Raw genomic sequence first — 143,393 nt, forward strand, 5'->3', positions numbered from 1 at the left:
TCATGGCCCTCTATCATAATCCAGAGTTTCAAGAAGATTGGGGATACTTAATTTTTCGCCCCCCAAAAAAAACGTAAGGGGTAACACTGTCGTTTTTTTTTTCTGGTCGAAATTTTGAGTTTCCATATCTCAGCTCTGGAAGGGTCTAGAGCCTCCATTTTTGCACTCAGGTCTAAGTCTCATGGCCCTCTATCATAATCCAGAGTTTCGAGAAAATTGGGGATACTTAATTTTTCGCCCAAAAAAAAAAACGTAAGGGGTAACACTGTCGTTTTTTTTTTCTGGTCGAAATTTTGAGTTTCCATATCTCAGCTCTGGAAGGGTCTAGAGCCTCCATTTTTGCACTCATGTCTAAGTCTCATGGCCCTCTATCATAATCCAGAGTTTCAAGAAGATTGGGGATACTTAATTTTTCGCCCCCCAAAAAAAACGTAAGGGGTAACACTGTCGTTTTTTTTTCTGGTCGAAATTTTGAGTTTCCATATCTCAGCTCTGGAAGGGTCTAGAGCCTCAATTTTTGCACTCAGGTCTAAGTCTCATGGCCCTCTATCATAATCCAGAGTTTCGAGAAAATTGGGGATACTTAATTTTTCGCCCAAAAAAAAAAAACGTAAGGGGTAACACTGTCGTTTTTTTTTCTGGTCGAAATTTTGAGTTTCCATATCTCAGCTCTGGAAGGGTCTAGAGCCTCCATTTTTGCACTCAGGTCTAAGTCTCATGGCCCTCTATCATAATCCAGAGTTTCGAGAAAATTGGGGATACTTAATTTTTCGCCCAAAAAAAAAAAACATAAGGGGTAACACTGTCGTTTTTTTTCTGGTCGAAATTTTGAGTTTCCATATCTCAGCTCTGGAAGGGTCTAGAGCCTCCATTTTTGCACTCAGGTCTAAGTCTCATGGCCCTCTATCATAATCCAGAGTTTCGAGAAAATTGGGGATACTTAATTTTTCGCCCCCAAAAAAAAACGTAAGGGGTAACACTGTCGTTTTTTTTTTTCTGGTCGAAAGTTTGAGTTTCCATTTCTCAGCTCTGGAAGGGTCTAGAGCCTCCATTTTTGCACTCAGGTCTAAGTCTCATGGCCCTCTATCATAATCCAGAGTTTCGAGAAAATTGGGGATACTTAATTTTTCGCCCCCCCCAAAAAAAACGTAAGGGGTAACACTGTCGTTTTTTTTTCTGGACGAAAGTTTGAGTTTCCATTTCTCAGCTCTGGAAGGGTCTAGAGCCTCCATTTTTGCACTCAGGTCTAAGTCTCATGGCCCTCTATCATAATCCAGAGTTTCAAGAAGATTGGGGATACTTAATTTTTCGCCCCCCAAAAAAAACGTAAGGGGTAACACTGTCGTTTTTTTTTCTGGTCGAAATTTTGAGTTTCCATATTTCAGCTCTGGAAGGGTCTAGAGCCTCCATTTTTGCACTCAGGTCTAAGTCTCATGGCCCTCTATCATAATCCAGAGTTTCGAGAAAATTGGGGATACTTAATTTTTCGCCCAAAAAAAAAAACGTAAGGGGTAACACTGTCGTTTTTTTTTTCTGGTCGAAATTTTGAATTTCCATATCTCAGCTCTGGAAGGGTCTAGAGCCTCCATTTTTGCACTCAGGTCTAAGTCTCATGGCCCTCTATCATAATCCAGAGTTTCGAGAAAATTGGGGATACTTAATTTTTCGCCCCAAAAAAAAAAACGTAAGGGGTAACACTGTCGTTTTTTTTTCTGGTCGAAATTTTGAGTTTCCATATCTCAGCTCTGGAAGGGTCTAGAGCCTCCATTTTTGCACTCAGGTCTAAGTCTCATGGCCCTCTATCATAATCCAGAGTTTCGAGAAAATTGGGGATACTTAATTTTTCGCCCAAAAAAAAAACATAAGGGGAAACACTGTCGTTTTTTTTTCTGGTCGAAATTTTGAGTTTCCATATCTCAGCTCTGGAAGGGTCTAGAGCCTCCATTTTTGCACTCAGGTCTAAGTCTCATGGCCCTCTATCATAATCCAGAGTTTCGAGAAAATTGGGGATACTTAATTTTTCGCCCAAAAAAAAAACGTAAGGGGTAACACTGTCGTTTTTTTTCTGGTCGAAATTTTGAGTTTCCATATCTCAGCTCTGGAAGGGTCTAGAGCCTCCATTTTTGCACTCAGGTCTAAGTCTCATGGCCCTCTATCATAATCCAGAGTTTCGAGAAAATTGGGGATACTTAATTTTTCGCCCCCCAAAAAAAACGTAAGGGGAAACACTGTCGTTTTTTTTTCTGGTCGAAAGTTTGAGTTTCCATATCTCAGCTCTGGAAGGGTCTAGAGCCTCCATTTTTGCACTCAGGTCTAAGTCTCATGGCCCTCTATCATAATCCAGAGTTTCAAGAAGATTGGGGATACTTAATTTTTCGCCCCCCAAAAAAAACGTAAGGGGTAACACTGTCGTTTTTTTTTCTGGTCGAAAGTTTGAGTTTCCATTTCTCAGCTCTGGAAGGGTCTAGAGCCTCCATTTTTGCACTCAGGTCTAAGTCTCATGGCCCTCTATCATAATCCAGAGTTTCAAGAAGATTGGGGATACTTAATTTTTCGCCCCCCAAAAAAAACGTAAGGGGTAACACTGTCGTTTTTTTTTTCTGGTCGAAATTTTGAGTTTCCATATCTCAGCTCTGGAAGGGTCTAGAGCCTCCATTTTTGCACTCAGGTCTAAGTCTCATGGCCCTCTATCATAATCCAGAGTTTCGAGAAAATTGGGGATACTTAATTTTTCGCCCAAAAAAAAAAACGTAAGGGGTAACACTGTCGTTTTTTTTTTCTGGTCGAAATTTTGAGTTTCCATATCTCAGCTCTGGAAGGGTCTAGAGCCTCCATTTTTGCACTCATGTCTAAGTCTCATGGCCCTCTATCATAATCCAGAGTTTCAAGAAGATTGGGGATACTTAATTTTTCGCCCCCCAAAAAAAACGTAAGGGGTAACACTGTCGTTTTTTTTTCTGGTCGAAATTTTGAGTTTCCATATCTCAGCTCTGGAAGGGTCTAGAGCCTCAATTTTTGCACTCAGGTCTAAGTCTCATGGCCCTCTATCATAATCCAGAGTTTCGAGAAAATTGGGGATACTTAATTTTTCGCCCAAAAAAAAAAAACGTAAGGGGTAACACTGTCGTTTTTTTTTCTGGTCGAAATTTTGAGTTTCCATATCTCAGCTCTGGAAGGGTCTAGAGCCTCCATTTTTGCACTCAGGTCTAAGTCTCATGGCCCTCTATCATAATCCAGAGTTTCGAGAAAATTGGGGATACTTAATTTTTCGCCCAAAAAAAAAAAACATAAGGGGTAACACTGTCGTTTTTTTTCTGGTCGAAATTTTGAGTTTCCATATCTCAGCTCTGGAAGGGTCTAGAGCCTCCATTTTTGCACTCAGGTCTAAGTCTCATGGCCCTCTATCATAATCCAGAGTTTCGAGAAAATTGGGGATACTTAATTTTTCGCCCCCAAAAAAAAACGTAAGGGGTAACACTGTCGTTTTTTTTTTTCTGGTCGAAAGTTTGAGTTTCCATTTCTCAGCTCTGGAAGGGTCTAGAGCCTCCATTTTTGCACTCAGGTCTAAGTCTCATGGCCCTCTATCATAATCCAGAGTTTCGAGAAAATTGGGGATACTTAATTTTTCGCCCCCCCCAAAAAAAACGTAAGGGGTAACACTGTCGTTTTTTTTTCTGGACGAAAGTTTGAGTTTCCATTTCTCAGCTCTGGAAGGGTCTAGAGCCTCCATTTTTGCACTCAGGTCTAAGTCTCATGGCCCTCTATCATAATCCAGAGTTTCAAGAAGATTGGGGATACTTAATTTTTCGCCCCCCAAAAAAAACGTAAGGGGTAACACTGTCGTTTTTTTTTCTGGTCGAAATTTTGAGTTTCCATATTTCAGCTCTGGAAGGGTCTAGAGCCTCCATTTTTGCACTCAGGTCTAAGTCTCATGGCCCTCTATCATAATCCAGAGTTTCGAGAAAATTGGGGATACTTAATTTTTCGCCCAAAAAAAAAAACGTAAGGGGTAACACTGTCGTTTTTTTTTTCTGGTCGAAATTTTGAATTTCCATATCTCAGCTCTGGAAGGGTCTAGAGCCTCCATTTTTGCACTCAGGTCTAAGTCTCATGGCCCTCTATCATAATCCAGAGTTTCGAGAAAATTGGGGATACTTAATTTTTCGCCCCAAAAAAAAAAACGTAAGGGGTAACACTGTCGTTTTTTTTTCTGGTCGAAATTTTGAGTTTCCATATCTCAGCTCTGGAAGGGTCTAGAGCCTCCATTTTTGCACTCAGGTCTAAGTCTCATGGCCCTCTATCATAATCCAGAGTTTCGAGAAAATTGGGGATACTTAATTTTTCGCCCAAAAAAAAAACATAAGGGGAAACACTGTCGTTTTTTTTTCTGGTCGAAATTTTGAGTTTCCATATCTCAGCTCTGGAAGGGTCTAGAGCCTCCATTTTTGCACTCAGGTCTAAGTCTCATGGCCCTCTATCATAATCCAGAGTTTCGAGAAAATTGGGGATACTTAATTTTTCGCCCAAAAAAAAAACGTAAGGGGTAACACTGTCGTTTTTTTTCTGGTCGAAATTTTGAGTTTCCATATCTCAGCTCTGGAAGGGTCTAGAGCCTCCATTTTTGCACTCAGGTCTAAGTCTCATGGCCCTCTATCATAATCCAGAGTTTCGAGAAAATTGGGGATACTTAATTTTTCGCCCCCCAAAAAAAACGTAAGGGGAAACACTGTCGTTTTTTTTTCTGGTCGAAAGTTTGAGTTTCCATTTCTCAGCTCTGGAAGGGTCTAGAGCCTCCATTTTTGCACTCAGGTCTAAGTCTCATGGCCCTCTATCATAATCCAGAGTTTCGAGAAAATTGGGGATACTTAATTTTTCGCCCCCAAAAAAAAACGTAAGGGGTAACACTGTCGTTTTTTTTTCTGGTCGAAATTTTGAGTTTCCATATTTCAGCTCTGGAAGGGTCTAGAGCCTCCATTTTTGCACTCAGGTCTAAGTCTCATGGCCCTCTATCATAATCCAGAGTTTCGAGAAAATTGGGGATACTTAATTTTTCGCCCAAAAAAAAAAAACGTAAGGGGTAACACTGTCGTTTTTTTTTTCTGGTCGAAATTTTGAATTTCCATATCTCAGCTCTGGAAGGGTCTAGAGCCTCCATTTTTGCACTCAGGTCTAATTCTCATGGCCCTCTATCATAATCCAGAGTTTCGAGAAAATTGGGGATACTTAATTTTTCGCCCCAAAAAAAAAAACATAAGGGGTAACACTGTCGTTTTTTTTTTGGGGCGAAAAATTAAGTATCCCCAATTTTCTCGAAACTCTGGATTATGATAGAGGGCCATGAGAAAATGTTGCTTGCTTCTGTGTTTGGATTGAAGTGCTGCCATGCTTCTCTTAAATGTAGAATTTTTTTAAATATAATTACTACATGCAGAGCTTTACTGGCATTTGATTGGATGACAAGCGTCCAATCTCATGGACTGCAGGCTTTAAACTAGGTGAAATGCTCCAGAAGTTAAAAAAGGGGGCTGACATGTAATGTCCATTGTAATGGACACAGGGTCCGAATGGGTTAAGAAGAGTGATCATTTATGCAAAAATCAAATGAAAAGTATAAATGTGATAAAAGGGGTGGAATTGTTGGGGAAATTTTAATCTCACATATTATATTTCATATGATTATTGGGTCTTATGTTTTTATCTGTTCACTGATGTTATGTAATAACGGAGGAATGTCTTATGGTTTTGCTATCCGTGAAGGAGGTAATTTGTCTTTCCTTTATCAGGAGTGGAGTAAGGCACCAGAGAACCGGCCGGGTCAGAGGTCATCTTAGACTGGGGAGGATAGAGAGGGTTAGCGGTAAATCTAACATAGCATGTGAATCTTAATGCTTGTGGAATTTTACAGAGAAGGCTTGAAAATCCTGAGTTTGGATTTTGGCCTGAACCCAGAGTACTCGCCCATCACAGGTTGCGATATAGTTAATGGGGAGATGGGGTGGTGGTGGGATGCAGTAAGTTTACTGTATATATTACCTCTTATTTCCTACAATATTAATTAGGTTGATTATTTGATTATTTATATCCTCTAAAAATTGTTAATTAAACATCCAACACTCAACCACATACCACACTATCAGTACACTATATACTCCAATGCACACAAAAATAAAGAGCAATAGTGAGTAGTACATGCTACATAACACTCTTCTTTAACCCATTTACCTTACTCTAAACAAAGAGGGTAGTAAACTCATTTTTAATTGAAAGCCAGCCTTGGAAAATTCATAACTAGCTGCAAGAATGACAATAAACAGGCCTGGAGCTTTCTGAACACTAGTATTTTTGAGGAAAATACAACAGTTTGTTTGCTGTTGATGCTAAAAAAAAGTCACGCTTTATAGACCATTTCACAAGATGTAAACAACACTGGTCCAGAAGCACTTCCTGTTTCAGTTTGTAACTGTTTTCTTTATTTCACATATAAAGAAAACATCTTAAAGATGTTTGTTTAACTTTTTGATTCAGTTGTATATGTTCTGTTGGTTGTATTTTATCCCAGCTTTTATGTAGTGTTAAAAAACTGAAACAGGAAGTGCTTCTGGACCAGTGTTGTTTACATCTTGTGAAATGGTCTATATTTAAAGGTAATCAGTCCACCAGTACCCTGGTGAGAAAAGTACCTTTAGCATACTTTTAAAAAAGAGTATTGTTACAGAAACAATATACTTTTTAAAGCATATACTTAAGTGCAAACTGAATGTAATGTTTTTGGACACTTATACATGTAATCACAATTTCAATCAAATGAAAATGTATTAGAGTTTACATTTATAATAAACACAATTAGCTGAATTAGAGCTTTTGACCCACTTAGGACTTAAGTGCATCTTTAAATTTAATTTCTAATTACTTCTTTTGTCTGAAATATGTTTAAATGTACTGTCGAATTTGGTGACAAGCATTTATGGTAAACTAAAATATACTTTAATGTAATTTCTATTGAAACTTGTACGTCATGTATTTAAAAATATTTGGAATTATCCACGTAATGATTTCACTTTAGAGCATTTAACATACATTCATTTTAAATGTAGTATTGAAGAACTCTGAAGAAATTATAATCAAGTATTTTACTTAGTATGTTATTCAACACATCAAAATAAGTGTACTTCTGGTATAAGTGGACATTTGAACTGATGTCGTGCCATTTCTTGGTTCTTATAACTTTCTAAAGAAAATTGTTGGCTTGATGGAGCAAGAATAACCGTCATACCAATGAATTACTGAATCTTTGGGAGGGGAGGAGTCCTGTTTGCTTCCAGATCACTGGGTTGGGATATAACTGAAATCGTTCAGTCTTTTCCAGGCAGTGACACAGGAAACACAAACGGATTTTCTTTGATTTGCATTAGTGTACTATATTAATTTCTGTATTGGATTACTTGTGCAATGATGCCACTCCAATATACGGCTGATCACTGCAATGAAGGTTACAGGTGCTTTGAACATGAAGTCAAGCTCTACAAGGTTAACCAAAGGACTTAAAAGGTAATGCAAAACTCAAAGTGGTTTGTTCTAGCATGCTGAATATTCATTGGAAGCAGTGTATGAATTGAGAAGAAAATCTTCAAATTACACATTGCCACATGTAGAAAGACAAACATGTACATACACTTCAAGCTCTCTATCGAAATCTGTGGTTGAAACTTAGAATTGCATGTTAAAGTTCACAAAGTGTAACATGCAGAGGATTTCCATGTATGGTATGCTTCATCAATCTGCGATGATGTACACGGCTAGGAAAATTTTTTTTTGCAAAAATCATAACACTGTGACAATACCGTCAAATGCCCACCTTTCTGCCATAGTGGCAATAACACAATATATCAGATATCAGCTAAAACATTACCAAGAAATTCCAACAAGCTCTATACATGAAATATAGTGCTTGAAGAATTAAGTAGCTTAGCGGACATGACATAAGCACGCAAGGACAACGAGGGCTTGGAGCCAGAAGGGCGTAAGTGGCTTTTAACAAACTTTAAAGGAGAGACAAAACAAAATTTTGACCACGCTTCAATCACCTGTATTATTAACCTTAAACCACAAACATTGCAACCACAGGCATACTTACATGAAATGAGTATTTAAGTAAAAAATGTACTGTATGGCATATTAACACAATGAGCATGTTCTAAAACATAAAAAAAAAAAGTCGCATACGCCTTTTTGTTGCTTTATTCAATACAGTTTGATTTCAGATAGTTTTTTTGGCACCATTGGATAGAGCTCATCGAGGCCTTTATTTTGATATAAAACATATATTGTCCCAAAATGCCACTTACGCCCCAATTTTGGCGCCATTTGACACGTAAATGAAACAAGGAAGACAAGATTACAAAGAAGTCAGATACATCCATTTTTGACATCCAAACTCATCAAACTGTTCCGCGACAGTTTTAGTTGGCTCTTCGTCATCTCCGTCACTGAAGCCATGGTATGTGAACCATCTAATTTCAATTGTAATGTTTATAGCTAGAAAAATTCGCTTAAATCTATAACGTTTTTACCATGATGACTCTATAACTCATTACGACGACAGCAAGCATTTACAACATGTGTACAGAGTTTACACTGCGCAGCATCTTATGACCAGATGTAAAGTTTCATAACTTTGTTTAATCAATTTAATTTCTAAAGAAACATCTTTAAATCATTGTTGGATGTATTATAGGGTGTGACACTAGAAGAAAACAGTGGAGAGATTCAGCCTGAAGTCAGTTTTGATAATACAAACTCATCTGGAGTTAGTAAATGATGTTAGTTATACAGACTATTGTTATAGATCACTGTTATGTGTTCTGTTAGAGGATGCAGAACACTGATAGCCAACTCAAAAGTTGAATTAAAATGAATTTGTATTCGCTAAAAAAAAAAAATAAAGTTCTGTTATCTTTTATTTTAAGGTTCCTTTACGACATGTGGACAACCAGGAAGCGATTTATGAAGGCATATTTGAGGAAGCTAATATATCAATTGAACCTGCTGTAAAGGTAATGAGAAGAAAGCATGGATCACGATTTTTCTAAATGATTTAAGATTCTTTACTAACAATTACACATTTTCAGCTTTCAGTGCAGTGCGAGGACGACCAACGGGGCCTTTGTGGGCAGATTGAGATTGTGTATGATGATATGTCATACTTCATCTATCTCCAACCTCAGCCTGAGCCAGATATTGATGAAGAAGGCATTGTAATCAACATGGAAGAAGATTCAGGCCAGAAATTGGATTAATGTGCAATTGATATCAACTGTAGCATGAGAATGATCAGGGGAGTAAAAGCATGAAGGACTTTTACACTATTTGAAAGGTTTAGCTGATGCATGTTCAGTAGTGTTGACAGAAAATATCAATAAGGCACTTTTATGTACAAACAGGAAATGAAGGAGTTTTTGTTTGAATTTTAAACAACGGCACATGTGTAGATTATGTTGTTCAGTTGCCAAACTCTCTAACTTAATATGAGTAAAATATATTTTCATGTATGATGAGGTGTCAAACCCACCCAATAAAATACTCTTTCTCCCTAAAACACTATGTGTATATATAATTGTGTCCCTGTTGTATTGCAAAACACTTGTGCTGCGGACCTGTGGTTGAGGGGATACAGGTAAGGTTATAGAGACAGGTTTGGCTATCTGTTATGGGTTAAGTTCTAAGGGAAGGGTCATCAGTGTAATTATAAAATAATTACATGCAGGTGTTTTTGAAATATGCTAAAAATAAAGTAAAAATGTTTGACCTTCTCCTGAAGATTGACAGTTTCCATTTTCTTTGTTTAAATACAATAAATCATTTTACTTTTGCAACAAGTGTTGGCTCACATTTCTGGGGCAGAGGACTGAAGTAACACAGTCTCATCCCAAAAAGTCATATAACTGACGTCTTGGGGCGTATTTTGACCATACGTCAATATCTGCCTTTTTAGGGCCCCCTTAAACGTCGGTAGATGGCGATCCCGGGCCGTCATACAACTGACGCTTTACCTTTAACGTCAGTTAGGTGACGGGTTAGGTTTAGGTCTGGGGTAGAGTTAGGATCCCATAACCTCATCTACCGACGTTTAAGGGGGCCCTAAAAAGGCGAATATTGACGTATGGTCAAAAGATGTCCCAAAACGTCAGTTATATGACGTCTTGGGATGAGACCGGGTTGACTGAAGCGAACCCGCCACGCTTACGTTTACGCTGTTTTGTTTTTTTTTAGTTATTTAAGTTTGTTACCCTCTCCCAACCCTAGACTGGGAGTAGGTCGTATTCGTATCAATATATGTGTTTAGACCATTTTGCAAGATGTAAACAACACTGGTCCAGAAGCACTTCCTGTTTCAGTTTTAACACTACATAAAAGCTGGGACAAAATACAACCAACAGAACATATAAAACTGAATCAAAAAGTTAAACAAACATCTTTAAGATATTTTCTTTACATGTGAAATAAAGAAAACAGTTACAAACTGAAACAGGAAGTGTTTCTGGACCAGTGTTGTTTACATCTTGCAAAATGGCTTCCCTTCCTTCCATATACAGGGAACTCTTTCCCAGTGGTCCTGTAGGAACAGCAGTGACTCCCTGGCCTAAAGTCCTGTCCCTTCTCCTCCTTAAATCACGTGGCTTCTGTCTAGACACTGGAAGGTGGCAGCACTAGTGCCGATTTCTATAGATCCCCATTCAGTCGACTTTGACCATGTCTGATGTTCTCGACTGAAAGGGAACAAACTGATATTCAAGTCACAAGGACGTAGCCCCCTCGCCACTACTGCTGGACCACCGTTGACTCCGGGGGGGCGCTCGGAGAATACAATGCTGAACCATAATGACATATTACTTAACAATTGGTTAATAATCATGTGCCCCAACAAGTAAAGTCATAACATAATGATACCTTTGCAAATCATTAGCTAATGATTTGTGCACGTTTTTATTTTATTATCGTTCAAATCACTAATTTTAGCATAGAGATTTTAGAGAAGGTATTTGGCTTCAGGAACTCCCCTAATCTACTCCAGTAAAGAAAAATCTGAAAGATGACCCACCCACATTTTTTATTTTTATTTTTTTGCTTTCAACGCCCATGCTAATTACTGATAAAAATCATCAGCATCCTGTGTTTTTGCAAGCTTGTATTAGTTTCATTTATAGCTAGATAACCACCACAGAAGCTGTTCATGGACCAGTCAATCATTTATTTTTTCACAATGTTCACATTTGTCACGGAGATCTTGAGACCAAACATTTGGAAGAACGAGAAGATCCTAGAAGACCAACTAAAGGATTGGAAGACTCTTCCCTCATCGAGTTCACGAAGAAAAGACATGAAAACAGCAGCAAACTGTGGTTGGAGTGGAAGTGATAGACACAGAAGACGGGTCACAGATAAGCTTATTTCAATTAAACTTTTTGCTTGATCAGCTTTTTATGGTTTACTTATAATGCCTGTAATAGGCATGTAATAAATGTGTAGTTGCTCTATTACACAATGTAATTTGTTTCAATAAAAGTTTGTTGCTCCTAGTGATTATATCCAGGAACAAATGTCACATATATTTATTATATAGTTAAACGATGTGTGTAATTTAAAAAGGTCGAGTACTCATAATTACATTTTTAAATTTGCTATAGTCATATACTTTTATTCGTATAGACTTGCTAGTCTTTGGAGGACCTTTGGAGGCGCACTTTCTTTATGTCTTTTGTTGAGCAGCGCCGTTATTATGGTATGTGAGTTTATATTTCCATCAAACCTATTTTATCATTGCATTATTACTAATAAAGCAGATATCGATAATATTGAGTAAACACGGAAGCATTTATTGTATGTGACATAGACAGCATCGCTACATTTAGGTGACTGCAAAAAAAATCAGGCTATTGCTAAACTGTTAGCCTTGCGGCTTTGTAAAATGCTGCATGTTGCGTGTGGTTATGTATTTAGATTCTAAAAACTGGCAAAACATTTTTTATTTAGTTGCATTTTTTGATGGCTTTTTTATCGTTTCATTGACACTTGTTCATGAAGATAATTAAACTGCTTGGATTCCTTAAATCGAGTCCTAGTGAGGCCTTTTTAATATTACACTATTGAGATTATATTTTGAATGTTATTTCATAGCTTACTTGATATGTTTGATACCTGCATTATCAAACATACTTTATGTAAAACTTGTGGTGTAATGGTTTAATTTTGGAAACCGAACGTTGGAAACCCACAAGGCCCGATCCTTATCGCAATTGCATGATAAATTTAACATTACATTACTAATTACTTGAGGAACTGCGGTTTTCAAGTCTTAAAATTCACACACTGGACTACATCATCTCTGCTTTCTTTACATTTGTTTTCAGGGATCAAAATGCTGCCATCCCCTTCAATCCACAGAGCATCAAATAAAGGTATTTGTCCTAACCCTAACCCTAACCCTAACCCTAACCCTAACCCTAACCCTAACCCCTAACCCTAACCCTAACCCTAACCCTAACCCTAACCCTAACCCTAACCCTAACCCTAACCAGTATGTGACCGTTTTGTGAAATGGTTTATAGTCTCATATTTTCAAAATGGCTGAAATTATTATACTTGTACAGCTTATCTACAGTTATGGCATTGTGCTATCCCTAATGACAATGAAATCATTATTTTTGTCACATTGCATTATGTTTAGGCCTGGTTTCACAGCAGGATTTAGATTAAACCAGGATTATTCTTATTAGCGCATTTAAGTTGCTTTTAAATAAAAAACATCACTTGTGTGTATTACAAATCATTTAAAACAGTTTTAACATGTAATTTAGTCTGAGACTAGACATAAGCCTCTGTGAAAGCGGGGGTAAATGTTTTAAGTCTTTTCAAAGCCTTTCTTTATTCATGACATGCCCTCATGACATTAACAAATAAAACTGTATATTTAGACCCCTGTCCAGTGTGTGGAAAACCCTGAAGGACTGGGTGGAGTGATAATACATGATCAAGAGACATTCACCATTAACAAGCCACACTTGGTAGGCTAACATGCTGTACTGTTTTCACTCCTAATATTGAATGACTCGCGACTTATTAAAAGACTTGTTTTGTTTTCTGCAGGTGGCAGTTCCTGATAGAGCCTTGATTAGGGTAGATATTAGATATATCCTTTGCTAATATATGTACTATATAAAATTGTTTTTGCAGTTTTCAATGGGCTCTATGCACGGCGGTATTTCCGGTGAAGGATTAGGGATGCTCGATAACTTCCGCCGATCGTAGAGTCCAATGCAATACCGAGAATTTATATTGAATTTTATACTCCATGGTTATACTAAAGAAACGTTAGTCACAAACACAGACAAAACAGACATCTCTCGTTGTGTTTATGCTTCTTTTTAAAATTATATTAAATAAACATAACTATATATAAAATCACATCTAAATGTATGAACGTTTCGTTTCAAAGACGGGAGGACAGTAAATTTAGAAGACTGCCATAATCCCGTTTCATCTCCCCAACCGGAAACTGACGAGCATCCTTGCGTCAAATGCGGAATTTATGCGTGCATATAGCCCATAGCAATGCTAAATGTTGTTGCTATTTATGTCTTGTAATCATATAGTACAACTTTACTAGTAAAGAAAATCTTCTCTTAGGGGGGAAAGCTCTGTGAGACCAGTTCTGGTTAAAGCAAGTGAAGAGGAGAAAGACAAATGCTTTCCAAGACTTGAACATCTCCACTTCCTTTAAACTTCAAATAAAGTCATTTCATTTTCACCTGACCTCTGTCATCTGTTAATAGCATTTCCCAACGAATTGAAGAGTTATTTGTTTTTTTAAGAGGTCTATGTATAGCAACCTAGAATTTGTCATGTCTCCTCCTGAATTGAAGGAACAGAAAATCAGTCGAAATCAAATATCCAAAATTCAAGTACACTAAATAGTCCAATGCACACAAACATAAAGAGCAATAGTGAGTGAGTACACTACAAAATACAGGACACCTATGCCCACCCCCACAAAAAACTCTATGGACCCTATTTTAACGATCTGAAACGCAGTGGTGGAGGAAGTACTGAATCTCAGTACTTAAGTAAAAGTACAAATACCCAGATAAATATTTACTTTAGTAAAGTAGAAGTAACACAATGACAACCATACTTAAGTAAAAAGTAAAAAGTACTTTATTTTAAATGTACTTTAAGTATTAAAAGTAAAAGTACTTGCATAACAATTTATTATCTTAATGTCTATTTTCTAATGATTAATAAAACATTTAATTCTAACTCATTCAACCTAATAGCCTACTCCTATAATGATGTTCAATAATGATGGAAAAAAATGTCACCATTTCTGAAACAAGCTTGCAATTAGGCAATATCATGCTTATCCTTACTATATGTTAATAACTATGTTTGGCAGTAAACGCGATTCATTTATGGTGTAATTCTGAACCTCTTGGCTTGCCATAATCCTAACCAAAGCAAACATATATTACACGGTGCGTTTATGCACGTAAAAACAAATTTTCGCGTATGAGTTGCATGATAAACATACTGCGTGCAAGACGCATTTAGTGTGACCGGGTTGATATACTGTATCTATGGCAACCAAACGTCACTGGTGAGACAAACGTGCAACGAACGGACGGTCAGATTACGTTTTGGCAGTGGAAAAACTGATCAGAAAATGTAATGAAAAAGTAACAGAAGTTGTAGAAATGTAGTGGAGTAGAAAGTAGAATAATTGCTGCAAAATGTAACGAAGTAAAAGTAAAAAGTATGCACTATTTATTGTAGGCCTACTTAAGTAAAGTAAAGATACGTGAAAAATGTACTTAAGTAAAGTAACTAAGTATTTTTACTTCGTTACATTCCACCACTGCTGAAACGCAAATAACTTTTAAAAGCAAGTAACTTTGTGGGCGGGTCTCGGGCGCTGTTGCTATTTTACCGGCGGGATAAATGACTCTTGCGCCCGACGCAAGTTTAAAAGGGGTTGGTCTGAAATAGCTTCATTATTCATTTAATTCTCTTTATCCTCTTGGGCCTTATCTCTGGTGCTACTGCACTTCAGAGACCGCCACTGCTAGCAGTGAGTTAACAATTTTATTTTTAAAGAAACAGTTCACCTGCTTGCGTGGTCTCTACTGGATGGTACGGACTTGCTCGCTTTTGGTCAACGAGTTGTGTCTGGAATTTGGGTCGGCTAATGCCTTGTTCACACGTACATGATTTTAAAACGTCGGGCTGGACAGTGCGGGTCACACTACATGATTTGCTCTCAGTGAAATCAGGTTGTTGAGCTTTTCACACCACACAACACAACATGATTGATCAACAACAGGAGGTAACGCACTACATAGAGATTCAACCACAATCGGATGATAAGAGCAACTCATTTGTGACTCAGAGCTGTTTCAGTACTATGGTAGGCTATGGTCTAAATCCTGAAAATAATCAAATAAATAACGAGTTGACAACAACACTGTCACCCAACGATTCTATCGTCAACAAACCATGTTTTTTTTTCACGAAAAATCACGCAATAAAACGAACCAGAAATGACGCGAAACAGCACGTGCGCCTATACCCAGTGAAGAAGAAGAGAACACAACACGCGAATATGGACGTCAGACAGAAACTAGTGCTGCACAAGAAAACATAAGATTTAACCGGTTACCTCAACCCATGCCTTGCTATGATTTGCTGTAGCTCATGACATCACTGAGGTTGAGTCGCGCAACGGCTCTGGATGTTAGACATTTTTCTGGGCTGAGCGTTTTCGCTGCGTTGTTGGCTCTTTCATACTAATTGGCAAGCGTTCATCGTCCGCTAATCCCCCGCAATTTGCACGCGATAACCCCCTGACCTGTCGGCGAGCTCAACGATTTGCAAATCGTGCTTAAATCGGGCTTAAAATCCTGTAGTGTGAACTTGGCTTAACTCTCTCTTAAAGTTGAGACCCCAGTCTGGATATGTGCTGAGAAAAACTGTAAACACAATTACGCACTACCAAGTCTTCCCCTTTTCTTATTTCCTTAAAAACACATAAAATAGCACTTAATTTTAACATGTATTCTCTCTTAATTCAACCATATGCAAAGCATGCTGGGAACTAACAAGCACCGCCCAGTTTCAATTAATGCAACACAAATCAATCATGTAAGCAAACACAAACGGATTACGTAAACTTAAATTGTACATATATTTAAGCAGATTGAACACAATCGAATTAAGTTTGGGTAAAACGGCAGTTGACTCGCACTATATGTCACCGTCTGGAATCTGGATGTAAGAATTTTTTACTTAACATAAATGGTTTGTGTTTAGACAACACGTTAGGATTTTATACTGTTAAGTTGAGACATAATTACATACACCTTAATAGAAAAAAAAATATTTCAAGTCAAAAAAGTTAAAAACGCAATTATTATAAGTAAGCTAAATATAAATATATTATGTAAAGTGCACAACCTTCCTAGTTCATTTTTTTCAGTGCACTTCAGGTGTTTTTGTTTTGCAAGTGCGCATAAAACCATGGCGAGCTATGCATGAACGGGACGCACCGAGATGAAAGTGCAGACTGCCTGTCGTGTCATGCATGTACATTCATGGGATGGTCAAGGGAAAAGTGGGACTGTCACATTAAGAGATGGGAGGGGATGCGTAAACTGCGCGTAATAATGTATTCCGTGTTATGTACAGAAAAAGCCGGACTCTATTTTGCGCTGAAAATTCTCCGGCTCTTACAAGCAGGTGTAACTTAGGAAGCAGGTTTCCTGGCATGTGCCTCCTGGTGAAATGACACATTCAGAGCAATTGGCTTTATGCGCAGCTGCACTACTTTCTGAACTTCAGCCAGCTCCTTTGTTTCCTGTCTGCCATTATTGGATAAACTGATTGATCCTGTTTTGACTACTGAGGTCAGGCACACCTGGATTAATCAGTTTGTCCAATAATGGCAGACAGGAAACAAAGGAGCTGGCTGAAGTTCAGGAAGTAGTGCAGCTGTGCATAAAGCCAATTGCTGCTACTGATCTTTGGTGCCATTGGCTCTTAGTGGCAGTTGGCACACCCTATCTCTGTTACAGTCATGTTTTTATTCAATTTGACCACTTCCTGCAAGCTGAATAAAGTGGAACACGAAAACAAAAGTTAAGACTAGGCTGGGGTTTTTTTTTTTCCATGATGAAGCTTTCAAACTCATGCGTCCTATTCCAAGTCTTGTGAAGTCATTAGCTTTAGGTCATACATTACCAAATTTCATTGTTCACTGAAAATAAACTAAAATGATCTGCTCTAGCTCTCCTTGAGAGTTCATGATAGAAGTAGGCTAAATGATGACTGATTCATGAACAAATCATTCAAATGGGTTTGTGAACAGGACTTACAGTTTGTTGAAAAGAAAGAACAACAATTCATTCACGGTTTCAGGGTTTTTTTCTACACTGTCAAAAAATTGCTGCCTAAAAGCAATCAACTTGGATTTTTAAGTAATTTCAACAGAAATTACATGACTGACTTCTACATTAAACTGAATCTTGTATAACTTATAAATATTTTAATCATAATTTTTAAAATCATTTTTACTTATTTTAATGAGTTAGTAAAATGAGTATGAGTAATGAGTATCTTAAAATTAGTTAATGAGTTAAAGCAATGTAAAAACATGTTGTCATAACGTATTGATCATACAATTTTTACATTTTACCATGATTATATCAATTCTGTTTGTCGAGAAAAAATATTTTGAAATTTGTAGTGATTAGTACTAGATTGGGTTCATGTTTTTAAACTGACATGATGAACTAGAACTGAGGACTGCTGGGTAAAATGGAACTGGCAAGATTGCATGCTTGAGGTTTTCCTGCTTGAATGGTGATTTTGCCTGTGGTTGTTTAGAGGTTTTCATCAATTCTTCTTCTGTAATTAATCATCACTTCTTATGTAAATTCTGAGAAACCTTCTTGCCTTATCATGATGAGCGTGATGCTATAGAGAAGATGAAGAAGTAGTATGCAGCAAGATCCTTTGATTTTGAGACCTGTATTCAAATACTTTTAAGTCATCGTAGAAGAATGTCCTGTAGACTTCATTTTAATTGCTTTATGGAGTGTATATATTTCTTTCTTTTTTTTCAAATTTTACAACTGGAACATATGGATTTTATATAAAATGAACTAAATGGACTACTATTTTAAATTCAGAGAAGACACCTGGAACGTACAGCATACACTGTGATTAGAGGTAAATGATTTGTTCCTCTTGCTATTTCAAATCAATTAACATACAAATTGTTGTATATTAAATGGCAGATTTGATTAATCAGTGATATGGAGAAGTTTCATATTTAAAATTGTCTAAGATGATTTTACAGCAATTTAATGCTGAAACAAGCTTTTCAGAAAACAGCAACAAGTGTAAGACTGAAAAAAGAATTGTTTGAAATTCTTAAACCTTAGTTTATTTATTTCTTTACATAAATTGAAGGGATGTACAGTGCCTTATCTGTTTAAAAATATATAGTAAAGTATATATAAAGCCGCATATCTCACATTATTGACAAGTTTTCAAGGAGTAAAGTTCCTAAAGGTAAAATGCTCAAACTGGCCAAACTAAGCTAATTTTAAGTTCTATATTATTGTGATAAAATGAAAACACCGGATATGTCCTTTTTTAAAGCTTAACAATAACATGATTATAATTGTTCTGTATCACATTTGTTACTTATGACTGGTACGTTAGTTTCGTTTAATTTCCATGCCATGTGTAATCCGTTCAGACACTGAGGGGACACAATAAAGCCCGATTAAACTTGTAACTTTTTCTATTTTTCTATTTTTTTTTTTTTTGCTTTTTTTATTTACCTTTTATAATTATTTTTCATTTCTTTTAAAACACTTTCGATACCATTTTGAATGAAATGGTATTACATATATACACGTTGCTTGCTTTGCCTAGTTTTGCTGTTGATGCTTTTATATGTTTGGGACAGTAGCTGATGAAACATATTAAATTATCCAATTATTTTGACAAGTATGTGAAGGTTTTAACTCATTGGTGATTTTCACGTATGTACGAATCCACAAAAGGTCACGACTTAGTCACGTGTAATGACCCGGAAGGATAATATTTATATGCAGTTGGTCAGTGATTACGATTGTTGAAAAAGATAATCCACAAAAAACTGTTCATCATAATATTTCAGTACTTCACTGTTTTTATACAACATCTTTTATTAGACAGCTTGGCTCAGATTGTCAACATAATGGTAAGGCAAAACTAGCTTTGAGTGCTAAAACTGTGCTAACAAGTGCTTTAAAAAATATAAGATTGGAGTTCATGTTGTTGTATATATTCTAGACTGTACAATTTGCTTTCCTTTTAAAATAATAATAATGTTTCTCATTACATAAGGGTAAACTTTGCAGCAAATTTGTTCGAGAACAACCTTCTGAGGAATACACTCTCTCGACGGAGGAGGATGTGACTGATGAATTATTGAGTCAATCTCAGGTATATAATTCATAATTCATATTGAATATATAATTCATATTGAGTTGAATTATCATATAATTATTTTAGGATTTTAGATAATCTCTACAAATGCCTGCATGCATCTTTCAGATTCCTGTCCAATGTAAGGAGAACCCCGAGGGTCGAGATGGGATGGTGGTGTTTGACATGGAAGCCTTTCCCATGGTCAACATCCTCTGTAGATCGTCCTAAAGTCAGAATAAACAGCAGTAGCTTTCTGCAGGCGTGGATTTGAAAGCTTCACATCAATTTGTCATGAAAATGTCTTGATATTTTGAATAATAAAAAATTAAAAACAACTTCTGGCAACGAAAAATAAAATTTGGTAATTTTTATTCAGTATTGCTACCATCAAACTGGTCTTCAATCATCTCCTCTATTGGCTGCCTGTAACTGTCCACATCAATGCCTCTGGTGTGTAGAGGTAATTATAAAACTAACATTTTTAACATGTTTAAGTTAAGTTTTAACCCAGAAAATTTGAAAAGTGACCCAGTAACTTTGTTTTGGTAAGCCTTTCTCTGCAAGCATGTAAAAAAAAAAAAAGCATAAATCAGATTTTGTTCCCCTTCTGACTAGGAAGGGTAGGCCTATCTTAACCCTCTGGGGTTGTTCGGCCCAAATGGACCCGAAGAATTTAAATATAAAATTTTTTAAAATCACAGCTTCCTCGAAATGGTCCGAAATTTGGTGACTTTGTTGATATTTGGTATTTGAAGACCCCAAAAAATTCGGGACAGGATGTAAATAGTCTAAGTGGTTGTAAAAAAAATAGTCACACTTGGGGTGTTCGGGTCCAAATGGACCCGCATGGAAAATGAATGGGAAATTGTCAAAAATGTGAAAATACTGAGTTTTTTTTGTGCGTACAATCTACAAATCAGCAACGATCTTGAAAAAAAGCACACAACAGTAAAGGGGTGAATCTATAAAACATCAAGAGTGCAAAACAGACACATCCAGACACACATACACACACACACACACACACACACACACACACACACACAAACACAAACACACTTTTATACACAAACGCACCAAAAAATTCAGTCACAAAAATGTGTTTTGCATTTTTAAAATGCTCAGTTTGTCCACCAGATGGCATCCATCTCATTTCAAAACTTGCTTTTATGAGGCCTAGGCTTGACTCTAAAATGAAATACAGCTTTAAAAAAATATATATATATATATTTTTTTTTTAAATATTTTTTCTATTATGTTCATTGTTCAATGGGGGGAAATTTTGTCATAATTATTGCATTAATACTAATTATAAATTTTTTCTATTTTTGAAATTTTCTCAAAACACCAAAAAAGAAAAGAAAAAATATTATAAAAAACAAGTAAAAAAAAAAAATCATGATTTTTGTTTTTTTAAATATGAATCCAGCCCTTTGGGTCCATTTGTACCCGAACACCCCGAGTGTGACTCTGAAACGAACAACCCCAGAGGGTTAAAAAAAAAAAAAGAGTCAAATCCTGACTTGTCGTCTTTAGATTAAACTGTATGGACGTCCTCAGTCAGCAAAACCCCTCAAAGATCAACAAGCACTTTTTTTTTTTTTTTTGCTTCTAAGTTATACTAGTTAGACCGTTTTATAATGTTTTAGGTTATGATTTAGGTTCTCCGGTTGTTGATGCGCAAGCACACGCTGCTAAAAAATACAACGTTATACTCGATTAGTCCGTTTGCTTTGTAATAACGATTATAGAAGTGAATAGAGACCTACCCAGCTTTGCATGAACAGTGTTGCTCCCTGATATTAGTCCCAGCCTCCGTCTCGATTATGCGGTGGTTCATTTTTTTGGCTGTGACCGGTAACGTTATGCTTTTGCCTCTATTTGGAAGCCTTGTTGTTTCTTGCGTTGCACCTCTTGAATATAGCCTTCGAACCATAGACTGTAAAAAAATATGGACAAAGCGGCTGTGACGTCACCCATGGACTTTCTGAACAACAGTTTTGAGGCTGTTTATGGGGAGCCATTCTGGAAAATCTTGGGAAATACAAATGTTCAGAAAGGATACAGAGTGGTATGATGTGTCGTGTCAGATCATGGCCAAGTAGTCAAATTCCTCTCGGCGCAGCCCGTTATCAGCTGTCAATCAAAGTTAGCCGGCCTTATTTGTCATACATTTTTTATCTACATACGATCTAAACTAACGAGTTAGTTTAAATTTTCGCACTGTTGTGACAGCGTATGTCACGCGACAACAACATGGCGCATGTAGTATACGTCCGGACTCATACTACCCGAATTCATACTACGTAGCCTACTTTTTTAACGGTCGTGAAGTAGGCTACGTGCTTATTTAAATATAGGAGCCTACCTACTCACATAGTAGGCTAACCCAAACGCAGAGTGGCACGCACCTGAGTTCTCAGCTCAACCGGCCAGCAGTGCAGGAATAAAGTGCTACACACACAGAACGTGAAAATTCACCATTCATTAAAAAAGAGTCATAAGCCATTTTAAATGTCAATTTTTGTATTTATTTGAAAACTAACATATTACAGATAATATACATGCAAAAGACAAAACATTTATGAACCTCGTTGGCATCTAAATATCCTTCATTTGTGGTAAAACCCCGATTTAACAAAAAATATGCATCTTCATTTTTAATATGAGCAAAAAGAGATACATTTTCCGATTATTTAACATTTATTCCTGAACTCAAGAGTTCAATTTCTTCTGGACAGCGTCTATGGTGGCTTGAATGAAAATAGCGTTGTCTCTGATATAGTTTCTTTTCTTCATCTCCTCATGCGTGACGAACTTTGGGTAGCCGAATCCCAGCATGCTCTCATCCAGACATCCACCACGAACACTTCCCAGAGCTCCAGGCCGCGGCCTCTGGAAGTTCTTCCAGGTGGGATCCGGGTTGAAGGTCTCTGTGATGTGCTGGGGTTTGGTGAGCGCCGGGTCACTCTGATCCAACAGTGAGAAGGAGACACGGTAAGGGAAAGGCCACTCCAGCAGCCCATCGTACTCTCCTGGTAGGACTCGAATGTAGACCGATAAGTGAGAGCCCTCACCACTGCCGTTCCCATTGGGAAAGGCAGACACTTGCAGACGGTAACCATAGGTATGGGAGTAGAAGGCAGGACTAAACAACTCCAAACTCCCGGAAGTCTTGATCTTAGCTTCTTGTAGTCGCTGGCTGTAGTCTGTGAGCTTCCAGAGCAGTGTGCCATCTCGACTTCCAGAGAGTTCCTCCACCCCACGCCGCAGTTCCCTGAGCTCCAGCCTCTGACGATTCACCAGACCACACAGAAGAGAGAGGTGGGTGTGGGTGCCCTCCTCAAGGTGTTGTGCCACTCCAGTCTTAGGGCACTACGAGTAAAACGGAGAGAAAAATATTCTTAGTAAATATGGCTAAACAAATGAGGGATATTGTGGTCCCAAAAACTTATTTCATGGCATTTTGGAGCAACCCCAATTCATATTCACTTTCACAAAAATAAATAAGTGCCCTCCCTGACAATTCAACCTTTATTTTTTGTAAAAACTGTTTTGCTTCAAATATTTCTTTATAAAGTGCAGCAATTCCCACTAAAGTTTGCTTCGTAAATAAACTTCCTGATCAATTTCATCTCAGCACACTATACAGCTTTGAAGAACTCGATGTAGCAACTCTTTTTCAGAAATTTAGACATGGATTAAGGAAAATAGTCTGACGCCATGGAATAATGAGCATACTTTTTTTTAGAGCCCAATAATGAAGCACTGGTGAAAGAAAACAAAACTATAGGTATTTCGCATTTTATGGAAGGACAGAAAGGCCTTAAAAACGTCTAGATTTGATTACGTTTCAACTCTCTTAGAAGAGAACAAAAACCCTTTATTTGAAACAGTGGCTAAATTAATGAGAAATAAAACTTCAACTTCAGAGGTTTCCAAACAGCACAGCAGTAATGACATTATGAATTTCTTCACTAGCGAGACTGATACGATTAGAGAGAAAATTGTAACCATTCAACCATCTACTACAGTATCGCATCAGACAAAGGATTTCCAGTCAGGGTTTAGACCGCATCTTAGTACCGAATTACAAATGATTTGCTCTTATCGTTGGATCGTGGTTGTATCTCTCTATTAGTGTTACTGGATCTTAGTGCTGCATTTGATACTATCGAAGACTTAAACATTACGTTGTTGTTAGGGTTGGGTATCGAGAATCGAGTATCGATTGGAACCGGGACTAACTTTTCGTTTTTCCCGGAATCGTTCAAAAGTTAAAATTTCGATTCCCAGTTTCGATATTCACAGTCCGCCGAGCGGAAGAAGAAACCGCTGAACAACACCAACGAAGAAGCGTCTACCGGAAGTGTTGGCATAACCGCGTGAGTCGAACATGAGTACCTTACGTCGGCGGTCCAAAGTGTGGCTTCACTTTTCTAAAAATAACGAAATCTCGGCATAATGCAAAATTTGTGACAGAAGGAGTATTTGTGACAGGAGTATTTCCTTCAGAAAGGACGTTGGTTAGCAAGGTTAGCTAAACTTTTTTGACCCTGTCTCTTAAAAAAATCGGAATCGAGAATCGTTAGGAACCGGAATCGAAACAAGGAATCGGAATCAGAATCGTTCAAATTCAAACGATACCCAACCCTAGTTGTCGTTGCATTGGCAGATTGCTTCAGATAATAATTATCTAATCGGTATCAATTTGTAGCAGTAAACGAGGAGTTATCATATCGATCACAAGTTAAGTATGGAGTACCACAAGGCTCAGTCCTAGGACTGTTGCTTTTCACCCTGTACATGCTACCCATGGGAGATATCATTAGGAAGCATGGTGTTCAGACCCTGATGAAACATACCAAGTCCAATTCACAAAATAAATGGAGTACATAGTCCAAAGCATGTAATGACCTGCCCTGCAGATGCCCCTGCCCTCCAAAGCATGTAATGAAGCGGACCAAAGCGTCCGTGCCCTCAGATCACGTAGACGTGGCTGTGGTTCAAGAGGTAAAAACGATATAAATACTGTTCGTTTTCTCACACAAACCACTCGTTTCGTGTCTTGGGCCATCAATGTGTACTTATATTTACGAGTCATTAAATCATGTTTAATTTGGACTTCTCTGTGCATGCTCTGTGAGGTGGTGACCATAGACCTCCATTATATGACTGATAGACTCTTAACGGTTTGACCTAAAAATATCAAAATTGAAAATACTGCGGAAACAAAGACAGTACATCTTGGATGCCCTTGAGGTAAGATAAAACATACCAAAAATTAATTTCAAAGTGAACTATCCCTTTAAACATTATACATTTTAAAATCTTGCTAGTTACTTACAAAAAACTAAATGATTTCAAAGTCACCATGAAATTAAAATGTATATTTCCTATTTCTTTATTTAATTGAATATTTCAGTGTTTCTTATAAACAATTTTGTTTGTGCACAAAAAAGAACATAATTAACTACTGTATTAGCAGGTGGCACCAAACTCAGCCACAAGGCGGCACTATACAGACCTCAGGGAACTGTGTCAACTTGTGTAAAAGTTAAACATGACGGTACAAGCAAGTCGATGACATGAATCAATGTAACTAAATAAATGTATCCACTAACCATTCAGAAACGTCCAGGTTCAGACTAAAAGTTGCAAAGTCTTCCTGAGTTACTCTGTAAGGCAGCACTCCACTGGTTATTTTAAAGATTTTGGATGAGTGAGATTCGCTCGCTTTGTTATTGCTGGAGTATCGGAAGCTCGTGTAAAGGACTGGCTCTCTTCTGAATGCGTTTTTGATCATACACAAAAGGAGGGAAATTTGAGAAGCTATATTTTATATTTTTCAGCTGAAATTTCAGATTTATATTACATCTTGTGAAAAGGGGCATAATATGTGTCAATACCTAGGAATACCTCCAGTGTTATTTTGTTTTATAATACAATGACAAGCAAACATTGTGGTGGCAAATACCTTTTGGGCCACCTGTACTTCTCAAATACAAGATATGTGTAGTATTCATCACAGAGTTATTATACGTGCATAACTGTAGGTCATACCCTATGTTTGCAGCCAGCCTCCTTAAATGGGCAAAGCACCATAGCAGTGTTGCATCCTTCCTTTACATGTGCCATTAAAGACTCTCTCGTGATTCCCAGTGTGCCGCACCTGTTAGGGCACTGCACAGGGAAGCGTGGGCACTGCTGCTGATGAGGCTGTGAATACAAAACACACCTATGAATCCACTCCATTTAGCACAAAATAATAATACATTTGGAAATGTAATAAAAATAACTGAAAAGTGTGATTGTAGCATAAAGTCCACAGACTTGAATAGTGTCATAGAGGAACTCCTTTCTGCAGTATCTGCAGGGCAGTTTGCGTTTGGGACACGCTGACACAGAGTGCTGGGCCAACAGTCTCCGCACCATACGAGCACCACATTTATTCTCACAGTACACACTCTCCTCAGGACATTCACCCTGGTGACTCTGAATGAGGACAGGGAGGGATGTGTAAGAGTTGTTGTGTGGTGTTGAAACCAGATGGATTTTGCAAACCTCATCTTTTGTGTGTTGAATTAACTAGCAACCGAATTCATCAAAATGCAAGAGAAATTTAAATAATAAATCAAATGGCTAATTAAGTTAATGTTAAAAAAGGATACTCCACCGTTTTTTCAGATTAAACTATGTTATTCCCTTAAAGAGTAATTAAACACTAAACCAACTTTTTTTTTAGTTTTTTTTAGATCTTTATTAATACCAGTCATTGATTCGAGTAACTTTTTTGACATTTGTTTATAAAGTGTTTTATTTCTACAATATATGGTGTAAAAACGTCTTAGTGCTGCCCTCTTCAGGTTGAACGGTGGCTACTGCAGTTGAATTGAACTATTGGATGTTCCGCACTTTGTGACGTACGCAGGTTTCAGTTCACCACGCGAGCTACGCCCAGTATTAAAACCATCTTGTGTCGTCAAAACCACTGTAGGGAGTCAGGAATTGGAATTGTGAGTATTGAAAACGACCAGGATAGAGTGTTTTAGCATCTATTTCGTCCCCTCTATCTCAAATATTGCCAGTGGGTGGAGTCAGGCTCTGACCAGGGGGTTAGTTACCCTTTAACTAAGACGAGCAAGAATGGTGACAAAATAAAACGTTGCACTTTTCTAAGCATGTAAAGTATAACTTATTATATTGTATGGCGGAATACCACAGCAAGTGATTGGGAGAAATATCATCACTCCGGAGAGGGAGAGGACTTTTCACGAGTGATGATATTACTACGCCGAGTCGAAGTGCTCCCAAGCACTTGTTGTGGTATACCACCATACATTATAGTTATCCATTTTACACGCTTAGAAAAGAGTAGATGAACCATTCTTGCTCGAGTTACTCTACTCATGTAACTGTATTTAAATAGGGAACACGTGGAGGTGTTTGGTCGCTTCTCTGCTTGGCCAATATTGAATGAACTTGGCTAAGGGGTCTATACGACCCCATTCGACTTTTACTTATTAAAAAAAGGTTCCCTTCATCTCAGTTGAATAAGATTTTGTGACTTTTCATACAATATCTATCTATACACACACACACACAAAAACTGGGCTTGATTCGGTTGTTCTGAAGGTATGTAAAAAAAAAAAATTAACACTTCTGGTCTTCGGGCTCAATATGACCCCAGATTGAAATGAATGGTAAATGTGAAAAAAACTAAATAAATTTTCTTCATGACAAAAAAAAAAAAAAATCCGGCATAAATCTGAAATTTTTAACACAGAAATGAAGGCCTAGTACTAGAGCATAAATGCAATATATCATAAAAAAATAATATTTCATATGCAAGCTAATGGTGTAGTTGAGGAATTGTGTGGTATATGGATACAAAAGTACTTTATACCTCCAAAAACACAGCATTAATGAATAGATGAGATGTAAACAAAAAAAAGGATATATTATATGTATGATTAAAAATTTATATTTTTTGTACAATGACTCAATCAATTGTTGGGGTCATAAAGACCCCGAAACCCAGAAGTGTAAACAGGAAACGAAGACCATTTGAAGGTTAAGTGCGATCAAAGTGTCTCGCGCGCGAGGTATGTATCAACTAGTCTTAGTTAAGGGAATAACATAGTTTAATATGAAAACGGTGGAATGTCCCTTTAATATTAATACATAACCATTTCTAAATCATTGCAAATATTAATAAACTTAAATTGGTTGTATTAGTACGTTAAAGTGTAAGAACTGTGTCTGACCTCATATGCCTCCCCGGTGAACTGGTCGCCACAGTGATCGCAGTGTAGTTTTCTCTTAGCGCAGTCATGCTGCAGGTGCTCAGCCAGTTCACGTCGCAGAAACTTCACAGAGCAACGGTTTGGACAAGACACCACGTTAAACTCGCAAATGGACAAATGGGCCTGGAGGGGACGTGAGAAACACAGTGACTGAAATGTAAACAAGACCGATAAGCATTTTCATCTGAAGATGAAGATGAAGACAAAGGCTCAATCTCAATTCAGCCCTTGGCCCTACCCCTTGTTAAAATAGAGTTACAAGGGCCGAGGGATTGAAACATTCCCCCATGAAATGGAAAACCCGATCCGTCATCAGTCGTCGCCGTCTGAGTTTTTACAGGATTTCTCCATGACAGCAACTGACAATCTGCTCTTAACTTTGAGGAAACATGATGATTATAAAATTCCTTCCGCCAAATATATGTCTTTTCTGATTCAGAAAGGTAATTTATTAAACAATTTCTTAATTTAAATGACTATAGTATTATTATAAGGGTAAATAAAGTGCATGGTGGTGTCACCAGGCGCTAAATTTAAAAGTTTAACCGTTTGCGAAGCCATCTCGCCGGTTATTCTGCGCACTTTCTTGTAGCCCTCCGTTTGGAGTTTCCAGGGCTATGTATCTCAACAAGAATCAGGACACACCCTACTCCTAGACGTGAACACGCAAAATGGAGGGGTAGGGCCAAGGGGTGAATTGGGATTGAGCCTAAAACGTAATTATCAAAACTGGGTGCCAAGATTAGCACTGCAGCATCTAAAATGCAATTCAAAAACCATAAAGAAATATATTCAATCCTACAGAGATGTTTATACAAATATCTCCAAACACGACTGAGATTTGAGTTAGTGTGGGCATTGTTTCTGCTCGTTGACCTGGAGAAGCTTGTTCTGCGCGGTCCAGCGGCAGCCCTCCTCACTGTGGATGCAGCGGATGGGCAGGGACAGGATCTGCTGTTCCAGTTCCACATCTGGAAAAATCTGCAGTGAGAATTACACATTGATATCAGTGTCCTGGAGTTGAACATGCAAGACCATTTGATAAGCAAAGCTTATTAAGAAATAAAACAAGAGCAAGACTTAATCGGTCTACAATCGGTTTAAACTTAATCGGTCTGCAAATCCAGTCTTGTTTACAAAACAATCCTCACTGAAATGAAGCGAACAGACGGACAATGTTTTACCCTCATCAGCTGGAACGTCATTAAAAATAAAGTTGATCCATGCAGTCCTATTAGAATCCAGAGGCAGCGTCTTCTTCCACAACCAGGCGCTGCACAATATTCTGTATTGCTCGGTCGCTCGATCCGGTTTGTCATCACGAGGTAGGCATCTATGTTATTTATCTATGCGTGTAATGCGCGAATCGGTGGGCGGGGCTAAACCGGCCGCGTTGATCTTCTGCGGGGGTGGTGTTTTATCCTCTTTGACGTCATAGTTCCCCACTTTGAAAATCGAGTCCTTTGCTGAGGCTGGTGTCAATAAAAGCTTTCATTGGACTAACAAGGACGTTTTCAGTTCTGAAACTTACTGGATATTCTTATATTATGATGACCTCTTAGATGTCAAAAGTTCAAGGAAAATTTGATTTCTCAGTTAATCACCCCTTTAAAAGTGTGCATCCCGGTTGGACAGTGAATCAGCGCTCAAATTTGAGGACAAAACTGTTGTATGCAAATGTAATATATTCAGGACTGGCTTATGTAAGAATAAAAACATAAGTAGCATTTCTATATTTAATATAAGGTAAAGCCTGTACGTTTTCATGTTAAAATATGGTCTGTATAGTCTATTGATTCATTTCTGTTGAAACACCAGAGGAATGATCATACATGGATAAAATCAGGAGGGATTTGAAACTGTAGTTATGATACACTCACTTTGGCATAATCCAGTGGCAGATGGTCCTCTGGGCACTTGAACACACCTTCACTATTAAAAGAAAAGTTATATTGCATGTTAGCATGTTATCAATAAAAAATAAACCATGATGACTTTGTCTTGTTCACATAACGGAAAGCGACACATGAATGTGTTCGAATTTCATTTGCTTTCGATTTATTTCCACATTATATGTTGTGGGTTGAAAAGCAGTTCACAACTGCCTCTCTGACTGATGCCTCCATGTTACAAAGCCTGAATGAATCACGGCCAAACCGATTTGACAGGAACTTCAGAATCACCTCCCACACCACAAACTGATGGAGAGCCTTCAGGAGAATGTGAGTGAATCATCCATCTGGGATGGTGACGCCCCCCAGCATACATAATATGAGGAAGCAGTACAATCAACACATCCAATATTAATAGAGCTGTGATCTTTCCATTACGTGTGACACAGAAGCACATCATCATTTCAAAATCCTATGGGGAATTTTCCCCAAAAGTCCCATGGGGCTTCATAAGAAGGTGGAAAATGTGATAGCTGCATTTTTGAGGTGTCATGCTCAGATTTTTTAATCAAATAGATGCAACTTCTATTAAATAACCCTTATTTTGATTGAAAGCATATTTTAAAAAACAGTTTTCTATTTTAGTGTAAAGAGTTCACATGCAAAGTGCCATCTGAAATTTTCTTCTAGAATGCTAATTTTTATCAAGCAAGCTAATATATTAAGTTCGTTGGTGGAAGAATGTGAACGAACGTGCAGAACTGCTTGTGTTTCAGCGCGTGCGGATGGAAAAATAAACACACATAACATTTCTCTGCCGACTGTCTCTCCGTGCTTCAACTCTCAATGTACACAACACAAGTGCTCCTGATGTAAAACGCAATGAAATGATATGTCGGCTTGACAGTCTCGGTCCCATATCATAAATTATTTTAATTAGTTAATGTTTCTGAATTTATTTGACATTTTCACTTTTTGTGTAATTTTTGAGGACTGGTCAGGATCATTTTAATCATTTGTGGCTGGATGACATGGGGGTGAATAAATTATCAGCAAAAGTTTTTTTTTAAAGTGAAGTACTCCTTTAAAGTAGCAGTAAAGTGTATTACAGCAGGTGCATTAGAGTATTGTAGGAATACACTAAAGTACTTAAGTATGGAAGCTAATTATTTTAGTTGATAAAGTTTTAAATATGGATATTTTTCGCTTCAGACGGCATTTATCCCCAGAGCCCTGTGGAGAACTTTTATCATGGATGGACTAAACTAAAGTACATGAAGTACAAAATTACTTGTTCCAATTTAGCAGACTTTATACCAGTTTAGTATAATTATATAGTTATAGTGTAGTATACTTAGCATAAAATAAATGTATACAAAATGTATTTTTCATTAGTGTTATCTTGACAAGGGCACTGAATGAGTCAAAACTGCAAATTGAGCCCCTATAAAAGTAGTGCATCATACCCTTCAGGCAGATGCATGCTATATCATGTTAAAAAATGTTGATGACATGTATGAAACATACTGTTCCTAACAGTACTGCTATTATAGGTAAGAGAGCAGATCCAAGACTCTTTCTTGGTCAAACTTTAAACCACTGACTGCATGCAATTTAATCCACGGATTTACATTTGAATAAGTAATTCGTTTAAAAAGAATAGTCTAATTGAAAAGCATGTGTTAGTCCGATAGAATGTGAATGGACGAGACTGGCCATGATCACTGATAACAGATAACACACAGGACAATGAATGTGATTGTTCCAGTCATTACATGTGAGCAACACAACTCTGTATTTTGACTATGTGAATGAGAAGACAAGGCATGGAATGCAAAGAATGGGTCATAACCCAAAACTGCGCTAGCTTACAGTTGAGTAATACTACCAAATAAACTTTCCTTTCACATTCAATACTTTTGGTTTTTCAAATGGGGATCACAAAACTTCTCAAAAAAATATCAGAAGCATTCTGCAGTATTTTGATTATGCTATAATCTCTTACATTTAAAAAAAAAACGTCATTTTATGTAAACGTTACTTATATTGACAGAAAGACTGAGCGTCTGTAGACTGAGGGATTTTGTGTCACTGTCATCTTGCTTGGCCAGTTTGATGTTTGTTTATTACTACACTGTCATTGGAGTAATTATTTTTAAGTGATGATACTTCATAAAGTCAAAGAGAAATGTACAGAGAACAAGGCCAGATCTATTAAATTATTTAAAATATACATTAAAAATGCAGATGGTGACTAATAATATGCCTGCATTTCTGAACCTGCTTAATATTTTTGTGGAAACCATGCTAGAAAATTTTCAGGACTCAAAAGAACAGCATCTATTTGAAATTGAAATATTTCATAACATTAAAAAGGTCTTTACTGTAACGTACGTTACTTTAACGTAATGCAACCTTGAATAAAACTCTGACTGACACAAATGTTTTGACAGTAGTATATACCTTTAAAAATGATTAAAATGATTCTTATTTAGCCTAATTGTTATGAATTAGCCTACTTTTACTACTACTACTACTACTACTATTAGCCAATATTTATCTTGTTGGTGTTGTTGTTTTTTTAGTTATTCATCAATGACCCAGATTATAGCCCATTATATGTCCATTTAGTGTTTTACAGAGATCTCATCAAGCTTCAGTTCACATGATTACAGTGCGAATGTTAAGAAATAACGTTGGCATACTAAAACGCAAGCGGCCACAGTTTGAGCTTTCTTTCGTCGGACAGGTGTGGCGTTATCTTTAGGTTGAGAAGCAGTTACCTGAGATACTCCTGCAGACAGGTGTCACAGAATCTGTGTCCGCAGGTGGACACCTGCACCGGGTCCCTCATCGGCTTATCACACAGAGGACAATACAACCTCCTCCTCGGTCTCTCCAGAAACTTCAAATCTAAACCGGGCATAATAGCCTACCTTTGTTTACGATATCAGACTGTAAACTGATAAACTGCGCGAAAAACTTTACAAATAATCTTAGTGCAGAGATGAAGAATCCTTTTGGTAGGTTCAAATCCCACAGTAAAAAAGTATCGGTCTATCATGACATTTCCGTCTTCTTCAGCACAGCCAGTAAAGCAAGCACAGGGGAACGTTCACTCTCTCCAACTGTCAGTCTGCTCTTCTGCCCCGCCCACCGGCGCCAGGGGGGGAGGAGCCACGAGCAGTTGCTCTAAAAATAATTCGTAAATTTTTCATGTTTTTGTTTTTATGTTAAAGTTTTAGTCATTTATATTATTATATTTCTTATTCTAGTACATCAAAGAAAATGAGAAATGTTGTTTTTATTAATATTTTGATGTAGTTTTAATTTTAACTTTTCCGTATTAATTTTAATGTTTAGTCATTTTGTTGTGTTTTTTATAAGTTCTGTTTTTTTAATAATGTTTTTAAAGTTAATTAAAGCTATATTATATATATTAGTGCTGTCAAATCGATTAATCAAGATTAATCGCATCTAACATAAAAGTATATATATATATAGACCATTTTGCAAGATGTAAACAACACTGGTCCAGAAACACTTCCTGTTTCAGTTTGTAACTGTTTTCTTTATTTTCCATGTAAAGAAAAAAATCTTAAAGATATTTGTTTAACTTTTTGATTCAGTTTTTTATGTTCTGTTGGTTGTATTTTATCCCAGCTTTTATGTAGTGTTAAAAAACTGAAACAGGAAGTGCTTCTGGACCAGTTTTGTTTACATCTTGCAAAACGGTCTATATATATATATATATATATATATATATATATATATATATATACGTACACACACAAATCACGTAAACATAAAAGTCTGTAAATATATTTGTGTATACGTTGTTTATAGGTATATATATATATATATATATATATAAAATGCACACACACACACACACACATATATATAGATATATATATATAGATAGTTTCAATTTCCTAAAATAACCCTGAACATAATAACCCCAATTTAAGATTGAAACAGTGCGTCATGCTTAACAAAATCACGAGACCAAGACACCGATGAACAAAAGATCTTTCCTCCTCCCCCGTTCACCTGTTCTACAGTATTAGCAAAACAGCCTCAGTGTTGATGTTGATATTTGATACCTCAAAACCTACATAGTCAAATGGTAGAAAAACATATCTCAACAGTGAGAAGAATCACGTGGGCTTTTTATTTACTATATATGAATACACCCTTACAGTGTTTACTTAAAGTGTTTCTTCAGTACTGAATCTTGTCTTACTAGAGTGTGTAAATGTAGACACTTTTCGACAGTTTCATCGAAACAGGTCACATGCTGCAGAACCAGTTTTACTTCCTCGTTCCACAAAGCCATATTGGTTGACCTTAGACTCCTTGAATAGGCCGTATCAGTAGTAAAAAGCACAGAGCGTGTTCAGTCGATCTGCGTTAAACTCCATGTTAAAGCCTCGTCATTAAATGCTATTGTGACTCTTGTACAACCCTTCACAGAAAACTGACGAGTGACTGAAAAGTGCTTTTGTTTACATTTAAAAATGATTCATTTTAGTTAATGTGTCAGTGTGTCGGTTTAATTGGAGTCATCCAGAAGGAGGACAAGTGAGCATTTGTGTACTTGTGTAGGAGGGCAACAAAGAGCCGGATGGATAGAAGAATAAAACGCACACAGAAGCCATGACAAACATGACAGACATTCTTCCACTTGCTCGCAGCCAGTGAGATGCCAGAAGCTACACAATTAAACCAGAAAACACACATGCAGCTGTGTAAAAACAAGTTTATTGTTGCATTAAAAATTATTTCTGTCATAAAAGTCTCTCAAAATCTAAGGCATTGATTACTATAACTAAAAATGCTTTGATCCTTCAGATACAGAACATACAAACTTCAGCATAATTATTAGAGTGAAACGGTTGTCAGATATTGTAGAAATATTATTAGCAACGGTGCAGTAGGTCTGCTTTCTTAAAGATATTAGTTCACCAAAATCAGCGGGTGCAAACCCCTATTGCAGTCTCCATTCACTTGAATTGTGTGAAAAAAGAGCAGCGTAACTATTATTCAACATTCCTTCATTTGTGTTTTAGAGAAAAAGGAAAGACAAATTGGTTTGGGGCATCATGTGAGTGAGTAAATGATGATAGAATGAAACGAATGATGAAACATAACGATGTATTCTGTATTATATTAAAACAATAATACAAAATATTATTATCATTATTATAATATTTTCGTCATATGAAACAATTCTTCATAAATAAATCTTCATTTAGACTTGAAATGTGCATTTGTTTAAAATGCTGGACATCTTATTGAAAATACATGTAAACGCATAATTAGTGTGTTTATATATTGCTTAAGAAAAAAAATGAAATCTACTCTGAGTGACCTTAATTTCCTTCATTTAAAATATCTCAGCTTAAAAAAGTGTATTCTAAAATAAACACTGATTAAAGTGCTTCATATATTATAATTAGTATTAAAACTGCATGTTAGTTTAAATGACCAAAAATGCAGAATTGTCATAAAATGATGAAATAAATCATGGCCATAATAAAACGAAGGCAAAGGAGAGAAGCAGCATTTCAGCGGGAGTTTTCCCACCATCTGACCCAGCTCTTCTGAGTGCACATTCGATTTCTTCATAATCATTCACATTCTTAATCAGTATAGTTTATCTGTAAAAACAACAAGAAGAGACTGTCAGAAAATGTTCATGAGGGACTTCAACCAAAAACTGACAGCTCTGAAATGTGATTGGATGAGACATGTGATTTGGTTTTATAAAAAAAAAAGGTTAATATTATAAGCATTTTTACATGTACAGTGTAATAAAATACTATAAAATAATATACAAATATTTAAAAAATCACGTTAAATCACCTATATATATATATATATATATATATATATATATATAGGTGATTTAACATGACCTATTACTATATATATATATATATATAGTAGGATGTTGAGGAAATATTCATTGAACTCTGCTGCCTTTTAATTATATATATATATATATATATATATATATTTATAATCAGTTGGTGGAAGAATTTATTATTTTGATTATTATTATTAGTAATCAATTCTATTGATCATTGGTGTATTCAATTATAGTAGTATTGTTAGTATAGTATCAATATATTTTATATGTAGTATAATAATAATAATATCTATATAAAATATAATACAGTATATTAAATATTACAAAACATTGTGTTTGTGTGTGTATATTGTATAAATAAAAATGATACTGTAAAAAAAGTGTAAAAAAGTGTATACTTCTATATTTATATATAAAAAAAGGTTAATATTATAAAAAAAAGTACATGTACAGTGTAATAAAATACTATAATGTAATATAAAAATGTTTAAAAAATCATCTTAAATCACCTATATATATATATATATATATATATATATATATAGTAGGATGTTAAGGAATTGTATAAATACATTGTATACATTGAACTCTGGTGTCTTTTAATTATAATTATACATATATATACACTGTATATGGTGTTGATAAAAATCAGTTGGTGGAAGAATTTATTATTTTGATTATTATTATTAGTAATCAATTCTATTGATCATTGGTGTATTCAATTATAGTAGTATTGTTAGTATAGTATCAATATATTTTATATGTATAATAATATCTATATAAAATATAATACAGTATATTAAATATTACAAAACATTGTGTGTGTGTGTGTGTATACTGAATAACTAAAAATTATACTGTAAAAAAGTGTAAAAAAAAAAGGTGTATACTTATTTATATATACAAAAACAAATCCATAAAATACTAAATGATATCAAATGACTTACATAAAAAATCTATGGTGATAGTTCACATGATGGTCTGTTACCTGTAAAATCACTGCAACAAAGACGGCCAGCAGAGCCAGCAGCGCCATGCGGCCCAGACTGCCAAAGTCGACGTGTTTGAGGATGAAAAAGCGTGCCCAGCCCAGCTTGTCTGCTGTATGTGGTGGATAACGCATCTTATTCACCCCCTCCATCTTCAGCTGTTTGATCAGACAGCCCCGCAAGTGGCTCAAGTGATCAAACCCGTACTTCCCATGATAGCAGCCCATCCCACTGTTACCTGCAGGGGGAGTCCAAGAGCTGAGCTACAGTACAGTCCACACATCCATCCAAACATCACATGCATGCTTCTGCACCTTCTTCAGTATGGAATGAATAATTCAAAATAAATAAATAAATACATGAATAAATACACTAAGAAATGTAAAAAAGCAAAAATACATAAATAAATACATAAAAAAAATATACAAAGAAATTAGTATTTATACTTTCATACCCTTATTGTATATTGTTGTATTTTTTCACACATTTATTCATTTTTTTATTTATACATATATTCATTTATTTATGAATATATTTATGAGGCCACAGTGATGGATAGGGCTGATATATTTATTTATGTATTTTTTTTTTTTACCTTTCTTCGTATATTTATTTATGTATTTATTTATTTTTAATTAAGTCTTTGGCTTTCCATACTTCAGAGACTCTCCGAAAAACAAAAGAAGGAACTCACCAACTCCACCAAACGGCAAAGAGCTTACTGAGAAGTGCATCAAACAGTCATTGGCCAACACTCCACCACTAGAGGTCTCCGCTATCATACGCTTGATCAGCTGTGATGAAAGAACAGATCAGTACAATTGTCTTAAGCAGAACGTGATTTTTCTCTATATCATGAATGAATGATCAGTTCAAACCTTGTTGTCTGAAGAGAAGATGTACAAGACAAGGGGCTTCTCTCTCTGGTTGATGAATTTGATGGCTTCATCTACACCGCTCACTGTCAGGACGGGTAACAGTGGCCCGAAGATCTCATCCCGCATCACCTTGGCATCCGGCTTCACGTCCCTTAAAACTGTAGGAGCTGTGAAGAGATGCACGTTGAAAAGTTATAAAAAGTGTTTCATTTTCTTCTGAAAAGGATTCTAGCGACTTAGCTTTAGCAATGCAGCTAAAGTTTACCAATGTAGCACTCTGACTCGTCGTTTTCACCCCCCACAGCGACGCTGCTGCCCTCAAGCAACGCCATCAGTCTCTTGAAGTGGCGCTCATTGATGATGCGTCCATAATCCTGACATTTTTTGGGGTCTTCGGTATAGAAATCCTGATCATCACAAATGAAAGCATGTATTAACTCATTTGACATTTTATATTTTATAGAATGTTAAATAGTGATAGATTTCATATATATATATACATATATATATGTGAAATTTAATCGTTTTCATCCAAATAAAATCTTTTTATTGGCTTATTTGCAATTTTTATTTAGACTTCACAAATTGCTACAAATTGCCAATACGTTCATATGAATGTATGTATATATATATATATATATATATACAGTCTTTATATATATATATATATATATGAACAGAGTGGAACTTAAGAAAGTATGGCCCACTCCAAATATAAAAATTGATAGCAAAAATAAATCAAATGAATCAGTTTCAGAATCTTTACATTTTTTCCTAACATATACTAGTAATCCATAACTGAAACTTTTCATTATTAGCCTTCTAAATCAATATAATTTTTGGTAACACTTTACAATAATATTCAATATTGTAATGATAGTTAATGCATAATATTTCATCAACTAACTATGAGAAATAATTGATCTCAATTAAACATTTGTTATCAAATTTAATGTTAATTTAGAAATATGCTATTGTTAGTTCATGTTAGTGTGAAATGCATTTACTCTTAACATTTGCACATTGAAATGCTGAAATGTATTAATATAAATGAACTGTCATTCACAAATAACCTCCTAGATACATACTTTAATATTCTTCTTGATCTCTTCGATCACTCTGTCTTGTATACTGGGGTCACACAGTATGTAGTCCGGAGCGATGCAGGTCTGACCACAGTTTGAATACTTCCCCCATGCAATACGCCTGTAATGTCACAGAGAACATGTATTCAAAGTCATTGCATACAAACAATCAGTGGCGTTGGTTCCGGAAGTATTTTTTCCATTCATTTCTCCCATAAATCTTGGTTAAACTGTTATAAGCCATGAACCAAGCCAATCAGCTACGAGGTGAATCATAACATTTCAAACTTTTTGATTTGAAGCAAAAGTATTTGAAAATCAGACAAAAATTCAAAGGTAAAAGACTGGGTACGTCACAACTTTAGTGAAAGAAAGAACAGTGAACAAATTAAAAACAATTAAGAAATAAAAATATACTAATTGACAATGTATATACAACAATATATTTTACGTTTATTGCAAGTTTAATGCAAAATATGCATACTATATTTTACGTCATTTGCGGAGCATCCTGGGATTGGACGGAGCTAACGAGATCTATTGGTTTGTTTTACTTCTTACGACTCTGATTGGTGGAATTTTCTGTACAGCATCATGGGTAATGTAGTTCTTCACCACGAATTTTGCTGTTAAAGGAATAGTTCACTTCTTGAAAAGTTCACAATTTAAATTCTGTCATCATTTACTCACCCTCAAGTTTTTTCAAGCCTGTATGAATATCTTGCTTCTGCTGAAGATATTTTGAAGAATGAATGATATTTAATCAGTAAATGATGACAGAATTTTCATTTTTAAGTAAACTATTCCTTTATAGATGATTATTTTTATAATGTGGGCTAACGGCTTCAACATGAGCAAATACTGTCGATTAAACTGTCTTTAAAGGTTTTTTAGTTGTTCCTATGAATTTTTCGACTGTTGTGAATGGACTGACCGGCATGCGACGGCAAGGTCACAGTTGTTGTCGATGTAGCACGGGCTCTTTCCGCCCAGCTCCAGAGTGGACGGGGTTAGGTGTTTCGCAGCAGCCTCCATGATGATTTTACCCACGGTCCCGTTCCCGGTGTAGAAGATGTGATCGAACCGCTGCTTGAGCAGCTCTTGGGTCTCTGACACCCCACCGGCGATGACAGGGTACAACTCCTGAGATCAGCACCATCAGTATGAATACATTACACTGTATACTAATTCAAATGCATAGTTAGGGTTACTATCCTTTTTATTTGGTTCATTTAAATTACAAACCAGTTTGTTTTAGAAATGTATGAAAGAAATCTTACTTTGTCCAGGTACAGTGGTAAGAGATCCTCCATTACTTTGGAAGTGTGAGAACTGACTTCAGATGGCTTGATCACAGCTGCATTACCTGTCAAATAACATAGTATTAATTATAATATGACAAAATTATTATCAATTTTTTTAAATATTGACAGGCATTTTGTATCTCCACATGTTAACTTAGTAACACCCACTGATCTATATAAAGTATAGACTATATATATCATAAAAAATATGATTAACAACATTAAACACTTCAAATTGATCTGTTTTGCAACCTTTTTACTAAGTAAACGTGACAACATTCTTCAAGACAGAGAGAAGGATAAACGCTGAAGCTATCTCTGTAGATAGAAATAGTGAGTTCAAACGAGTTACAGCATTTTTTAAACTTGCAAATAATGTGCATAAGTTAATTCATGCATTATTCCTAAAATGGGACAATAAATAAATAAGCAGTTTTCAAATCTAAGGTATTTCTAGAGGTTATTTTTTGCATGTGCCGGCATTGTTGATAGTGACTAAGGGAAAGGGACAGTAATGTACTTTGGTCTGTTAACAGAGGGCAGTTTCACATAAGTAGGACAAAGTGCAGTGTAACAAAGTTATCCTTAAATGTGCTCTTCATTCATGTTACTATAATGTTTTCTTTTTTTCCATCACACAACAGAAACTGAGGAGGAGATGTCAAACCCATTGTTCAGACAAATGCCTCATGCTTTAAAGTGGGTGGAGAACGTACAGTCACATACACTGAGGTTCAAAAGTCTCAGACCACAATGGTCAGATGGTCACATTAGGTATTCTAAATTAAATAAATTTGATATTGTAAATAATTAAGAAATATTTAAAACGCTTGATTATTTTTAGATCACTAATTAAATAAGCAAATTTAATGAGTGCTGCTGATGAATAACACAATTATCAGGATTTGCACATTTTTGTGGTTCATGCAGCTCTAGTTCTGCTGTTCTTAAAGGGATACTCCACTTTTTTTTGGAAATAGGCTCATTTTATAACTCACCCAGAGTTAAACTGTCGAGTTTTACCGTTTTCGAATCCATTCAGCTGATTTTCTGATATTTAGAAGAATATCAGTAACCAGACAGTTTCTGGTCCCATTGACTTCCATAGTATATTTTTTTTCCTACTATGGAAGTCAAAGAGACCAGAAACTGTTGGGTTACTGACATTCTTCTAAATATCAAAAAATTGGCTGAATGGATTCAAAAACGGTAAAACTCGACAGTTTAACTCTGGGCGAGTTATAAAATGAGCCTATTTCCAAAAAAAAGTGGAGTATCCCTTTAAAGGCGCAGTGTGTTACTTCTCAGGCCCCGTCCACACTACTGCGTTTTCGTTTAAAAACGGAGAATTAAAACGAATACCGTCCACACCGTTTTATCTGAGTATCTCCGTCCACATTAAAACAACTGAAAACGCGGATCACCAACACTGGGCAGTTTGATTTCTAACATTATTCTCACAACTGACATTTACATCGATAGTCTGGCCTGGCGTTATAATTTATCTGCTTTTGGTGTACTGTGGAGTGGGTAAAATCCATTTTTAATGGCAGGCTAGCAGGTACCGTTGACTCGCGCTAGCCTAGCACCGGTGAACTATGCAACTGGAAGGACTGGATGAAACGTTTTGATAACTCCTTCCACTGATAGATAACACCCAGGCTAACTTGGAAATGAGGTCCGATGTCCAAAATCCTGAACCAACCCTTGAAGACTAAAGCTCTTTCCTAATCATAACCCTTCATTTTCCAGTGATATTCTTATGAGCTTTTATCTTTTGTAATGTCTCTCAGCCATCCCCCTTTCTACAGTCTTTCTTCAAATCTCCATCTTGCTTGTTCTCTGGCTACAAGTTTATTGTTATGTCTGTCTGGCCAACTTTCAAACAGTGTTACACGACACTACTCGTGTAACTGTATTTAAATAGTGAAAACGTGGAGGTGTTTGGTCGCTTCTCTGCTTGGCCCATATTAAATGAACTGGGCTAAGCTAAGTGTCTCGCGCACCAGGTATGCATCAACTCGTCTTAGTTAAAGGAATAACATAGTTTAATATGAAAAAAACGGGGGAGTATCCCTTTAACGGACATTCTGATGGTCCTTCGATAGACCTCGTTTACCTGCTGCTATAGCTCCTATGAGGGGCCCGATGGTGACAGCCCAGGGGTAGTTCCAGGCCCCAATGACCAGCACAACTCCCAGGGGCTCAGGCTGGATGTAGACCTGGTCTGAGATGGTCATCATGCTCTTGCTCACGGGTCGAGGAGCTGCCCAATCTTTCAGCTTTGTCACAACCAGGTTAATCTCACTCTCCAGGATCAGAGTCTCATACAAAGGAGTTCCAAACTCACTCTGTCGTCAAATATATAAAGCACATATCACATAAGCAAACAGAGTTTAGAAGAGGACACAATACACAAGGACAAGTGGATGGGTCACCAACCCTTCCGAGATCCTTTTTGAGGCCCTCTGCGATTTCACTCTGTCGTTCTCTGACAAAACGCAGCAGGTTTTTCAGCTGTATAATGCGGTACTCCAGTGATTTGCTCCGGCCGGTGAGGAAGGCCTTCCTGGCACGCTCCACTGCTTTCTGCTCTCGAGACATACTGTGAAAGGGGAAGTCATTCATTTCACTCGGGTTACAATTCTGTCACATTTAGGTAAACTTCACACAATGATTTCATGTCAAGTCATCTTCATTTATATAGCGCTTAAAACAATATAGATTGTTTCAAAGCAGCTTTACATTGCTAATTAAAGAAACAGAGATTGTTTGGGCTTTACAGCAGCTCCTGAATAAAGTTATTGTGCGGCTAAAGTTAGTTTTGATTGATCATATATTATAAGTAAGGGCCAAGTATAATATCTATAATGGTTTGACATCTTAGCCCTTGAAAAGTGAATGATGGAACAAACAAATCTTTCCAAAACTGTTGCATAATATCATAAATCAATCAGATGACTCTTCTTCCTACGACACAGTGGTCTCTTTAAAATGTTTTCAAAATCATCCTATAACATCGATTCTATTTTAATGATTTAACTTCTGTCATTTCTACTTAGTTTTCAGAGTTTGATGAGCAGTTTAATTCAAAGTGGCTGAAAAAGTGCAATGAGCATATCACTGCAGTTTATAACTTTGACACCACTTTGATTAAATAATAACTATTATTAGTTATTTTGATCATTTAATTATCTAAATTACATATATAATAAATAATAAGAATAAAATGTACTACTACACTTTACTTCTAAGATAATAACAATAATGATTTTTATTATTACCAGCCTATATGTAATTGTAAATACCTGAGGTAACGAATTAAGTAATCGAATAACAAAATAACCAATACTGTCATAAAAATGGACAGTAGTTAATAGAAAATAATAACTGTAACGTTTTGTAGGTGACAGGCTTGAGTTTAGTCTGACAGGAAAGCGCCGAAGAAGTTATGCAATACACACATAGCGGGATATGAGACTGACATGCTAATGTGTGTGTGCATGCAAAAACACAATGAAATCAAGCATTTATCAAGCATAACTCCTTTCTGAATAATACATTACATGTCTATATGCGCTTAATGTCTCATTGTCGTACGCAGTTGCAATTACAAGTTTATAACAGGGTGGAATATCAGGATAAGAAACGGGATGCCGGGTTCAGTTTTCTTGTAGCCTACAGTATACACGTCATCGCTGTGGTCGAAGCCTAATAGAAAGAACATCGATTAATACGCTTTCGAGAAGGACAACGACAAGCCTTACGTTTCAGTACATTACCTTAGGTTATTTCACACAGCGCGTCCAGTCCTTTCGCTGTAACTGTTAAATGTTATGTGGCGATCAGATAAAGCCTCCTCCGGATCAGATAGTTCAGTCAAGCTGAACGATGGTAAACATTAAACAACACCACAGTTCCGTTAACAGTCGAGGCTCGAGCGGAGGGGGCGGAGTCTCGAGAGCGGGCGTGGCCACGACGCTTAGCAGCCAGCCCTGAGGCAGTGTATTTGTACAACAAACACACTCACAAAGGATTGACAAAGGATCAGAGCCGCATTTGGGTTATTGCGTTTTCATGCTTCCACTTTGCCCTAACTCCTGTAATGCTAAATTAGTGAGCTCTTGACATGCTTTTTACTTCTCTGAATGCTTTTAAAACATGTAAATAGCCTACTTTATGTGATTTATTCTTGGCCAATTGTAAAAAAGGTCAGATTTTGTCAGTTAAATATTGCACGGAAACAGATGAGACTGTACTCTCCCATCACTCATGTCAGTCTTTCTTAAAGGAGTAGTTCACTTTTGCTGATAATTCACTCACCCCCATGTCATCCAAGATGTCCATGTCATTCTTTCTTCAGTCGAAAAGAAATTAAGGTTTTTGATGAAAACATTCCAGCATTTTTCTCCATATAATGGACTTTAGTGGGAACCAAACGGTTAAAGGCCCAAAAGACAGTTTCAGTGCAAACTGCAAACTGTTTAAAGGGCTTTAAATGATTCCAGACGATGAGTCTTATCAAGCGAAACGATCGCTCATTTACAAAAAAAACAAAAACAAAGTTTAAGTTTATAAGCTCAAATGCTCGCCTTGCTCTGTTCTGTGATGCGCGTTCGTGACTCTCCTGTTCAAACTCGTTCATCAAAATGAACAAATCTGTTTTTTGTGTCATTTTGTTCGTTAAATGAACCAAATGACTCGGAAAAAGATTCTAGAGTTTTTGTGTGTCATACATTTTTTTAAGAAGCTAAATTATAATTATAGAATTCAACTAATAAACTGCTTTTCAGATTGCAACAGCAGCTGTGAAAACAGTTCCTCGTCCACGAGGATCTGTGCCTAATCCATCATAGCTCCTTCTCTTTCAGGTGGATCTCTGTGGCACAATTTTGGCTTTGTATCAAAAATTCTTCTCAGTAGCACTATACCTCTAAAGTATGAAAACTGGCTGAACTCCTTGAAATATTTCCCCAAACTGACAGACTAAACGGCAGATGTCTCCACATCAAACAAAGAGCCGGCCTCAGGTGTTTGCGGACCATGAAGGGAGAGGAACGCAGCTGCCATGACACGTCATTTGCACCATTGTGACACTACTGTTGCCCTGGGCACTGGAAAAGACAGAAGATCCATTGGAAGGAAAATATATGAATGCAAACACACACGTTCCCACATACCAGGCATATACTGAATGGACTCAAGCACTGGGTATATATAGACAAATAACTTTTGTTCAAGGACATCAAACCATAATGTATAGAACCAGTTGTGATATAGTTAATTAGGAAGTATGTTAAGCGAAGTGATGTAACATTGCTATCAGCATTCCTCGTGTTATCTGAGACTATACCCATACAGAACAAGCCTCTAATAAAAGTGAGTTATAGTTTTTATTAGAGGATATCTTATCATGCACTGCTTGAAACTTGTATAATTGTATATGTGCAATTCATGCATTCATTCTTAAAAGCACATTCTAAAAAACTGTAATTACATATAATATTAATGAGATAAAAAAGCCCCTTAAAGCACAACACAACTCCGGCGCAAAATGAACCTTAAGTCTAATTACACATTGTTATAGTCATCCGTTATCTGAGATTTGTTTTCATGATTGCCGAATGTAAATAGTGTTATCTCTTAAAACAGTTTAGCCTATAAAGCTAGTATAACGCTAGTATATTGGGCATAGAGTAATGACAAATAAAAATCGCTGGTTATTACCACTAAAAAGGCTCAAAATAGCCCCACAGTAAACACGACAGCTTAATATGGGTCCCTACATTCAAATAGAAGCATTGAGAACTTTGTCAGTGTCCATACAGTTTAATAAGAAGATATTTTATACACACAGTCATATTAATATTACCAAATGGCAGCATATATATTGAGAATAGCAGAGGGCCTAAAACCGATCCTTGCGGTATGTACTCCATAGTCTGACATTATCTTGGATTTTTTCCCATTTAAACAGACAAAATGATAACGGTCCGATAAGTACGATCTAAACCAGCTTAATGCCTGTCCCTGAACACCAGTGTAGTTTTGTTAAATAGTTTTTAACAAAAGTTTTGTTTTGTTAAAATCCGCGAAATATCAAAACTGTTATTGAGTCATGAAATGTAATTTTAAGAGTGTTTCTGGCGAGAATGTGGTTGTTTAAATCTCAAATCTCTAGTTTATTTATAAAGATAGCGCCTATATCTGAAAAATACATCTGACGTTTTCGGAGTTCTGACATTCAAGCCTTCAGCGGACACTCAGCGAGATCAACCCCGACTGGAACAGCTTATCCTCGGCTAGTGCTTCTGACATTTGCCGCCGGCTCTGATCTCTCTAGTCTAGTGGATAAACCTTGACGTATAATAATTCGTCTTGTGTATTCTATCTTTGGTCTCATTGAACTAGTTTTTTCCATGGCAAAAAAATATATATATATATATAGTTTTTGAGGTTTCATAACTTGGTCTATTTAACTTTAACAACATTTTTTTTTATATTATCTTCACTATATGAGCAATAAAATAAAATGACATAAACCTGTCTCTGTTTGATAAATGTCAATAAAAATCAATGTTTCATATTTTTAAAATGAAAACAAAAAGATCATGTTCATTTTGTTTTAAATATATGCAGTGAAGAGAATCGCGTTGCCTGAACCACATGGCCATTAGGCTAATATTTAGTTTTTTTGTTAATGAAAAGAGGCAGAGTGGTGTTTTATAACATATTTCGTTTTATTGTTGACGAAAAGATGCAGAGTTGTAGCAAATTTTTTTTATTGTTGCCTAAAATATAGGCTAAATAAAGAGATAACCGGATCAGAGCGTGCTGCTGAGTGACGCGATCAATACGCTCTGTTCCATTTGCAGAAGACGCTCTGTTCCATTTGCGTCCTCTCGTCCTCGGGAGTTCGTTCTCCTGAGTCGAACTTGGCAAGTCTGAACTACCAAGGACGCAAGTCCGAAGTCTGCGTACTTGGTATTGAGAAACGGCTTGTGTGTATAAAATATATTTTTATTAAACTGTTTGGACACTGACAAAGTTCTCAATGCTTCGGTTTCAATGCAGGGACCCTTATTATGCTGTTGTGTTACTGTGGGGCTATTTTGAGCCTTGTTAGTGGTAATAACAAGCGATTTTTATGTGTCATTACTCTATGCCTAGCGTTATACTAGCGTTATAGGCTAAACTGTTTTTAGAGATAAAACTATTTACATTCGGCAATCATGAAAACAAATCTCAGGTAACGGTTGACTAGGTAACAATGTGTAATTAGACCAAAGGTTCATTTTGCGCCGGAGTTGTCCTTTAAGTATAAAAGGAATCTGTTTCTTGCAAGGAAGTGCACTTATTTGTATCTGTTGAACATAATTGATTATAATGTTACCTGTGTGTTATTTGACATTATATTTAACATTATAATCATGTATGTTAAAGGAGTAGTTCACTTTTTAAAAAAACTTTTGCTTATAATTTAATCACCCCCATCATCCAAGATGTCCACGTCTTTCTTTCTTCAGTCGAAAAGAAATTAAGGTTTTTGATTAAAACATTCCAGGATTTTTCTCTATATAATGCACTTCAATGGGAACCAAACGGTTCAAGGTCCAAATGAGAGTTTCAGTGCAGCTTCAAAGGGCTTTAAATGACACCAGACGATGAATAAGGGGCTTATCTAGTACCCTTCGAGTCATGACTCGAAAAAAAGTGTTAATTTAGATGAACGAGTTCGAACAGGGGGGTCACGAACGCTCATCACAGAACAGAGCAAGGCAAGCATTTGTGCTTATAAAACTAAAACCTTTTTATTTATTTTTGAAATGGCCGATCGTTTCGCTAGATAAGATCCTTATTCATCGTCTGTTGCTGCATTTCAAGACATTTCAACTTAAATTTGATTAAACTACATGACTTAAAAAATCTAGCTGAATCTCATATCTTTTTCAATTTGAAACTGCTCAAATTATGTTGATGAGTTACAATAATGTGATTACATAAGTTGCCATAACTTAATGATCATGTGGAAATTTGCACACATTTTCACTTCGCCTGAACTTACTAAGTTTGAATGTTATCAATGTACAACATTTCGCAATTCCAACACTTCACTTCAGTGTTTCAATAAACTCTTATGTTGTTGGGCAACTGGTATCAGTGAATGAATATGCTCAGAAGTGCATGTCTTTTTCATTTTAACTGTCTTTGCTGTTGACCTTCGATGATCCAATTCAATTGCCTAGAAATCTAGACCACCAATTATTTCAACAGCAAAAAATTATTTCGCAAAAATGTGACATCTTGGTGACACCTAACATCTTGATGCAGGTCTGGCATGCCAGGCTACCAATTCAACAATATACACTCTTAGAAGAAAAGGTTCTATCAGCGCTGCGTATTTGGAACCCCTAAAAGGTTCTATACACTATTAAAAAAAGGGTTCCTCTGGGTTCTATATAGAACCCTGGGGTTCCATACTTGGTCAATAGAACCTTTTACCAAAAAAACAAGACAAAAAAAATGTTCTATATAGAACCATTTTGGAGTTCCATATATGAAGCGGGGGATGGAACCATTTCTGGTTCTAAATAGAACCATTTCTTCTAAGAGAGTATGATAATGCAAAACTGACTCAAGATAAACATCACATTTGTGTTTCCTTTGTTTTTATAGCTAAAGAACAAGCAAGCAAGCTCAGTCGAAATGAAAAACCTATCATACTATAAGTAGTTTAGTTAGTTAGCTACTTTTTAGGGAATAATGCAATTTTGTAATGCATTACATTTCAAAGTCACTTTCCCCAACACTGCTCATTGCTGAATACTACTGTATATTTGTATGTGGCAATACTTGTCTCTGTGAGTGAAACACTCATGTTTGCCACTAGAGGATGCACTTACCATTGGGAAAGAGAGAAAAAGAGATGACGGATGTGAAATGAAACTTACACTTCCTCTACACTAACTTTCCAGCTTGTTTTAAGATATACAGAGACTTCAAAAAAATTGTATAGGTTCACTAGAATAAATAAATAAATATATATATATTCCATTCCACCAGTGGTGACAAGGCATATATAAAAACATTGAGAAACTACGAAAACACTGGTTGCATTGGACAGAAAGTTTATTATTATTATTCAGCAGTTTTATACTTACAACAAGAAAAGTTCATTCAATATCTTATTATACTGATTCATAGTAATACGTTGATAAAAAGCTTTGTTCTACTGCATGCAAAACCATGGTCAGATATAACTATAACACATGCAGGAATACTTTGAGAACTATATTGATAGTACTGATTAATCTTTATAAATGACTTCTAATTAGGCAATGACATTCAAATATTTGTTATTAACGCAAATATGGAAACCTTCTTATCTTTTTTCTGACATGTCCTTCTCTTTACATCCCAACCAATATTTGCCAATGGATCTTGGGTAAGGCGGGTTTACGTAGTCAATGTGTTTGGTCTGCAGGTCCACCCTGTAGTATTTATCTATAGAGGAGCAATGCCACAATATTAATACAGACTTTGACAAATATATCAATACAATGTGTTTTATTGCCACTAAAACATGTACACAACTGTTTTTTTGGGAGGTCCATATTTATGTGCATATTTTAAACAATTTAAAACATCTTCTATTTGAATATATTTTAAAATTGATGTATATGGCAAAGCTGAATTTTCAGCATCATTACTCCAGTCTTCATTGTCACACGATCCTTCAGAAATCAATCAAATGATCAAGAAACATTTCTGATTATCAATAATATCAATATTGGAAATGGTTCAGACTTTATAAATGTTTTCAGGATTCTTTGACTAATAGTTTGTTCATTCTTTGATGATCAAAAGTTACTTACTTTTGTAATATTATAAATGTCTTTACTGGCACTTTTAATCAATTTTTTTAATCATTGTTGAAAAATTTTTTTTGTAAATTTGTTAAAAACACTTAACGGATTTCAAACTTTTCAACTGTAGTGTATGTAATTTCTCTATTGCCATGTATGATTGAATCATTAAATAACCCCTTACATTTATAATTAAGATGCTTATTATTATTTTTTTTTTAAGTTTTTACCCACCTTCCAGAGTGCACCTTAAAAGAAAACTTGAATGTTTTGGATTCATCCTAACAGAATGAACAGAGCATGATCATGACCTGATACCTTTCTTAAAGAAGAAGACGTTCTGCACAGGCGTGGCCTTCTCTTGGACGACCGCCACGTCCATGTAGTCCATCGGCTCGTAGCTCATGTCAAAAAAAGATGGACGTCTTCCACGGCCCTTTTTCGGATTTTTTCTACTCTTCTCCGCTTCATAATACCTACATAACGCATACTGAATTTTGATACACATAATCTATACATCGACTGTACAAATATACTCTCAGCAAACCTCAATAGTTAACAAACCTTTCCTCATAGTCCAATCCAAAGTCTTCCCAGAACGGCGAGCGGCTCACTCTGGCTCCTCGACCCCTGGTCTTCTTTCTCCGTCCGGTTCGGCCCCTGCTCAGGCCGCTGGATGGAGATGGTGACGGACCAGGGTTGACATACAGTCGGCCAACCATTGCAGCATCTATGGGAGGTTTGATGCCAATCCAGTCTTTGGAAATGAAGCGCGGCCCTTTGTGATGCCCTTGAACTGGGTGGACAGGGAATTCATTGAATTGCATTTATTGAATCATCTGCTTAACACGGTGTGCATGCAAACTTACTGCCTTGAAAGAGCTGAGCAAACAAGCTATCCAAGTCACAGTACAGGTTTGTATAACGTGCGAAGGCGACTGAAGGCGACGACTTGGTCATGCGGTCACATTCTTCATGGGAAGGCTGGTGTTTGAACTCATATTGGTAGTACTGGTCACCTGTGGGACAAATGAAAACCGTTGATTAAATCCACTGTGTAAGGTGGATAACCATATTTCAGTGATGACATAAAAGGCCAACTATTAAGTCAGCATCAAACTGGTTCCCTCAACAAAAACCCAATAGGATTTTTCCTTTGGCTTTTAGATAGATGCTGAAAATGCTCATCATGATAATGAACAGAACTTTTGTTGCCCTAAATACAACCGACAGAATGAAAAAGCTATGGATTAAAAGATTAGTTCACTTTTGAAAAAACTTTTGCTGATAATTTACTCGCCCCCATGTCATCCAAGATGTCCATGTCTTTCTTTCCTCAGTCGAAAAGAAATTTAGGTTTTTGATGAAAACATTCCAGGATTTTTCTCCATATAATGGACTTCAATGGGAACCGGATGGTTCAAGTATCAAAAGACGGTTAATAACAGTTTCAGATGCAGCTTCAAATGTCTTTAAACGATATCAGACGATGAATAAGGGTCTTATCATGCGAAACGATCGGTTATTTCAAAACTTATTCCAAAAATGTAACTTTTCTAAGGACAAATGCTAGCCTTGCTCTATTCTCTGAGGCGCGTTTGCAACGTCACGTATTACGTAATTACGTTCAAAAGGTCACGGGCGACGTAGCCGAAAGTACAGAGTCAGTGTTTACAAGTTGAACGCATAGGTTGAACGTGCAAACTAACTCAAACACCGTTTACAAAAAAAGGAATTAAAAGGAAAAACAACGATGTCGGACGATTTTGATTCTGTACTTCCGGCTACGTCGCCCGTGACCTTTTGAACGTAATTACGTATTACGTGACGTTGCAAACGCGCCTCACAGAATAGAGCAAGGCTAGCATTTGTCCTTAGAAAAGTTACATTTTTGAAATAAGTTTTGAAATAACCGATCGTTTCGCATGATAAGACCCTTATTCATCGTCTGGTGTCGTTTAAAGACATTTGAAGCTGCATCTGAAACTGTTATTAACCGTCTTTTGATACTTGAACCATCCGGTTCCCATTGAAGTCCATTATATGGAGAAAAATCCTGGAATGTTTTCATCAAAAACCTAAATTTCTTTTCGACTGAGAAAAGAAAAACATGGACATCTTGGATGACATGGGGGCGAGTAAATTATCAGCAAAAGTTTTTTCAAAAGTGAACTAATCCTTTAACTGCATGGTTGAATTCTCTATTTTCTACATTAGCCCACTAATAAAATCCACTCAAAGGAGTGAATGAAAATGAGTGAGTCAAGGCCTGCAGCTTTTGCATAGGTTTTGGCCTACAAAAAAATACATTTGACTTTCACATACCTTTAAAGAAATACACTTTCTCCTTCCCGTGATGACCTGGAGCTGGGATTGCAAATGCAGCATCAATATCATCTGGAATCTTCTCGAAGCCCACCGATATATCTCTTGGGTAATCTTCATCCAAGACGTCGCCATCAAAACGCCAGTACTTGTTGCCCTGCGATTCAGTAAGAAGTGACAATAACCTTTGACATTTTGGTCAAACTAGCTTCTTGGTCAGTGACAAATTTGAGTTTCAAGGATAAATAAATATTGATTAAAAATAAACAAAAACAAATGTGCCATGTTCTTAGAAATGTACTATAAAACATTGTATACCCCGTTTGTAATAAAAGATTAAATATGTGTTTTAATGTTTGTTTGTTTTAGTAGATTTGAATGATTCTAAAATGACACTGTGACCATCAAGTAAAAAGTAATTACATATTCGCTTACACCTTGAATAATTATTTTTAAAAAGGTATTTTTTTAAAAAAATATCATGAATTATTAAGTTATAAATATTATTTAAGTTATAAATGTTATAAAAAAGCTCAAATTATCAGATATTTTAGAATTCTTATTGACCCTGTAGGGGTCATCTCTATGACATAAGGCCTATGAGGTCATTCTACTGCATGTATGAATTGCCACTCTTTAAATATATTTATTCAAAATTTTGAAATATTAAAAATATATATTAAGTCACTGAACCCTTAAAGAGGACATAGTATGCTCTTTTAGTCTTGATTTTATGTATAGAGTAAACTAAAATAAGTTTTCATGCTTGAATGTTAAAAAAAGACAAAAAATGTCACATATTAGAGATTGTTGCAGCACCTCTCTTCCCAGTCTGTCAGTAACGCTCTGTATAGACCATTTCACAAGATGTAAACAACACTGGTTCAGAAGCACTTCCTGTTTCAGTTTTTTAACACTACATAAAAGCTGGGATAAAATACAACCAACTGAACATTTAAAACTGAATCAAAAAGTTAAACAAACATCTTTAAGATGTTTTCTTTACATGTGAAATAAAGAAAACAGGTACAAATTGAAACAGGAAGTGCTTCTGGACCAGTGTTGTTTACATCTTGTGAAATGGTTTATAGTTCCTGTTTCTATGAAACCCCTCCTTCTGATAAGCACAATGTTCTCTGATTAGTCAGCTGGACCAGTGTGTTCTGATTGGTCAAACGCTTCAAGCATGTTTCGGAAATGCCACACCCCTTAATATAACTGCAAATTTCAGCACTAAATTACTAACTTCACCAGACCTCCTCCCTTTTTTTGTGTGTATGACTTGGGCTGGGATTTAAATGAGTAATGTTGTGATGTGTTTGTTCCCAGAAAACTCCAATCAAGGCATTTTAGGGAGTTCAGAAACAAAGTTCATAGAGAATAACTCATTTTGGAGAGATTTTGTGCTTTGTTACTTTTCAAACAGCAACATTACACACTAAAGAAAGCTGACAAAGTAAAATATCCTCTTTCACACTAAATAAAATCAACAAACAGACCTTGAATATGTACGTTTTTCCCTGGCAGTTGATGCGCGTGAAAGCAGCATCGATAGGTCCGGAGATGCCCCACACATCCTTGATGAGTTTGGGATACCCAGGCATGACAGATCTGTCGTCTAACTCAAAGAAATAGTCTCCTGGAACACAAACGAACAGAGTCTTGTGAAGAAAAACTGTCCTTGAACTGATAAAAAGCCATAGTGATTGCATTGAACCTCTGAACTCACCTCTGAATGCGAACATTGAGCCATTCTTCAACTGCATGAACGCGTCAAAGGTGCGACCGCTACAGGTGACGGCGTCGGGATCGCGTGGAGGTGTAGGAGACACAGGAGTGGGAGTTGTGGTGGTTAGGGGACGAGAGGTCGTGACCGTCACATTCGAATCCATTGTCGGTGAAGAGGTCAGATCCTCCTCAGGAACATCAAACATGTCACCTCGGGCAACTGAGGATCAATTTAACCTTCAATTAGTGAGCCTACAGCATTTTCACAATGTTTCTCCTTAAGACATTAAAAGTGAAATGTGTACTTTCACCAAACAGAATTTCAGGTATAGACTCTACATAGAACTTTAAAGGGATACTCCACTTTTTTTGGCTCATTTTACAACTCCTGCAGAGCCATGGGGGCTGTGGTTACAAGAGGTAAATACGATATAAATACTGTTCGTTTTCTCACACAAACCGCTCGTTTCGTGTCTTAGGCCATCAATGTGTGCTTACATTTACGAGTCATTAAATCATGTTTAATTTGGACTTCTCTGTTCATGCTCTTTGAGGTGGTGACCATAGACCTCCATTATATGACTGATAGACTAACGGTTTGACCTAAAAATATCAAAATTGAAAATACTGCGGAAACAAAGACACCTACATCTTGGATGCCTTTGAGGTAAGATAAAACATACCAAAAATTTATTTCAAAGTGAACTATCCCTTTAAGACTTTTTGACTTTCTCAGTTTGAGGTTCAGAGTATTTATTTTTTTATGTCTAGTACAATTATATAGTTTTTTTTTCTTGATTTCCCCCGAAAGAATGGAAGTGAAATGTGACAACATGCCCCATAGGTAGGGCACAGTGTAACAGGACCATATGCCAGATTCAAATGTTGTCTGATCTAATAAGAAAATATATACAAGAACTAAATTTTGTCATGTTACAATATACCCCATCTGCACAACTGGGATTTAAACCTGTCTAGTGCTGGTTAGCTGAGCATTAAACAACTATCTCAACTGTTAAATAACAAATATATACACATTTAATTAATAAACACAAAAAATCAATTTAGTAGGAAATTTGCTATGGTTAAATAAATGTTCTGTGATTTCTTCCAAAGAGTTTTTCATTTTTGGCACAATTTTTTATTTTTATAGTGTTGATATGGCAACTAGAAAACACAGTAAATTTTGTCACGCTGGCACATGTGGAAAGTTTTAAACCATGTGTTACAAAGTAGCCTTGTGTTGGTTTGTGCCCCGCTCACCCCTACCACAATCACTTCTTCCACAACAAACAATTTTGTGAGTAATAAAGTTTTATCAAAGTTTAGTTCTTGACTAAGAAGTCAGTAAAGCGCAAGTTTGAGATAAGAGACATGTGATATGTGAAGAAAACAGCTAAATCAATGAATCATGGTAAATATATCACTAGTGAACAGCTTATCGTATATCCAATTTCCAATCAAGCTGTAAATTTGCAAAATGTGTGAAAATAATAATTCCTCTAATGAAACTTCAGGACAATATTTTTAATCAAAGATAGGGTGGTTTCTAGATTATTCTGAAAACAAATGGAGAATGGTTTCTCACACTGTCATTCTGGTTGCTTCGTGTGTTTTAAATATTTTCTTTCTTCTATTATTATTGCGTATATGTTGTATGTCTTATGTTTTTGAATTTGTATAAGTTAAACTTTAGTAAAGATTGAAAAATATATTTAATTGTGTGTATTTAGTATACATAAATGCTTATAATTTTAATTTCCATCAAGGAACGTCATTACATGAGAATTCTGTCTCTTTGTGGTCTTTTCTGAAACATAAACATTAAATCTTCCAGTATCATTTTTTTTTTAAATAAAGAATTTATCTTTATTTAAGAAAATGATACTGGAAGATTTATGTTTCCAAAAAGACCACAAAGAGACATAATTGTGATGCAACGCATTTATATATTAAATTGTTAGTAGAGAAATAACTAACTTTTGGGACTGTGAAAAGTTTAAAAGGTTTATTAGTCCACAAAGGGCCAAAAGTGCACAGTTATTGTGAAACCTTATTGTAAACGTGTTTCCCACACTCCCCTCATCTGCCATTGGTCAGTCAAAACAGAAATCCCCTCCCCAATCTCACACCATTGGTTGAGCCAGTGTTGCTGTGTAGAACTACAATGTTTACACTTCAGGGAAATCAATTGTAGACTTATATAGTTGCCTATGCATTATCAACTATAGAAAAAAACTGGATGTAGTAAAACACACTTCAGTCATAGATGTTTGGACAAAATCTCCTGGAATATGGCCAAGATAGTCTTTCTAGATGGCTGTTTGAGAAATGAAAAACTACACACTCCATCAATTAGGGTTAGAAGATTTTTTGCCACACATGTAACACTCTAGAAACACAACAATCACTGCAATAATGATCTAATCATAGACTCTTAAAGGGATACTCCACTTTTTTTGGAAATAGGCTCATTTTACAACTCTAAACAGTTGAGTTTTACCGTTTTCGAATCCATTCAGCCGATTTTCTGATTTTTAGATAAATATCAGTAAACATGAAGTTTCTGGTCTCATTGACTTCAATGAGACCAGAAACTGTCTGGTTACTGATAGTCTTCTAAAAAAAATCAGAAAATCGGCTGAATGGATTCGAAAACGGTAAAACTCAACCGTTTAGAGTTGTAAAATGAGCCTATTTCCAAAAAAAGTGGAGTATCCCTTTAAGCATTTGCCTGTTTAAATCCAAACAGAGCTTTTGTTGTTGTTGGCCAGGCAGTGTAGCTAATTCAACATATTACTGTTGTTGTTACTATATTTTTTAATAAAATAGCCTACGTAAATGCAGCCTTGTTGAGCACAAGAGGTTCTAAAACATCTTACAGACTTCAATCATTTGAACATTAAAATACAAAATAGTTTGACATTAATCACTATTCGAATGTGCATCAATTTCTCACTTTTTGTCCGACAAGTGCTGTCAAAATCCTCACAGCAGCTTCCATAGTACTTGCACATTCGGTCACACCAGGGGCGATTCTAGGGTCAGAGCTTTAGGGGTGCTGAGCACCCAATGAGCTCCACCGCCACCACCCACATTTTACATCCATATACGCTCCCCCTCTCTCTTGATTTTATTTATTTATTTATTTGTAAGGGGGACAGTGTACACATTAATCAACATTAGAACAATGAAAATGTACCCGAGTTAGCTAAAAGAGCTAATTTTCATCGGTAGTCCCCCAGCCAGGAGTAAAAATAGGCAACCTTAAAGATCTTAACAAATTTGTAAAACTATGTTGGTTGGCCTCTGTTCCTAGGGGGGTTCGGGGGCATGCTCCCCCGCTAGAAAAATTTGTACATTTTAAGGTTAAATGCATCAATCTCGTGCTCTTTGAGAGATCAAAATTAAGAGCTTCAACCTTCAACGAACTGCTCATTGAACAAAGAAAAAGCATTGATTTGTACTAGGACAATAAACAGGGCTCAAACATCTTTTTAGTTGAGTCTCAGTCTACATTACATTATCAATGGTGTTTTAGGATCCTAAACAATTATAATGTAATAATGATTTATATAATTATTCCTATGATGTAAAATCCACATAGCCTATAAATGTACTATATAAGTGAAAATTAATATTTCAAAAGTATTTAGTCAACATTAGGCTACACTATAGGAAAATTAAAATACTTCTGTCATATTTCTACACTTGCAAGAAATAAACCCAAAGCTTTTATTTAGGAGAAAACACCAGATGCATGCTGATCGCGTGAGCAAAGTGCACACTTTTCTTTAAATCACCCAGCAAAATTGGATGCCTATTAAAGTCTTGTGCTGTTTTATATAGGCACACAGCCATATCGTGGATTCGATTTTTTGCTTCCCCTCGCTTGGGCGCATGGCGAACTTGAAATGTATACATTTTATCAGATCGGCCCTCGCGACCTCGAAACACTACCGGCTCACCGGGAAAACTCCCGTCTCTCCCGATTGCCACTCTGTTAACGTTACTCCACAGCGGCGGCGACCCGCTAGACTAAAACAGTCCGAAAATAAACACTTATTATAGGTGTACCAATGATTCAGGATACTGACTCCAGTACTCACCGATATGGTTTCGGAATCGGAACAACTGAAAGAAAAGAAGTGTGAGACACAGCTCTGGAGCGTCTCAATTGATTCACAAAACTACCTAACGGCCCGGATTCTCATAACTCTGCGTGTGTTTCGCGCTGGATGACGGCCTTGCTGAGCGGTGCAGGTTCAAAGAAGTGACGTTAGAAGAAGAGAAATGTTTTCATTTTCATTTCATTTTAAACCACAAACTACTGAGTATGTTTTGGACATTATTTAACCGTGTCAAAGACGAACAAAATTTTTAGAATAACAAATTTCTTTCTCCAAGTTTTAGGGGTGCTGAGCTCCTTTTTAGGGGTGCTGAAGCACCCCTAAAAAGGGGCTAGCCTCGCCCATGGGTCACACTGGCATTTCTTGGTCGGATCAAAGCCACTCAGACAGCGTCCCGTACATGTTTCTGTGGAAAATGCAGCAACGTGAACGAGAATAAACCAGCAGTCTAATAATAACCAAGCAGTTTTTGAGGCACTTACCCTCCGCAGCGAAACAAGTCGCCAAAACAAGGGATAATAAGATCACAAATTTCATTTTTAATGCCACATCTGTCAGCAGTGAGTGCCTGAACTGCTCTAGAAACACCCGTGTGAAAGAACGACAGAGGACAGTTCAGACATCTGTGCCGATCGATGGCTCCAAAAGTCACCCTGTTTGTTTAGTCTGAAAGAATCAATGATTAGCACTACAAAGTTGCTCTGTATAAAGTTACAAATAAAGCCTAAGCTGATTTAACGTTCATGATGTAGAAATGAGGTCTGAACTGTATAAGGATAACAGAATGGTAATGTTTCTGTGGCCAAAATCTAGTATTGAACTACTATTGAGCTGGCTACTATTGATTTCACTGTCTGAGCATCTAAGCTAGCGGTTTATATTGAAACGGCTGATGTACATTAAATTATTTCCACTTTAAACATTTGTATACTCTATATAAGAGGGCTTCAACCCCATTAGAAACATTTGCGTCAAAAGATGTGGGAAAAAAGTCTGTTCAATTCATATGATATGACCAAGGTGCTTAAATAATTGGAGGAATATAAACTATAACTTTGCATACTAAACACGAAATTACTCCTTAAAAGTTAACCATTTAAAATGAGTAAAGTTTACACCAAAAAAATAAACAAAAATATCTCACTAACAGACAGGCGTCAAAGATTAATTAAGAACTCTTTATTTTATATCGCCAACATTGAAGACACCTGATTGAGAAAACCGTAATTTTAATACAAACACTGATCACCATAATGGTGACTTAAATGTATGTTGTTTTTTTTGGTTGTTGTTGTAAGTTTTACTCATTTTAAATGGTTACCTTTTAAGGAATTAATTTGATTAATTATTACTCAATTCTAATTTGTTACATTTAATTAATAATATTGCTTGTAATCTGTTGCCACAATTTTTTTTTGATTAGATAAAGCATATTCATTTTTACAGTGTAGTGTGAAATGGCTCAGAGATTTACTGTAGAGCAAGTACTGAATGCAATCAATTACGTTATTCTCTCTGTCACTTGATGGTGAATCTGGTGCAAGAAGTTGTCAGCGATCAAAATATTGATTTGGGAGATATTGAAAATGATAGTTTTGAGAACATGTTTGAGATTGCCAATATGAGCCAGATGCTGAGGACAGTGATGACGGTATAAAATCCCTTCCAAGCTCCAAAAATGCTTTATTTTACACTCAAAAAAATGCTGGGTTGTCTTAACCCAATTTAACCCAGTTTGTCCAAATTTGGGTTAAAACAACCCAGCATTTTTTAGAGTGTATTCTTGTTACTCTAATATAAGTCGAGCTTTATATTATCGCGACAGGTATAGAGATCCATCCGTGTTATGGTAGATATAGATCAGGGTAGCTAAACAACCGAATATGTAAGAATGATTGCCGAAACATTCATGCATTTAAGCGTTAAAAACAATCAAATTATGTTCTTTTTAGTAACATTATTAGGTTAGATATTATTAGAAGTAATTATTCATTTGTACTGGAGTGAACTTAAGAGTCTCAGATAAGTCGTATCACGTTTGTTCCTTTATATTTCTTTTCAGGCTGTAACTTGATGTCCTGCCAGACGTTATTATTCAGAAACGGCAGAAATTACGATGATGATAATGCAAAATGAATGGACTTTGTGTTTTATTGAGGTCAAAATCCATAAGTCGGTCATTGAAAAAAAGATAAAAACTCATATTCAGGAACAAGGAAGTTTGTCATTAAAGGCATTATCTGGATTTAAACCATAATATGGCCACTGTCAAATTAAAGTCCAATTGAGTTTAATTGATATGTTATGGAATAATACGAAAATCTCATCAGACCCCTGACTGACATTTGTTTGAAGAACGCAGACGCCCAGCCGTCTTTGACATGAATTATGACCCAGAGCATGTATGGAAATACTCAGATTATCTCCCAATAGACTGTTTTGGAAGACTTCATGTCTGTTAGACAGCCATAAAGATGACTAAAATGTCACGCTGCAACCACGGTCTACATCAAAGCTCAATGTACTAAAGCAGATCATCTATAATAATGATGAACAGCTCCATAAAGCTACTGTTATTATGACCTTGTCTGTTACCGTTGACTATCGATGTAAAAGGCTTTGAAACTATGGTATTTGGGTTACAATAACTCCAAAGGTTGTGTGAGCGAGTTATGCAACACAAGAGTTTTATCTTTAAGTAACAGAATTGCTAAAAGAGGATCATAACTTTGGACAAAAATATATGTTGCACATATCAGGCTATTATAATAGATTAAATATGTATTTGGGTTTAAAAGATTAAACTGATCATTCTTGATTTAATTTTCACATTAAGTCCTAATACAAACGGAGAGTTCAAAGTCTGTAAAGTTGACTAATAAATGTTGATAAAAGGCACTGGTAATATAGAAATTACAGTAATCCAGAAGAACACGTCATGTTTATGCATGAATTGAGTTTATTGAAAAGACCCTTATCACTTGGACACCCTCAGATCACTTGGTTACAAGAGGTAAAAACGATATAAATACTGTTCGTTTTCTCACACAAACCGCTCGTTTCGTGTCTTAGGCCATTACATTTACGAGTCATTAAATCATGTTTAATTTGGACTTCTCTGTGCATGCTCTTTGAGGTGGTGACCATAGACCTGCATTATATGACTGATAAACGAACGGTTTGACCTAAAAATATCAAATCGAAACTACTGCGGAAAATAGGACACCTACATCTTGGATGAGGTAAGCTAAAACATACCAATAATTAAATTCAAAGTGAACTATCCCTTTAAGGAGTTTCACCACATAACTAGGCATTAATTTCTTCTTAAAAAAACAAACAAAAAAGGCATAGTGACCCCAAACATTTACAGTATTGAATGCGTTTACTAAATCAGGTGTGTCCTCGCTGGAATCTATTTAGATTCTACGTTTAAAATTAAAACTGTAAGTAGGAAATATCAAATTCTTTGGATTCCACAGATATGGACAATCTCTCATTTTGTTTGCCATTAAATAAATAATACTAGTTTTGAAACATAACACTTCAGAATAATCAATTGATTTAGGTTCATGTTCTATTTTACATATACTACTAATACATTAACGTTTGTATAAATTTACAATAATGCATTCATTATTAAAGTGCATCCAAGTCTATTTATAAATGAACAATAAATGCAGTAAAAGTAGTTTATTTCATGATGCTGAACTAATACTAATGCTAATCAAATGAACCCACTGAAAAAAGGGTTTTGTCACTTGATTATTTATTTAATCTTTCATTTATTCTTTACAAACCAGCACAACGGCGATTATATTATTCCCGCACATTCAGAAGAGAACAGAGAAACATTCTTTGCATTTCTCTGGTGTAAAAAAAGACACTTATCATCAGGGTGACTCCAGCTCTTCATGATGACATCAGGAGTGTGAAAAGTTCAGATGTGCTTTTAATGAATTCATTAGTCAGTGTTTTACCAATTCAATGCATTGCGGATTTAGAAAAAGATAACAAACGGGTTAATCTTTTTTTTACCCTCCCCTCCTTCATTCCCCTATTTACCCTCCCATTGTTCACACAGTTAATGTTTAATTTCTCTTTGTGACGATGCCTATAAACACATTGATCTAGCTTGACCTTCATAAGCAATCCATCCACCACACACACACCTGACATCTGCAGCCGAGGGCCAGAAGACATGGCAAGGATTCCAGAAGATGACGCATTAATCCTATGCTGGATATGGCTTCACAGAAACTACCTGATCATCTTCATCATCCCTTTACTATTATTGCCCCTGCCACTTATCATCCCAACTCCGGTAAGTGCCTTTCTGCAGGATTATTTGGTGGAAAATCAATTCAAAGCCTTCGAACATGTTAACCAAAATAGTTTCGTTATGCATCTACATTATGTGTGTGTGAATTTGTAATAGCCAAATGTGATATCGAAACATTTAAAAAATAAAATCTCTGAAAACCTCACCGCTCTTATTTAAGATCTGGGGAACACTATATTTACACAGCTTGCGAGGTCATTCTCAAGTCACAAACAATGTGGCCCACTGTTACTCAACATCTTGAGACCGGGTTACTCTGACCTTAAGAACTTCAGCTGAAAAAATAATGCACAAATCTCTCCTCTCTTTTTAAATCAAATATTGAAATGGTAATGTTAACCCTTAAAGGCACACCTCGGTTCTTTAGTAACCTGGGACCCTCTTCCTCATCCATTTTTAAAAGTTAGACATCAACCTTCTCAGTATTCCTCAATCAATTAATTATAAACAATGGAACTAGAAAAAAAATATATAAAATTATAAAAGAATCCCTGTTTTCCAATTCATTTTATGTAAAAATTGTATAGGCGCGCTAATGACCTGAGGTGTGTAACAGTGTAAATTAGGGCTGTGCAAAAATTAATTGCGATTAATCGCATCCAAAATAAAAGTCTGTGTTTACATAATATATTTGTGTGTGCTGTATATAATTATTTTGTATATATAAATACCTATGCATGCATGTATATATTTAAGAATTATTTGCGCTTAAATTCTGTATATATATATATATTATATATATAATCTATATTATATAAATATTTTATATATGAATAACACATTTTCTTAAATATATACATGCATGTGTTTGTATTTATATATACACAAAATAATTATATACAGCACACACAAATATATTATGTAAACACAGACTTTTATTTTGGATGCGATTAATCGCAATTCATTTTTGCACAGCCCTAGTGTAAATATTTTTTTTTTTCTGCACAACAATAATTGGATCTTTTATGACTGAATAAAAGTGCAATTCACCTTTATTCCACAAGGTGGCAATGTCTGAGACATAATGATGAAGCGACGTTTCACTCATAGTTACCGCAGGCAGAAAACAAAAGAATAGGAAGTGTCATCAACAAAACTTGAAATTGCACAGAGATTTAGTGCAGAACGCGATCAAACGTTATTGTCACCGTCACTTGATGGTGGATCTGGTGATGAAGCCGTCAGCGATCAAAATATTAATTTGATGAATAATTTTGAGAAAACGTTTAGCATTGCAAAAATGAGCCAGATGCTGAATTTACTGGGAAACGAGGATAGTGATGATGGTATAAAACATCTGAAACCTTCCAAGCTACAAAAGGTAACAAAATAGGCTATAATTTATTCTTCTGTAATTGTTACTTTAATATCAGGAGATTTTATATTATCGGGACAGAAAAAGATCCATCCGTGTTAGATATAGATCCAGGTCGCTAAACAACCGAATATGTAAGAATGATTGTCGAAACATTCATGCATTTAAGGGTTAAATAAAAAATAAAAATAAATCAGACATTTAAGACCCCCAAAAGTGGCTGAACTATTACTTTTATTTTTTGTATTTCTTTAAAAAAGATAAACTAAACTAGATAGAATTGAGCTACACGATCCATCATGCATGTTCATACTCTTATATCACAATGTTTAAAGGTCACCAAACACACACACACACATTACAAACTTTCAAAATTCCATCTTACTTTTTAGCCATATAAATATCAGACTCTGCACCAAATTTGTCTAAAGCTTCTGTTCCATAAAGAAAGACTATTTTCATTTTTCAGGCTTTACATGGTAAAACATATCAAGTAATACAATTATTCCTTAAAATAAAAGCATCCATAAAAGTAAATGAATTAAAAATAATTTACAGTCGTTAATGTTCAAGGGTTAGTTTTATCAGCATTCTGAGAATGATATAGAGATACAGTAGTGACCCCTGGAACCTGCACTAGATGTCAAATCCCACCCTTACACAAGACAAATGAGAGGATTGCCATAGACCTGAGATCACGTCTTAGATGTGCAATGCATCTAGTTCACATCCAATAATTATCTTCTACAGAAATGTGCCTGACTGCTATGTGAACAGGTGATGTATTGCCTTACCTTTTGACACGTATGACTATTGTGTTCTTCAGGAGGCGAGATGTGGTTATGTCATCATCCTGATGGCACTGTTCTGGTGCACAGAGTGTATTCCTCTCGCCATCACTGCCCTGCTGCCCGTCATCCTATTCCCCATGATGGGCATCATGGAGTCTGAAAAGGTATTGTTCAAAAAAATATTCCATTAGCATTTTGTATTAAAAAAAAATTCTTTAAATACTTAAAGGTGCAGTGTGTGATTTTTAGCGACATCTAGTGGTTCGGTTGTGAGTTGCACTAAGGGCTCAGCCCGCTGCTCACACCTACGGTGGCTAAAACGGGACAAACATATCATCGTCTGAAACTGTCTGTCTGTCTGTCTGTCTGTCTGTCTGTCTGTCTGTCTATCTATCTATAAGACTGTTTTGAAAAATGTCCCAAAAGAGATTGAGAAATCTGTATGTAACTGAACATAATGGGCAAGCAAACTATTCAAATAACAATAGTTCATAAATAGGGGAGCGCGGGGCACAACCTAAAGCGGGGTTAAATGTAACACAGACTTTTTGCATAGTTCGTCAGGATCGAGCAGGCTGTGTTTGCGATATTTTTCTCTCGCTGCCAGAAGACGGTCTCCCGCGAATTTGCGGAAAATTTTGATTATATTTCGTGAAGATACTTGACAAAGAGTGTTTTGACACCATTAAAGTACATTTTTTTCATCATAGATTTTTTTCGGTTTCTGAGTTGGGTGTGTACGTTTCCAATTCTAGGGAAAATATGTAATACACAGCGGGGTTCGTTGTAACACAGTGTTACAAACAAGCCGCCAAGTGTACAATGATAATCAAATGAAAACGGAGTCACACAACTTTTCAGGTTCGAGTATACATTTAACTTTGTTGGACTTCCACAAACAATGTTGATATTTAAAATGTATGAAAAAATGAATGAAATGAATGATAACTTGTTTATTTATTAAAAATATGGCCTGTTTTTAATGCAATAAATTATTATTTTAAGCTCATTTGTATGATCATTACTGTTATTATTATAATAATAATAATTGTACATGCAGCTGCCACACACAAATCTAATTTAATTACAATATTTTATAATTTTATTTATTGCAAAACTGTACAGCCCTTTTCTGTCTCTATCCTTGATATTGATCCACAATAGAAGGATGATTGGATGAGAGATGGATGTATGGATATCTGTCTATACAGAACCACAAACAATATCAAACTATACAAAATAAAATTGTACTGAATTAAGTGTGTTACACGCAAGTGTTACAACTAACCCCTCTGTCTGTTACAACTAACCCCGCATATGGGCTAAGTTGTAACATTTGCACTTCTGTCATTTTCAGTGCAACTGTACCAAAACGGTAGGTCCTAGAAAAAAACTTTAAGTGTTCATTTGTAGCAGAGATGTGTATGTTGCTTGTGTAAAAAAAATATTAATCTAACCTAATTATTTTTTAATTAACTGAGCCAAAACCAAAATGCGTTAGGTTGTGCCCCGCTCTCCCATATGCATATAGTTATCATAAGAGATTATCAGTTTTATTACTGTAGTCGCAAGCACAAATGCCATGGAAAACTACTTTAAAATATTGACTTATCACATGTTCAGAGAGATTGACCTTCATCAGCATTTGGACAAACGTTATCTCTCTAATGATTTGAGAAGTTTATGGGCCATTAAAGTAGTTTTTATGAATGCCTTTTAACCAGTCATATTCCTTATCTTTCTATCTTTGACTGATTTTAGAGACTCTAAAATCTAATGAGTCTGTCAATAAGGAAATACAACCACAGTATATCGTGCTGTGTACCGCATCCCACAATACAATGCTCCCAACTTGACTTTCCATCTCCCAAATGAATGGTTTTGAACATCTTGACTGCCTTTCTCAGATTGCTAACACATTTTACACAAAAATTGGATTAAAAATGCTTATTTCTAAAGGTGAAACATTTAACCAAGTATTTAACAAGTTTAACGACTTAGTGATATATATTCTTTTCCCTATTATCATGTCAGTTTAGTGGCTCCGTACACACTGTGTATATACAGTAAAAAAAACATGTAGCCCAACCCATGTTGACCAGAACTAAATAAGACATTAAGGCCCAGTTTCAAAGACATGGCTTAGATTAAGCCAGGATTAGGCCTTAGTTTGGGACATTTAAATAAGTTTTTATAAATGTGCTTTTTATAAATTTTATAAGTTTTTATAAATGACAAAACATATTTTAAGCTCTCTCAGTGCAAGTTGCTTTCAGTTAAACATGCATTCTAGGCTTGTCTGTGAAATCAGGGGTGTTACTTTGTGTTTCAGGTGTGTGTTCAGTACCTAAAGGACACCAACATGCTGTTTATCGGGGGTCTGCTGGTGGCTATAGCTGTCGAACACTGGAATCTCCATAAGCGCATCGCTCTGAGTGTCCTCCTGGTCGTTGGAGTTCGGCCTGCTTTGTAAGATCACACACACGCTGAAAACGTACCCTTAATTTCTGTCACATTCACACACTCACCTGTTTTTCACACTCACTTCCGCAGGCTGATGCTGGGGTTCATGATCGTAACAGCCTTCCTCTCCATGTGGATCAGCAACACGGCCACCACAGCCATGATGTTGCCCATTTCTCAAGCCGTCCTCGAACAGCTCAGCGCCACAGAAGCTGACTCTGACGAGAAAGAGCTGAGGGAAGGCCAAGACAATCAAGCGTTTGAGCTGACCGAGGTCAACACCAAACATCCTTTGGACAATTTCTCTGGGGAGAAACCCAACGGTATGTCTGACATGTTGACACCTTTAAACTTCACTTTACTATCTTATAATGTTAAACATTATCTTAAACATCTCACAAGGTTTCATAGCTTTAACGACTGTCATGTGAGTCCAGCAAATGAAGCTTTGTTACGTCAAGCTGTGTAGGTTTCTAAACATTTCTAGTTTCCGTTTAAAGGGTGTCGATCTTGTTAGCCAAGTGTTTAATATATGATGTTATGGGCCAGTTTTATAATGTAGGTTTAATGTTTGTTTAAAGGGGTGGTTTTTTATGATTTCACTTTTCTAACTTTAATTAGTGTGTAATGTTGCTGTTTGAGCATAAACAGCATCTGGAAAGGTACAACGCTTAGGTACAACACAATAAAGTCGTTTTTAAGGCCGGTAGGGACTACACAAGTTTCCTCCCGGGTTAGTGACATCACCAACAACAACCCTACAATTTACATAAACCCCGCCCCCAGGAATACGCAGTCCATATTGAGAAGAGGAAGAGCTGTTGAAGTCAAGCACGTTTGTGAGTCAGCTCAAAGTGTAGCATCCATCTTTTCACATGCAATAGAAAGTCAATCTGTGTGCATCTCAAAACAGTTCCTATACCAGCGATTTATAGATTATCCTGACAGAATATGCTAATTGAAGATAGTTAACTCCACATTAGCAACATAAATTCATCAACTAACCTTTCAGAGATTTCCTGTTGCATTCTACATGTTGTCACTTCTTCTTAGTCTCACCATCTTTGTCTGACTCTGGTTTTTTAAACAGTTTCTGACATTTTAGCGTGTGCTGCGTGCGTGAGGTAATCGGAGTTGCACTCTTGAAGCTCCGCCCACTGTGTCGGGAGCTGCAGCTCATTTGCATTTAAAGGGCCAGACACAAAACATGTGTTTTTGCTAACCCTCAAAAAGTGAAAAGTTTAACATGCTATATAAAAATATCTGTGTGTTATTTTGAGCTAAAACTTCACATACACACTCTGGGGACATCAGAGATTTATTTTACATTTTGTTAAAAGGGCAATATACCACCCCTTTAATTATTTAAACATTTGCAATTGTTTGGGCTGTGTTCTCAGTTTTGCCTTGTTTTGACAGCCTACAGTGCTTTGAACGTTTCAAAAAAATGAATCATTTGGTAAAGAATTTGGTTTAATTGATTTGGACTTTCGAAAAGCTAATTTTGACTACACTGTAAAAAAAAATTTCAAGATTTGTTATCACAACATTTTTTATTTTGTCAAATCAACTTAAATCATTTATTTAGTTCAGATAACTTTTTTTGAGTTTCTGATGATTAAATCAATCTCCTTCGTTGCATTAACTCACTTTTTCCATTTCAATCAACTTAAAATTTTAAGGCAACCAGGTTACTTAATTTTTTAAGTTAAACCAACAATATTTTTTTTACAGTGTACAGTTGATAACCAAGACGCAGGAGAAAGCGACTCAGTGAGATTTGAGGGAAATGACAGTACAATCAACTTGGGTGTTTAATCATTTCAACTTAAATTACATCAAACTTGAATCTTGTATAAAGTTCCAATGTAAATATGAGTTTAAGCAATGTAAAAATATTTTTGATCATATAAATTTACATTTATTCATTTAGCAGACAATTTTATCCAGAGACACTTACATTTACAGTGTAATACGGTCACAGAATTTGGTGTAACACAAGGTTTAAGTCACACGAATGAGCAGAACAATATACAGCATTTCCACTATTAATCAGGGGCCATAACACACAGTCTTAAAACTTACGTCCCACCTGTTCTCAATCTTGACAGTCAATCCAGATCTGGAGGCAAGAATCAATTCAGTCTCTGAAAGCAGGAGGAAAGAACGTGAAGCGAAGTACATCCGTCTCTTTAAAGGAATGAGCCTATGTGTGTGTTACTCCGCCAGCATCGGAGGAACTGCCACCCTGACGGGCACCACACCGAATCTTATTCTCAAGGGCCAGATGGATGCGTACGTTTGTCAATTATCCTGTTATGACTCTTATCTATGTTGTATAAAAAAATGGAAAAATTTCTTAAAATATAAAATGATTGACATTAAAATACCCGTCGTTATTTTGGTAATAATACATATAATAATTATTCAAATATTTTTCTATGGTTGTGCACACAATCTGTTGGACCTACAACATAAAAATGTGCATACAGTACTGGAGCCAAATTATAAACTGCACACACACTTGTCCTTTTTTACAGGATTTTTCCACAAAACAATGGCGTGATCAACTTTGCCAGCTGGTTCGGTTTTGCCTTTCCTAACATGGTGCTGATGCTTGTGCTGTCTTGGCTCTGGCTGCAGTTCATGTACTTGGGTCTTAAGTGAGTAACTAGCATCCTTTACATTAAATATGGTGTTTCCTAGACATACAGTGAGTGTTTTTAGCTAGACCATTGGTTCTCAACTCGTTTGACTCATATTATTCAATACAATTGTTAAAAAAAACTATTTTGGCTAAAAGTATTTCTGGCATTTCATACCTTTTTATACCAAGATTGTGATTCTGTATATTACTTCAATAGATATTAGGCGAGGAAGACAGGATTTCATGTTGATTTTTGCATACATTTGTGCTGTCAAATCGATTAATCGCGATTAATTGCATTTAACAAAAGTTTTTGTTTACATAATATATGTGTCGGTATATTATCATAGTATGTATATGTATATGTGTATAAATATGTGTCTACACACACACGCTATAACTTTTATGTTAGATGCGATTAATCGTGATTGATCGCACTAATATATAACCATATCAATTTCTTTTAAATAATCATACATCAAATTATTCCCCTTTTGAAAGTTTGAGTTGAGTAGAAGTACCTAATGGGAAAAGCTGGTCTTGAAATGTTATCGCAAAAGAAGCTTACAGGGGAAAAACAAAATACATTTTAATGACCTGTTAATGTTAATCTGGCGTTTTTAAGCAGTCTTTTATTTATTGTTTGGTGAACTTTTTTCCCCAGTTTTAAAAAATCGTTTGGCTGTGGTTCGAAGAATGAGGGAGACAAAGACGCTTACAGAGTGATGAAGAATGAATATAAGAAGTTGGGTTCGATGTGTTTTGCTGAGGGCGGAGTGCTTGTCATCTTTGTGATCCTGGTGATCCTGTGGTTCACACGAGAACCAGGCTTCATGCCGGGCTGGGCTAGCGAGCTCTTCAACAAAAACGGACAGTGAGTACACTTCACCACTGTTTACTTTTAAACAAATAAAATCAAAAGTTTTGGTCATTGCATTTGAATTTCTTCCGATTTTCTCTTTGTTTCAATAAAGATACGTCACCGATGGCACTGTGGCCATTTTCATGTCAACCATGTTCTTCCTCATTCCATCTCGGATAGACTTTCTCTATTCGATCAATTGGTGCGATGAACATAATGAAGAAGCTGAAGAAGATGAGCAGGAAGGTAAAGTGGTTCTGCTTTCAGAGTATTTGCACTGAATATTTATCCATATCCAGGTCTTAAATCAGAGCAACTGGTCCATCTGTTTTATTAAGGAGGAGAAAAACAGGAAAAGAAGAAGAAACTGAAGGGTACGCCCACTCTACTAAACTGGAAGGTGGTGCATGAACGCATGCCCTGGAACATAGTCTTGCTCCTGGGGGGAGGATTTGCCTTGGCAAGTGGAAGTGAGGTAAGAGGATGACAGAGTGACACATTACATTGGCAGTAAATGTACATTATGTTTTACTTTTATGGAATTACAGTTAAAAGTATATTTTTTTTTTACATTTTCTGAAGAAAAGGAGAGTTCTGTGAGCTAATGCTCACCCATGCAAAACTTGCCGCTAAAAAGCTGGGAGATTTGGATGGTTTCTAGGGTCTTTTTATTGAATTTTTTTTATCTGGTGTAAAATGGTAAATGTTACACAAGTTACAAGCTGAAATTGAATAATATACGTGTAATGTAATATAATGGGTAACACTTTCGATAATCCACTTCAGACATTCTATTAATTGTAATTAACTTTGCAACTACATGTCCACTAGCACTCAACAGAGTATTAGCAGACTGTCTAATATCTGCTAAACCTTTAGGTGGATGCACAGTTTTGTATTGTGATGATGTGAAGTGAAGCGATGTGGAGTGAATTGAAGTTATCTGAAACAATGTGATGTGAAGCAATGTGAAGTGATGTGGAGTGATGTGAAGTGATGTGGAGCGATGTGGAGTGATGTGAAGTGATGTGGAGCGATGTGAAGTAATGTGGAGCGATGTGAAGTGAAGTGGAGCGATGGGAAGTGAAGTGGAGCGATGTGAAGTGATGTGAAGTGAGGTGAAGTGATGTGGAACGATGTGAAGTTATGTTATGTGATGTGAAGTGAGGTGATGTGACATGAAGTGAAGCAATGTGGAGCGATGTGAAGTGAGGTGAAGTGATGTGAAGTTATGTAGATTGATGTGAACTGTGAAGTGATGTGGATTGATGTGAAGTGATGTGGAGCGATGTGAAGTGATGTGGAGCGATGTGAAGTGATGTGGAGCGATGTGAAGTGATGTGGAGCGATGTGAAGTGAAGTGGAGCGATGTGAAGTGATGTGGAGCGATGTGAAGTGAAGTGGAGCGATGTGAAGTGATGTGGAGCGATGTGAAGTGATGTGGAGCGATGTGGAGCGACGTGAAGTGATGTGAAGTGAAGTGATGTGGAGCGATGTGAAGTGAAGTGGAGCGATGTGAAGTGAAGTGGAGCGATGTGAAGTGAAGTGGAGCGATGTGAAGTGAAGTGGAGCGATGTGAAGTGATGTGGAGCGATGTGAAGTGAAGTGGAGCGATGTGAAGTGATGTGGAGCGATGTGAAGTGATGTGGAGCGATGTGGAGCGACGTGAAGTGATGTGAAGTGAAGTGATGTGGAGCGATGTGAAGTGAAGTGGAGCGATGTGAAGTGAAGTGGAGCGATGTGAAGTGAAGTGGAGCGATGTGAAGTGAAGTGGAGCGATGTGAAGTGAGGTGAAGTGAAGTGGAGCGATGTGAAGTGAGGTGAAGTGAAGTGGAGCGATGTGAAGTGATGTGGAGCGATGTGAAGAGATGTGAAGTGATGTGGAGCGATGTGAAGAGATGTGAAGTGATGTGGAGCGATGTGAAGTGAAGTGGAGCGATGTGAAGTGAAGTGGAGCGATGTGAAGTGAAGTGGAGCAATGTGAAGTGAGGTGAAGTGAAGTGGAGCGATGTGAAGTGAGGTGAAGTGAAGTGGAGCGATGTGAAGTGAAGTGGAGCGATGTGAAGTGAGGTGAAGTGAAGTGGAGCGATGTGAAGTGAAGTGGAGCGATGTGAAGTGAGGTGAAGTGAAGTGGAGCGATGTGAAGTGAGGTGAAGTGAAGTGGAGCGATGTGAAGTGATGTGGAGCGATGTGAAGAGATGTGAAGTGATGTGGAGCGATGTGAAGAGATGTGAAGTGATGTGGAGCGATGTGAAGTGAGGTGAAGTGAAGTGGAGCGATGTGAAGTGAAGTGGAGCGATGTGAAGTGAAGTGGAGCAATGTGAAGTGAGGTGAAGTGAAGTGGAGCGATGTGAAGTGAGGTGAAGTGAAGTGGAGCGATGTGAAGTGAAGTGAAGTGGAGCGATGTGAAGTGAGGTGAAGTGAAGTGGAGCGATGTGAAGTGAAGTGAAGTGGAGCGATGTGAAGTGATGTGGAGCGATGTGAAGAGATGTGAAGTGAAGTGGAGCGATGTGAAGTGAGGTGAAGTGAAGTGGAGCGATGTGAAGTGAAGTGGAGCGATGTGAAGTGAGGTGAAGTGAAGTGGAGCGATGTGAAGTGAAGTGAAGTGATGTGGAGCGATGTGAAGAGATGTGAAGAGATGTGAAGTGATGTGGAGCGATGTGAAGTGATGTGAAGTGATGTGGAGCGATGTGAAGTGAAGTGAAGTGATGTGATGTTTGTGTAGGCGTCTGGACTCTCGGTGTGGTTGGGTGAGAGTCTGGCCCCTCTGCAGAGCATCCCACCCTTCGCCATCTCCCTGATTCTGTGTTTGCTGGTGGGAACGTTCACGGAGTGTTCCAGCAACACGGCCACCACCACACTATTCCTGCCCATTCTTGCCTCTATGGTGAGCAAACCCTCCAAACCTATCCTACAACATAAATGACACGCATTCAAGTACATTTCGAAGCTGAAGTGTTCAACCTCCTAACGAGTCGTCTCTGTTCTCAGGCCACAACTATCGGGATCCATCCGCTCTATGTGATGCTGCCCTGCACGATCAGCGCCTCGTTGGCCTTCATGCTTCCTGTAGCCACTCCACCCAACGCCATCGCTTTCTCTTACGGCAACCTCAAAGTCTTAGACATGGTATGGTTAACTACATCTTACATGAGTTTTGATGTTCCACTGGATTTTAAAAGTGGGATTTGAATGTGAAAATACATTGTATATGGAAAAATCAGTGGATAATTGTATTTTCCTTCTGTCTGAAGGCAAAGGCGGGCTTCATTCTCAACATCATTGGCATTCTGTGCATCAACCTCGGCATCAACACATGGGGAATGGCCATGTTCAACCTAGGAACCTTTCCCACATGGGCCAACGCCACAAATGTCACACATACACCATGAACGTTTGTTTACACGTTTGGTTGAGTGAGAATACTGAAGGGGAAGAAAGGGGAGAAAGGAAGCTAATCCAAAAATGGCATCATCAAATGCACAAGTGTGTCAGAAAATGCAGTATTAGAGTGTGTAGCGTCCATGCCCTCGTCAGCGCCCTATGGAGCGCAAGCTTAGTTTTTCTCAAAACCTCTTGAAAGGATCTTTTCAAGCACTAAATGAAGTGGCCAGGAAGGATTTACAGCCTCTATTTAGAGTTCAGAATTATGCATCACTTATTTACATATTAAAAGTCCCTCAAGTATGAGGACTTTGTAAATGTGAGTTGACTCCATGTAGCGCATTTTGCCCCAATGTGGCTCAAATCTGATCCAAGTTCAGGTTTATGCAGAACCTTTTTATCTACATACTTTGTGGCTTCACAAGTAGGTTTTCTGTTCTTCCATTTGTGCTGGTTCACGAAATTTTATTTAATTTATAGGGTCTGGATAAGACCTTTTATATTTTAGATCCCTTTTTGGATCCTTGTCTATTTAATACATTTTAATTAGACATTTGAATCATAAATCTTTATTTGTAAGCTAGCGGAGTTAAAGAAATGCCCCTTAATTTAGATGTAACTAAATGCTCAAATGTAAACTCCACTGCATTTTTTAGAATGTACTTTTTGTCAAATAAAACTAATTTTGTGCAAATTTGTGAGAACTTTAATTCACAGCAGCTGCAGTAACAATATTGTTCATAAATGGGAGTATATTTAAGTACTGATGTACTATAAATTGCAAATGCAAGGTTAATCTTGGGACCTGCATTTGTTTTACAGGGTTTATTCCTTTTCTTAAAGGTTTTTAAATATTTTTCAAAGATGACGCTGTCTGCATACCAAAAAACAGCAATATTGTAAAACATTACTACAATTCAACATAGCATTTCTATTTGAATGTCTTTTCGAGTGCCGAAGTTATGACGTCACTTTTTTCCCTCGATCGAAAAGCTATGCATTTTCCCCACAGACTTTTGGAAAATCGCTTAAAAAATAAGATCTGTGTTCAACAAAGGGTTGTGACCCTTACACGTTTTGTCTATCAAGATAATCTTTACAAGATAATCCACAATTTATACATTTTGAAGCCTATATAAAGTTAAAAAAAACACAAGCAGACACACAAAGTTTTAAAAAAGCACAAGCAGGTTATAACTGGTGTGTTTTATGTCATAGTGAAAATATTTAGAGGCTTTGTTAACCACATACCTTATTTCAGCAGATTTAGCAGGCAAAAACCCATTCAAAAATCCCAAACTTTAGGGCGAGCGAACCGGAAGTGCTAAAATGCTAACTCGCGTTTTGGCCTAAAAAGTGTCGCCATAACCTCGGCACTCTATTTATGTGATGGTAAAGCTAAATTTTTCAGCAGCCATTACTAACAGTCTTCATTTATTATTATCAATGTTGAAAACAGTTGTTCATCTTAACATTTTTGCTTTAACCTTGGTACTTTCCCCCCTAGTTGCTTTGATAGTTCACAAATTATTTTGTTGAATTAACCCCCCCCCCCCCCTCCCCCCTCCCCCCTCCCACAAATTTAACCATAGTGTATATTTAAATTAAAATAAGCATCTAAATTTGCTAGTGCTAAACAATAAGAATTTGTTCAAAATAATTGCCTATGAGGAAATAGACAACTAGCCTGGCTGCGCCCGCCTACGCACTTCCGCTCAATTAAATGAAATGTATGTACGAGAGTCTGGTAGAACCAGGCTAATAGACAACTTCAGTAATTTCCAAAAACAAAAAAACTAAAACAAAATCAACATATACATTTATTTCTCTTTTATTCCACACAGGCATTTGAACTGTCCAAAACATTTCATATTTTCCCCTCTGAAAATCATTTACAATAAATCACAATTATAAATAAAGCTGTTACATGTCTGACTAGAAACATTTTCAAGTTATTCCTCCATTTTAGACACTTACAATTCCTTGAAAGCCTCCCCCTTATTCATAAACTAAACAGTTTCTTTAAATCATCCTCCTAAATGCACTTTCTGCACTATGAATAAGACATAAACCTAACCTCTGCTTCGTGCACTAACAGCTGAGAGGGCTCTGGCTCACTGGAATGTGTGATGGAGAGATGAGAAGAGACTCATGATCTCTCTGAACTACTCCTCTTAAGACAGATATTTCATTCCTTTTGTTTTTTTACAGAGACAAAAAGAAACCACACGAACCACAGACGTTTGAAATGTCAAGGCTTGCAGCGTGTGCCGTGTTCCCTTTTCGGCAGACGTTTTTTTTTTTTTTTTTTTTTTGCACAAACGTCGTTTTATCTACACAACCTCTGTTCGCAGCATGAATTATGTGCTTTTACGCAGACCTTTGGATGCAAAAAGTTCCTAGTATCTGCATATTCATGACGGTTGCGCACCATAAACTCCTTTTGGATTGATTTGACTTAATTTTTTGCTTGATTTTTGTTTTTACCCACGCAAATAACCAACATCTCAAAATTAAGTTTGTTCACGTATCAAAATATATCTAATTAAACACAAATCTATCAATTAAATCGAGGTCTCACCATAAAATCATTATATTCTATTTAGGATGAAAAGTTCACAGGTATGAAATTCTGATGTAGCTTATTCTGACAGGGAAAGTAATACTCAACATCAACAATATATAGTCTTATTTGTGTTAAACTGTGAGGACGGCCCCCACTCACTCACACAGAATCAAAACCCACACTCATACACGCACACATGCTCACAATGAATAGTAAAACCTAAGTACCATTCACATTACAGTGCCTTGCCCATAAAAAATATGGGACTAGAGTGAATATACTCATGTTTGGGGTAAATTACAAAATATAATATCTATATTTGCTGATGTGAACAATGGCAGTGTGAAATCACAACAGGATATGTATGCATTGAACAAGACCTTATGATACGACACTTTAGATCTCAAAAACAGGCATGGCGCACTGCAGGTAGTCGTCTATGACACTGATTCGAGGAGGGCGTGACAGTCTGCTGGACAAAGACATGTGATTGGTTCTTAGGTCTGTCAGTCAAACTCTCTGCCGCAGTCCCGTCCCACCGCCGTCTTACGGGCCTCCGCTGTACGAGTAATCTGCTTTGTTGTGCATGACCAGCTTGTTGTCCACAAAGTAGAAGCTGTCGGACTGCGTCTCGTAGGGATGGAGGATCATCTCACGTACTGAAATAAAAGAAAACACGTCAGAGAGCTCGAATCACTATTGAGATATGCAGATAATGTGATAATTATGAAGCTTTTTTTTTTTTTTTTTTTTTAAAGCTCATAGATGCCGTTAGGTCAATGACATGATGTTCATTACTTGTCTGTGTCTATTAATGTATTAAAAATATACATTTAAAAAGCAATTTATGCATTCAATGACTCAAAGTAAAAAAATGGTTTTGATAATGAACCTCATTAAAAGGATGAAATCCTTGAAATAAAAATTAAGTATGCAACGCATCATTTTCTATTAAATTACATTAAAAAATAAGTTAAAATAAATTACATACACATATGCAGTATATATATGAAGAGTTCAGATGCAAAAGCCTCTAAGTGCCATTTGAAATTTTCTTCTAGAATGATCATTTTTATCAAGCTTGTATATTTAAGTGCAGTGATTTCACTTAAATGGCAATGATAATTATTACCTATTAATTGTTATTTAAGTGAAATTACTGAACTTAAATATACAAGTTTGATAAAAATCATCATTAAAGAAGAAAATTTCAAATGGCATTTAGAGGCTTTTGCATCTGAACTCTTCATATATATATATATATAGATTAAAATGTATAAACATTCATAAGTTATACACGTTTTATATATATATATATATATATATATATATATATATATATATAGTAGTCAACATTTTAAGTGGATCAAAAAAGTTCATTATAGTTTCCTAAGATATATATATATATATATATATATATAAAATATGAAATATCATATATTTGCACGGACATTTTTTTTAACTATACAGGAATAAATTACGTTTAAAATATATCAAATCAGAAAAAAAATCATTTTAAATTGTAATAATATTTCTTGACTGTTTTTTATGTTATTTTTGATCTAATAAATGCGGCCTCTATGAACATAAGAGACTTTTTATTAAAAAACAAAAACCTATGCGACCCCAGCCTCCGTTGGCCATGTGGACGGCACTTACTGAGATCCTCTGAGAGCGGCGGGAACTCGTAGATGTGCTCACAGGTGTTCTTACTGCTGGGGATGCAGAAGCCGAACTCAAAGTCGAAGCTCTTCAGCAGCTGCTCACGGAAATAGTGCCTCTCGATCATCCGGAAGTTGTTGATGGGGGTGTCCCCTACTGTGAACTCAACACTAAAAACACACACACAAGGTAGACACGATGTTCAGCTCAGAGATCAGGCTCTTTAGATAGAAATTTAGATAGTTGTTTACTTATTAACTGTTTCCTTTCCTCAATGTATTACGTGAACTGGATACATTATTTATAATGAGAAGCTTATTGCATCTACCTCTACATTCTGCCATTTAGCATGATTATGGGATTTATTCAATAGGTTTAATTTAGAGAAATGATTTATGCTCTTTTTGTTGTGATTATTATGTCTGACCTTAATACGTCTTTATATGCCTGTAGTAGTGGAATATGAGACAGCTCAACTAATGAACGTCCTTTAACGTGCTACGGAGTTTATTTTCTAAATGTGTATAGGACAATATGATACGACAGGACTCCAATAATGATCTAATTATGCGAATATTTAATGATATTCCACATGTTTTTGTTTTTTTTAATTTGAACAAATATAGTTTTGATTGGTTGAACTTGACCTGATGGTTTCTAGGGAACTGGTGCATTAAAGGGCAACATACATTACCATTCAAAAGTTTGGGGTTGTTAACCTTTTTTTGAAAAGTATCTTCTCACTGAGGCTGCTTATAACTTATATTACTGTGATTCCTGTAGAAATCATTCTAATAAGCTGATTTGATGCTCAAGAAACGTTTCTTATAATTATAAATGTTGAAAACGGTTGTATTGCTTAATATGTTTGTAAAACAGTGATGCATTTTTCGCGATTCTTTGATGAGACAGTTCAAAATAGAATTATAAAATGTCTAACACTGAGGAATGTTTCCAGCACCTTCTTGAATCCATGCCGAGGAGAATTAAAGGCAGCCCAAGGTGTACCTGATAAAGTGGCTGGTGTGTGAATGTGTATGTATTTATTTAACTATCTTACTAACCTCAAACTTTTGAATGGTAGTGTATGTACACTGACTCACTTTAAAAACTGTACTTACGTGGCTCCTACTTGACGTAGCCGTAAGAAAGCCGGCGTAAACTGATAACGTACAAACCGCCCAGCGTTTGGATCAACATCTCTTTTATCCCCTCCTTTATCTGGAAAAAAAAGATGATTAATGTCACAATGAGAATTAAATAACATACAATTGATGTACAGGTGTGTGTCTGTTCATAATTGTGTTGATTGTGTAACCAAGAGTTAAAAGGATTCTTTCTCTCTCCCTCCCTCACACACACACACACACACACACAAACACACACACACACACACACTGCACATTACACAATTAATCACATCCTATGTCAGTCTTCTGTTCATTTTCAGCAAACTTCATGTGACTTGCAGTACCACCTAGTGGTCAAAAATCATTAATACCCCTTTATAACTCTGGCAATGGTTCTACCAAATGAAATAAAAGCTTAGGTAAAAAAAAAAAAAAAAACAGAACCTTTGACCTGCTCTGCCTAATATTGTGCTTTTGCTCATTTCTCTATTCAGTCTGCTTTGATGTGCCTGGCCCCATAATTGCAGCTTGTAGCTATATTATTTTTAAGTAATTATTTTTATATACAATGTCAAAAGCCAAAATGACTTTCTAAATTACTACATGTAACATCACACTAATAAACATCTTTTTAGGGACAAATTATATCTGATATATTAGCATATCACATCTCACTGCTGCAGCAGATTATTAACTGATCTGATCACATGACTGTGATCACACTCACCTGTGGCCGGTGGTTTGGTGATCTCAAACAGTATGGTTGCTGTCTCCATATCCCTGATCTTGAAGCGTGTGAAGTCAATATTGTACAAATTGTCTTCTGGACTACACAGATAATCTGTGGAGGAAAAAAGAAAAAAAAGTTTTGATAAGCATTTAACATCCAGGGATGCAAACTCAGAGGCAATATTATAATTGCCTTATACTTATTAATATACACTGAATTCTAAATTCTAAAAAGAAAAAGTATACTTTACATTAAATATTCGGATGACGCACTTAACCAAAAACAAAAAAGTGTGTAAAAAAATATAAAATTCATACACACATGGTTAAATACATAGAGCCCTATTTTTAGTATTTTCTATTTTTAGTTTTAAGTGTGAAGCGCAAGTAACTTTGTGGGCGGGTCTTGGGCGCTGTTGCTATTCGCAGGGGGTTGGTCTGAAATAGCTTCATTATTCATAAGTGTGGTTTGGGCATAACGTGAAATAAACCAATCAGAGCATCATCCAACATACCCTTTAAAGGGATACTCCACTTTTTTGGAAATAGGCTCATTTTACCACTCCCCCAGAGTTAAACAGTTGAGTTTTACCGTTTTCAAATCCATTCAGACGCTTTTCTGATATTTAGAAGATATTCAGACAGTTTCTGGTCTCATTGACTTCCATAGTAGGAAAAAAATATAGGCTTCTATAGAAGTCAATGAGATCAGAAACTGTCTGGTTACTAATATTCTTCTAAATATCAAAAAAATCGGCTGAATACATTCGAAAACGGTAAAACTCAACTGTTTAACTCTGGGGGAGCAGTAAAATGAGCCAAAAAAGGTGGAGTATCCCTTTAAGAGCTGGTGCACATGTTGCATGGCGGATTGTTATTATAATGGTTAATTTACCAGGTGATTTCACCGTCTGCAGATTTTTTTCCCCCTGGTTCTTGACGGACAAACTAATTTGTCAGATGTCCTCACGGCACTATTGGGCAAACAGGTCTAATCCGTCATTACCACAATTAGCCTGAAATATTTGGGTAAATGTGTAAGCTAGATTTAGGCCAACATTTTTTTCATCTTCATGGATGAAACTCATGTGTTCATATTTTTCCTTGTTATAATGTATGTTTTGCAAAAATAAATGCTGCATCTGTTGATGAGAGAATCAAAGTGTATGCACGTTGTGCACCCGCTACATTATGGCCAAGCATGCGCGCTTAAAATAGCATTATGAACAACACGCAACGCGCCACTGACTTTAGACCAGGTTTTTTTGGTCAGTGGAGGAATTGTTTTCTGGAAGTGTAAAATAGCACTAGGGAATGTTTGCGCCGAAACACGCCTCCTTTTTGTGCCGACCCACCCAGGGAGCGCATTTCCCAGTTTACCGACATGCGTCTGTGGATGGAAAAGCCCGCTTTGCGTGGGTGCAAGATAGGGCCCATAGTGTATAAGTGCATAGTGAATCATTTGGGACGCAACTAATGATCTTTCAACATGGCGCTGACATTTGATAGCAAATGTTAGCAGCAGTGTCCTAGACGTGACTGCACATTACTCCTAAATATGAAAACACTGCAGTATGCTACAGATATCCATGCAGTCACTCACTTTACATAGCATGTCATATCTACAGCCAAAAATGACCTGGGCTGGCGTTTGACTTAACAAAGGGGTAGTGAAAACGGTCAAGATCTGTCTGTTTCAGACCTTCATTGTAACCACTAAACCTGCAAGAATGCAATGTAAACACACATGAACTCAGTCCGCACTATTTTTGCTTCAGTAAACCCCACAACCTTAAGAAGTGACAGTGCCAATTAGTGTTTGCTGCTGTAGGTAGTGCATTGTGGGTATGGTTTGCGAGACGTACCCATGAATTGTACGCATCGGAATTCTGACTCATTCTTAGGCAGTTCATTAGAGACGCCAGGACGGCTGTTCCCGTGGGATGTTATTTGACAAATAAATTAGACCCTGCTTAGACAAACAGAGGCTACATTAAAAACAAGCCGTTTCAAGTCAATAACTCGGTCATCACACAGAGCAATGGTAATCAATTAGTATTTTAGGCCAAGTGCTGTCAATCACAATTTCCAATTCAGAGCACTCAAACAAACTTCAGGGTATTTATACTGTAGCAGTTTCATCTTGTTTTTAAAAAAAGTGGTAAATCGGTAAATGAACACCAACTGAATCATGCTGGGCTGCGTTTCCCAAATGCATCACAAACCCAAGTTAATCGTAGAACAATTGCCACCAATGCTCTCTACGATCAACTTAGGCTTGCTGTGCTTTTGGGAAACGCAGCCCTGGACAGATATAAACATGAGAAAGGGAAAAGCCTTGCAGGGACAAACAATAATGCATCACATGCAATTCATAGGGCTTACACAAGAGCAGCATTTCAATTGCAGATGAGCCATCTATTAAAATGCACCGTTGTTCGCACTTAATATTCAGATTTTTTGTGCGTGATTTATGTAGAACTGTGTGTTATTGGTTACAGAGACACTATAAGAAAACCATTTGTAGGCTGACATCCAAAACGACTGTCGAAAGCATTCTAACATATTTTTGCAACCTGGATGCAATACATTTACATAATGAGAGTTTACTTAATTTGTGGATCACTTTAATTGCCCATAACCAGATGGAAGTTTAGAGACAGACTAAAGATATGATGGGAATTAATTAGGGTGTTATTATTGTTACATCCATCTATTTCCGTCAAATTTTCCTTTAATTAATTCAAATTTGGTCATTTCTTGTTGTATGCAATTGCAATACAACAAGACATGCAATGTGTAAAGGCATTTTCTAATATATAACATGAAAATACAAACAAGCGTATTCATTAATTATGTCAATTAGATGCAATTAAAATGGGAATAAGTTGTTAAAAAGGCTGGTAACACTTAACTTGAACGCGTGTGCATAAGACTAACATGACACCTTCATAATCATGACATGACATCATATGTTATGAATATGAAGGAAGTTTTATGCATGTTTGTGACAACTGTCATTAAGTGTCATTCGCTCCGTTATGACGTTTTAATGCAAATATGACAATCTTTGTTATGACACCTTGACATAAACCGATACATCATAACCTGTCAGTGTCTTTGTCATGACAACTTGACATTACTAAGACAACACAACCTGTCATAAACATGACATAGCAGATTAATGATCACCACCTAGCTTTATTGGTTAACATTTCATTAAACTGTCAGGGGGTGTTTTAGACATTGGCCGTCATGAAGCCATTATAACTTTTTAATGACAAATTCAATTAGTACCACTGCAGTTGAGCTCACGAAAAATATTCATGACACAGTTATAATGCCTCATGACAGCCAACGACATGACAGTTTAACTTCATTTAATGTCAAGTTGTCATGACAAAGGCACTGACAGGTAATGATGTATTGGTTTATAACCAAGACATCTTAAACAAATGTCATATTTGCATTCAAAATGTCATTATTGAGCGAAAGACACTTAATGACGGTCGATGATCTCATATATGCACACCCCTTCAAGTAAAGTGTTACCAAAAGGCTTAATTGCCAATGTTCTGAATGTTGTATATGAATTGAGTACTGTTGAAGAATAAAGCTTGCCAGGAAATCTATAGACTTGTATGACATTAACCACAAAGCTCACACATTATGTTGAACCACACTGTCTTCATAAGGTTCTGATATTTACAAATGACTTAACATACCACAAACCCCTATCAACATTCATTCTAATATACCATTTAGAAAGGAGTCTGCTTTTCTAAAGACAAACCCACATACAATTGTCCACAGTCACTCACAATAACATGTTATCACCAAGATCCAGCCTATGAATGGATTCTAAATAAGCCCACCTGAAAGAAGGCGCTTTCCCCTGGTCACATGCCACAGTTTAGCCCCTCCTCTCCGGACACTGTACATGTGCTCCCCTAAAAGCCCAGGGCCCAGATTAGGCCCTAAGCAGCTTAAGGCGTCTCAGCATGGCAGGGGCGGATTGGGACACGATCAGGAGATTTAAATGGCAGGCAGGTTTTGTGCACCTCCCTCTCTCTCTCGGCTGCACAACGCTGTGATGTAACTACAACTGACCAAACACAGTCCTCAATCATTCATTTTCCCCATCTGGTTTTGTAATGGCATTAAATCACACAGCACAGACCCATAATGCAAACATAGAGCTCTCTAGAATATATGTTGGCCAATCAGAGTTTTTTAAAAGTGTTTTCACACATGAAAGTTCACGTTTTGATACATTTTATACTTCCAGAGAGTTTTGGTTTGGTTTCACACTGCAATTATGCGAGCTTTACGTGACATACATACAGTATGTCCTGAGCTGCATCTTGACAGTGATTGGTTAACCTTCAAATGATCTTTGTTTCCTGTTTACACTTCTGGGCTTCGGGGTCTATACGACCCCAACAGTCGATTGAGTCATTGTACAAAAAATATACATTTTTAATCATACAAATAATATATCATTTTTTTTGTTTACTTCTCATCTATTCATTAATGCTGTGTTTTTGGAGATATAAAGTATCCATATACCACACAATTCCTCAACTACACCATTAGCTTGCATATGAAATACTATTTTTTTATGGTACATTGCATTTATGCTCTAGTACTAAGCCTTCATTTGTGTAAAAATTTTCAGATTTATGCCGGATTTGTTTGTTTTTTTCATGAAGAAAATATATTTTGTTTTTTTTCTCACATTTCCCATTCATCAGCATGTAAATTTGGAAAAATATTATAAAGGTTGAAAAAGTTACATAGTCCTGCTTTAATAAAATTCCCAGGTACTTAATTTCATGGCTCAGAATGTGTATTTTCTCTTTGTAATTTCACCGCCGTAACAAGTCGAAAGCACCACTTTTCTTTCACGGACGTGCCAAATCTGCCGACATTACAACCGCTAAGGCATAATGACTCCATAGCCAGCCTCTTATGCCTCAGTCGGTTAAAAAACAAAAATAGCCAATCACCGTCGAGTGTTTCACCTTCAGAACTTGAGAAAAGTTACATAGCAGGGCAGGCTAGCCTCCCCATCAACCAATCATCGAAAAGACGTAAATTAGGTGAGATTAGCTTGAACTGCTACCGCTACGCTGATAATACACCACCTAGTAAATTAATTATGAACAATAGCGATATTGAATATTTGATTGCCAACAAATTCACCAAGCTATCATTCAAACAGTGTTCACAAATTAAAAATGAAGGAAGAGTCCATGCCTAAACTGGATATATGAGCTACAGCAATCAGCTTGTAGGGGATGGATGTTTGCTTTAAATGAGTGAAAGTATATTTGTATTATCTTGCTGTATGTGTAATGTTGTCTAAAAGTGACCAAAAAGCACTTTAAAGCAGTTAAGCAAATAATAATAAACATCATCGTCGTACAATTCAGTGTGTTGCCTCTATTTTAAAACCCACGAGCTGCCACAATTCATCAAAAAGCAGAGAAATGCTTAACTTTATGCAAATGAAAGGCACCAACAGCTAATCCTTGATGTCTGTCATAAGACTTTCAAAACCTGCTTTGAGGAGTGCAAGTACATTCATTCAGAGACTTTTATAATAACGGACTCATCTTAATCCCATTTAATCATCTCTGCAGTGAATGACAGCGATAGTAATGAGGATTAACGCGGAGATGTAATTCCTCAGCATCCGCTCCATAACGAACACCTTAAGAGCAACACAAATTATTTCACATCGACTTTTTTCACGGACTACAAATGACAAAATCTCCTCTCCATCGCTCCATCTGGCTACTCATCTATGCCAGATTTTTGTCCGAGAGAGATAGAGAGACTGATGGAGTCTGTGTGAGTGTGGCTAGAAGTGTGTGAAGCAGTTCATTAATAAGAGGTGACCTGTAATCCGCTCTCGGGCACATCGCCCAGATCAGTGAGGTAATGCACAGAGTAGCAGTAGCAGGTGTGTGTCTATGAGTCGGGAATGAGCCGGTGTCACACTAACATGTCTCACGGTGGGCGGCAGAGACGGAGCGTGCCGGAAGGGTTTTACTCAACAGCTCCTGTAAGATGCATGAATACAGACAGCATTTAGTCAGAGCCATGTGGTGAGTCAGAGTCATGCAAGCAATGATAGTTTGAATCACCGTGCAACACTGAATCCTACAGGGTTCAATATAGAGTCTACAATGTTTTTAATGTACAATCTGACTTGACAATCTGACAATGAGCACACCTAGCGAGTAAACGCAGACTACTAGATGATGTAGTCTAGGTTAGACTAATGCGCTTGAGCATTTAGAGTGAACGCTTTCTGAGTTAGTCTATTAAAATACATGTAATGCTCCCAGTGTTCAAGATAAGGGGGCAAGACGCCTCTGTAAAAATGTGATATTGACTTTATATAACAGTTAAATAGACAAGTTATTAAGTGACTTCAATTTTTAGACATTTCTCCAATGAAAATAGTTCCAAACAAAGCCACAGGACTTTCACGGGTGTTTTATTACTGAATAAACGTATCGTTTGAATGAATGATTCAATGACTCACTCATCATTCCTGAATGAATCAGCCGTTTGAATCGGCTGAAACTCAATGATACCATTACTGGTGGTTTTAACTTCACATTTAGCGTAATTTCAAATCGCAATATTCAACGTTTTATGTGTAAATACATCTAGTAGTAGTTCACTTTAAAAAAAAAACTTTTGCTGATAATTTACTCACCCCCATGTCATCCAAGATGTACGTCATTCTTTCTTCAGTTGAAAAGAAATTAAGGTTTTTGATGAAAACATTCCAGGATTTTCTCTATATAATGGACTTCAATGGGAACCAAACGGTTCAAGGTCCAAAAGACAGTTTCAGTGCAAACTGTTCAAAGGGCTTTAAACGATTCCAGATGATAAATAAGGGTCTTATCAAGCAAAACGATCGCTCGTTTAAAAAAATAATAACTACAAAGTTTAAGTTTTATAAGCACAAATGCTCGCCTTGCTCTGTTCTGTGATGCACATTTGTGACTCTCCTGTTCGAACTCATTCATCAAAATGAACAAATCTTTTTTCAAGTCATTTGGTTCATTTAACAAACGAAATGAACGAAAAACATTCGTTTAAAGCCCTTTAAACAGTTTACACTGAAACTGTCTTTTGGACCTTGAACCATTTGGTTCCCATTGAAGTCCATTATATGGAGAAAAATGCTGGAATGTTTTAATCAAAAACCTTAATTTCTTTTCGACTGAAGAAAGAAAGACGTGGACATCTTGGATGACATGGGGGTGAGTAAATTATCAGCAAAAGTTTTTTTTAAAAGTGAACTACTCCTTTAACCTGTAAATATACGAACATAATAAACATACTCAGCAAAATTACGTCAATTTATCGCTAATGATAAAATCCCAGAAAAATTGTGATATCATTTATTTGTAAATAGTGTCCAACAAACAACTGTATGAATGGTATTAATACTCATATGTGAGGGACAATATTAAGATTTTATACAAAATCTTAAATTAAGATTTAAACTGGTATACATATTAGCACAAGTACAGAGATACAGAGATGTGTATTAAACGTGACTGATTCACATTGAGAACATCAGTACTTTTCTGACCTTTAGGCGCAAGCCACTCGCAACATAACCACCCGTTTAAAACACGCCGTGGATATGTTCGTAGCCATACTAGCCCAACCACAAAATAACCACCAGATGTTTGCTACATTAAAACAGTCATAAACTGAAAAACGGCTCGCTAACCGTACAGTATCATGAGCAAAATAAACAACCACAAGGTCTGACAAAGCATTGAACAGCCATTCAGTAACCACCAAATGTTTTTTCTAACAAATGACCTTTTAAAGGATGTTCAGACTCAGGTGAACGAATATTAGAACACTGCAAGTACAAAACAACCCTTAACAAGCTAGTAGTTAGTTAACTTCCAATCCACTAACTGACATTTCAAAGAATATAGATCTAGATTATTAATTCTCAGCTGGTAGATCATGACCCTAAAACAGGTCACAGGTCTGTTCGGACAGGCTCAGCTGAAAACCACTGATCTAGATGACATGAATGTGACCAGAATATTTGTGATTTTGAAAGCATAAGATAACTGTTTTGCACAGTCTTGCAACACGTGTTTTCTGCACAAGCACAGGATGTAAAAACCTCAAAATGTACTTGATGTTCTTCTGACAAATACACACACATTGTAGGACGAGAGAATCTGATAGAGGTCACAATTACACATGTCCGGAAGGTTTAGGGTCAGCTTTGTAAACGCCCAGCCAGGAAATTCGCTACATGACCAGCACAGACATGAGCGCCGCGCCTTTGGCCGTTTTAACGTGACCCTGGATCATTCTGCATTAGCATCAAGCGCTGGGGTGAGAGGATTGGCTGCTGTGAGCACAACATGGAAACAAGACCAACAACATACTGGCATGACAGAAGAGTTTAAAGTGCTCAAAAGGACTAAAAAAAAAAACACGACTCAAGTAAAAAAAAAGGCAACAGGAAGTGACCGGTAGTGGACGGTCAAAGATGGTCTCTTTCTTTGTGTGCACATCCTCACGCATCAGCAGACTCTAGCAGTATACAAATATGTAAATATATGTAAATGAGTCACATGGCAAGATTGGTTTCTACAGTTTTTTTGTTTTTTTTTCACTCCACTCTGAATCATCTCTGTTTGTTTTAGGAATGCACCAATTTGGACATTTTTGGCCAATTTTGCCAAAAAGAAAATTATGAAAATTACAAATTATAGGCAAAAATACATCAATATCTATATATACGCATATCTGCGCTGTTATTATCCAGAAAAACCTCACAGCTCGAGATAAAACGCAGACTTTTGTACTCTTTCACTGCATATGTACAATTTAAAAGTAAATATCAGTATGGAATTTCATCTAAAAGACAGAGTAAGGTTTACATTTTTCCCATAAATTTAAGTACAAAAGTTATTACTTAAAGTTAGGGAAGGCAATGTTTTTCATTAAAGTCCCTGTAAAGTCAAAATTAAATGTGTGTTCTGAGATTGTCACACCACAGAAAAATGAGTTATTTGCCACCCAGCCAAATTTGAATGATACAAAAGCCGGTAAGTACATAAAATAAGCTATCAAAATCTTGAAAAAATGAGCAGTTATCACTGTTCTCAAACGCTGGGGGCGTGTCCACTGGCTGCACTGAAACCACGCCCACTCACGGGAAAGCTGCCGACGGTGATATTATGTGAAACTGCTTTCGGGACGGGGGGGATGAAGGCTGAGGCGGGAGATAGTCAGTTCGGCCCCGTTCACCAGTAACAGCGGATTATCAGTGAATCCCAGTTGTCTCCAACGAAAGTTTATAAAACTATCCAGTGTAAAATGATCACTACAGAGGCGGGTGTTGGCGCTGATCCTCAGCTCTCAATCAAGGTTGGTCCTAAAGTTCTTGCCTGATCACAAAAAGTGATATCCCTCTTTTCTCTTTTGTAAGTCATTCAAACGTCCCATTTGCTTACTCTCTCCTTCCCCATCATGAGTGTATACTACTACTAATTGGCTACAGGTGTGTTGTTGTGCTCTGGATTCACTTTTCAGTCCCTCCAGAAAAACGCGATTATGCGATCGCTGAATTCAATGCAAAATCAGCCAAAGTCCGCATATTTATGCGGGGGCCGCATTTTTTCAAATACGCCTCACTTTCGCCGCATAAATTGCCGATTTCCGTGCAAAATATGTGGGGTTTGCATAATTTCATAATCCTCGCATTTTCGTTGCAAAAAAAAAAAGTCACATGTATCTTAGCAGAAAGTTGAAAAATGTTGCGTTTGCTTCACACAAGAGCAGCCATTTCCCCCTGTTTCCATGGGAACGTTATGAAGTGACGCAATTACGCGACGCCAGACAGACTCACGGAGGCGATTGACATCTCACAAATCGAACTCGTATAACTGTCTGTCGAACGTTCTACTGTCACATTGTTACTTAATAAACAACATAAGATAAAAGTAGTAGCATCAAACAGAAATTACCCGCACACATGGGGTGTTCGACAGTTCAACAGGGAGCGCGCAGCTCTTAAAGGGGCCACACCTTTTTTACACTCTTATAGTCTGAAATAAAACAAGATGAGAAATTAAATATTCCCAGCACTTTCTATGATGTAGTATGCTTGTTTATCAAAGGAAGTAATAAGAAATGACTCTTATATTAACAGGATGTTGGGGGAATCACTTTTTTTCTCTTTTTCATCAAACCGCAATTTTTGCAAGTTCCCTCAATTTTTGTAAATTCCAGCAATTTCATCGCATAAAATTGCATAAATATCCCACATATTCCATCGCATTTTTAAAGAAAACTGGCCGCATAATCAATCAATTTTTGCCCGCAACAATCACAAAAAAAAACTCCGTGTTTTTCTAGAAGGACTGAATACTATTATGGTAAATGTTAAATATAAATCGCAAGTTTTTTCACAAATTTTTGGAAATTACCACCACAAAATCAGTCATTTTGATCGCAAAAATCACAAAAAAAACCCCGTAAAATCCTGGAGGGACTGACTTTTAACAGTGTTTTCATAAATTGACTACTGCACCTTTAACCAAAATGTCAAATAATTGTATGTACCACAAATGGCCAAATTCAACATGTCTATTTGTGTCAACTGATAAGCCGGCCAAGCTAACAGGCCATCATCCATGTCCTAAAGACTAAAGAGTAAATCATATCAAAACATTGAAGGTTGTCTGATAAAACATGCAATATAATACCATATATACACTATTCAAAACCAAATAATGCTCAGATGTCAAAAGGAACACATTTATCATCTCTGATCGGGCATTATGAACAGCTTTGCTCTGCGAAGGAGGATTGAATCTTTCACTACACCGGGCCATGCTAAAGACACTGGGTTACAAAGAAGTGGTGTACATTTTTAGCGCATTAAGCTTGGGAGATTAGCCATCTGGAATTTAGAGGTGCAAATATAGACACAGGAGATGACAGTAAGAGCAGACAGTGGAGAGAACCAAAGGGACAAGGGATGCAGTCCACTCGCACCTGTTTTTTTAAAGTCAAAACTAACAAAACAAATGGGAGAGGGTTGGTAATAAATCCTAAATGTGTGTGACTACTAATGTCATGGCATTTATGGCTCAAAACAAGCTAGTTGCAGAACTGGGGACAGTGTTTTTAACATTTAAAATCATTTAAAACTTTTCATCCATTATTGGTGTAAATCAAAAAGGAAAAAAAGGGTGATAAGAAAGGGACATGGTTTCAGCAGACAAAATGATTAGAGAAATCCAGCATACGTCACCAGAGATGTTTCCCTTTAAACATATACACGGTTGAACAATTCACAATCAAATCAATAACATGCATTTTTAAACTATTCTCATTTCATGCCATCAAACAATAGAAAAACCTCACTACTACTAGTTCAGTCTTACAGTTAGGTAAACAAAAAATCGTGTTGTAAAGTAACATGTGTGTAAAAGAGGGTAATAACCATTCTCGAGTATCTAAATGTAGCAGTGTTTTTATTTTTTGCATGAGAAGTCAAAGCTATAAAGTGTCTGAATGAATGGAAATAGAATCTAGATAGATTAACACTAAAGCTGGGTCACATTTAGAATTAAGAACAGAATTGGCATCGAACTGAAAACACACATAATCGGTCAAATCCAACCTAAAAAAGGTACAAAAGCTGTCACTGGGGCTGTACCTTTTCAAAAGGTAAACTTTTGTCCATTTCATGAGCTAATTTTAGGTGCTAATATGTACATTTCAGGTGCTAATATGTACATTTTAGGTGCTAATATGTACATTTCAGGTGCTAATATGTACTACTAAGGCACCAATATGCAGCCTTTGGGTACAAAAGTGTACCTTTTGAAAAGGTACAGCCCCAGTGACAGCTTTTGTACCTTTTTTCTGAGAGTGAGAGTTAAGCAAGACGTAAACAGTGCAGAAACTGTTGAAAGAGTATGCTTAGACATCCAGTTAAGTCAAACAAGCTGGCTTGCAAAAAAAAAAAATAAGTTGTGTGCACTGAATTCAGTCTTAAAAAATAACAATGTAGTTGATGAATTTAGGAAGAGTAATGAGCTTTTTCCTGATTTGCTGGTCTGCTATAGTACAGCGTTCGTATAAACTAGGCTACTTTCTGATAATTGTGTGCATGGAGTTGGAACAGGAACAGGATATTACATTTAAATTGGAAATGAATGCTTGATTTTGTCCATGTACTACAACACCAAGACCCTTAAAGTAGAATGCACTCATTTGGATTTATTTTTCATCAGATGTGCATAGTAATTCATGTATTTTATTTTGAGTTTCAATAACCAAGAACAATTTCTTACAGATGACTAACGACTAAAACTGAGTGAAATAGCTAGAGAATATAAGTCTGTTTAAAACAAAGAGCAAGGGAGAGAAGTGAAAAGAATCAAGATATTGAGTCCAGTGAACTGTGTGGGTCCTAATGCAGGTTAGTGATTTTCAAGAATCTGAAGAGCTCTGGGATTGATTTTATGAAATAATAATACTAATTAATTATTATGGCCAACAATTGTTACATTAAAATCGTAGTTCAAATAAGCTAAGAAAAATACATTATAATGTACAATAAGAAATATGGCCTGTTGCTGATAATAAACGGCAGGGTAGATTGAGTGTTATGCTGATTGAAAGTCTCTTCACATCCTGATAGCAATCACTAAGTTAAGTGGTCTTAATGTATTTATATGTATACATATCATATGTGGAAGGCCTAGGACCATACAAATGTTTGTCCAATCTTTGAATTCGGTCTGCTTTCGGTTACACACGTCCTTCTAGCGCTTGTTTACATAGAAAAACAATGGAAAAGAAGAGCATTGGAATGGAAAAGCTTGTTCTATGAACAGCAACGGCCCGACTTAGCCAGACTTCAGTCACCGAGCATCAACCGAAACAACAGCAGCCACTGATAAAAATATCTTCATTTGTGTTCTGAAGATGAACAAAAGTCTTACGGGGTTGAACAACATGAGGGTGAGTAATTACTGACAGAATTTTCATTTATGGGTGAACTAACCCTTTAATGGCCTAAAAGTAAGTAACAAGAAGCAAGTTATTGGCCTGATACCGACATATTGTAAATTTGAGACAGTCATGCTCAGGAATGACATTTACTATTTTTTAAAACAATGAGCTCATCGAACATCCTGTGACCTTCAAATACTTCCCTTTCCTGGTGCTGACTGTGGAAATAGTCTTTTTCATAATGTCAAATCCTCTGCAGTGACAGGAAACACTCTTAGAAGAAATGGTTCTATTTAGAACCACAAATGGTTCCATCCCCCGCTTCATATATGGAACTCCAAAATGGTTCCATTTTTTTTGGTAAAAGGTTCTATTGGCCAAGTATGGAACCCCAGGGTTCTATATAGAACCCAGAGGAACCCTTTTTTTAAGAGTGTATAGAACCTTTTAGGGGTTCCAAATACGTAGCGGTAATAGAACATTTTAAGGTTCTATATAGAACCTTTTCTTCTAAGAGTGAATGTTGCTCAATATAAGGCAATTCTGGAGATGACATAATTCCAACCGAAGACAAAAGCATCATCAAATACAAATGGATCATAGAAGGCCAGGTGTTAAAGCAAATACACATATAACAGGTAGTGGAATAATCTAATAATTATGGTGTGGTGATGACGCAGTGGATAAGACACATGCCTTTGGTGTGAGAGACCCGGGTTCGAATCCACTGTGTGACACCAATGTGTCCCTGAGCAAGACACTTAACCCTAGTTGCTCCAGAGGCGTGCGACCTCTGACATATATAGCAATTGTAAGTCTCTTTGGATAAAAGTGTCAGCTAAATGTAAATGTATCTAAAGTTTGAACCTGATGAATTTAGACAGGCTAGGAACTAAACTTTAGGACAATGTTTCGAGATCTAGCCTATATTATAAATATTATAACTCCAATATACATCGAAAGAAATATATTTTAATCATTTTGAATATTACTCTTATATTAGATCTGTGCCTCTGAAAACATTTCTACATAAATAACTGCTTTCTCCAGGACACTTGCTCTTAATGAGGTGATAAGGGTCTCCTGTACTACCTTCATGGTTTCCATGGTAAGAATCTCAACATATGCCTCGACAATTATCAAGCAAGCAATGCATTAAATCAAGGTGCTAATATTGGTCAGTCTGAGAATAAGGTGCCAACACATGTTTTTCTACCCTCTGTCAATTGCTCTCGGAAGATCTATACACCATTAATATAAATTAGAGTAATTTTTCATATCTAAAAAAATGTCTTTGAGCATGAGTGAACAATAACAATGTGCATGTTGACTGATCAAAAGGAGGACAAGATTTTTGTGCACTAAAACTCTAGTAATCAAAGCTGAGGTTTGAATTGCTTGATGAGTCAGAGCGATCTATCGAAAGAAAAATATGACTTGTGTTCTGTGAGAAAAAGCACAGGTTTGTTGCTTTGAGTGGGCAGCATTTTTCAGATGTTCAGAGAGGCCCAACAGGCTCATGAAGTCAAATTCTGCAAACAGGTGAAATGATGTAACTGCTCTGAGCAAATAAACATGTTTGAGTGACTAGAAACAAACATGTACTGGATTTATAGGGCACGTTACAAACCCAGACCCTGCTTATTTACATCTCTCACTTTACCACTGCATGGTTATCAGGGTTATGATGGTATGATCACATTTTTGGGCATGAGTTTATTCATTTTTGTTATTGTTGTCTAATAATAAATAAATATAGAAATAATTATTAATAGCTGTTTTGGGATTGCATAATTATTGTAAATGAATTACCTGATTTTACATTAGAATTTTTTTTTAAATGAATTTATTTTTATTGTAACTAATAGTGCCGTCAAATTGATTAATTGCATCTAACATGAAAGTTTGTAAATAGACACACACACACACACACACATATATATATATATATATATATATATAGCCTATATATCATTTTGCATGGCAAAAATATTGACAGGGCAAGTAAAAATCAGATTTTTGCTTAAAATCCTTGATTTTTTTTATTATTGAAAAAAGTAGCCTAAATATTTAGCATCTGGTCATTATCAGTTAAGTGATATCATCTTCAATCGATTTCGAACTTTACTGGAATACAAATTATTATTAAACCAATTAAAATAGCTTTCCTAAATAAATTATAAAAGGCTACTTGGAACCATCCAGAGGTGTTGGTTGATAAGCATGTTCATAGCGGAGTCAGGTCCTTCATACATGGGGAATAAATGATGCTTTGAGGAAAAATATGGCTACCAATAAAAGTACGTAGAAGTAGCCTACAATTCGTTTACCAAAGATTGTGCATAAATGAACAGGAAAAAGAAAGGTTGAGACAAAATGAGGTGATGCCGGAAACAGCCTGAACAGATTGAGGTGTGCAAATTTCAGAAGTCCTTGAATTGTCAAACTGGTTAGAATTGAGCATGAATACAATTAATTGATTGATTAGAATGCAAATTTTAGGAGCCATTTCTAAGAGGTTAGGATTACATGTAGCCTTTCATAAAGAGTTCATGGGATGTGGATGTTGTATAAGCCATTGCACGGGCCTTTAAAAAGAGTAATGGAGGGCTTATTGGCCACCTGTTACCTAATCGTGCTTAGGACTGCAAGAGGGGGTTAATTATAGTTGATCCTTGGGAAATGGCATTTTCCATGCCATTTATTTATTTCAATTTCCAAAGTCACCCATTCGCTGATAAGTTCAATTTCAGCAGCAGTATTATCATCAGTAACCCTTATAAAGGCCTTTATATTGAGCTACACTGATGCACTGCAACGCAATATTTAGACCCCAATATGTTGCTGGTTTGTATTAAACCAAACGCTTGCCTCAATCTCTTTCTCAAGCAAGTTATTTAACCATTCTGTCTTATTAAAGACACCCAGTGATCCACAATTGCTACAATATGGCGATTACAGCATAGTGAAGTGTTCATAAACAAGAGGATCTGCGTGTGATTACTCAAGTCTACTGAAACAATGCGTTGACACAAAGCGCAACCTATTCAAAAGCTTCCCGACAATGTACGATGTCTGGCGAAATATTCCGAGTGTGTTCCGATCCACTCGATCACTTACTTTCAGTGATCTTCTGCAACCCCAGCACATCCTCCGGGGTGATCGTTTTGTTCCCGAGCAATTCCTCTTCTCTGGTTACGGGGACTCCGACGTCTGTCGTGTTGCAGCCCTTCTTGACTTTCATCGCCTCGGTTAAATCAGGGTTGGAGTTCGCTTGTCTGCCGCGGATGCTGTGGCGGTTGTTGCCGTTGCCGGTGTCTCCGCTGCTGCTGCTGCAACTACCGGGATTAACGCCGCCAGACTTCTTAGAGCTCGATGGGTCCTGGCTGTTGCCTGTGCTGGTACAAGAATAGCTCATTATCCGTTCCTCCTCCTCCACCCCCTACTCCCCCGGTCTAGAAAAGACACAAAACAGTCACCCTCCCACACCCGAAGGGCTGAGCAGGTCGCCCGCTTAGAGGTATTTAAATCCTCCCGTTCTCCGCTCTCACCCCGAATCTCTCTCGCGCACAGCCTGAGCCGTACCACTGCACGCGGGAGGGGGTCGACCGCCGTTCAGTGGCGCACCAGCAACAGATAATAGTAATTTGACTTGTTAAATGACTGTTTTGAGTGCATCAAATTGTATCCCTGGGGATATTATGTTGGATAAAATCAGTCCTAGAGTCTGTGCTGATTCTAGCATACCGAGTGCGACGGATAGCGGTTTTGTATCTCCCTATTGGTTGTGTGGTAAGGCCCAAATTGATTCGTGAATTGTGTCAGATAAACAAATCAAATCGAATCAAATGAATAAAACCCCAGAAAATGTGAGCGGTTGTAAAGCCAATATTTTTCATCATCTTAGTTTTAAAGAAAAATTAAACTTTAACGCGATTATTAAATTAGCTTTTTTGTTCATTTTTAATCTAAATTTACCTGACCCCCATAACAAGGACCTAAAAATCCAAAATGACGTTGGAATTGTGCTACGCTCTCATAAGATTTGCGTCTGAAAATACGCTCAAGTGCGCCACACGCTGTTTTCTGAAGCAAGTTACAGACAGCGACGTCGCTGTGACTGGCCAACGCGATCTGAAAGTGCGTAGCACGAATGTTAATTCTCGTGCCATCTACGCCAAAAATAGTTTTTGCGGTCAAATGATTATAATGACAAAGGATTAGGGGTGTGGAGTGCGTGCGTACTGCGTATCATATGCACGCGAAAACATAGCTATGTGCACGCAAAAACAATTTTGGCGTATAAATGGTAGGCCTGTCTGGCAGGATCCTCATTTTCACGTCACGATGACGGTTTTATGATTGTTTTGTAAACCTAATTTACTGATAGCCACCGAGTAAGTGTTTATCTTAGAATCGAAAAGTTTTCTTTTTTGTAAAAAATATTTTTTTTGTGGAGAAGTCTGAAGTCTTTGATCATCAATTGAGTAAATGCTCAACTGCAAAAACATGTTCTGAAACAGACACAAAAAAGTAAAGTAAATTAAATTATATTATGTTAAAGGCTCTCTGTGGAACCATAGATAATGAACTTTATTTTTAAAAGTGAACTTTGTAGAAGTTAATGATCACAGTCCACAAGAGGACGCCACAAGACAGTACAACAAAACTGGCCTATGACTCACAAACTAGCCTACTTGATGATCAAAATTTTATTTAGGCTATACCAGTGAACGAGACACGAACTCAAACACCATAAAGAAAAATAAATTAAGCAATTTAGCAAATAAACTACAAGTGCTTGTAATTTCATGGTTTTGGTTGTCTTGAAAAGGTTTCACCAATTTATATGTGCTCCATATTAAATGTGAGCCTGCCAACTTTGAATAGCATACCTCCCTTTTTAAGAAACATATTGTGATTATTGGTATAGCCTGTTATATTACAGCTATCATTGTTGTGCTACAAAACTAAGACAGAAACAAAACGCTATAACTTAAAAAACAGAAAGAAAAACAAAAGGCATTAATATATATCATCAGTAGCATGTTTGTTACAATAATGTTGATACGGAGGCGAGTTAATTAATAATATAACCGAGAGAGTAGAAGTGAACACACTCATTTCATTTCCCAGGCCTGCTGAGCTGGCTCGTCTCTTTGTCATCGTGGTGTGGCTGCCCTCATCAGCAGAAATACACACACACAGACACACACATGAAGACATTTTCACACACAATCCGAACTATATCTGAAACACACACGCACACACACACACCTCCACTCTGGACATTTTGTGGGCTAAACAATGTGCTGACTATGGTCTGTGTGCTGCCATTGTCATGAGTTGAGGTTGTGAGTTTAGCAAACACACTTTCAGTTTCTCTACTTCAAAATTAGTTTAATTTAATTCATGTGTGAATAGTAGCCTACTAGACATTTCTAAATGAAAATGGTTTCTAAGTAAATTCTACATAATTTTTCAGTCATTTTTACAATGAATGCTGAAGCTGTTTAATTCATTTCAAATCTCATAGACTGAAATGTTTAAATCTACTTATTCATCTATCAATGTAAACACAGTCCACTGGTTTATAGTTGAAGAGTTCAGATGCAAAAGCCTCTAAATGCCATTTGAAATTTTCTTCTAGAATGATCATTTTTATCAAGCTTGTATATTTAAATTCAGTGATTTCACTTAAAAATGGCAATGATAATTACCTATTAATTGTTATTTAAGTGAAATTACTGAACTTAAATATACAAGTTTGATAAAAATCATCATTAAAGAAGAAAATTTCAAATGGCATTTAGAGGCTTTTGCATCTGAACTCTTCAGTTTTCTCCTCTCTCTCCTTTTCATACAAGTTGCAAAGCAACAATAGTTTTTCGACATTTGAATATAAAAACTGCAATGGTCCCATAAAGAAACTTTAACATCCATTGTACAAAAGTTTTTTTTTTTTTTAAAGTGGAAAAAGATCGAAGTGGAAATGGTCCGCAATCAAAAAATGTCTCAGAGACCATTTTATGGTTAATTCCCAAAATTTCCCCAAATCTGCTCTTTGGATTATTAAAATGTTCCTCATAATGTTCTAAAATATTTCTTCAATGGCATTGTTGGGGAATGAAAAAAAAAAAAAACGTAATGGTGTTTTGTCTAGATTTAAAGTCAAGCAGTATCCACTTCATCGCTTTGGAAAACACTGATTCATATTAGCATTTTAAATGTCATGTTTTGCCATTTATAGGACAGAAACTCATCCGTGTTACTCATTGCATTTCTCAGACATCGTCTCCCTAATTTGCCTCATAATACATTCTCCAAGTCCCAAAAAAACATATGGGCCTTTTGTAAACTATGGCTTAAGGTTTGCGCTCAGATAAACTGGAGACTAAACACTGTAAATATATAAATAATCATTATTGTGTTCAGGCATCACCAAATTCAAACCTTTTATGTTGCACAAATTTGAATATAATATTTTCCTTATAGAGTCCGTGCAAATACACTGTAAAAAGCAAACAGTTGGAACAACTTAAATAAAATACTTCATTAAAACGCACAGTTTTCCTCATTCCAAAAATGTAACTTTGAGAAATCATTTGCAAAAGTTTCTAATGTAATTATGACCTAGTGTCCTGCAAATTTATATATAATATAACCATATCACATAATCTTATAGTTAATTCACTTGACCTAAAATGAGGCAATTGACTCCTCAAGCAGTGTAAAAGTGAAGTGATCACCAGGTAGAGTGACATGAGAGTTGCATGGCCCCTCATTGGTGGAGATCCCTTCATTGTGAAGAGTGTGCGGAGGACAGAAAGGTTCAGGACAGAAACAAAAGGCATCCAAAGCAAAGTGCTGACCGCAGCCGGGGTGTGTGAATCAGGGAGCCCCATTGAAGCGGCGTCTGTATAAATAGCCCCACAGATGCCTGAGCAGGAGACCGCGTGCTGGATTCCCTCAACGCACACAGCTCATTCTGTTAGGTAAGTCTGGTAAACCCCGTACCTATGCCAACTCGAAACCGGATAGTGATTAAACCAGCTTGGAACACCATAGTGAGCATTAATTAGGCAGACTTATCAAACAATGATCCACTGATACAATCAGACATGCTAAATTATAATTAAGATAGGGGAGGTTTTAATTAAGAGGTTTTAATTAGCAGACCTGAGTAATATAAGCCACTCGGTTTAATTGATACAACAGTGTTCAGGCTTGTCATACATGTCATTATTTATAACAAGCACTTGTCCTTTTTTTCTCACAGTAAAAACAAGTTAGTCTACCAACGCGTGAAACTTAACTTAGGCTGACTTGTTTTGACCCGGATTTCTTTTAGATGAACAGATGTGCTTGTTGTTATCAATGTGTGGGTTTTTTATCCTGCCCATCCTCCACTGTGATTGGACAGCTGATTGAAAAGTGACAGTGATGAACGTTTTAACCAAAGTTGAACATTTTAAAATTCTCGGCGTCCGGTGGGAAAATGCCATGGGTTCAGCTTTTCGTTACGACGCTCCCATTGAAAACAATTGAAAAAATGCTCTGGCCATTTGGGAAAAAACACCCACTAATTTTAGCATTTATTTATTTCTTTTTTTGGGTACACTGTAAAAAGAAATCCTGTAAAAAAAAACAGTAAACTACTGGCAGCTGTGGTTGCCAACATCATACCGTAACTAAACGGTGTGTTACTGTTTTTGTGTTAGAGTATATAGCTGTTAAATCAAAGTTTTATTCTGTAGCTAACAATACAGTATTTAGCTGTTAATTTCAAAAACAGTATTTTTACGGTATGATGCTGGCAACCACAGCTGCCAGTAGTTTACCGTTTTTTTACAGGATTATTTTTTACAGTGAGCAGTGTTGTGAACTTCTGACATGACTGTCTGTTTCCTGGCATGCAGGTCAGTCAGCGCTGATATATCTGCAACAATGGCTCTGACAAACCCTATGTCAATGCCCATGGGACCATGGAAGGTAGGCATATAGTGATTTAATTTTATTTCTAATTAATTAATTTTAATTTCCCTCATGTTTTTTCCAAACCTGAATGAGTTTCATTCTTCTGTTGAACACAAAAGAAGTTCAGAGATAATTTAAAGAAAAGATCATTTAAAGAGTGTTGGTAGCCAGACTTGATGGTAGCCATTGACTTCCATAGTATTTTTTTCCCACTACGGATGTCAATAGGGTCCATCAACTGTTTGATTACTATATATTCTTTAAAATATTTTTGTTTCTTCAATAAAAAAAATTATATATATATATATATATATATATATATTTTTTTTTATTTTTTTTGTGTGTGTGTTCAACAGAAGAAATGAACACAGGTTTAGAACAACCTGAGGGAGAGTAAGTGATTTCATTTTTAGGTGAACTATCCCATTAATTAAATCATGCTAAACAAAAGATACTGTTTCTTTCTTTCCCAGATTACCGTTTATGACCAGGAGCATTTCCAGGGCAGGCGTTGCGAGTTCACCGCTTGCTGCCAGAACATCATGGAGTTCGGCATGGAGACCGTCCGCTCCCTGAAAGTGGAGTGTGGCGCGTGAGTAAAAGCACACTTCTATGATTACCAAAGTAAATCTCTCTTCCTCTCTCCAACCCTTGTCCTAATTGCCTCTTGTGACTCTAGCTGGATAGGTTTTGAGCACTCTACCTTCAATGGTCAGCAGTTCATCCTGGAGAAGGGAGATTACCCATGCTGGGAGGCCTGGAGTGGAAGCAATGCCTATCGCATCGAGAGGCTGATGTCCTTCCGCCCCATCTGTTCTGCTGTGAGTGAGACCATCTGCACCAGAACACGAAATACACCCACCAGTAGACTTTCCGATCATCACTGTTTCTGAAAAGTGAGTGTAGATAGATGGCGTTAAAAAAGCAGGGCAAAACCAAGTGGATCACCATCTTTGTTGATCCTGGAACATCATTCTAATCAACCAATCAGATCTGAGGGACAAGTTTACAGTTTAAGTCAAGTTTAGACTTAAAACTAGAATTAGGTTCTTCAACACTGTAAAAAAATATTGTTGGATTAACTTAAAAAAAAAAGTAACCTGGCTGCCTTAAAAATGGAAAAATTGAGTTAATCCAATGAAGGTGATTGAATTAATCATCAGAAACGTAAAATATTATGTTATCTGAACTACATAAATTATTTAGGTTGATTTGACAAAAGAAATAATGTTGTGATTAAAAATCATGAAAATATTTTTTACAGTGTTAATAACCTATAATTTCCCTCTGATTTTAGGGATAAAGTTTTTGTTTGGGGGTACATTTTCGGACAGGAATGCAAAATCAGGCAGTATGAGAGAGGTATACTGATAATAAAAATTAAGGATATGCTCCATTCAGAATTAAATTGAGGAAAAATGTAATTTGAATTGAGCCAGCACACAGGTTCCAGTAAGCATAATTCAAATTACATTAAATTTTTCAATATGAATTGCCTATATACATGTAAGGGGCATTATCAAAAATTAATTATAAAGTCCAAAATATTTGCATATATATTTATATAAAAAAATGAAAATATGTTTGAAGTCATCTTTATTTATACATTTATTATTATTTTAATTATTTACAATTTACATACATCATATCATTCACAAAAGACATCTAAATTTGAATTAATTAAAAAAGCAATTTTAAATTAAAAATAAATGTTTGAAAAGCCAAAGATTATTTATTTTCTTACTCATTTTACGGAGCGTTATGGAAGAACATTTCCCAGAATGCAATTTCTTGTTCATTTTAAGTATTACACCGCAGTGCGATGCATGAAATTTCTTTAAATTGCACTGCAGTAAATTCCATTCCCATTTGCAATTTGGTTCATCATCCTGTGAGACGTGGCCACTGCCAGTTTAATTCAAGTTCCAAGTCATGAGCCGAAATGTTGTTCTTCATTCTGAAACAGATGCACAAGGATTCCCGTATGATGCTTTTCGAGTGTGAGAACATGGGTGGAAGGCAGTGGGAGGTGTGCGGTGACTACCCCTCTCTGCAGGCTATGGGATGGTGCAACAACGAGGTCGGCTCCATCCAAGTCATGAGTGGCGCGTGAGTACCATTGCTCCAATGGATTTTGATCGTCTGATTAACTGGTTAGGGTCCAAACAGTGGCTTGCATTCTGGCTTTTTGATCTGCATGTGAGAAAGGAGCGCGAGTGCTTCGGTTCGGGAGACGTTTGAGACCTCGTGTGCTCCATGGTAACATGCTGTGTTCCTATTTCTCTAGCTTTGTATGCTACCAGTATCCTGGTTACCGTGGTTACCAGTACATTATGGAGTGCGACTGCCACGGAGGCGAGTACAGGCACTACAGGGAGTACGGCTGCCACGCTCAGACCCCTCAGATCCAGTCTATCCGTAGGATCCAGCACTGAGAGGAGCCAGCTGTGTCCTTCCTCTCTTCTCCCTCCCGTCTTCTTCCTCCTGAGCCCTTAAATCCTCCACTTCCTCCATCCCTCCGTTTTCCAGCCATGCAAGACGGTTTGTTGACCACGACGGCTGGCTGGTACACTGGTGTTACACCAATGTAACAAGTCCACAGCACTTTTTTTACCCACTACACGAGGAAAGAAAGACAAACTATTGACGGCAGGAACGACGAGATAAAACCCGCAGAAGAAAAAGTCCTGTATGATTCCAGCCGGACGGACGTGGTGTGAAGCTGAGAGCGTTGCTCTACTTTCGTCATGACTTGATCATCATGATCGTAGCCATTGCAGTTTTCATGGTCAACATCTGTACGATTTTTGATGAATAAAGAACATGAGTATACAATTTGAGGAAACACAAAAACAGAATACTTGATATCAGCTGACTGTAGTGTGTGGATCTTTCCTGACCTTACATGAACATCAGGACTCTCACAGATTCAAGTCTCACAGATGAGCGTAAAATGAGAAGGTGGAATGAATTGTCTAAAATTAAATGAAGTGAAAAGATACAAGGTGTCAGAAGAATTTACAAGGACAGCCTTTTGTTCAGTCTATATTAACATAGCAAGACCTCTAAGTATTTGTGTTTTCAAAATTGTAATCCACTAAACTAAATTACCTTTTGGTTACTGACACATACAAAATTAAATTAAATTAAATTACGGTGAGTAAAGTGGATAGGTGATAATGTTAGACATTACAAATGTAACAAACACAACAAAAATTGGAGTTTTTATGTTTAATTTTTCAACATTATTGGGTAAAAAAAATATCTCTAAAATGCAGCTGTATTAGGGTGGAGACCCCCAGTGACCACAAGAGGGAACTAGAGGGTCCATAGAAATAATGATCTGAAATTATGAGCCATATTTTAACAGCAAAAAATTGAATCTTAACCTAACCTATACAGTGCAGCATATACATTTCTCTTAGTTTCGTGCAGTTATCATGTAAAAAACAAATAATTAAATATTTGGAAACATTCATTTATATTGTAGCCTAATATATTTATAAAATGTTACTCTTTATATTTGCAATTTAATGTAAAATTAAATAGCTGCATTTATATTTTAGGAAGTGGGTCTTTGGAAGAAGATCATCATATATCGGGGGCAAAAGTTTCATAAAACTGACAGCACTGGGTGTTTAAATGCCATTTTAAACAGCATCCTAGAGGGTGACATGGTGCTCTCCATTTAAAACTATTTTGAACTAAGTTTTCACATTTTAAACATACAATTTTTTATGACTTCATATTACATGCAATTGAGAGACTCTCTTTCTCTCTTTCGCTGCTCCAGCGGTATGATCTTATAGAAGCTTGTTTCCGCCACTGAATTAAAATAATTATAATAATTTGCGACTTTATATCTCATGACGTCAGAATTGTGAGAAATAAAGATGCAATTGCGAGATATAAAGTAGCAATTATAAGAAATAATGTCACAACTCTGAAAAAATAAGAACTGAGACTTTTTATCGCACAATTCTGACTTTTTTCCTCACAATTGTGAGTTTACATCTCGCAATTCTGACTTTATAACACATAATTGCGAGTTTATATCTCGAAATTCTGACATCTTGTTATAAGGCCAATTCTATTAAGGGGGGGGAAAAGACTAACTTTTCTCCTCAGAATAGTTTATCTGACAATTCTGACTTTATATCTCGCAATTCTGACTTAATAACATGCAATTGCAACTTTATATCAATCAATTCTGACTTTATATCTCTCAATTCTGATTTTATATCTTGCAATTCTGATGTAAACTCGCAATTGTGAGAAAAAAAGTCAAGAGTTGTGAGATAAAAAGTCGCAATTACCTTTTTTATTTTTCATTAAGTGACGGAAACAAGCTTCCATGCAGCTTTTGTATAGTTTGTGCCTTCCGTTTAATAATAACTTGAAACATAGCAAGCAGCTTCAGTAGCCTAATGAAAATATTTGTGTTGTCATAGAAACAAGAAAAAATATTTAAACAATTTAATAATCAATTAAAAGGGAATTTATTATACCTGTATATGATATTACACTGCACACACATCAGACCAGTGGTTTTGGAAACTGGATGGATGGATGATGCAGCAGCGGACGCCATCTTTTTTCGAGACCGGGCGGGATATCTTCTGAAATGGCAGTATGTGACAAAAGCAGTATGTCTGAATTAACAGTAGGCCTACTCATGAGGGAGTAGCCAAAAAGAACTCGGATGACCAACTTCTTCCAGGAAGATTCTGAGGTGTGCAAATGAAAAACACTTTACTATCCCATGAGGCCACGGGAGAGGATTTGAGAATGGCGGTGAAGCGACGCAACTGACGCTCGTAGGTCACGTGATTAGAGCAACATGGCGATGTACGTCCAGATTATTCACACTCATGGTATAAAATATACCTTCTTTTTTAGCCGTCGTGAATCACTTAATCAAGTACTCAAGAGAGGATGTGATTCAGACGCTGCCCAACAGTTCATTCATCGCGAGTCGCGACCCTCAGTGTATGGGTATTCAGTTATACACTCGTGGTTTCTAACACCACTACAAATGGCTTTCCCCTCATAAAGTGCCATAAACATGATGGCAATTTTTAACTTCTCGCTTTATTATGCAAGGTAACTCCAAATAAAAGCTAGAAGGTGAATAAACTCATTAAAATCATTATGACTAAATACAGCACCTAAAATACACTTTTCATTAATACAATTAATTTAATGGTCGAAAATGTTACGGACTTTTGCCAAGTAGGCCTAATTTACCCTTTAAACGGCAGTGGTTTAATCCATCGTTTTAGTTTGGCCCTGTGCAAACTAATTACTGATTAAGCCAAGTGGAATCTATTAGTGTCCCTAATTTTGATTCTAAGGGTTTAACTTGCAGACCAAACGAAGACCAATTTTGAAATGGCGCAACAAAAAAACTGACAATAAAACGACAAACAAAGGGTTATTTTTAAATGTCAAATGTTCGCAAACCACTACAAACGCGGCGCAATGCATATTCTGTGGCTCATTTTGCCGCACATTTTAATAGTTCCACACGAAACACTTGGTTTGAGACACACCAACAATGTGAATGAAGAGACATACTGGGGATATTACAACTATGCTGCCATGACCGACCGTCTTCAGAGTTTTTCTCTCAAATACTCGCATATCTGCCGCCTCGCGAGCATCGGACAGTCCGTCGAGGGAAGGGAGCTTTGGGTCATGAGAATAACAACGAATCCGAGTACGGACGAACCGGGCAAACCCAGGTTCAAGTATGTTGGAAACATTCACGGAGACGAGGCTTTATCAAGGCAGGTGTTAATGTATCTGATTGAGTACCTGTTGACTCAGTATGGCCGTGATGTGAGAGTGACGGAGCTGGTGAACCGAACGGACATCTATATACTGGCCAGCATGAATCCTGACGGATTTGAGCGCGCGTCGGAGGGAGACTGCACTGGAAGTGCCGAAGGCCGCGAGAACGCAAGACATTATGACCTCGACAAGAGTTTCCCAGACCAGGATAAGCCCTCCAGCAAGACTTCAGATGATACACCCGAGGTCACGGCTGTATTGAGATGGATTCTTGAGAAAAAGTAAGTTGGCCGTGTGGTTAAATATTTTATTCAAAGATTGTAGTCAATTGTAGTATGCATTAAAGGAGTAGTTCACTTTAAAAAAAAAAAAAAAAAACTTTTGCTGAAAATTTATTCACCCCCATGTCATCCAAGATGTCCACGTCTTTCTTTCTTAATTCGAAAAGAAATTAAGTTTTTTTTTTTTTTTTTGCTAAACATTCCAGGATTTTCTCCATATAATGGACTTCAATGGGAACCAAACGGTTCAAGGTCCAAATGAGCGTTTCAGTGCAAACTGTTCAAAGGGCTTTAAACGACACCAGAATGAATAAGGGTCTTATAAATATAAAAGTGAACAATTTCTTTAAGTCATTTTTTTATTGAAATCATTTTCCAATAGCCTCTCATAGTTTTCTAAAACTACAATTTTGTTATTTTAAATAAAATACAAATATTAGAGGGATAATGGTTACCTTAATGAAATAATTGTATTGAATCACTGACCGATAATTAAAAAAAAAAAAAAAAAAAAACGAGCCTGTTCGACCAAATGTTTGAGCACAGTAACTAGCCTATATTTTATTGAGAAATGATTGAGCCATCTCTACCATCTGTTTGAGTTATGTTATGCCATAAAAATACACCAGATGTCACAGTGTCAATCAACAACACAACAGCACTTGAAATTTTGTAAGGTAAGCATATTTTTTGATATATTAGCTGCACTGTAAGAGCCCTAACTTTACATTTTTTTTGTTTGGTGCCATGAAAAACGTAAGTATGTTTTTATTTATTTATTTATTTATTTATTTAAAAAAAAAAACATGCTCAACCAAATGGTTGATTTGGCACATAACCATCACCTTTTTGAGAATGGACTTTACAATGCACTATTAAAACTTGGTTGTAATTCAAGAATGCTTTAGAATATATACCTATATATTTTTTTAGTTTGGTCTTGTTTTAAAGAAAACACTCAGCAGATTAATGCTGAAGTAAAAGCACTTAAAAAAATGAAAGTATGAACAAGTTATGGAAGTTTTAAATTTACAGTAAATCAAATATACTGTACTTAATATTTTTTCTTTTATATAAAACATATATTTTACAAAATCAAAGCCATATATCTAACCAAGTTGTGTTCCAAATTTGAAGTTGATATCACAAAAATTGATATTTTGTTTGGTGGTTTGAGATTGTTGACTTTGTCGCCTTTTCAAGGTTCGTCTTGTCTGGTAGTCTACGTGTGGGCTTGGTGGGGGCCAGCTTCCCTTTTGATGACGACAGTACTTCTGCAAGCCCAGGCCTGATCGCCGATGAAGACCTATTTCGCCATATAGCACAAACCTACATTGAGAAGCATCCCATTATGAATATGGACAATCCTGACTGCCCTGGTGATCCTAACAAAAGCTCCGGAGATGGTATCACAAACTGTTGGACATAAGTCAGGTATTTTAACCAAGTGAAACTCTATTGATCGTTGGTTTGGTGTCGCAGGGGGAATGCAGGATTTCAACTACCTCAAAGGGAACTGTTTTGAAGTCACTTTTAAATTCAGCTGCTGCAAGTATCCACCAGCTTCTCAGCTTTACACCGAGTGGACCAACAACAAGGAAGCCCTTCTTGCCTACATACAGAAAGTGAGTTGATTGGGATGTTTAGCGTGTAGAATGGCATACTGCTTGTTCAACAAAACTCATGATTGCTATTAGATGTAAGCAGTAACTTCTTATGGATGCCAACACCTCATATGTGTAAAGAAAATGTATTTGCTGACAGTAGTAATGGGAGAAATGAGCTTTGAAAAGCTTCGAATCAATTCAACAAAAATGATTCAGTGTGTCGAAGCGTTGGAAACGCCACACGCTGGTGACCCCTGCTGGTCAGAACGGTGTAAATGCAACAACTCGGGCCAAACATGTATGAATAACCCTTTTACAAACCTATTGCAAATGCAATTTGCCTTACTGTAAGGTAAGCTTTTTTTTTTAACATATTAGCTACACTGTAAGAGCCCTAACTTTACAAAATTAATTATACTAATGTCTAATTAAAATGTATAAAACTGATCCGAGATCAGGTAAAGCGTTTGATAGATGCTCTGAGCCACTGCTTCAAAACCTTTACAAATACTTTGTTTCGAAAGTGCCCATCTCTAATTGACCGTTTCCTTCAAAATAACTTGATTCAGTCAAGTCAAATTGAGTCGTTTACTCACTTCAGTTCACTTCATTCTACATGAAGCATTTGAGGTGAGATAACATGTTTCCTTTGAGTGGAACTATTGTCCACAATTTAATTAAATTATTATTTTTAATGATATCAAATCTCATTTTACTTCTGTTTAAGGCTCATATTGGTGTGAGAGGTTTCGTAATGACCAGATCAGGCTTTGGTCTCCCGGATGCAACAATCTCTGTGTCTGGAATTGATCACAACATCACGAGCTGGACGTTTGGGGATTATTATCGCCTGCTGCTCCCTGGAAGATATGACATCACTGCTAGCTCACCTGGGTGATTATGTGTAGATGCTTAAAAGTAAAATGATGAGCTGGAATTAATCCATTAATGGAAATGTTCGTGTTTCCTCCAGGTACCTTTCAAATACTGTGAAGAATGTGCCGGTGATCGAAGGCAAAGCCACACTGCTAAACTTCACTCTTGAGAAACCGCTTGAGGAAATGTTAATGTTAGGTCACTCTGAACGACACACTAAAGATCTGAGCACACCAGGGCCTCCCTCCTCAAAATATCCAATCCAGTCTTTGGAATTCAAATATCATAGTTATGATCAAATGGAGATGATGTTGCAACTGTTTAGTGCTATCTATCCATCCATCACTTCTCTGAACTCTGTGGGACGGTCAGTGCAGGGCAGGAATCTTTATGTGATGGAGATTTCCACCAATCCTGGTGTTGATCAGCAAGGTGCAATTGCATACAGTCGCATTTTTATATTATTTATGTGTAACACACTAGGTTAATAATTTTCTTAACTCTTATGCACCCTCCTATGAATTAATTTGATCAGAAATAGAATACCTAAAAGCCTTTTTATACATAAATATATTTTCAAATGTAATTTTGTTCCTTTAACGGAAAAGCTGATTTTTTTACGGTTTCTGTCTTCAGTGTCCCATTATCCTTCAGAAATATTCTAATATGGTGATTTGCTGCTCAATTATTAATAAATAATTAATAATAAGATTTAATGATGACTAGACTGTACAAAAGAACAGCATTAATTTGAAATAGAAATATTTGGCAACATTGTCACTTTTGATCAATTTCATTTCAAAGTAATAATTTAAAAGGAATCAAAAGTACCAATTTCTTTTAAAATCTTAAAAATGTCTTGTAAGCTGACAAAAGTAATAGGAGAAATGAGCTTTGAAAGAGCTTCGAATCAATTCAACAAAAATGATTCAGTGTGTCGAAGCGTTGGAAACGCCACACGCTGGTGACCCCTGCTGGTCAGAACGGTGTAAATGCAACAACTCTGGCCAAACATGTATGAATAACCCTTTTACAAACCCATTGAAAATGCAACTTGCTATACTGTAAGGTAAACATTTTTTTTTTTACATATGATATTAGCTACACCGTAAGAGCCCTAACTTTTTTACATATTAGCTACACCGTAAGAGCCCTACAAAATTAATTATACTAATGTCTAATTTAAAAACCCCACATTTTTCAATGGTAGTGTATCATGTTATCAATACTGATAATTAGATATCTTGAGCAAAAAATTAGCACAAGGATCACGTGACACTGAGGAAAATTCATAGGAATAAATGGCATTTAAAAACATATTTAAACAGATTTTTAATTTTTTTCGTTAATTTTTTTTTTGCTGCATTTCTGATCAAATAAATGCAACTTTGGTAAGCAGGAGAGACTTTCAAAATATCCAAACCTTTGACTGCTAGTTTAGTTTACATTGATGCGTCCTCCCCTTACTTTAAGCAGGCAAACCAGAGGTCATGTTTGTGGGTAACCTGCATGGAAACGAGTTTATCGGCCGTGAGATTCTCCTAAACCTGGTTGAATACTTGTGCCGCAATTATGACAAAGATCCATTGGTCACGCGTCTGGTCAATAGCACAAGAATTCACGTCATGCCTTCCATGAACCCAGATGGGTATGAATTCGCGCTAAAAGGTACAAGCAAAATAAACTGGCAGGTTGTTTAATTGCTCTCTTCTGTATTTACACTGATTTTTTTTTTCTCGTAGCTCACAAGGAACGGGTCTCAGGAGACCAGAGTATTATTGGACGCAGTAACAGTCACCGTGTTGACCTGAATGCGAACTTCCCTGAACAGTCACAATCGAAGAACACTGTTGAAGCAGAAACTCAAGCTGTGATAAACTGGATCAAGGCCCATTCCTTTGTGCTGTCTGCAAGTATTCGTGGAGGTACAGAAAGAAAGTACAGAAAGTTTCTCAATGTTAATTAATATTTTTAAAACTGAACTGCCGTTGTTTTCTGCAGGGTTTAGGGGAGTCGTGTATCCGAGTTCGCTTGACTCCACGGATGAGAACATGTTTAAATCAGTCGCAGAAGCCTTTTATTTGGTGTGTGTTTTGGATGCTGTATATATCATGAATTGTTTCAAATTTAATTTTACTGACTCGCTTTATTGTTTCCAGCAATCTCAGGCTTTTCAAGAGCCCCAAGCTTGCGACGTGTCAAGAACCAGACAGAGAAAGCGCTCAAAGCAACGTCGTCCTGCGGTCACAGGTCAGACTGAAGCGTAATCGCTTATCAAAGTCATAATTAAAGAAAATATCTGTATTTACAATAGCCTTAATTCAGTATTTTCAGCCTCATTTCATACAGTCTTCAGTGATCCTTCAGAAATCATTCATGCTGATTTACATTTAATTATTTAGAAGGATCTTTTATCCAAAGCAACTTGCATCTGAGGAGAACAATAGAAGCAATCAGGGCAACGATATACAAGTGCTGTAGTACAGTTAAAACATTGCAAGGGTTTTTTTTTTATATCAGAAAAACATTTACTCCTTTAACATTTATTCCTGTGATCAAAGCTGAATTTACAGCATCATTACTCCAGTCTTCAGTGTCACATGATCCTACAGAAATTATTATAATATGATGCTCAAGAAACATTTATGATTATTATCCATGTTGAAAACAGTTTTTTTTTACATTTTTATTTCAGGATTCTTTGATGAATAGAAAGTTCAAAAGAACAGAATTGATCTGAAATGGAAAGCTTTTGTAACATTAAACACTAACATTCAAAAGTTTGGGGTCAGTAAGAATTTATTTTTTGTTTTTGAACATACTTTTATTTATCAAGGATGAGTTAAACTGATCAAAAGTTACAGTAAAAACATTTATAATGTTAGAAAAGATTATATTTTAAATAAATGCTGTTCTTTTAAACTTTCTATTCATCGTAGAATTTTGGGGGGGGAAATGGTACACGACTGTTTTCAACATTGAAAATAATAATTTATGTTTTTTGAGCATAAAATCAGCCTATTAGAATGATTTCTGAAGGATCATGTGACACTGAAAACTGATGTGTAATCCGCAACAGTAATGATGTTGAAAATTCAGCTTTCAAATTACTTTTTAAAATAGAAAACGGTCATTTTAAATAGTCATAATATTACCGTTTGTCATTTTTTTGTCATCAAATAAAGCAGCCTTGGTGAACAGAAGAGACTTCATTTAAAAACATAAATCTTACTGATCTAAAACTTTTGACCTTGATACTGACCCCAAATCATTATTTTATTACATTTTGTTCCAACATTGTTTTTGCCTTCTGCACACTGGTAGGAACTGATATGCTGACTTGGGCGTATCAAGGCACTGACACGTTAGCCGTTAGCATCGGCCTGAGCTGTGAGCTGCTCCCACCGGAGGATTCGCTCTCAGAATACTGGGAGAAGAATCACAAAGCGCTCTTACAGTTCATTCAGCAGGTGACTCATTTTTAATCATGTCGCATTGCATTTCCGATGAGCTAAACATGTGCATGGTTTATGTGATGTCCCGTATGTCAGGTTCATATGTTTGTGAGGGGTGTGGTGACTGATAGTCAGTCTGGAAAAGGCATCGCTAATGCCACGGTTGTGGTGGAAGGCTCAGGTCATCAAATCCGCACCAGCCGCACAGGCCAATACTGGAGACCCCTCGCTCCTGGTTCTTATCATCTCACAGCCTCTGCTCCAGAGTGAGCCCTTACCCTTCAACAGAAATCTCCCAGTTATAAAATGGGTCAGCCATTACATTTCTTGTGCTATTTCTATTCCCCCAGTTATACTCCGATGTCGGCATCCGTCCGGGTGTTGACGTCTCGGGTGGAGCAGGTGGACTTTAAGCTGACCAGAGATGCATTGCAGCCATCTAGCGTAGAACAGAAGGACTTTGAGAAACTGGTGGAGCAGCTTTTAGTCCCTGGCGGGCTGGATCGGATGGTCCGCGGCCTTCTACCTGCTCAGACCCTGGAGTACCGAACCTACAAGGAACGCTCCGAGTTCCTGAGAGGACTGACATTAACCTTCCCTCACATCACACGGCTGTACAGGTATGTAATCCTGAAGATGTGTCTTTATCAAGTGGTTGGCCGTGCTTGCTGAGCACTTGGAGAATGAGATGTTTTAGTACCCACCTGCCATACCAACCCACTCAGAACACCCTAGCCAAGCATCACGCACATTTTTGTAGTTATGTGATGCAAAATAAGTTCATTGAATGGAGATTTGATTAGAAAATGCCAAATATCGGCCGATAATATCGGTGTGGCTCTAAAATATCGGCATCGGCAGTAATAATAGCCGATAAATGAATATTTCAAAAATAAAAAAAACTGACGAATCACACTTCAACCATGTCATAAGTGTTGTCAAAAAGAGCAGGGAAAGGGATGAGCGAGCTGACATAATTATAAGGTACTGTAGCTTATAACTGTAAGGCAATGTAGGGACTAAGTGTTATTTAATTTATTAGAACTTTAAAATATTTTGATGTTCTGTTGTGACAATAGAAACAAGTTTCTTCTTAAAATGTATTATCATATTATTTCAGTTAAAACATAACTAATGTTATGGAAATCTGTTAATATTTTGTTGCGCGTTTCTGAAATAAGAATAATAATAATATCGGCCGATATATCGGATTTTAAAACCAACAAATATTTGTATCGGTATATCGGCCTTCAAAATCCTTTATCGGTCGGGCTCTAGTTTTGATGGAAAATATTGTGAAACTTCAAATGTCATTGTTTAAATCGTCACTTTTTTTTTTCTCTTGGGGTCAGTTTGGGTCAAAGCACTGAGTTCAGAACTATATGGGCCCTTGAGATCGCTGGCAATTTGAAGATGTCTCAACCTGCCGAGCCCAAGATCCGCTTTGTGGCCGGAGTCCATGGGGATGCGGCGGCAGGTCCAGAGCTACTGCTCGAGTTTGCTTCTGCTCTCTGCCTCAACTATCGCAGGAATCTCGCCATCACCAAGGCAAGCTTCACAAAACATTGTGTCCTCTTGTAAAAACAATGAAATATAGTAGTTTCTCTCACCTTATATTATTTCCAACACCAGCCCTGCGTTTGCTCACAGAAGTTGAACGGAAAGTTTCCAGAGGGAGTGCAAAAATGTGTATATGCATGTATGAGTGTATATGACTGATTCTGCAATGTTGTCACATTTTAACAATTTTTGGCTGGATTTTGCGAACAAAAAAGGTCCATTGTACCCCTTTTCCACCAAAAAAGAACTGGTTTGGAACTGGTGCTGGTTCAAAGTTGGTTCGGAGTTGGTTCAACTTGCGAACCGCTTCAGAACCTGTTTGTTTTTCCACTGACTAGAGCGCCCAGGGAACAACGTCGTTACGTCGCCATGCGTCTTAGCTAGAAACGCTTGCAAGTACAACATTACTTTCGGATTTTCTCTAACTTGTGTACCAAGAAAGCTTGGTTTAGAAAGAAAGGAGTAGTTCACTTTTGAAAACTTTTGCTGATAATTTACTCACCCGCATGTCATCCAAGATGTCCATGTCTTTCTTTCCTCAGTCGAAAAGAAATTAAGGTTTTTGATGAAAACATTCCAGGATTTTTCTCCATATAATGGACTTCAATGGGAACCAGACAGTTCAAGGTCCAAATGACAGTTTTAGTGCAGCTTCAAATGTCTTTAAACGACACCAGACGATGAATAAGGGTCTTATCATGCGAAACGATCGGTTATTTCAAAACTTATTCCAAAAATGTAACTTTTCTAAGGACAAATGCTAGCCTTGCTCTATTCTGTGAGGCGCGTTTGTAACGTCACGTAATACGTAATTACGTTCAAAAGGTCACGGGCGACGTAGCCGGAAATACAGAATCAAAATCGTCCGACATCGTTGTTTTACCTTTTAATTCCTTTTTTTGTAAACGGACTTTTGAACGTAATTACGTATTACGCAACGTTACAAACGTGCCTCACAGAATAGAGCAAGGCTAGCATTTGTCCTTAGAAAAGTTACATTTTTGGAATAAGTTTTGAAATAACCGATCGTTTCGCATGATAAGACCCTTATTCATCATCTGGAATCGTTTAAAGTCCTTTGAAGCTGCACTGAAACTGTCATTTGGACCTTGAACCGTTTGGTTCCCATTGAAGTCCATTATATGGAGAAAAATCCTGGAATGTTTTCATCAAAAACCTTAATTTCTTTTCGACTGAGGAAAGAAAGACATGGACATCTTGGATGACATGCGGGTGAGTAAATTATCAGCAAAAGTTTTTTCAAAAGTGAACTTATCCTTTAAAAACAACTTTTAATCTTTTCGATATGTAATTTTTTTCTGATAAGTTATGTACCCCTGTAATTGTGTCTTTTTTTCTTTCTTTCCATTTATTTGTTCTATATTGTGACTTTTCTTCTTTGCTTATAATGTCTTCAATAAAAAAAATTACAAAAATAGAAACGCTTGCGTTAACTTCAAGCACAACCATTACAAAGGCGGACTCCATCGTGTTTCTGCAAATGTTTCTCTTGGCTTTGCGATCCTTTATTATGGTCAGAAAAGATGTTTAGGACACATCTAAACCCTGACGTAAGCATGACGTGGTAAAAGAACAGTTCTAGTCTGGCCGAGAACCGGTTCTTTGGCTGTCGAAACACAAAAAAACTGGTTTGCACGCAGGCACCGGCTCCGAACCGGCTCTCAAAATGCTTTGGTGGAAAAGGGGCTTGTGAAAAGTTGAGCAACGTATGAAGCGCAACTCATGTAGAAGTCACTTTCAAACCAAAGATGATTTCTGTTGGTGAATCCAATCAATTTGTATGACCAAATTGAACATGTGAAATCTTCTTGGGGAACTCTTTTGGCCTTTCGCAAAACTCTTGATCACAGATCGAAACGACTGGATTTCGTCCATGTAATTTCGCAGTGGAATATTAAATGTAACCGGACCTTTAGGATTGGTCTGGTGTGCATTTACGATAGCGTTCATGTAGACGGCTTACTAGGTTTTGGGACGGAGTTTGTGTACCTGTCATCACTCCAGTTTTTGTGCCGTTCCTCTTAGCTGGTTGACCGGAGCAGGATCCTGATTCTCCCGTGTGTGAACCCTGATGGTAGGGAGCAGGCACTTGAAGGAGTCTGCTCTTCCAGTGTTGGGCACACCAATGCTCGTGGAATAGATCTGGATACTGATTTCTTCTATGGTCAGTCATTACTCTGCGTTGAAATGATGTCATTAACAAAATATTGTGTAATGTGTCAGTGAATATGACATTTGTATTTATACTTAGGCAATAAATCAGTGCAGCCAGAGACCCGTTCAGTGATGGATCTGATTTATGGAGGGGGTTTCTCTCTCTCAGTAGTGCTGGATGGAGGCTCTCTGTTGGCCACGTATCCATATGACAGACCTATTGAGCATGGTAACCAACAGCACAATATTTGTTTATATATGTTACTATTACCCATTCATTGTGTTGGATCCTAACTCCGCTTTTTTTTTTGGAAATAGGCTCATTTTACAACTCCCGCAGAGTTAGAAAATCGGCTGAATGGATTAGAAAACAGTACTGGGCGAGTTGTAAAATGAGCCTATTTCCAAAAAAAGTGGGTTAGTTCACCCAAAAATGAAAATTGTCAATAATGACTCTCCCTCATGTCGTCCCAAGCCCGTAAGACCTCCATTCATCTTCAGAACACAGTTTAAGATCGTTTAGATTTAGTCTGAGGGCTTTAATGACATCATTTTCATTTTTGGGTGAACTAACCCTTTTAATATTAAACTCTGTTATACTGTATAAACCTGCACAGTTCATAAATGAGTGATTGGGTTTATGATTTTCACCCAGAACAAAACGAGGAGACGTTGAGATATTTGGCTTCCTTGTATGCCAATAGTCATCCTTTCATGCACTTGGGTAACGTGAAATGTTCAAAAAAGTCAGGTAATGTTGAAAAGCAAAAAATTTACATAGCAAAATAATCCCAAAACATCAGGGGTGCCCAATCCTGCTCCTGGCGATCGACTGTCCTGCACAGTTCATCTCCAACCCTAATCAAACAGACCTGAATGTGATCCTAAAGACCTTAATTGGCTACTTCAGGTGTGTTTGATTAGGGTTTGAGATGAACTGTGCAGGACAGTCGATCGCCAGGAGCAGGATTGGGCACCCCTGCAAAACATGATATGAAGATGACTTCATCATTCTTTAACTCCACAGTGACAATCCCAGGAGGGATCCTGAAGGGTGCGGATTTCAGTTCTCACACTGGCAGTATGAAGGTATTGGATCATTTGAGATTGTCTGAATGGCTGATTTTTGTTTGTTTTTATTAGAGCCCGACCGATAAAGCATTTTGAAGGCCGATACCGATACAAATATTTTTGGGTTTTAAAATCCGATATTCCGATATATCGGCCGATATTTTATTTATTTATTTGAAACTGGACATGATAGTCACAAATTTTGTCATGCTTATTTGAGTTAAGAGAACTGATGGGGATGTCCTTTTAATTGTTATTCAAGCAATGTATGTCTCGTGACCAACTCAACGAGTGTTGCCAACAGGAACGGTGTAGAGTGCCCTCTGGTGGACAAACTATACAACTCCAACACTCATGACATGGTTCAAGCGTGTTTCGTCCTTTTTTATTTTATTTTTGAAATATTCGTTTATCCGCCATTATAACTGCCGATACCGATAGTTTGGAAAATGCCTAATATCGGCCGATAATATCGGTCTGCCGATATATCGGTCTGGCTCTAGTTTTTATGTTTTTAGATTGTTCTTGTCGTGATGTTTATCGCTTATGACTTGCTTGTTGGGACTCATTCATGTATTTAACACAATGTACATCAAATTATATGTATTCATTGATCCATTTTGGCCATGCTGGGCCCTGTTTACACCTGGTATCAAGGTCGATCGGATCACAAGCGGACGATACTAAATAAATTCGTAAACGGGGTCTAAAATGCTTTGCGCTTGTCTACTTTCAACCACTTCCAGAGGTGTTTAAAAACCCACTCAACCCGATTGCTTTCGTAGTGTAAACGCGCATGTGTTCGAACAGCCGCTTAAAGACCGCCTGCTCTCCGTCTACTGACCTAATGCGAAAAACGTTATAAGAACGGGATTTAAACTTTGTTGGCTGGAGACCCATGATTGGGCTTGGTTCGTTTTTCATCTTCAAAACATGAAAAATCATTCCTGATATCTAACACGCACTTACAGCATTTGGTGCGGTCTTGTGGCTGTCCGAGCCGAAACCAAAGCTCTAGCTCTCCGTATGTTTTTCCGTCGAGTTCATATGTAAATTGCATAACTGTTTAAAATGCAGAACTGTTTCAAATGATCAAGCGTTCGCTCTAGTTCACCAAAATGAAATCTGTCATTTAGCTCAGTTATCTTCTAATCTTTTACTCCAATCTTATTTTCTGCATATCTCTTCTTATGTCTTTTTTTAAAGAAACTACAAATGTTTCTCTTTCAGGACTTCAGTTTGGATGTGGGTGTTTGCCCTGAGATCAATGTGTACACTGGCTGTTGTTTGTTCCCACCTGAACGTCAGCTCTTCTCGATGTGGATGGAAAACCGAATGCCTCTTTTCCGCATGCTGCTGGAGGTGGACACGCTCGAACTAACTTCTCATCTTCTCAAAATTTAGCCAGACATATTTTCAAGCACCCCAAACTTACCGTATTTAAACCTATGTTTTCCTGAAGGTTCACAGAAGTCTGAGTGGTTTTGTGAGGGATAGTAAAGGCCACCCAGTGTCGGATGCTGTTGTGATGGTGAACGGCTCTGTGACTGTTCACGCAGACCGTCAGGGTCACTTCACCACTCTTGTGGCTCCAGGCACACTTCAGCTGCAGGTTCAGGCCCATGGATATCAGCAAGTGCTCCAGCAGGTGTGTTTTAGTAGCTAACGGTGTGTATGTGTGTGTATATATATATATATATACACATACATACATACATACATACAGATGAAATGATCCAAAATACATAATTGAGAAAATGCATAACCAGCCAGTGTTCAAAACTCTGTTTGCCTTAGCTTGATTTAAAGCGGTAAGCTTGTAATGTTTTTAACTCCAGTGGTACTGTAGTGTAATAAAAAATAAAATATTAAGCTGAAGCAGGTTAATATTAAGCAGGTTAAACTGCACACATTCTACAATTCTCTCATTCTCCGTCTGTGGTTTTAGGTGAATATATCCTCAGACAGAGTGACCAGTCCCATTGTGATTGCCTTCACAGCAGACAGGGCTCCCCTCAGCCGGGGAGTGTTTGTCATTGCCACAGGTAAATCTTAACACTTGTTCTAATTCCAGTGATCTCATTGGTCAAAAGAAGTTGATATTAAATGAGTAGCTATTATGCTTTTCTCCCTGAAATCCTCTATTGTAGTCTTAAAGGAGTAGTTCACTTTTCAAAAAACTTTTGCTGATAATTTACTCACCCCCATGTCATCCAAGATGTCCATGTCTTTCTTTCTTCAGTCGAAATGAAATTAAGGTTTTTGATGAAAACATTCCAGGATTTTTCTCCATATAATGGACTTCAGTGGGAACCAGACGGTTCAAGGTCCAAATGAGAGTTTCAGTACAAACTGCAAACTGTTCAAAGGGCTTTAAACGATTCCAGACGATGAATAAGGGTCTTATCAAGCGACACGATCGCTCTGTTCGCTCACGTTCGTGACTCTCCTGTTCGAACTCGTTCAACAAAATGAACAAATCTTTTTCCGAATCAATTCGTTCGTTTCTTTCGCCGAATGAACCAAATGACTCTGAAAAAGATTTGTTAATTTTGATGAACGAGTTCGAACAGGAGTGCGTTACAGAACAGAGCAAGGCGAGCGTTTGAGCTTATAAAACTTATTTACTTATTTATAAAACGAGTGATCGTTTCGCTTGATAAGACCCTTATTCATCATCTGGAATCGTTTAAAGCCCTTTGAACAGTTTGCAGTTTGTACTGAAACTCTCATTTGGACCTTGAACCGTTTGGGTCCCATTGAAGTCCATTATATGGAGAAAAATCCTGGAATGTTTTCATCAAAAACCTTAATTTCTTTTCGACTGAAGAAAGAAAGACATGGACATCTTGGATGACATGGGGGCGAGTAAATTATCAGCAAAAGTTTTTTCAAAAGTGAACTAATCCTTTAAAGGCACAAAATGTAAGATTTGTGGATTTAAAATAATGCAAAAACCACTATAAAAATGTTATATATTGATATAGTTGATTTGTGTACTTATGTTATCCCAAATGTTTCCAAGATGAGATAAATCCATTTACTATTTTACTTCTATGGAAACACCAAAGATGTTTTAATATATTATGTGTTCTATTAGACAGGTGAACAACTGTTTGGATACCTTTATCAGAAAACGAATTTTTGAGTTTTATAGCTCGACACGGTTTGTTTTATTGTTTGAATCTTTTGTTTTACCGCGAGTAACATGTTTGCATCATGCGTGTTACACTAGTTTTTTCGCGGCTAACATAGCATAGTCAAAGAGCTTTATTTGTAGTAACAGTAATACAGCATTTTCTTCACCATACAATTTTTTTTTTTATAAATTGCATGCTGTTTAGCAACAAAAGTCACCCAGCTTTTATTAATGTGATATTCTATTATCAATCTAGCTTACTGGAGTGTGCAACAAGTGTCTCATACCAGCCATTCAACACACTCGAGCGTATCTTTGTTATAAATTCAGGTCATAATAATTATGAGCTAAGCAATTTCTACTTGTCAAACTCCCTCTGAGTGAACTGATGAATGACTTGAATGAAAGGACTCCTATAAAAATGTCGTAGTAAACTGTCCTTTATCCTCGTTTAGCCTCTTTGATGAGCATCTTGATCTGCGCTCTCCTCATCTGGCACCTTCGCTCTGCCAAGTTCAGCCGCATTCGAGACGGGGTTCGTTGGTTGCGTCGCAAGAGGGGAGACCTCCAAATGGAGGCGATGGCTTCAGAGAAATCACCCTTGCGAGAGGAATTTCTGGATGAGAGCGAGAGTGAGGATGACCCGTTCTTTGTGGAGCCAAGATGAATGTACGGTCACAACGTTTAATAAAATGTCACTGTCTTTATGCTCAGTAAGTCAAATGACTTTCCCACTACATTCATTCATTCACTATGAATTTAATATAAATATATGCATTTACCAGTCTTGTTACAAGAGCCCGACCGATAAAGGATTTTGAAGGATACCGATACAAATATTTTTTGGTTTTAAAATCCGATATATCGGCCGATATTTATAAAAAATAAAAAAAAAATCAGAAACGCGCAACAAAACATTAACAGATTTCCTTAACATTAGCTATTTGTAGTTAATTATGAGTTTTAATTAAAATATGATAATGCATTTTAAAAAGAAACTTAAAAGATTGGCATGGGGTACTTTACATAAGATCATCTTTCGATGCAAATCAAACCAGCTATTAGGCTAACTGAAATAAAACCATGCCAATCTCTAGGTGTGGTGAATGGTGTGTGATGATGTGGGGATATTTTAATCCTAAAGGCCAAGGGAACTTTATCAGGATGCATATTATTCTGGATCCATGAAATAACTGGCTTTTAAAATAAAAATCTGCCTGACTCTATGGGAATTTAACATAGGGGGGCAATGACTTATGCACCCTGTATTTTAAGGGAAAAAAATTATTTATTTATGATACATTATTCATTCTCAAAGAACATTTGCGTCCTTAAAGGTTGGAGTTTTCCTCATTTTTCTAATTAAGGCATTAAAGGAACACTCCGACTTTTTGGGACTTTAGCCTATTCACCTTACCCCCCAGAGTTAGATAAGTCCATACATACCTTTTTCATCTCTGTGCGTGCTATAAGTCTGTTTGACGCACCCACCGCTAGCCTAGCTTAGCACAAAGACTGGATGTGAATGGTTGCAGCTTTCATACTAATCCAAATGAGTGACAAAATAACGCAAACGTTTTCCTATTTACATGTTGTGGTTTGTATAGTCACAGAGTGTGCAAATATCAAGGCCATATGAGACACAGACATCTTTTGACTGTATAAATACTATATTTTCTGAAGGGGAAGCACTGCTACTTGGGCAGAGTGATAACAATCACCTGAGACGCACCGTGACGAGGAGCAGAGAGTTCGCTTCGCTCAGCGTTGGAATAAAGAGTCAGCAATTACTAACGTTAGATAGAAAAGCATAGTTTATCATGGGTGTTTGCTTTATTGTATGAGCTGTGACAATAAACAGGGGAGACCAGGTAATACAGTACCATGTTTCATTGATTTCCAACCAAAAACGCACCCAGATTTATAAATATCACATGAATAAATAATTCTTATTACAGGAATCAATATATTTTAAATGCAATTTATTAGCTGAACCAAATGTATTCAACAGTAAATACATTTGCCTATATAATATACAGTATTGCATTACTATAGGATAGAATAAGGGGAAAGTAATAGCACAAATTGTTTTTGCACAATGAACTCACAGCCTATCGTACCCTTTTGCACGCTCAAGTTCGTTATTTCCATGGTTATTTCAAATTTAGGCTACTAGGCGCGCCGCGCAGGGTGCAAGTTCAACGCGGTAAACGCGCTCGTTTTTTTTCCCCAAGCGCGTCCGCACCGCATCAAGATAAAAACATATTCATACCCTAATCATATAATAGTGTCACTAACGTTACATTAGATCTGGCTAAAGGCACTGTTACAGTAGGTCATCTAAAAACATAACGGAACACTTACCTCAGCCGCAGGTGATCCACTTGTCCTGTCTGTGCTATCGATGGGATGGCCGTATCCTTCAGCACATTATGGTCCGTGTGGCAAATTCCATTTTTTCAAAATAGTCGTCCTTATTGAAATGTACCGAGCAAACATAATGTCCCTTGATAATCTTACTGCTAGGTGTGTTTGGATAAATATCCAGAGTAAGTTAGCCATTTCTTCATCCAGTCAGCGTTTTTAGTTGGAATTCTGTGAAACATGGTATTACCTCCCCTGTTTACAGTCGCAGCTATTTACAATAGAGCGAAAACCCATGACTCTAAACTACGCTTTTACTATTTATAAATTGCTGACTCTATTACCCAAACACCGAGCGAACTCTCCGCTCCTCACCACGGCGTGTCTCCGGTGATGCGGTTATTACGCCGTCATAGTAGCAGTGCTTCGCCTTCAGAGAATAGTTCCCAGGTTTTATACGGTTAAAAGATGTCTGTGTCTCATTTGACTTTGTTATTTGTACATTATGTGACTATACAAATCACAACATGTAAATAGGAAAGCGTTTGCGTTATTTTGCCACTCATTTGGATCAGTATGAAAGCTGCAACCAGTCACATCGAGTCTTTGTGCTAAGCTAGGCTAGCGGTGGGTGCGTCAAACAGACTTATAGCACGCACGGAGATGAAAAAGGTATGTATGGACTTATCTAACTCTGGGGGGTAAGGTGAATAGGCTAAAGTCCCAAAAAGTCAGAGTGTTCCTTTAAGATCAATATCCAAAAGATGATTTTTTTTTTTATTCCTCTTTTTAGGCAACTTTAGCATGGGTGTCCAAACTTATTCACATCACTGTATGTGGTGGACACATTACTTAAATGAAATGTGCACAGATAAACATTTTAAATATTGTAATATTCCAATGGGGGAAAAAACATGCAAGTTTTGATTTCATGGCGACATTAAAGCCTGCTTCTGCTCGACCCTAGAGACCAGAGCATGGGCTAATCTTGAATTTGGTTGTCACTCGGGGCCAGGGGGGGTGTTTCATCTGTACTGGGCCACAAGAACCCCCCAGCAAATGGTTCAGAGTGTAAGTGTTCACGATTCAGTTTGATTCATTTTGGCAAAGCGGTTTGACTGGCTCGATCTGAGTGATTTATTTGCGAATCTTTAATTCTAAACAGCTGATTGAGAAAACCCAAATTGATTGTTGAAATATTAGCAGAGAGAAATTATTCTGGTGTCAGTATAGTATTCCAATTGCCAAGGATTATCTATAATATTTTACTGGGGCACAGTAAAAACACAGGCTCATGTTCCAGTAAAGAGGGTCTAGTGAAGCCACTGTTAGACTCAAGTATATAACCGTATTTTGTTGCTGTGTGAACGTGGTCTGTAACCACAGAAATACCTGATATCATGGAGCAAAAGCAGACGAGCATCGATCACAATTTCTTAAGGAAGTGTTCAAATCTCGGATGGTACATTTAGATCGTTGGCTGTTGAGTGCTGGATCAGTCTGAGTATTCAGGAGGGAAGGAGCTGATGGAGAAGCTAAGTAATGCAGGGAGTCCCATCACACTCATTTCCTGTAAGTGGTACAGTGAGAGAGATGAGAGAGTACATGTGCTGCTAAGATGGTTTATGTGACCAGAAGATAAAACCATTTCAAAATTTTATTTAAAAAGTATATGGGATGGGATATAGCAACACTTCAACCTCGTTTCGGGATCTTATGATTCTGTGGCTTTATTGGCTCTCGCTAAAATTAATAAATCCTGCAAGCTCACGCTGTGTTCGCAGGATATGCAAGCTGAGGAATTCACTCTCTGTTCATGTTTAAGTGAAGCTCACAGCTGTCTATTACTCCTCCCACTGGGCTAACTGGGCCTTTCTGTCTGCAAGAGAAGTGCTATTGATTTGCTAAACTTCATTTGAGCGTGTCACAATCTGCTTAAACACTTTCTCCATGGGTCAGGAGCTCAATGCGGCGGGTGTTTGGTTCAAGTATAATAGTACAGTAGATATTGAAGATCTTTGAAGAGGGGAAGAATATCGAATGACCGTTTTAATAATCTCTTGAATGATAGTCACCATGAAATCAAAATGGACATTTCTTATTTCCTTATGGGATATTGCAGTATTTGTAATAAATGATTTATCAGTGCAAATTACTATTTTATTTTTTAATTCATGTGTCCTTTTATTCTTTAATCAAAATACTGTAACTTCCCCTCCCTTTTGGAGTGACATCTCTTCTCTGATAATGTGGGCGGGGCAACCTGTCACTCACATGATATCGACCAATAGCAAACCACAAACCATCCAATCGATTCCCTATGGACAAAATCAAGTTTTGAGAGACACACTAGTGAAGAAAAAACTACTGCAACTTTTAAGCTTTGTCTTGTTGCTATTTGCTTCAAGAAAAAAAAAAGAAATAATCCTATCTATTGAGATAACGTAGTGAGTGTGTTGCAAAATATATATATTAAGACTATAATATGGCTATATTTCTAAGTGTTGTGAATATAGCCTAACTATTTATATATATTATATTGTAAAGGGGGTCAAACACAGTATTAGTATGGTGTTCCTAATAATCTTTTAGGTATTTATATATATATATATATATATATATATATATATATATTAGGGATTTATTTACAAAATCAAGGGATATATTTACTGATATTTACTTTTATGTTAAATGCAATTAATCGTGAATAATCGATTTAACAACGCTAATATATATATATATATATACACATACAGTGTATATATATATAATCTTACATTAATTATAAATAAAATGAAACTGTCAGATTGCACATCAAATACTTAATTTTAGTGATATTTTGTACAAGATCATTCTAAAATATATTGCAATAAGCTAATTTATAAATAAGAATGATTGTGAAATGGTAACACTAAATACTTTATTAATTATCTCCAATCTGATTAAACTGGAGAAGGGAATGCAATATATTATAAAATGTGTTTTAGTATGTTTTAAAGGCAAATACTGTAATACACACTAGTACATAGCCTATATTGCTCTGTGATATTGGCCTCTGCATCGAACCCATTTACGAGCTTTTATCGTTCTAACTATCCCCATCTGAACACAGCCATTAGTGGAGGTTTAGATTATTTATGAGCCGGAAGAAAGCAGAAGTTCTGTGGGTTTGGAAAATAGATGCTTGCTATGCTATAAACATCTTTGTGTGCTAGACATCCCGCATCCGTGTCAAAACCAGGAACAACATCAAAAGACGTAAAACATAAAATAATATTAATTAGACTAATAATAATAACCTCCCTTTGAGGCCAATAATGAGTAAATGTAAAGACGAAAGGAATGCACTTATGTGACGAGGATATCAATTACCAGACGTGCTTCCTCTGATCTGCATTGCTCTGGCGGCTGGATGGCTGACGGCAGAACAGGATGTACTTCTTTAAATGAAATAACCACACCTCATTTTATCCTTGTAAAAACAGAATACATCATGTTTTTTTTTCTATGCGAATGGAAACAATCTGCAAAAATAACTTGAACTAAACAATTGAGTATATTCAGTTGAATTTATAACGTGCAAAAATATGGCACCGTTTTAGCTAATTTGCACAATTTGAATGCACCTGTCGTTTTGTTTTTTTCAGACATGCATGTGCTCTTGGTTGAATATAGCCCTTGTTCAGCCTCAATACATATTTTTTGTTATACCCAGCTCTTATACCTCCCTCTTTAAAGTCTTTATCCCTCTTTATAGATATACTTATATCTCCACTGCATACCTCCCTCTTGCATTCTTGCGATCTTACATATGGCTATGCATCAAAATGAATAAAAATACTTTAAGAATTCATCAGAATGACATAATGGTGAGTAAATAATGACAGAAAATTAATTTTTAGGTAAACTGTCCTTTTAAACAGATTACATAAAATGCAATGCATATTACAATAATTAAATGTGCTTTTGTATGCACCAGCTTCAGAACAGATGTCATATTCTCATTGCAACATGCATACATTAGCATAATGTACTATAGAATAAAAATAAATAAAAAAAAATGTAGTTTTAAATTTGCATAGGAATCATTCTTATTTGAAAGAGTTAAAATGTATGGAATTTAAAATTGTGCAGCTGATTGTTTTATGTAGAAAATAATACTGAAAATGCTTCTTTTTTTTAAGATTTATTGCAAAATTAATTTTGTGCTTAAACATCATAATCCAAAAAGCTTAATTTGCCAAAACAGAAAAAGAAATGGCTGAAAGCCATCAAGAGAAAAAAAAACTAAAAACAAATTTACTACTGTATATTACATAAATGTATAATCTAGCTTTGTTTTTTGAAAGTGTTCACATGGCATTTATCATTCATCTTCTTCGACTCCAATACCCGTTTACATCAATTTTGGATGTAGGATGTCCATGACTAGTCAATCTCTGGGAGAGAGAAAAGGAAATGAGAGACATTTAAGTGTGCAGAAGCAATTATCTCATTTCAACTTAGTTATGGACAATAGTTATATATTAGTATAGAATTCTGATTGTATTATTGACCGTTTTCATAGTTTTGAAGTTCGTGACGTGACGGTGCAGTGTGTGTAGAGAAAAAGAGAGGTGGTTTACCTGTAATCACCAGATAAAGGACTATTGCCAGACCCACAACAATGGAAACAACACTAAGCAACAAAGCAAGACGCCCAAGTCTTCTGCCCCCATCATAATCTTTTGCTTGTATCATGGACCGAGACTGAATTAAACAGAAAGAAAACCATAAATAAGTAAGCTTTATGATCAATTGAACAGTTGGTGGCCCCATGAGTCACATTATGAACTATCAGGCGCCCCAAGAGCCACAGCCCTAAACAGAAAATCAAACAAGTGTTTCTTCTTACTTTCTCTCTCTGCATTCTGAGTTATTACTGAAACTCTAAACGTAATTTAAACATTTAAATGCCACAAGTAACCTTATTTAAACGTTGGCAATACTCACCACGTGCGCGAAATAAAGCGCGAACAGGTTTATGGGAACGGCCGGGCAGAAGCAGGAGATCACGGCCACCCACATGAAGCTGCATGGCTCGCGCTCTCCGGGCGTGGGCGATGGCGCGCGGCTGAAACTGACCCGCGATGGGGAGCAGGGCACTGAGTAAATGTTTTCATCAGTCTGTTCGTTCTTGTCCGAGGCAAGAGACGCAACGAGGTGTGTATCAGAGGCGTTGTGGTTTAATTCTCTCTTCAGCCCTTTGTCTGAGATGTCAAGAAGTTTCTGAGTATCTCCGAAATCGGTGGACTGCAGCGCGGCGCTCTCGCGCAGGACTTGTGTCGCGTGACGGGCGTCCGTATTTATAGCCATCTCTTACAGAATAAATCTCCTTTGTGTAAAAACAACATAAAATTTAGCCTAAACTCTTACTAATTTGTCAGCATAAGATTTTATTTAATCAAACTGTTCGCAGAGCAGCTCGAGCACACCTATTATTGGACGTCCATCCACTTCATCAGTATTTACCACTCGCATCACTGTCTGGAGAAGTGAATCTAGACACTTGGAGTAAATCAAACAGTTTGCTTCGGGCATTTGTGAGGAGGACGCCCCACCGGCTCATCTGATTGGTGGACTGACTCACACACGCGCATCCTTTATTTATTTTTTTATTTGTTGTTGTTTTTTTTAAACGCTTGAATTGAAGAAAATAAACATTAACATAATACAACAATACTCGTCCTGCGTCCTTCAGTCCAGTTAAGTTCAAGCGCATCCCTTGGTCCCTTTTCATAGACTGATGACGCGATTAAACGGTTATCATCATCGTAAACCATCGTAAATTAAATTACCTTTGCATCCTAATACAAAAAAAACGAGTTAAAGTCCCCTTGAAATCAAAATTGAAGTTTTTTTTTTGTTTGATGTTATCCTATGGGTTATCCATAAGGTAGTGTGCTCCAAAACATTACATTTAGAAGATATAAGCATTCAAAATGTACCTATGTTTTATTTCTGCCAATCACCTGCACCTCAGCTTCTCATCAGATTCAAATGCTCTCTGAAGCGTCCCCCCGCCCCTAAATAGATGCTGAAGTCATTTATTAACATATTTACTAATTCTGAGATAGGGAAACGAATCAGACAGTAAATATACTTTCCATTGGAAACCTTCCAACTTTCTCTGTTGAAATCTATGGGTTCGCTGTGTCCATTTCTTTTACTGTCTATGGAGATAACCCCACTATTTAGGCCTAGTAATGTATAGCATTCCTATGAAAAATAAACGTTTAGTTTAACCTTTCAGTTAAAAGCTCGATTTTACATGTGATTCTATCTTGTCTGAAATTGTCAGTGTGATTTTGTTTACAGACAGATATAGCAAAACCTACACAGACATTTTTAATAAAGAATTCACAAAAATAGTCTAATTTAAGCTGTTTTTAAAATCAACCCTGTTGATATAAACGCTTATGTGCTTACATAATTTCAATTAGTTTGGGGTACAAATATAAATTTTAGTGATTGCAATTTCAAAACACCGCTTCGAATCCACGACTCTTTTGTCCTGAATCAATGGTTCGGAGCGTGTATCACGTGATTTCAGTAAACCAGGCTTCATTACGTCATAGCTGTTTCGAAATTTCAGTATTATGATATGACAATGACGATAATTGCTGAAGGGTTTTTTTTTTTGTTGTTGTTGTTGTTGTTTCTTTTCAAGCATGTAATAATAACTAAAAAAACAAAAACAAAAAAACCCTCAAATTTCAATGGTTCACCGCTGGGGGGCGATGACTTCTGCCAACCCATGAATCATGATTATGAGTCGTCACTGAAAACCAATTAACAAGTATTTGTTGGTTTTACCTGATCTCTGATCAGTTTTATACATTTGTAGACGTTTTAATCAGTATAATCAAAATTAATAATGGTAGTTAATAGTCTCGTATTGCCCTGTTGAGCTGAGCCATTCAACAAACCCTGACGATTGATAAAATAGACACTTGATAATCTAATATGATTAGATAATTGCATTTGAAATATTTTACTTTTAAATAAAAAAAATTGCAACAGATTTGTCAAAGGTGTTTAGGTTTTTATGCATGTTTGGCCTGAGTTTTTTGTTGCATTACACTGTTCTGGCCACTAGGGGTCACCGTAGTGTCGGTGTTTCACGAAGCCTCGATCTGCCCACCAATAATAAATTGTGACTGTGTGAATCAAAGTAGCTCATGAAATTTATATTAATATATATGCCGATTCATCATTTAGACAAGCAAAACAAACATTTTAAACTTTAATGTCATTACCAAATCCATTTTGGGGACTATTACCAAGTCATTTGTAACATTCCACTAAAAAAGCAAAGTCAGTGAAGTCAACACACATCTGGCACTAATCATTACCAAAAGCCACACTCTCCCTCAGAAAAAAAAATAAAAATCCTCATAATATTCCTAATAAACAATGGCTTTGAGTCAGCCTGTTGAAGCCAGACAGTGATTCAGTGGTCTCCGTGCATCACTAATGCTGCTGCCTGAACCACAAATCATTCAGATGTAGTATGTGCACTGTACCCTTATCCCATGTTCAAACAGATTCAAAATTGTGAGCTAATGTGAATGAGACAATAAGCACCATGGTAACTAGAGACTTCAGTTTATTGGACACATGCAAGTTCCCCCTTTAGTTGTATGGCTGGAGCCAGCAGCTGTTGCAAAGGCTAAAATGTACAGAATATTATTTTTAATGATGGCTGTCATGCAAAATATCCAGAATACTTCAAATATATATTATAAAACTCATTTTTCAGTTAGTTTAATATTACTCTCCTCCAAAAACTGAAATAAGTTTAAGAAAAAAAAAACATCCTGAATTTCCAGCTTGGTAACATTTACCAAACATTTATTGACTATTTATTTTTTCACTAAGAAATATTTTCTCCTTCAACATAAAATATCATCCATCAAATATCTACAAACAGAGATGATCCAGAATCCACAGCAGTCTCAAAATGAAGTGGTGCATGCTGGGTAGAGCTGACCACAACAGTTCTTCAGCTGGCAGCTTTAGCGTCAGGACAGGCTCATAAAGTTTGCCAGGGAAGAACTGCGGTAGGTCAGCCAATATTCATTCATCAGAATCCACTACAATCCTAGAAGATAAAAACATTATTTACTTTTCACAAATAATGCAAGATATGTTCCACTAACACACATTTGTCATGAGCAGTTTTCCTTCATGTTCTCCCTGTAATTACAGCATGCATGAGGAGAACGCGTCACATCAGTCATTTCCTGTGACAGAACAAAGAACCATCAAAATGAAAAACACTTCACTGGTTCAATAAGAAGAAAGGCCAGCTTGTCCTGAGTGTTTCTGACCAGTTCACGGGTCAGTGCAATATCATTTTGAATATTTTTCAATTCAGTAAAATGTTATGCCTTTCAAACGTAATGTAAAATACGTGATACATTTGGTTGAAATGAACTTGTTGAACATTAATTTATGGTATTATGTTTTTGTTTTCATAACTATGTAATTTCCCGGTATTATTGTTACTTTACTTAAGTAGATTAAAGAGTTCAAAAAAAATTAAATCATTAAAAAATAAACACAATTAAAATGCATTACTATTTAATAAGTAAAATCTATATAAATAAGTAAAATCTATAATATATTTTACTATATATATATATATATAAGGTCTGTGCAAAAATTAATTGCGATTAAAAAAATTGCGACATCCAAAATAAAATTCTGTGTTTACATAATATATTTGTGTGTGCTTTATATAATTATTTTGTATATATAAACACACACATGCATGTATATATTTAAGAAAATGTGTTATTCATCTATAAAATATTTATATAACATAGATTATGTATTTATAAATATATACAGAATTTAAGCGCAAATAATTCTTAAATATATGCATGCATAGGTATTTATATATACAAAATAATTATATACAGCACAAACACATATATATTATGTAAACAGTAAACAGACTTTTATTTTGGATGCGATTAATCGCAATTACCTTTTGCACAGCCCTAATATAGATATTTATTTTTAGGGTTTTAAATAATTTTTTTTTTAGAATTAGGGTAAGCAACCATTTCTACTGTTAAGGGCTGATTAATATTAAATATTACGAATATTTAGTCTAAGCTCATGTAATAGTGTTCGTTCACCCAAACATATATTATCTCATAATTTACTTAGACTCATGTCATTCCAAACCTGTATGACTTTTTTTTGTTTTTGTTCGTTCTTACAATGAAAGTCAATGGTCACCAAATATGGCTGGCTAACAACATTCTTCAAAATGTTTTCTTTTGTGCTCAGTCAGTCAGTCAGCCGTACAGGTTTAGAACATGCAGTTAAATGACAATATTAGATTACAATACCCCTTTAAGCTTAACTACAATTGAATCTTATTTGACATCATGGAACTTGTAGGTAAGAAATTGACATTTATACTTTAAGATTCCCATTATTTATGGGCTCTAGTGGTTTCAGTCAGTGCATCTGAACAATTTCATGTTCCTTCCACATAAGCGGCTGCACATTTGTGAAGCATCACTGAATTTAATCGAACGCAACAATTTTGGCAATCATGATGCTCGAGTTTCACAAAGAACGCCTGTCATTCCCAACAAGAAATGCTGAGATAAACTCGCAGAACATTCCAGTTTACATACATTTCCCATCGCACAAGGAAATAAATAAGTGGCATGCTGAATCATGCTAACTACGACAAAGATTTAGGTTTCTCGCACTTTCCATCTTGCTTCCCTCCCTCCCTGAGCTGCGTTTGGTAATCATCTACCATTCTTTCTCAGTTCTCCGTGTCCCTCGTTCATTCATTCCACCCTCCCCCATCCAGCAAGCCGGCGCAGACACGCAGACATGAATCAGCAGGCATTCGGGGTGGAGGCCAGAGGACAAGGTAAGGCCTTGAGAGCACATTTCAGACATAATGTCTATGATCTATGATGCACAGAACAATCACAAACACGATAAACAGTTTGAATATTACGCATAACTCAAATGTTTCATTCTCACGTTGGCAGCTTGAAGGCACAATTCACCAAAAAAAAAAAATCATCATTTACTCACCCCATGTCTTTTGAAACCCATATGATTTTTATTCATCTGTGGAACACAAAACAAGATCTTTATAAGAACGACCATGCTTCCCCTTTCCATATAATGAGATTAAATGGTGACCATTTTATTAAAACTTAAGACTTTCAGTCTGTCATGCACACTTTGAGGTTGGTCCCCATCCACTTACATTATTTCAAACAGAGCAGCATGAACATTCTACAAAATATCACCTTTTGTGTTTCCATATAACTATTAAAGATAATCTGTAAGGTGTTTAAAGATAACCACCTACTCTAAACCAAACCGACGGCGTTAAAAGCAAATGCGCGATAAAAACACATTTACTAAAGCAACCAGGCCATCTTTTATTGCGACTCGTTTTGTACCATGCGAGAGCAAGTTTACAATGTTAGAAAAGACATATGGAGCTGGTTATGTGATAAACATCAGGCACTATGGTAAAAGTAAAAGCTGCACGATTCATTATTAAAAGATCGTGATTCCGATTAAAACACCTACGTGATGTTATTCCTAAATGATTCAATGATTCGCCTTGTGTATTAAACCGTGGATGAAGTAAAATCATTACAGAAGTATCGAGATAAGTTTATAGCTCAGATTCAGTCTACAGAAGCCTTTTGAAAGTAACTTTGCGCTTGAAATAAAGATTGTGTCATTATATCGTTTCACCAGTAGGTGGCAACTTAAATGTATTTGTCATTCGAGATTCATTCAAAAAAACACTGTTTCATCCAGCAATAAAACAATTTTTTTTTTTTAATAATTCCTACAAATAAAACCTTATTAAATAATAGCAATTAAGATTTGACAGAACCTCTAGTAAACTCCTTATTTGGTTTAGTAGTCTGTTCAAAATCTGACATGGGAAAATCGTGATAAAACAAAAAAATTGAGATTCAATATATCCAGAATCGAGCAGCTCTAGAAAAACTGTTTTGAGGTCATAATATAGTCTTGTGTAATTCTTTATTAACCAATAATCTGCCCATGTAATCATAATTTGTGTGAAAAGGAATACAATTTTTTAGTGCCTCAAATTTAAAATTTTGTGAATTTTATTTATACAAAAATAATGAGTTTTGCAAAAAAAAATTCATGACATGACTAGTTTGTGGCCTCTACTCTTTGTAACAAAATCAGTTAATTATTTCTAGTATTAGTTCTTATTAGTGTGTAATATATATATATATATATATATATATATATATATATCTCAAAACTTTGGACTCACTACATGCTATATGAATCACCTAAATGAAATGAATAGTTGATTTCAGATAAAGAAATATGCAGGGGAGTCGCAACAGGACTAGCAAATTAGCCTAAAAGAACTGTACTGACAGTGTTTGAATATCTGAACACGCTCGTCTCGTTCCCCTGTCACCAGTCGATCTATTGATCTGGTCTGGGTGTACACAAGCTGCAGTGCGTGAATGGAAAAGGGAAACATTAAGGTCAGCTCGCTACTGCTAAGTGCTAACACACTAGCCTACATTGTTAATACAAAAAGTGTCTTCTGGTACCAAGACGTGTTCGACCCTCGGTATCTAAAGCGTTCGCACAAGAACAAACAATTAAATTGCTTATCTTCAGCCAACATGATCAGTAGGCATACACAAGCATACAGTTAAACTCTTACTTTGTGCTAATGCTGATATCTTTCCTCAGGGCTGACAAAGTGATATCTATGAGCACACAAAGGACTGAATCAGTTAGTGTGTGCGTGAACTGAGGAACAGGGTGGGAAGATTTATCCATTGCTCTTTGCCGTTTAAGGGCGGAAAGAAACACTCACATCGCACTGCAAAGCCCGAGGCTGAATCAGATGTGACCGAGTACTGACTTGCCATGGATTTTGCAGATAGGGCAAATGGTGGCCATTTTAATGCACTGCCCTCAATACAGAAACATGCCTTGTGTATTTAAAAACGTGTATTCCTTTTCATCCAAGAAAAGATCAGTTAAGGTCTTTGAATGCGAATAATTATCTTGCTTGATGGCATCTCATCATAATAACCATTATGGTGCACACGTACTTCACCATTGAGATCATCCATATAAAGAAATGTGGTTGCGTCAATTTTTTATTACAGATGATGATTCAGATCCACAACAGGGTGAAGTACAGCCCGGGTCTATAACCTGATTCCTCATACATGAGAAAAAGGCAGCCAAGTTTGCTCTCTGTACCTGCATTATGGTACTGTGACTTTCAGACGAGCTGTCTATTTTTAGACGCCTGGTTAAAAAGTGTTGACTTGCTATACTAACCTAGCAGAAAATAAAACCAATAATATAGAGCCACAGATACATAAATGTCACGTAGAGCGTCTTGTCAAGGTCTTTTGCTGATATGCTTCGTCAGAGTGACGTCTTGGAAAATACTCAGCATTTGAGGCCTGCTCTGCTCTCTACATGTCTATGTTTTAAATATAGCTTAAAAACAACGTTCTTATGTAGATTTCATTGACAAACAACAAAAAATAAAATAAAATGGTGAACCATTCCAGTACATTCATTGACATTCAAAGGTTATTGCATTACCAAGAACAAGTTGAAGGTAACTAACTTATAGTATCACAGGATAAAAAGGGCACATATTATGCAATGATTACTACTATAAATACAATTCTGTTAGACTAATAATAATATGTATATGTATGTGTTATACTTAAAATACACAAAAAACTACAGTATTGAGTATGTGACGTATTAAAACATTATATATAGGCCTATATAGTTTGTTACGTCACTTCCTAACCAGCAAAACCGATTGTAACGTCAAATTTCGAGCACAATCTGCTACATAGATTTCCTCATCAGAGGTGAATGAATTACATAAGAAATGTTCTTACCCAACCAAATGAGGAAACACACTTTAGCAGACACGTTGGCATCTATGCAGCAATAAAAAAAGGACTGACGTGATTGTACTGAATAACTATCTTATATTTGCTCAACATGTCTTTGGATTACATTTTTCTTGAAATAACTTTACAAACACACACACAGATTACACTGACACCGGCTTGCGTCCTCGAGTTAAGGCTTTAGTAGGCTGGAAGTTTGGCCGGTATAATGGAATGAAACTTATGTAATGACCTCCGCCCGGCGTCCAACATATTCGATGATGGCCTGTTCTAATATTATAGCTAATCTTTCGGGGGTTTTTTATGGCGAAAAGAAAAAGCGTTCGTAACGTTATACCCCAGAAGCGGATTTTTTCAGCCCCACCTAAGTGAACTGCCTCGCCTTTCCCCGAAGCGAATAAAGCTGTTTTATCTCGAAGCAGGCTGCGGATTAGATTCACTACGGATCTGTGGGTAATGTCTGAAAAGTTGATGGATTCAAACGCTCACCTCGCATGTAAAGAGATTCCTACGTTTTCTCCTCTCGCTCTCACGTTTACCGGCGTCTGCGATCAGCTGGCAAAGGGAGTGACGCGATTAGTAACAGCTGGCCACTGGATCTGCGACGTCAAGGGTTCGCTATGACGACTGACTTCCGTAGATTATGACTGACTTCAACTTCAGCCAACGGTAAGCCTCGACTCACAAGACAGGGGGCGGGACTAAACCGGTTCCAACCAATTAAAACGTCTCCTGCTCATAGACGATTCGTTTTTTTAGCCAATCATCTGTACATGTAAAAGTTTACTTAACCGCCCCCAAAGTTATTTTATTCTATTTTATTTTCACTTTACACAAAGTTATTTTATTCTATTTCATTTTCACTTTTTCGCTTTACATATTTCACTTTAAATATGTACTTCATTAAAGTCAATATTTTTTTTAGAGATTTGGAGTTACTAGAGGCTTCAAAAGTGGCTTGTATGCGAAATTTTGCAAACAAAACAAGTGTTTATTTATTAATTGTTTTTAAAAAATGTATATAACAAACCAATATTTATAGTGCCACAAAGGTCTGCGTCTGTTAATAAAATGTCATTTAAAAAATGTTTGGATGGTAGTTCTCTTTATGGTTCCCTTCTGTAACCTTTATTGCTGTCACTAAGTTTGGCTGCTCAGCACTGATGGCCTTGTTGAGCCAAAAGCAGATATGTATTTATTCTTTCGTATACAGTTGAATAAAATTAGTGATGATTAAATATATTATGCGTGTTGTTACTCCATTGCAAGTGCTCTTATGGTCTATAAATGTGGAAAATATAAAACCGTTGGCTTTTCCCCCATTCCCTTTGGGCACATGGGAGGAGTTCGGTTTCCATGGAGATGCGTCATCACGCTCAAACGACCTTCACTTTGATAGAACGCCGAGTTCTGTCGTTTATGGCTGTTGATGAAATAATATCTCTTTTTAATGCTCATTAAAACGAAATTTGTATTTAAAGTATATTCAAAGTCTTTACAAGCAATGTTCTCGTTTTAAAGTGCTGGGAAAGCCGCGAGTAATGGCTTCGTTAAGAGAAAAACGGATTAAAGGTGCTTCTCAAACAACAAACACGCGGCAGGAGATTTCAGATAAAAAGGGATTTCACGTCCCACCTTTGACTGCCACAATGAAAGAGAGCAAAAAGAAAAGGAAAGACACAACAAAGGAGAAAAAGAAGTCGAGGAATTGTATCAACCAAACTAAGGATTCAGGTAAGGAGTTGGTTTTAAAAACTGAACCTGGTCATTGATGCAATAAATGCTAAGCAAGTAACGTTAGCTAATGGAAAACATGATAAAGTTTTTTGCTTTTAGTATGAATATGTTTGCCTTTAAGCCTCTTGAACCACAGCCTTTGAGGTGGTGACCATAGACCTCTATTATATGACTAACAGACAAGTACGGTTTGACCTAAAAATATCACATCCCCTCACACCAGTTTGTGCATACACATCCCTTTAAGGATGTTTAGGTATTTTTTTGGTACTCAATGCACAGGAATGGTAATTTTTCAGGGCTACCAATGAAATAATATATATTTTTATCCATCCTCCCTCCAGAGAAACTACAGACAGAGCAGTGGACCAACGGAGAGATAAGTGATGCTCAGGGCAAAGGTCATGCCAAAGCCAAAGAACGAAAGAGCAGCAAATCCAAAAACCCCAAGGTAGTATCAGAAGTGGCTTTGGCTCCAACTGAGGAGGACAAATCTGATCTGACCCACCCTGGACAGGACAGCTTGAGGTGGGAAGGAGCTCTGGAAGACCCCATTGCAGAGGCCCAGCGGCTGGAGGTCTACAGAGCAAATCGCCGTAAGCGTTACATGGCATCAATAACACTCACACAGACTCAAACACCTCAAAATGAAATACACAAAACAACCCTGGAGTTTTAACATGAAGAACTTTGTCTTATTATCAGTCTACTATCATGTGCAGAGTCTGAACAGGTTGTGGGTATTTTTTGGTGTTATTAATAACATAACTGTAGTTGGAAAGTTCTTTAGGCCTGAATAAGGATGGAGGCCTAGTGCATTATATTGTGCCTATATTGATCATTGGTTTTGTTACCACTTTTCATGCATCATAAAGCTGTTCAGTTCATGTAGTCGGCCATCTCCTGAATCATTTTACAATACATTGAAATAGAAAAGAGTTATTTTAAGCTTTGGTTAGCATGAGAGACTTCTTTCAAAAACATTAAAGCACCTTGAATACGTATATTCTCACACTCTTGAATCAAACAAAACACTATAATTGATGAAAGTAACAAAGTCTAAACCAGAAAAACATAATACTTTATTGCTTTTTAGGGGTTACAGATGTTTATGAGCATTACTAACATGTGCTGTATTTAAAAAAAAAAAAAAAAAACAAGACCATGAATGAGGAACAGTGACTAAAACTGCCCAACCAGTGCAAATGATACACTGGTTTTGCAGCACATTGTAATGTTTGTTCTGATATAAATAACCTTGTGCGTGACTGTCTTCTGACTATTATCATGGCGGCGACTACATTCAAACAATTCATTAATCTAAAACGGTCATGATAACATTATAAACTCTAAAATATGGTTGCCATCCTGTGTTCACATCTGGTGTTGGGAAAGGACCTCTTAACCCCCCTGGACCTCTTAGTTTAAGGGGTCACACTTGGCTCCTTCTCGGTCAAAAGTGACTGAAGCCTAAAAATCAATGTAATATATTTGTTTAATAATATTTTTGATTATTATTTACAATTTTGAGGGGATTTTATGATAGTATGCAATATTTATAAAATATTCTCGTGAGCTATTTTTTCCCATTAGAATATATACATATATATATATATATTACAAATATTTCATTTTTTATTATTTTTCAATAAATGCAATATTTCACATTTAAATAGAGTGAATGCTTTTAAAATCCTTAAAAAAAATATATAGTACCATCTGGATGCGTTAAAAATTAAAATAAACCACCTGTATCGCTCCGTATAAATAGACAGAGGTTGTTTTTTTAGATAATTTATTAGTTTTATTAGGTTTTGCATTTAGATACATATATTTAGATATTTTAAAAGAACTTTGTCAAAGTTTAGATATTTTTTGTTAGATAAGTGTCAGGTTTTGCATTATGATTACAATCAATCATTACAATTTTTGTTATTTAGTAACAAAAACTAACAAAATAAGGAATGGATAGCAATGATTCTTTATTGCTGTGTGTTTTTTTTTTCTGATCAGTGGCTGATTTGTAGTTTGTTCCACTGAAAGATTCTCTGAGTTTTCCTATTTCACATTAATTTCCAATGTCGGCCATTTCTGACCGACGAAGGAGCCACGCGTGAAGAATCATGTTCGTGATTTTTTTTGTGTGTGTGTGTGTATTTTTACATAGCTAATGCGGCAAATGTCACCAAGTGTCATCCCATTTCGATGAAGAAATTGTTTTTTTGTTGTAAAATTCAAAACGTAAAAATGTTCGGACTTTTCTGAACGAAGAGGCCTAGAGGGTTAAAGGAGTAGTTCACTTTTAAAAAAAAACTTTTGCTGATAATTTACTCACCACCATGTCATCCAAGATGTCCATGTCTTTCTTTCTTCAGTCGAAAAGAAATTAAGGTTTTTGATGAAAACATTCCAGCATTTTTCTCCATATAATGGACTTCAATGGGAACCAAACGTTTCAAGGTCCAAAAGACAGTTTCAGTGCAAACTGTTCAAAGGGCTTTAAACGATTCCAGATGATGAATAAGGGTCTTATCAAGCAAAACGATCGCTCATTTAATAAATAAATAACAAAGTTTAAGTTTTATAAACTCAAATGGTCGCCTTGCTCTGTTCTGTGATGCACGTTCGTGACTCTCCTGTTCAATCTCATTCATCAAAATGAACAAATCTTTTTTCGTGTCATTTGATTCATTCAACGAACAAAATGAACAAGTTGACTCGGGAAAAGATTCGTTCATTTTGATAAACGAGTTCGAACAGGAGAGTAAATTATCAGCAAAAGTTTTTTAAAAAGTGAACTACTCCTTTAAAGGGCTCCTTTCTTTGCATGATTTCAGAAATGCATTAGAACTGCAACATGCTTCCTGATAGAAAAACCGGACCAACATGGAAGTCATAACAATAAAAGTGATATTGTGCTTATCAGCAATATCAGTCTGTACATAATGACAAAATGTCAAGTATAGTAAAGCTTCTTCTCACCTTCCTTTTGTGCATATTATGGATAACTGCTCTGTCTCAATAATAGCAATAACATGTGTGTGTGTGTGTGTGTGTGTGTGTATAAAAACTATAGGCAGACCACCTAGTGTACTTGATAAAAGGATCTTTTCAATTCTCTGCGACAGCTTCTTTCGTTCTAAGCCCTATTTCATGGCCCACATTTCACCTCCAGATTTGGACTGTCGTATATGACCCATATATCTCTGCACAAATTCTTGCTGATAAGAACAGAAGTGAATTATGAGGATTTGGAAGCAAAAAACTGGGTTGCGTGGTAGACGAGATAGAGAATAAGAGGCGATATAAGAGAGCGGCTCAGCATTTCTTTTGTAATATGCCCTTTTGTAACATGTGTCCCCAGTTCTATTATATATACTCCCGCTTTTGTGACCGCCATCACATTCAGCATCCATCGCTCTGTGTTCATCTAATCCTCCTAAGCGCTATGATTGGATGTGCGCTCAGTGACTGTCTGTTTTTCCACTACCCATGCTTCGTTTCACAGCTTGATAAACAACTACGCCACCTAGACGCATCAAGCACACAGTATGCCAATAGCGACTGTACTTAAGAATCTACTTTTCCATTAGTAAATAATATACAAACCTACGGAGGCGTATTGCATTCACTTGAAGAAAAAAAATCTACTCCGTTTTTCTGAATTAACGAGTTAATTTTTCATGAGAAAAAAAAATTTGCTCTGTTTTTCTGAATTAATGAGTTAATTTTTCATGAGAAAATAAATTTTTGCTCTGTTTTTCTGAATTAATGAGTTAATTTTTCATGAGAAAAAATTTTTTTGCTCTGTTTTTCTGAATTAATGAGTTAATTTTTCATGAGAAAAAAAATTTGCTCTGTTTTTCTGAATTAATGAGTTAATTTTTCATGAGAAAATTTATTTTTGCTGTTTTTCTGAATTAACTCATTAATTCAGAAAAACAGAGCAAAAAAACTAATAATTCCATTAAAAATTAACTCCTTAATTCAGAAAAACAGAGCAAAAAATTTTTTCTCATGAAAAATTAACTCATTAATTCAGAAAAACAGAGCAAAATTTTTTTTCTCATGAAAAATTAACTCGTTAATTCAGAAAAACAGAGTAGATTTTTTTTCTTCAAGTGAATGCAATACGCTTCCGTACAAACCAGATACGGAAAAAAAAAATCATCTTTCATAAGCTAAATGTTATCTTAATGAATAATAATAATATACGATTGAAGCATTGTGTTCATATTCAGTATTGAAAAAATGTGCGTCTGACCGGTCATTGGAACTGCAGCAAGAACAGAATAAAAGCTTCGTTTAGCCACACTTGGGTAGTGGGTTTCCTCTCTGAATATCCATGTTCAAATGGCAAACTCTCTGTGAACTGAGTCGAAAGCTCTTTAAGGGACATACTGTAATGTAGTGGCCTTTAGAAATGTTACAAAAACATATTCTGAGCAAAGGCATGATTGGATGGGATGGACTGTGGACAGAATGGCTGAATTCTGATCATTCTGAGTTCAAACTGTTGTCAGTGGTCACATGGGCGGCAGCTGCAGCCAGCTAATGTCATCTGACCTATAACAGAAAATGTAAAAACATTAACAATACATTAGAGCTCTGACAGTATGTGGTCGCATTTAGAACCAAGCATGAAATGAATCGTTCATTAAATGTTTCAAAAATTGGACTCTCACATTAGAAAAATCCATATCAGTTGCATAGAAAAAGTAACTCTTTTAATCTCCATACACTCTCAGAAAAAAGGTACAACAGCTGTCACTGGGGCTGTACCTTTCGAAAGGTAAACTTTTTTAGGTGCTAATATGAACATTTTAGGCGCTAATATGAACATTTTAGGCGCTAATATGAACATTTTAGGCGCTATTGTGAACATTTTAGGTGCTAGTGTGTACATTTAGTTGCTAATATGTACATTCAGGTGCTAATATGTACATTTTAGGTGCTAATATGAACATTTTAGGCACTAATATGAACATTTTAGGTGCTAATGTGAACATTTTAGGCGCTAATGTGTACATTTAGTTGCTAATATGTACATTTAGGCGCTAATATGAACATTTTAGGCGCTAATATGAACATTTTAGGCGCTAATATGAACATTTTAGGCGCTATTGTGAACATTTTAGGTGCTAGTGTGTAGGCTACATTTAGTTGCTAATATGTACATTCAGGTGCTAATATGTACATTTTAGGTGCTAATATGAACATTTTAGGCACTAATATGAACATTTTAGGTGCTAATGTGAACATTTTAGGCGCTAATGTGTACATTTAGTTGCTAATATGTACATTTAGGTGCTAATATGAACATTTTAGGCACTAATATGAACATTTTAGGCGCTAATGTGAACATTTTAGGTGCTATTATGTACATTTAGTTGCTAATATGAACATTTTAGGTGCTGTTATGTACATTTAGGTGTTAATATGTACATTTTAGGTGCTATTATTTACATTTTAGGTGCTAAAATGTACCATTAAGGTACCAATATGCACCCTTAGGTA

At 36.6% G+C, this 143,393-nt stretch overlaps 10 protein-coding genes and 4 long non-coding RNA genes across 18 annotated transcripts in view; 7 read left to right on the top strand and 7 right to left on the bottom strand.

Moving 5' to 3' along the window:
• The first annotated feature begins 7,342 nt into the window (after positions 1 to 7,342).
• LOC120469533 (uncharacterized) lies at positions 7,343 to 9,809 on the top strand. The gene is made up of 3 exons (XR_005620402.2): positions 7,343 to 7,548; positions 8,967 to 9,053; positions 9,129 to 9,809. It is a non-coding gene; the product is annotated as an uncharacterized LOC120469533 (long non-coding RNA).
• Positions 9,810 to 11,060: 1,251 nt separating this feature from the next.
• LOC120482997 (uncharacterized) lies at positions 11,061 to 13,809 on the top strand. 2 transcript variants are annotated; one of them, XR_016147817.1, is made up of 5 exons: positions 11,061 to 11,779; positions 12,408 to 12,455; positions 12,972 to 13,061; positions 13,144 to 13,173; positions 13,684 to 13,809. It is a non-coding gene; the product is annotated as an uncharacterized LOC120482997 (long non-coding RNA). The 2 variants fall into 2 exon arrangements; XR_016147816.1 differs by having other exon boundaries at positions 11,071 to 12,455.
• Positions 13,810 to 17,767: 3,958 nt separating this feature from the next.
• LOC148970834 (uncharacterized) lies at positions 17,768 to 20,190 on the top strand. The gene is made up of 3 exons (XR_016147749.1): positions 17,768 to 18,276; positions 19,447 to 19,545; positions 19,657 to 20,190. It is a non-coding gene; the product is annotated as an uncharacterized LOC148970834 (long non-coding RNA).
• A 1,848-nt stretch (positions 20,191 to 22,038) lies between these two features.
• On the bottom strand, positions 22,039 to 32,800 carry traf4b (tnf receptor-associated factor 4b). The gene is made up of 7 exons (XM_039677841.2): positions 32,512 to 32,800; positions 29,717 to 29,768; positions 28,713 to 28,817; positions 27,798 to 27,959; positions 25,864 to 26,025; positions 25,594 to 25,749; positions 22,039 to 22,905 (listed from the first exon to the last, which is right to left on the bottom strand). The coding sequence occupies exons 1-7, from the start codon at positions 32,652 to 32,654 to the stop codon at positions 22,246 to 22,248; spliced, it is 1,440 nt and encodes a 479-aa protein (XP_039533775.1). The 5' UTR covers positions 32,655 to 32,800; the 3' UTR covers positions 22,039 to 22,245.
• Positions 32,801 to 34,476: 1,676 nt separating this feature from the next.
• On the bottom strand, positions 34,477 to 43,802 carry aldh3a2b (aldehyde dehydrogenase 3 family, member A2b). Its single transcript, XM_039676769.2, has 11 exons — positions 43,642 to 43,802; positions 42,302 to 42,464; positions 41,979 to 42,210; positions 39,836 to 39,921; positions 39,490 to 39,698; positions 38,559 to 38,676; positions 37,736 to 37,877; positions 37,471 to 37,637; positions 37,287 to 37,386; positions 36,592 to 36,830; positions 34,477 to 35,391 (listed from the first exon to the last, which is right to left on the bottom strand). Exons 2-11 carry the CDS (start codon positions 42,461 to 42,463, stop codon positions 35,374 to 35,376), a joined length of 1,473 nt encoding a protein of 490 aa, XP_039532703.2. The 5' UTR covers position 42,464; positions 43,642 to 43,802; the 3' UTR covers positions 34,477 to 35,373.
• A 5,168-nt stretch (positions 43,803 to 48,970) lies between these two features.
• vtnb (vitronectin b) lies at positions 48,971 to 58,525 on the bottom strand. The gene is made up of 10 exons (XM_039676770.2): positions 58,391 to 58,525; positions 58,255 to 58,314; positions 56,738 to 56,797; positions 53,780 to 53,998; positions 53,550 to 53,689; positions 52,051 to 52,207; positions 50,595 to 50,744; positions 50,290 to 50,521; positions 50,044 to 50,201; positions 48,971 to 49,363 (listed from the first exon to the last, which is right to left on the bottom strand). Exons 1-10 carry the CDS (start codon positions 58,443 to 58,445, stop codon positions 49,242 to 49,244), a joined length of 1,353 nt encoding a protein of 450 aa, XP_039532704.2. The 5' UTR covers positions 58,446 to 58,525; the 3' UTR covers positions 48,971 to 49,241.
• A 2,485-nt stretch (positions 58,526 to 61,010) lies between these two features.
• slc13a2 (solute carrier family 13 member 2) lies at positions 61,011 to 74,406 on the top strand. Its single transcript, XM_089123882.1, has 13 exons — positions 61,011 to 61,150; positions 62,043 to 62,232; positions 64,392 to 64,520; positions 66,689 to 66,825; positions 66,910 to 67,142; positions 68,931 to 69,114; positions 69,360 to 69,482; positions 70,131 to 70,340; positions 70,441 to 70,574; positions 70,667 to 70,803; positions 73,054 to 73,215; positions 73,320 to 73,457; positions 73,583 to 74,406. Exons 1-13 carry the CDS (start codon positions 61,146 to 61,148, stop codon positions 73,718 to 73,720), a joined length of 1,920 nt encoding a protein of 639 aa, XP_088980008.1. The 5' UTR covers positions 61,011 to 61,145; the 3' UTR covers positions 73,721 to 74,406.
• Positions 74,407 to 76,036: 1,630 nt separating this feature from the next.
• unc119a2 (unc-119 lipid binding chaperone a2) lies at positions 76,037 to 96,399 on the bottom strand. The gene is made up of 5 exons (XM_039677949.2): positions 95,964 to 96,399; positions 79,798 to 79,911; positions 79,062 to 79,161; positions 77,938 to 78,110; positions 76,037 to 76,937 (listed from the first exon to the last, which is right to left on the bottom strand). Exons 1-5 carry the CDS (start codon positions 96,259 to 96,261, stop codon positions 76,825 to 76,827), a joined length of 798 nt encoding a protein of 265 aa, XP_039533883.2. The 5' UTR covers positions 96,262 to 96,399; the 3' UTR covers positions 76,037 to 76,824.
• A 3,267-nt stretch (positions 96,400 to 99,666) lies between these two features.
• Positions 99,667 to 103,668, top strand: cryba1b (crystallin, beta A1b). Its single transcript, XM_039675702.2, has 6 exons — positions 99,667 to 99,838; positions 100,763 to 100,835; positions 101,294 to 101,412; positions 101,500 to 101,641; positions 102,787 to 102,929; positions 103,108 to 103,668. The coding sequence occupies exons 1-6, from the start codon at positions 99,780 to 99,782 to the stop codon at positions 103,253 to 103,255; spliced, it is 684 nt and encodes a 227-aa protein (XP_039531636.2). The 5' UTR covers positions 99,667 to 99,779; the 3' UTR covers positions 103,256 to 103,668.
• A 2,478-nt stretch (positions 103,669 to 106,146) lies between these two features.
• cpdb (carboxypeptidase D, b) lies at positions 106,147 to 121,484 on the top strand. 2 transcript variants are annotated; one of them, XM_039676853.2, is made up of 21 exons: positions 106,147 to 106,894; positions 108,098 to 108,300; positions 108,377 to 108,519; positions 109,229 to 109,395; positions 109,475 to 109,809; positions 110,851 to 111,045; positions 111,120 to 111,302; positions 111,379 to 111,461; positions 111,537 to 111,627; positions 112,702 to 112,847; positions 112,929 to 113,098; positions 113,183 to 113,452; positions 114,185 to 114,380; positions 116,439 to 116,577; positions 116,665 to 116,796; positions 117,223 to 117,318; positions 117,595 to 117,656; positions 118,869 to 119,000; positions 119,101 to 119,286; positions 119,587 to 119,683; positions 121,233 to 121,484. In XM_039676853.2, exons 1-21 carry the CDS (start codon positions 106,272 to 106,274, stop codon positions 121,442 to 121,444), a joined length of 3,861 nt encoding a protein of 1,286 aa, XP_039532787.2. In that variant the 5' UTR covers positions 106,147 to 106,271; the 3' UTR covers positions 121,445 to 121,484. The 2 variants fall into 2 exon arrangements, with proteins under 2 accessions (XP_039532787.2, XP_039532788.2); XM_039676854.2 differs by having other exon boundaries at positions 106,149 to 106,894; positions 110,854 to 111,045.
• Positions 121,485 to 127,492: 6,008 nt separating this feature from the next.
• On the bottom strand, positions 127,493 to 129,798 carry trarg1b (trafficking regulator of GLUT4 (SLC2A4) 1b). 2 transcript variants are annotated; one of them, XM_039676855.2, is made up of 3 exons: positions 128,134 to 129,796; positions 127,767 to 127,890; positions 127,493 to 127,580 (listed from the first exon to the last, which is right to left on the bottom strand). In XM_039676855.2, the coding sequence occupies exons 1-3, from the start codon at positions 128,494 to 128,496 to the stop codon at positions 127,570 to 127,572; spliced, it is 498 nt and encodes a 165-aa protein (XP_039532789.1). In that variant the 5' UTR covers positions 128,497 to 129,796; the 3' UTR covers positions 127,493 to 127,569. The 2 variants fall into 2 exon arrangements, with proteins under 2 accessions (XP_039532789.1, XP_088980007.1); XM_089123881.1 differs by having other exon boundaries at positions 127,493 to 127,890; positions 128,134 to 129,798.
• Positions 129,799 to 130,771: 973 nt separating this feature from the next.
• LOC148970835 (uncharacterized) lies at positions 130,772 to 136,723 on the bottom strand. Of its 2 annotated transcripts, none has more exons than XR_016147548.1 (3): positions 136,629 to 136,723; positions 133,258 to 133,293; positions 130,772 to 131,284 (listed from the first exon to the last, which is right to left on the bottom strand). It is a non-coding gene; the product is annotated as an uncharacterized LOC148970835 (long non-coding RNA). The 2 variants fall into 2 exon arrangements; XR_016147549.1 differs by lacking the exon at positions 130,772 to 131,284 and adding an exon at positions 132,991 to 133,128.
• A 742-nt stretch (positions 136,724 to 137,465) lies between these two features.
• LOC120482488 (uncharacterized) lies at positions 137,466 to 140,168 on the top strand. Its single transcript, XM_039676856.2, has 2 exons — positions 137,466 to 137,873; positions 138,221 to 140,168. Exons 1-2 carry the CDS (start codon positions 137,681 to 137,683, stop codon positions 138,553 to 138,555), a joined length of 528 nt encoding a protein of 175 aa, XP_039532790.2. The 5' UTR covers positions 137,466 to 137,680; the 3' UTR covers positions 138,556 to 140,168.
• A 1,831-nt stretch (positions 140,169 to 141,999) lies between these two features.
• Positions 142,000 to 143,393, bottom strand: part of aifm5 (apoptosis inducing factor mitochondria associated 5) — a 9,347-nt gene continuing 7,953 nt past the window's right edge. Inside the window, exon 19 of the mRNA XM_039676858.2 lies at positions 142,000 to 142,442. Coding sequence (XP_039532792.2) covers positions 142,403 to 142,442 — 40 coding nt within the window. The 3' untranslated portion in view covers positions 142,000 to 142,402. The remainder of the gene's footprint in view (positions 142,443 to 143,393) is intronic.

Source organism: Pimephales promelas, chromosome 19 (assembly GCF_988280905.1).
Source record: "Pimephales promelas chromosome 19, fPimPro1.hap1.1, whole genome shotgun sequence".
NCBI classification, from domain to species: domain Eukaryota; kingdom Metazoa; phylum Chordata; class Actinopteri; order Cypriniformes; family Leuciscidae; genus Pimephales; species Pimephales promelas.

What these genes read in the sequence shown, in the direction of transcription:
- traf4b (XM_039677841.2), bottom strand. Translation starts at nt 32,654, where the DNA reads ATGCCCGGTTTAGATTTGAAGTTTCTGGAGAGACCGAGGAGGAGGTTG. An exon ending in TGTCTGCAGGAGTATCTCAG is followed by an intron (nt 29,769 to 32,511) that starts GTAACTGCTTCT and finishes TTCTTTTAATAG; the next exon opens with TGAAGGTGTGTTCAAGTGCC. An exon ending in CGCAGAACAAGCTTCTCCAG is followed by an intron (nt 27,960 to 28,712) that starts GTCAACGAGCAG and finishes CGTCCCCTCCAG; the next exon opens with GCCCATTTGTCCATTTGCGA.
- aldh3a2b (XM_039676769.2), bottom strand. Translation starts at nt 42,463, where the DNA reads ATGTCTCGAGAGCAGAAAGCAGTGGAGCGTGCCAGGAAGGCCTTCCTC. An exon ending in CATAGGAGCTATAGCAGCAG is followed by an intron (nt 39,922 to 41,978) that starts GTAAACGAGGTC and finishes GTTATTTGACAG; the next exon opens with GTAATGCAGCTGTGATCAAG. An exon ending in TCTTCTCTTCAGACAACAAG is followed by an intron (nt 37,387 to 37,470) that starts GTTTGAACTGAT and finishes CTTTCATCACAG; the next exon opens with CTGATCAAGCGTATGATAGC.
- vtnb (XM_039676770.2), bottom strand. Translation starts at nt 58,445, where the DNA reads ATGAAATTTGTGATCTTATTATCCCTTGTTTTGGCGACTTGTTTCGCT. An exon ending in GACTTGTTTCGCTGCGGAGG is followed by an intron (nt 58,315 to 58,390) that starts GTAAGTGCCTCA and finishes CATTTTCCACAG; the next exon opens with AAACATGTACGGGACGCTGT. An exon ending in CTCAATGTTCGCATTCAGAG is followed by an intron (nt 53,690 to 53,779) that starts GTGAGTTCAGAG and finishes TTTGTGTTCCAG; the next exon opens with GAGACTATTTCTTTGAGTTA.
- slc13a2 (XM_089123882.1), top strand. An exon ending in GCATCATGGAGTCTGAAAAG is followed by an intron (nt 64,521 to 66,688) that starts GTATTGTTCAAA and finishes TTTGTGTTTCAG; the next exon opens with GTGTGTGTTCAGTACCTAAA. An exon ending in TGCCCATTCTTGCCTCTATG is followed by an intron (nt 73,216 to 73,319) that starts GTGAGCAAACCC and finishes CTCTGTTCTCAG; the next exon opens with GCCACAACTATCGGGATCCA.
- unc119a2 (XM_039677949.2), bottom strand. Translation starts at nt 96,261, where the DNA reads ATGAGCTATTCTTGTACCAGCACAGGCAACAGCCAGGACCCATCGAGC. An exon ending in CACCAAACCACCGGCCACAG is followed by an intron (nt 79,162 to 79,797) that starts GTGAGTGTGATC and finishes TTTTTTTTCCAG; the next exon opens with ATAAAGGAGGGGATAAAAGA. An exon ending in CTACGTCAAGTAGGAGCCAC is followed by an intron (nt 78,111 to 79,061) that starts GTAAGTACAGTT and finishes GTGTGTTTTTAG; the next exon opens with TGTTGAGTTCACAGTAGGGG.
- cryba1b (XM_039675702.2), top strand. Translation starts at nt 99,780, where the DNA reads ATGCCTGAGCAGGAGACCGCGTGCTGGATTCCCTCAACGCACACAGCT. An exon ending in TGCCCATGGGACCATGGAAG is followed by an intron (nt 100,836 to 101,293) that starts GTAGGCATATAG and finishes TTTCTTTCCCAG; the next exon opens with ATTACCGTTTATGACCAGGA. An exon ending in TCCGCCCCATCTGTTCTGCT is followed by an intron (nt 101,642 to 102,786) that starts GTGAGTGAGACC and finishes ATTCTGAAACAG; the next exon opens with ATGCACAAGGATTCCCGTAT.
- cpdb (XM_039676853.2), top strand. Translation starts at nt 106,272, where the DNA reads ATGTTCGCAAACCACTACAAACGCGGCGCAATGCATATTCTGTGGCTC. An exon ending in TTTTCCGCATGCTGCTGGAG is followed by an intron (nt 119,001 to 119,100) that starts GTGGACACGCTC and finishes GTTTTCCTGAAG; the next exon opens with GTTCACAGAAGTCTGAGTGG. An exon ending in ATCAGCAAGTGCTCCAGCAG is followed by an intron (nt 119,287 to 119,586) that starts GTGTGTTTTAGT and finishes CTGTGGTTTTAG; the next exon opens with GTGAATATATCCTCAGACAG.
- trarg1b (XM_089123881.1), bottom strand. Translation starts at nt 128,496, where the DNA reads ATGGCTATAAATACGGACGCCCGTCACGCGACACAAGTCCTGCGCGAG. An exon ending in CGCTTTATTTCGCGCACGTG is followed by an intron (nt 127,891 to 128,133) that starts GTGAGTATTGCC and finishes TGTTTAATTCAG; the next exon opens with TCTCGGTCCATGATACAAGC.
- LOC120482488 (XM_039676856.2), top strand. Translation starts at nt 137,681, where the DNA reads ATGGCTTCGTTAAGAGAAAAACGGATTAAAGGTGCTTCTCAAACAACA. An exon ending in CAACCAAACTAAGGATTCAG is followed by an intron (nt 137,874 to 138,220) that starts GTAAGGAGTTGG and finishes TCCTCCCTCCAG; the next exon opens with AGAAACTACAGACAGAGCAG.